The sequence below is a fragment of the Maniola jurtina genome, chromosome 5 (genome assembly GCF_905333055.1).
Source record: "Maniola jurtina chromosome 5, ilManJurt1.1, whole genome shotgun sequence".
Taxonomy (NCBI): Eukaryota; Metazoa; Arthropoda; class Insecta; order Lepidoptera; family Nymphalidae; genus Maniola; species Maniola jurtina.
The window spans coordinates 4,012,813-4,155,794 of record NC_060033.1 but is presented as its reverse complement, the minus strand read 5'-3'; the positions used below and the strand labels follow the sequence as shown (position 1 = coordinate 4,155,794).

At 37.4% G+C, this 142,982-nt stretch overlaps 12 protein-coding genes across 18 annotated transcripts in view; 6 read left to right on the top strand and 6 right to left on the bottom strand.

Moving 5' to 3' along the window:
• Positions 1-6,598, bottom strand: part of LOC123865364 (BCL-6 corepressor-like protein 1) — a 9,234-nt gene extending 2,636 nt beyond the window's left edge. Inside the window, exon 1 of the mRNA XM_045906359.1 lies at positions 6,522-6,598. Coding sequence (XP_045762315.1) covers positions 6,522-6,578 — 57 coding nt within the window. The 5' untranslated portion in view covers positions 6,579-6,598. The remainder of the gene's footprint in view (positions 1-6,521) is intronic.
• Positions 6,599-27,044: 20,446 nt separating this feature from the next.
• On the top strand, positions 27,045-33,040 carry LOC123865361 (juvenile hormone epoxide hydrolase-like). Its single transcript, XM_045906354.1, has 9 exons — positions 27,045-27,432; positions 27,664-27,846; positions 28,340-28,585; positions 28,974-29,120; positions 29,349-29,568; positions 30,281-30,412; positions 30,833-31,067; positions 31,429-31,641; positions 31,949-33,040. The coding sequence occupies exons 1-9, from the start codon at positions 27,343-27,345 to the stop codon at positions 32,472-32,474; spliced, it is 1,992 nt and encodes a 663-aa protein (XP_045762310.1). The 5' UTR covers positions 27,045-27,342; the 3' UTR covers positions 32,475-33,040.
• Positions 33,041-35,486: 2,446 nt separating this feature from the next.
• LOC123865370 (proteasome subunit alpha type-5) lies at positions 35,487-37,799 on the bottom strand. The gene is made up of 5 exons (XM_045906365.1): positions 37,672-37,799; positions 37,288-37,544; positions 36,830-37,008; positions 36,540-36,652; positions 35,487-35,739 (listed from the first exon to the last, which is right to left on the bottom strand). Exons 2-5 carry the CDS (start codon positions 37,542-37,544, stop codon positions 35,557-35,559), a joined length of 732 nt encoding a protein of 243 aa, XP_045762321.1. The 5' UTR covers positions 37,672-37,799; the 3' UTR covers positions 35,487-35,556.
• A 229-nt stretch (positions 37,800-38,028) lies between these two features.
• On the top strand, positions 38,029-43,236 carry LOC123865358 (oligosaccharide 4-alpha-D-glucosyltransferase-like). Of its 5 annotated transcripts, none has more exons than XM_045906349.1 (2): positions 38,029-38,175; positions 39,973-43,236. In XM_045906349.1, the coding sequence occupies exon 2, from the start codon at positions 40,006-40,008 to the stop codon at positions 43,234-43,236; it is 3,231 nt and encodes a 1,076-aa protein (XP_045762305.1). In that variant the 5' UTR covers positions 38,029-38,175; positions 39,973-40,005. The 5 variants fall into 5 exon arrangements, with proteins under 5 accessions (XP_045762305.1, XP_045762306.1, XP_045762308.1 ...); XM_045906350.1 differs by lacking the exon at positions 38,029-38,175 and adding an exon at positions 38,227-38,247; XM_045906352.1 differs by lacking the exon at positions 38,029-38,175 and adding an exon at positions 38,264-38,440.
• Positions 43,237-43,243: 7 nt separating this feature from the next.
• Positions 43,244-47,344, bottom strand: LOC123865362 (tRNA (adenine(37)-N6)-methyltransferase). Its single transcript, XM_045906355.1, has 6 exons — positions 47,139-47,344; positions 46,955-47,052; positions 46,053-46,284; positions 45,208-45,365; positions 44,273-44,474; positions 43,244-43,898 (listed from the first exon to the last, which is right to left on the bottom strand). Exons 1-6 carry the CDS (start codon positions 47,204-47,206, stop codon positions 43,349-43,351), a joined length of 1,308 nt encoding a protein of 435 aa, XP_045762311.1. The 5' UTR covers positions 47,207-47,344; the 3' UTR covers positions 43,244-43,348.
• A 743-nt stretch (positions 47,345-48,087) lies between these two features.
• LOC123865363 (maternal protein exuperantia) lies at positions 48,088-57,387 on the top strand. Of its 2 annotated transcripts, none has more exons than XM_045906358.1 (10): positions 48,088-48,258; positions 49,227-49,408; positions 50,845-50,997; positions 52,029-52,171; positions 52,408-52,613; positions 52,858-52,993; positions 53,364-53,512; positions 55,242-55,387; positions 56,113-56,209; positions 56,468-57,387. In XM_045906358.1, the coding sequence occupies exons 2-10, from the start codon at positions 49,250-49,252 to the stop codon at positions 56,512-56,514; spliced, it is 1,236 nt and encodes a 411-aa protein (XP_045762314.1). In that variant the 5' UTR covers positions 48,088-48,258; positions 49,227-49,249; the 3' UTR covers positions 56,515-57,387. The 2 variants fall into 2 exon arrangements, with proteins under 2 accessions (XP_045762314.1, XP_045762313.1); XM_045906357.1 differs by having other exon boundaries at positions 56,456-57,387.
• Positions 57,388-58,575: 1,188 nt separating this feature from the next.
• LOC123865368 (heme oxygenase 1) lies at positions 58,576-60,724 on the bottom strand. Of its 2 annotated transcripts, none has more exons than XM_045906364.1 (4): positions 60,477-60,724; positions 60,207-60,339; positions 59,849-60,054; positions 58,576-59,418 (listed from the first exon to the last, which is right to left on the bottom strand). In XM_045906364.1, the coding sequence occupies exons 1-4, from the start codon at positions 60,574-60,576 to the stop codon at positions 59,129-59,131; spliced, it is 729 nt and encodes a 242-aa protein (XP_045762320.1). In that variant the 5' UTR covers positions 60,577-60,724; the 3' UTR covers positions 58,576-59,128. The 2 variants fall into 2 exon arrangements, with proteins under 2 accessions (XP_045762320.1, XP_045762319.1); XM_045906363.1 differs by having other exon boundaries at positions 59,843-60,054; positions 60,477-60,723.
• A 418-nt stretch (positions 60,725-61,142) lies between these two features.
• On the top strand, positions 61,143-67,605 carry LOC123865365 (S-methyl-5'-thioadenosine phosphorylase). The gene is made up of 8 exons (XM_045906360.1): positions 61,143-61,342; positions 63,384-63,559; positions 64,010-64,147; positions 64,794-64,973; positions 65,390-65,465; positions 65,906-65,992; positions 66,466-66,588; positions 67,451-67,605. The coding sequence occupies exons 1-8, from the start codon at positions 61,316-61,318 to the stop codon at positions 67,484-67,486; spliced, it is 843 nt and encodes a 280-aa protein (XP_045762316.1). The 5' UTR covers positions 61,143-61,315; the 3' UTR covers positions 67,487-67,605.
• Positions 61,382-62,901, top strand: LOC123865367 (cytochrome c oxidase assembly factor 7 homolog). Its single transcript, XM_045906362.1, has 2 exons — positions 61,382-62,020; positions 62,261-62,901. The coding sequence occupies exons 1-2, from the start codon at positions 61,636-61,638 to the stop codon at positions 62,626-62,628; spliced, it is 753 nt and encodes a 250-aa protein (XP_045762318.1). The 5' UTR covers positions 61,382-61,635; the 3' UTR covers positions 62,629-62,901.
• Positions 67,602-83,831, bottom strand: LOC123865360 (transcriptional repressor p66-alpha). The gene is made up of 21 exons (XM_045906353.1): positions 83,732-83,831; positions 83,354-83,403; positions 82,259-82,340; positions 80,989-80,997; positions 80,493-80,625; positions 79,687-79,844; positions 79,248-79,388; positions 78,622-78,732; positions 78,079-78,186; positions 77,246-77,329; positions 76,402-76,446; positions 75,728-75,826; positions 75,242-75,360; positions 74,351-74,750; positions 73,834-73,922; positions 72,922-73,016; positions 72,240-72,289; positions 71,568-71,655; positions 70,764-70,895; positions 70,237-70,382; positions 67,602-69,490 (listed from the first exon to the last, which is right to left on the bottom strand). The coding sequence occupies exons 2-20, from the start codon at positions 83,389-83,391 to the stop codon at positions 70,255-70,257; spliced, it is 2,109 nt and encodes a 702-aa protein (XP_045762309.1). The 5' UTR covers positions 83,392-83,403; positions 83,732-83,831; the 3' UTR covers positions 67,602-69,490; positions 70,237-70,254.
• Positions 83,832-84,374: 543 nt separating this feature from the next.
• LOC123865366 (exosome complex component RRP41) lies at positions 84,375-87,667 on the top strand. Its single transcript, XM_045906361.1, has 6 exons — positions 84,375-84,729; positions 84,966-85,038; positions 85,977-86,113; positions 86,306-86,510; positions 86,823-86,917; positions 87,577-87,667. Exons 1-6 carry the CDS (start codon positions 84,559-84,561, stop codon positions 87,646-87,648), a joined length of 753 nt encoding a protein of 250 aa, XP_045762317.1. The 5' UTR covers positions 84,375-84,558; the 3' UTR covers positions 87,649-87,667.
• A 488-nt stretch (positions 87,668-88,155) lies between these two features.
• LOC123865357 (apolipophorins) lies at positions 88,156-139,248 on the bottom strand. Its single transcript, XM_045906347.1, has 69 exons — positions 138,961-139,248; positions 132,071-132,115; positions 131,631-131,749; positions 130,782-130,915; positions 126,965-127,106; positions 126,200-126,352; positions 125,665-125,878; positions 124,920-125,031; positions 124,621-124,785; positions 124,380-124,514; positions 123,969-124,090; positions 123,586-123,701; positions 123,277-123,431; positions 122,520-122,662; positions 121,924-122,100; positions 121,539-121,648; positions 120,996-121,322; positions 120,387-120,571; positions 119,773-119,958; positions 119,221-119,356; positions 118,629-118,808; positions 118,008-118,278; positions 117,311-117,603; positions 116,694-116,870; positions 116,198-116,392; positions 115,188-115,373; positions 114,569-114,738; positions 113,856-114,070; positions 113,333-113,495; positions 112,721-112,946; positions 112,455-112,559; positions 112,215-112,326; positions 111,481-111,627; positions 110,680-110,798; positions 110,096-110,293; positions 109,530-109,709; positions 108,519-108,617; positions 108,091-108,243; positions 107,581-107,787; positions 107,047-107,205; positions 106,714-106,949; positions 106,155-106,266; positions 105,612-105,782; positions 105,051-105,193; positions 104,515-104,620; positions 103,961-104,094; positions 103,273-103,474; positions 102,586-102,806; positions 100,001-100,136; positions 99,421-99,801; positions 98,791-99,036; positions 98,350-98,586; positions 97,681-98,013; positions 97,368-97,533; positions 96,035-96,965; positions 95,498-95,693; positions 94,972-95,105; positions 94,373-94,614; positions 93,648-93,850; positions 93,265-93,421; positions 92,800-93,026; positions 92,444-92,568; positions 91,815-92,009; positions 91,409-91,530; positions 90,875-91,023; positions 90,365-90,476; positions 89,298-89,429; positions 88,861-89,027; positions 88,156-88,347 (listed from the first exon to the last, which is right to left on the bottom strand). Exons 1-69 carry the CDS (start codon positions 139,016-139,018, stop codon positions 88,261-88,263), a joined length of 12,492 nt encoding a protein of 4,163 aa, XP_045762303.1. The 5' UTR covers positions 139,019-139,248; the 3' UTR covers positions 88,156-88,260.
• Positions 139,249-142,982: the final 3,734 nt, after the last annotated feature.

Genomic DNA, 142,982 nt, shown 5'->3' with positions numbered 1-142,982 from the left:
GTTTGCTTTTACGAACTGCTTTGCCTATTATAATTTATGTAATCCAATTAGTACTGTACCTAATGAAGTTATTATGATTTGATAAATTTTAGTGATACAGATATTATTGTGTAAACATACAAGTGCATGGCTAAGAACTTGAAACTAAAAAAATATTTTTAAGTTCTCAAGTTTCATATTATAAACTCTATGTGGACTCTATTTTATTTAAATTATAATGAATATTTTTTGGAAAAGTAACTCGCGTATAAGCGAATAAATTAAAACAAACATTTTAGTGATACAGATATTATTGTGTAAACATACAAGTGCATAGCCTGCCGATACACGATTTTACTAAAAACATTGTAGGTACATTAAACTCTTTGATTCTACCATATCGATTATTCTCAATCGGTGTCTAAAATGGATCATCATACTGAAAGTTTTTTATTTACTTACTTACAGATGAACCAGACATTTTTTTTCTCTTTATTGGAACACAAACAGCTTTTACAGTTTTGCTTAGCTACTTATTTCTAGTTAGTACATATGCCTATTAAGTGTTCACTTATTTACATTATATCTATAGAATTTTATGCGGGAGTTAGTTAGTAATAAAATAAAATAAAATTACAATGAGTTAGTTCGTTATGAAGTGGTTACAAATAAAGTATATAATATAATGATAGAAGTATAGAATTATTGTAATCATGCCTCTAGCTAGAGCTATACAAGTGGAACGGTCAACTGCATTAAAATTCAAGTCGCGATTACGAAATTACTTTCCTCACTGATCTCGAGTGACGTGTCTGTTTATATCTCACGCGTGCTCTTCGAAACAATAAGGCTAATGCCGTTTCGCACGTCGCTACTATATCTAATTTGTACGGTAAAGATTAGTGTACACGTGAGGTCAAACAAACAGATAATAATTGTAAAACAAGTCGTAATAAAAAAAAACACAACTGCCCTGCCAAAAATAAAAAAATCACACTTAAAAATGGTGCCATATAGCCGCCATTTTGAAATTTATAGTCAACAATTTAAGTCATTGTTACTTGGAAAGATGTAAGGATTCTAACGATACTTCATACATTCAAATCTGTTCAGGCATTTAGAAGTTATGGATAAAGGAACTCACATCATACATACATACATAAACCCTGAAAATATTACACTCCTGTTTTGGCAATCGAATAAAGAACAACAATCTGACAGCTTCATAATGAGCACCTATAAAATTATGGATTATGTAAAGGACGTAAATCTATATTTTAATTATTGCAATAACTTTAATGAGAGGAAGAAATAAATCGCTTTGCTTAATGCTTCATAAATTCCTTTGCAAAATATGTTAGGCAATGGGTGTTGGGTAACTTTTATGCGTTTTCAATAATTCTATCATGTACATACATTTATTTAGTAAATCGTAACGTGGAAGGATCATCAATTGCAAACGAAGTTGCTCAAGTCTATGTATATTTATACAAAAATTCTGAGATTTATTTTACGAGACATAATATTATCCTCATCTGGTGACAGAAGGGCTGGCTCATTTTTTGCACAAAGGATCAGCTGGACTGTCCAGCACAGAAATGTAGCCAGTATTTTCGGCACAATTCCACATAGGCACGATTTATACTCCGCACTAACAAGTATGAATATCGAATATAATATCGTGACTATAATACACCCACTGTCAACAGGAACCACGCCAACTAGTTAGCTGTCTCTAACGAAAGTAAAAGATCAACATATTCAATCGTTCATGGAACGGGTTATCAAAGTTACGTTGAAGTTGCATTACGGACAACGACCTTGCACAACTTGATTTGTTCTAAAACTAGATAGAACTAGATTTAGAAAAGCTGTCTGCCGTACCGATCGGAAATAAAAGGTTAACAAACTCTTAATTAGTTATGGCTAAGAACTTGAAACTAAAACATTATGTTTATGGTTTATGTTTTCAAGTTTCCTATTTTTTAACTCTATGTGGACTCTATTTTACTTAAATTAAAAATATTTTCATTTCATATTTTTTGAAAAGTAACTCTGCGCGTACCAGAAAATAAATTTTAAAAAACCAGAAAACTTTTGCTTTGAACGCTTCGACACTAGCTCAAAATATAGTGAACCAAGTACACTCGTGAATTTAATAAATACAGTGGGCAGTGTATACTCGCCCTTATTCCAATTTATTTCGGAAGTAAAACACGGAAACCTCTTCGGTGCAGGCCGTAAACTCGTAACTCTCTACGAACGTTGTGTCGCGAAATATTATCTTTATGTAAGCGAGTTTCTTGAAGAAATGACCGTTAATATAAAAATACTAGCTGATGTCCGCGACTTTGTCCAAGTGGATATAAATTTTATAAAAATCTGGTGGAAGCTTTTTAACTTTCCGGGATAAAAAGTAGCCATAAGGTTTCGGACTCCAAGATACAATCTCCTGGTGCCGAATTTCGACATAGATTAGCATCAACAGAGTTTCGTTAGCGTGATTGAATAGTGAAAAGGAAACAAAAACACTTTCGTATTTTAAGTATGGTTTGTAAAAGAAAATAAGTACAGATAAGTTAATGTCATTTTATTACTGGTAGATGTATTGCTAGAATTATTTGTTATTTATTGCTCATGAAAGTGGATTTTTACAAATATGGTGAGCTACACTTATATCTACTCGTACATAGTGACAAGGACAGTGACACCGTACTATTGTGATTTTACCCTACATATACTTACGATGTTATAAATAGTGTAGTTATTCGTTTTTGGATAGGTAGTTAATAGTTATGTTTGCATCAGAATTGATATAACTGATGGTAACCGGAGGTTAAAAGACCAACTGATACTTTTTGACGGTCTCTTAACAGTAAAATCTGCAAATCACTATACCTACAAAAAATCGGTCAGTACAGAATAGATACTGTAAAACATGATAGGCCTATTACTCACACTTTGTAAAATAATATTTCTCTATAGTACAATATGTTAAAGAAATTGCAAACATATTTCCATAAATAAAACTACTAAATTAAAACAGTTATTACATGGTGATGGTTGTGTAACAATGACTAGTTATTTTTAATTAGGCTTTAATTAATATGCATGTTAAAAATCGCCTTTTTTACTCGCGAAAGCTATTTCCATTTTATATATGAATCTACCAATTATAACTTGCGAGAATCTTTTTGTTTTCACTTTTGTAAAAAGATACCGGTTTTTTATTAAGATTATAGGAACATAAATGACGTCACAATTGGAGATCCATTAATGAGACTCTTTAGTCATGAGAAATAGTGATAACTTTTTTAACCAGTTCAAGTATGAATCATATCAGTTCAAATATGAAAAATATTTTTTCAAAAAATAAAAACTTTCCATAATTTTATCTTACTTACGAGTGTTTTATAAATCATTAAATGGTTTGTTAATAAGACTATACAAATACGATTAGATATGAAATTCTTTAGTAATTAGAAGAAGAACTTGTCAAATCCGTAAAATATGAATATGAAAAAAATATGTATGTCGGATGTCTACGACGTAATGTATCGATTGTCCTTAATATTTTAGAAGATAGATAATACTAGTCATGCTTGGTATTACGTGAGCCTTAAGGCTGTTTTACGCCGGAGCGAGCTGCTTTGCGACAATGTGGCATGTTACAAATGGAAATAATAATTTGGCGATCTTAATTAGCAAGCATACGGTAATTTATTTTATCTCACAACAACTTCGTGCTGGAAAAGTGCAAGTACGACATCTGTGATATCCTCTTCTAGACTAATCGGTTCTTTAGGTAGTAAAGATCTGATTAATGGAGTTAGAGATGGAGGACGGAATGGCCAACAGTAAATCAATGGCACTCAGTGTAATCTCTTACTAAGTAGACCTTTAATACATATCTACGTAATAAAAAACGTAAAAGTACATAGCAGTCTGCCGACGATTCTTGCTACGATAATTTTATTGTATGCTCTGTGGCATACTTCAATATATCGCACTGTGGTGCTCTGGCGTAGAACAGTCTATAGTAAGTGGGTAAGCAGCGCAACTAAATAATTTAAAGCACAGATAAAAATCGGCCTCAAAAGCCGAATCACGGTTACTAGATACTAATGCCTACTACGATCAATCGAATCGAATCTCGAGTAAGAAAGAATTAAGCAACAAGCTCTAAAGAAAACTTAGATCCTGGATTATCTTCCGACGTTTGCTCCAGGATGTATTTGTATCCAATAAAGTATTCAAAACAACAATCAAAACCAAATGACAAACAGCAAATTATAAAAACTACAGACAATTCGCAATACGATAGTTTGTATGCAAATCTGTGCGGAAGTGTAAACAAAGTAGGTAAATGCAAATATTTATCTCGTGTGTTGGTATTATTCAATAATGATCTTATCAAGTTACATAATGCGCAGGAGTAAGTTATGCACAACCGTTTACTGTGTCCAGTGATGCACAAACTCTGCTACCATCGGACTCACGTACCGTCATACGTAATGAGAACGCTCATGTGCCCCTTGGATCCATTATGTTTTTGAACTGGTTCTTATCATTTACTTATACTTATATATTTTTTAGGGTTCCTTACCCAGAGGGTAAAAACGGAGCCCTATTAGTATCACTCTGATGTCTGTCTGTATGTTCGTCTGTCTATCTGTCCGTCTATCTGTCTGTTTATCCGTCTGTGGCTTTGTCCGTCTGTCTGTCGGTCCGCGTCTCACAGGTCTCTAGCTCGTAAACGAAATAAGTTACAAACCTGAAATTTTGGTATTTGATGCAGAACGTTGACCCTAAATCAAACATTGAATTAGAAATTCAATTAAATGATTTTCCTATACATGAAAATATTATTCTTACCCGAACCTTTGGGTTATTGTTTAGAACTCATGTTTAAAATATTAAAAACCGTTGAAAAAACTTGCATCGAACATTATATTTTAGCGTGGCTCGCTACGCTAAAATATAATTCTTCGACAAAATATAAAATTATCATTCATAATAATATTATGCGGGTGTAAAAGATGATAATGATGGTAAAAGTAAAACGATAAGATGTTTATTATTTCGTCGTAAGTTTACAGAAAAAATAAAAAAAATATTTTCAGATATTTAAAATAAGGAAATAAGTAACCTAGGAGGTCTATAATTTCTTCCTCAAAATATCAAAAAGTTTTGTATAAAATCGTTCAACATTAATTTGCGTACCAAAAAAGACAATAATAAAGAATTCGTCAAAGTCTAAGTTTTTTAGCATTTCATACAAAAAACTTATTTACATTCGAAGAAATGACTTAAAACTCCGTACACAATTTTATCTCATTTTTTAGAAAGAAAGAAAATTAGCAAAGACTAAAAGAAAATTAGATTTTATGGTAATTATGTAGTCAGTAAAAAAGGTACAGACCTAGTAATTGTTAAGAGCCCGTAATAGCTGCAATGTTAACTACAATCACAAGGCTTTTTCATGGCAATTATACCGTAACTTTACCATGCATGTTAGAAAGTGAAAAGAAAATTACTGGGATCGTAGCTAAGAAAATTGGTTAAACGGCTCAATTACAGAGGAAACCACGACTGTTCCGTAAACAAATAAGTACATAGATTAGTTAGTCTGTAGATTATGCTAATTAATGCTAAGCAATCTTACTTAATTTTTTCGTTGCAGTAATTTGAAAAGCACTTTATAGTTGAATTGATAAAGCTTTTTTACTTTCAAGATTAACAAAGTAAGGCTCTGAGATTTTTAACGAACTTCAAAAAAAAGAAGAGGTTCTTAATATTTCGGCGCGTATTTTTACGATATTATTATATTTAAATGTTTGCCTCAATATTCTGCAGCATTTAGATAACGCACTATCAGTAGGTCCTGTATTTTGTTTTCGAGAAGAGAGAAAGTAGGTAGTACATTATTATTCTATCAAATTAAAAATTATGGTTAGCTAGTGTATATTTCTATGATATTTCTCTAGAACCCCGCACGTGTGACAATTTTTACGAATTAATTTACAATAACTCATCAATACCGGCAGCTTATTTTCGCAAAATGTTCATAAACTATTACAAGTATATAGGTAGTAATTTATAATGTGGTAGTGAAAAAAAAACTGACTAAATCACATATCAAAAACCTACAGCCAGAAACTTCAGATTTTGCATGTAGGTTCTTTCTATATGTAGACCCTTACAAAGAGAGTATTTTCCAACGGTAACTTTAAAGAAACCTATAAATCCACGCAGAAAAATAGCCGAGAAAAAACCAGTTTGACATACTTAATTTGATTATAACCATTTTGGTTTTATTTATATTTTAACAACAAACAAATATTTATTCAAGCTAGATCGTTTTGGGAAAAAATTTTCGCTACGATTTTTCCGAAAAACATGCGCGTTTCATCCAGTTGACTGCATCTCCGAAAAGCGCGTTTTTTCCGAAAACGGCACAGATCCTACCTATTCCCAAAATAAAATATCCATTTCCATTTTCTTTTTCGAACACTAATCACTGTCACTTCACTGAAACTCACCGATAACTTCATGTTGTCGAGTCTCCGTTCGCCGAAGACCGGTTGTCTATGGTGCATACTATGCTCCTCGAACGGACTTTATACCTTCCCTCCCACTTTTGTATTAAGAAGGGTGAACGTAGGCATAGTTGTGATAATTGTGATATGTATTTTATTTGTTAGGAATTGGAGCGATCTTTGAGATCATTGAAATTAAAGTTTTAGCCCAGTTACTGACCTAGGCCAAGGCGTCCTTCACTCTCTTCTTTGTCGTAATATGGAAGATGTGTTTGCATTCATCTTAATTGTACATTTTTCTTGTTTTAATATCTTTTCGTGATAACTTCTTTTGTAACAAAAGTGTGTCTATCTGTCTGCTAGTTTTCCACGGTTCATCCATTTAACCGATTTTGACCAGAAAATAACTTGTACCTACCCTAAGGGCGAACATTATTACTTATTTTTTGATTTCGAAGGAAAATCGAAAAGTTCCCTAGGGATTTTAAAAACTTAAGTACAAGTAAATCCACATGAATGAAGTCGCGGGCATTCGAAGCTATTCGGTACAGAGATAGATTGCGTCCTGGACTCAGATGAAGGCTACTTTTTATCCCGGAAAATCAATGTTGTAAATGATTTTTTGAAGAAGATTTTTTTCTACTGGGGCTTACCTCGCCAAATATTTTAAAAACATCTACGTATTCTTGGGTATCTAACAAGATTCAAGACAACAATCCATAATAGCCTACGAAGTAAGTACTTTTGTCATGATTTTACAAATAGAACTTAATTAGCTATGCCGGCGACATCGTCCGCATTGATTTAGGTTTATCGATATCCGGTGGGAACTGTTTGATTTTCTGGGATAAAAACTAGCCTATGTGCTAATTCAGAATATTATCTATCTAAATTCCAAATTTCAGCCAAATCCGTCTAGCAGTTTTCGCGTGAAGGCGTAAAATACACACAAACTTTCCCCTGTATATTATTAGTGTGATATGAATCTATTACTTCGGTACCTACCTAAGAGTTGCAGAGCTCTAAATACTTTAAAGATTATTTTAATTATTTTAGTGCTCATAATTACCTATTATTTGGAATGTCCGCTACCTAGAAATAAAAAAGAAAACTGGGCAATATGCATTAGACACTTTTTTTTAAAATTAATTTTTTTTCTGAAAACACAAAACGATCAATAACTCAAAAACACACCATTTTCCGCCCAACCGCCCAATGGTCCTATTTAGGGGTCATCAATTGGTAGCAGTAATTGACCTTTCCTATAATAGCCCGTCAACGGAATTTTCAATCGTGACTTTTTCCTGGTCACCCTTTTTGACCTGATTTTTGTTTTTGTTTTCAAGGTACAGATTAACTATAAACTTCAAATTGGACTACGACTTATAAGATGAACTTAAGGTGTTTTATGTTTCGTAAAAATGCTTGCTAAACGAAAGATGTATATCAGAGTTCACAAAATATACGTTATTGTAGTCATTACCATCTAAAATGGGTTCTTAGTGCAAACATCTTGCAGCTACGGTGTTGAACATCAAGAATTTTCTTAATCATTGCGATAATAGGTATACAAATTTTGAAAGAAGTGTACGCGTATAATATTGTGCGTCGTTAATAAGTTATCTAATTACAAAAGTTAATTTAGTTTAATCTAATCAATCAATCAGCTTGGATAACTCTTAATAACTCAGTACTATGGTAACTAGTAGTAATTAGACAGTAATAGCAAGATGCTTGGTTCCTCAATGTAATAACATAATATACCTACTTACTTGTGCACGTCTATACCTAATATTATGTAATATATTTTAAAAATCAAATAATTTTTTTTTTTCATTTTATGTATATTAGGTAATCTAGACCTTTCCTTAGTATGCCACAGTCATCTCTGAGAGCGGTTACGCACTCATCCGATCCGAGTCTGTGAAAATACGAATATACTACTACTCATACAAAAAACTTGGGCTGAACTCGGCTTTGCTTACGAACTAATCCGATCTCTGATCCAAATTCAAGCTATACGGCGGACATCTTTGTCATAATATCTACGTCATATTATTATGTCCGATTTAAATCCGAGATACATCCGAGATATCTCACGGATGACGGAGAGAATTCGGATGACGGATTTCGGAGCTAGTGCGTATGCTACCATACTAATAGTTCTATCTATGACTTCTTCGGTTTTGACTGTATTTTCTTAACTACCTCACACACCGTAGACGGACGAACTCATCTGATAGGTATAAATAACTAACAGATGATGCTATCTTATGATAGACCATCAAATGAGATTTTATAATCAAGTTCAATCCATTAATATAAATAATACATAATTAGATTCAGCTATGCCAAAATCTACAAATCCCCCATTGCAATGACTTCGATACAATCATGTTTAGTAAAGATTTTCTTTTAATTATTATTATTTAACCAGAAGTTATGGTAAATGCCAATTTGTGCACTTTGCTTCAAAGTTTTGATACTTAGATCATATCAGAGTCGCAGTGAGCCTCAAGAATCAGGTGGTGCGCAAGACTGCTGCTTGTTATACGAACCTACGATGATAAGAATTCATTAATTAGTTTTTGAAAATTTGCGGGTTGATATATTTTGGCATAGCTCTGTCTAATAAAGCTGTATTTATTTATATATTCACAAATCAAAAGTTAATTCTTATTTAATTTCGCTTTGACGAAATCTGGCGCTCTGGCTCCACCCAGAATAATAAAAATACATATATTTAAGCTAAATATCAAGGATGTTACAGCGTGCACTATTGCGACGCCTAAGCTTGACTTTCATACTGACGACTGACCTATGAACTTATTGAGTACACTATACTTACCGAAATGAACTAATACTCGAATGCAACTGACTATCGTGCCCACTTACTTCAAAGACACAACGTAAATTTTCGACAGAATAATTAACAGAATTAATGAATTTTGATGGTAAGCAGTCTTCGATCGACCTTTTAGGTCAGCAACGACGGACCTACTTATTAACAATTTCTAATTATGTAGTAGTCATAAATAGAGGTTGGCAAAATCATAAAGCTGAGTGGTTTTACGAAAATGCCAACTATTAGATTGCTTTTTTTCTAAGTACCTATTGCAATGTTTTTAGGTGGCTATTCCCCTTTTCCTCCAACTTAGCGTAAGGGAGCGTTTCCACTGATGCGGAACGAAGCGAAGACGTATACTCAGCCGATTTTGGTCAGATAACGCGATAATTTGATCATGTCATCTAAATACCCATATATAAAAGGAAAAGCTAACTGACTGACTGATTATCACACCACAGTTCAAAATACTGGGCGGATCGGGCAGAAAGGCATGCAGATAGGTTTTATTCGCTAAGAGAGGATTTTTCCCCTAAGGGGGTAAAATAGGGGTTTGAAATTGGAGTAGTCCACGCGGATGAAGCAATAAGCTACGGTCAATGGTCTACCTACGTTGCTTACCCAGTGCAATCGACTGGCATGCGCAACTACAGCAGACGCCTCTCAAAGTTCTCCCGGTTGAAAGAAAACTTTTTTGGAAAGAGAAAATCAGAAGGAATGTTTTTTTTTTAAATTCCAATACATCTTAGCCCTTGACTGTGATCTCATCTGGTTGTAAGTGATGATGCAGTCTAAGGTGAAAGCGGATTAACTTGGAAGGAGTATGAAAGTATTCATTAATCCCATACCCCCCTGATCAGCTTCTACGTGGCATCGTACCAGAACTCTAAATTGCTTGGCGGTACGGTTTTGCCGATAGGTAACTAGCGACGGCCGAAGCCTCCCAGCAGATATAAATCAGGAACTCAAGAACGTCAAGAAAGTCTCACGACGTCAAGACGTCAGGAAACTCTCGGTGAAGCTTTCAGAACTCTAATATGCACAGAGGACTATAATGTTGTGAAAGAGTTTTAAGCTATAAAACCAAATTAGAAGATCATCCATACAATGTTCCTTCATTTCATTACATAAATATACAAAGTAGCATTTATGTATCGCACCGCAACACTTCACACGTCAAATTACCATTGCACATAATATTATGAACCTATTTTCATAAGCGCTACTCGATATCTTAATTGAATGTCTCAATATCCAAGGTAAATTGATATAGAAAGAAAATTCTGAAAATGATATTCATACTGCGTATATTGTTTATTTTATTTTAATTGGAAAGTTGATTAGTTTTTATGTTATTTTGTTACTTGCTGAATATGGATTAGGTATTTAAAACTTTAAAAAAACTCATTTAAGTATAAATGTTTTTCCCTTGGATGAATTAACCACGTTTTTCCTTGAATCGTATAGGTATTTGAGATTTATGGATTAAGAATAAAGTTTTATAACCTGCGGGCGTCAATAGTTTCGATTGCGTAAAGATAATTATATTCATGTGGATTAAAATTTTAATCAGATAAAAAAAATAATTACATACATATAAATCTATTATTTAGATGCGTTATTTAAATTTTGCGTTGAATAGAATAACCTTCGCTATTATTATTCTAAACAGTTATTCAATTTAAACTGTTAAATTTTATAATACCTACCTAACAGGTAGATATAGATTATTTATATTTTATAGAACTGTGTATCGTGATAGCCTAGCTAGCTGCTAGTAGCACAATAGTTAAGACTTCGACCTCTTATCTATCTATCTATCTTGGGCACGAGCCACAAACCTATAATTTTTCGGAGTAAGGGTGCGTTTTGAGCAATTAGATATCACTTGCTTTAAACGGGTGAAGGAAAACATAAAGTGAAGAAACTTGCATGCCTGAGAGTTCTCCATAATGTTCTTAAAAGTGTGTAAAATCTGTCAATCCACGTTGGCCAACGTGATGGACATGGCCCTAAACCTTTCTGATTCTAAGAGGATCCGTACTTAGTAGTGTACCAGCGATGATGATGACGATGGCAATAGATATGCATTTATACTAAGCTAGGTAGGCATGGTATTCAGCTACATAATATACCCTAACCTACTTACCTATCTAATCACTTTAGATGATGGCCTCGCAGGTCTAACTTTCCGACCGTTTGGTTGCTCCGTTGTGACGTGATTGAAGGACATACAAACACATCTTCACATTTGTAATATAGGTAATGATTGAGTTAGATCTAGTTAGACCATGGCGTAGCAGACTTCATAGGTTAGTCAGACACCCAGAGTCGGCCACCCATCCAGTTACGACCGGGGTCAACGTTGCTTAATTTCCCAGATCGTTTGATAGCGCTGTCGCAACCAGGTCAGTGTAAACTTAGTTATAGAAAGGAAAATATTACTATCAACGTGCAAGTCAACAAAATATGATATTGAATATCAAGATTTTACCTAGTCATTTGAAACCACTGAAGCTGCTGCGATACGGAGGTCATATTATATTTTTATTAAAATTAGATAGAGCGCTAACTTTTTATATAAAACGCAAAAGTCTAATTTTTATTTATTTGGTAAATATATTACTGAAAGTAGGTAGCCTACATGTTTTACCATTATCAGATACTTAGTGATTCTAATTTTTGCCGTGCTATGTATGGTAAGTCAAAATGCTTAGAATTTTAAAGGACATGGCAAAGGTACGAGTATCACAACCTGGTGAATTTAGAGACACCGGCAAGCAGGATGCCTCCCAGAGTTTATAGAAAGCACTTAATTCACGGACAATCTTTTTCTTCCAAAGCCCAAGGTACGAGTAGTATTACCATTTAGGTCGTAAGATTTATTCTGCAATCGCTGAAATGTAAAAGGATAAACTAAATATAAACTAACGTACTAGCTTTTGTCATTAGAAGTTTAAGATGTTGTATTTAAGTTTTCTCCATAACCTAGGTCGTAGACCCTTAAAAAAGAATCTTCACTAAATCCCGCTGAGCAAAGCCAGGCCGAATTAGCTATAAAATCCAATTTACTTACTTGCAAACAATAATATGTACAGTCAAAGATCGTAAGTCGTTTTGCATCTTGATGATCGTATTCGCGTGGCACGGTTATGCACATGCGTTCGGTGTATGTGGACAGGTTTTTGATGCAATAGTTTCGCGGAATTGCTACTCGAATTCTGAGGCCGACCGTACATACGAGTAATAATCCTTCAGAGGGGTTTATTCGTAGTGCGCTCCAAGCCAACGAAGTTTGACTCTCATATTTAGAATATTAACCAATCAAACTCAAAGAAAGCATGTATATAATATTTTCTAGGAACTAATATTCTAAGGGTATGGTTTTTGCAGATTTCCGTTAAAATATTCAGTTTCAAAGCATACGATCTCAAAAATGTACATGTAAAATGTTTAAAAACCCGTGTAACTTTATTTTTACAGAATTCTGCCAAACCACATGACGTAGATATTAATTAGTGAGAACCAAAGTACGTTTGTATATGAAGCGAGTGACGGAGTTATCATACATACCCGTACCTTAACGATCGTAAAATTTAATGTTCGTAACGTAAAAAGTAGGTACTATGGGCGGTGTGTATGATGTATAAATGTATTGCTCAATTAACACCTCTAATGGACGGGCGATAATACTTTAATGTCTTGAAAATTCGCGTGATATAATATTTTGTCATGTACCTACCAACGATTTCCTCAAAACTAAACCAATTTTTCTTAAAATTGGTTTAGTTTTGAGGAAGGAAGGAGGTGTTTTGGTGTTGCGCAAAAGATACGCAAGCTACCTCTATGCTTTTCATATAAATCGGTTAAACGGATGGGCCTTTAAGAATCCCGTTGGAACTCTTCAATTTACCGGAATAAAAAGTATAGCCTATGTCCGTCCCCGGGATGTAAGCTGACTCCGTACCAAATTTCATCAAAATCGTTGGCCTTGAAAAGCTTGCAGACATACAGACAGACACTTTTGCAATTATAATATTAGTATGGATTCTTAACCAACATTAACTATCATATTGTTAACAAAAAAAAATAGTTTGCAAGTATATCAGTAGGTTATTAGTAATATTATAGTGTCCAAGTGTCGATCGCTAATTCCCCATTATCGCTCCATCTGCACACATAACAGTGTAATCACGAGCCTCGGTGATAACTGCTGGACTTATCACATCAACTGGAACTTTCAGAGACAGTCCAAGCTGAAAACCGTCAGTTCGAAAAGCTTCAAAGTCTGATCTGAGAAGTGAGATCTTAATTAGCTTGTATGAGAAATTACGGACGTACGTACGTATTACGTATAGAGTATAATATTTTGCTTATTAGATTTTTTGGAGTGGTATTCCTATATTATATACCTATTACTTACTTACTCATTTTTAACCCCCGACCCAAAAAGAAGGATGTTATAAGTTTGACGTGTGTATCTGTGTATCTGTTTATCTATCTGTGGCATCGTAGCTCCTAAACTAATAAACGGATTTTAATTCAGTTCTTTTTGTTTGAAAGGTGGCTTGATCGAGAGTGTTCTTAGCTATTAATCCAAGAAAATCGGTTCAGGCGCTAAAAAGTTATCAGCTCTTTTCTAGTTACTGTAACCTTCACTTGTCGGGGGAGTTATAAATTATTAATTTAGACTTGTCATCTAGTACCACTTGACTCTGGCCGCAAGTCTTTGATGTAAGCTCCACAAACCAGCCTGTCCTCTAATGTGAAACATGCATTACTCTGAAGTATCCAGACATGCACATGTAAAGTAATTAGTAATTACAGAGTGTTATGAGCAACCACTATTATCCATATTACGTGACGCTAATATTATTTGCTATTAAATAATAATTAGATGCATGTAACACTTTATAAATTTTGTCTCGTATCATTAGACAGGGACAAAAAATGCATTAACATTCTACTACCGGTTTTTACTCTATGAATCATTATTATTATTATGTATTCATCTAAGGCAAAGTTCAGTTATCTACTAAGTTAGTTAGTTAGTTATAATAAGTATATCTAATTCCATCCACATTTTTAGTTTCATCGAGGTTATTCCTACGACTTTGTACATTTAGGTTTTCAAAATTCCATTTGCTAAATATTCCTTTTTTAGTGGGGGAGCTTTGGAGAACAACCCACATGAATCCATGGGTTTAGAAACTCTTCTGCCGTCATAATTGCATCATTATGTAGCTAGGTATTTAATGATCTTAAATGTAATCAAAAATTATATTATATGAAAAGATCTTAGTTTAATTTATCTTAATTAGCGAATTTCGCCAAACATCAAAATAATTTACTAATTATACCTGCGTAAGATTATACCTACACAAAAAATTCTACATTCTCATATGCAACATAAATTAAAATGCAAAGCAGGATTTCTTTCGCTTTTTCGGTTTCGCACGCCTAAACAATATAATAATATTTAATTTTAAAAAATAACCAATTGCATAAAAGGTACTTTTTATTCCGGAAAATCCAAGAACTTCCATGCACTTTTTAAAAACCTAAATCCACACTCACCAACTCGCGGACATCGTCTACTTAGTCGGTACCTCCAGTAGGTACTAATTTATTATTGTACTTAAGTAAAGCGTCATCAGAGCATCACCGTGAGCATCACCGTGAGCATCACTGATGTCCTATCGTTCAACAGAATATGTAAGTACCTACTATAACGGATTCTGATGCTATTTACTCAGCAATTATGTAGGCCAAACAATGGCTTAAGTGCTACAGCTGAAGAAATATGTGAATTTAATACGACAAAGATAGAAAAGAAACTTAATTGAATTCCGATCACAAACAGTGGATTTAATGAAATTGTGCGAACAAGGTATAAGCAAAATACTTAAGACACCTCTATATTGGTATAGGGTTCTGTATCTCCAGAGAAAATAAAAAACCGGCCAAGTGCAAGTCAGACTCGCGCACCGAGGGTTCCGTACTCGGGTATTTTTTTATTTATGCAGTTATCTGTTTTGTGTTGTCTGTCTGTTGAAGGTGTGCTATTTATGTGTGATCGGCTGTAACAGCTGTCGTAGCAAGCGCAAATTAAGAAACATTTTAACCTTTCATTCGAAAGTATAAATTATTTTGCTGTTTTGTCCCTTTCGGATATACGCGTCTGACAAATCCACCTTGATTCTTTATCTGAGATATAAAGGCATATTGGTAGTTATCTTGTTAGCAAGATCTCAACAGCAGCCTAAGCATGGCCTCAATGAAGCGAATTCTACCACAGTGCTCTCGAATCGTAATCTTAACATGCGGTTGTATAATGCCCCTAAAATAATGAAATTGATATAATTGCAGTAGATGTTTGCATAACGAATGCGCTGGCACATATCTGCCCGTGTTATTAAGACTACCTAACCCACTGTTTTCAATCGGAGAGCCAGCGGAATGAGACTAACTAAAGCATTCACTAAATATAAGTGCGCGCTTTAATACTTATATAAGTATTTTAACATATTCATACCACATGTTGTTCAAAGGAACAGAGCAGAGTAAAATAGAAAATACTGAATACAATGGTTTGAAGTGATTTAACTCGACGATGATCAAGTAGGTAACCTACGAAGTTCCTGTACCTATATGTATAACAAAAAGTTTATTTTGTGGTGATCTAGTCTTCTTTAGTTGCCAACTTAGCTACAAGTTACCTTTACATCAGATTCATGAGTGTACCTAATATTTCAAGTTAAGGTTAACTGTGCGTACCTAAATCTTTCATTTTTTTTTAGTAATTGTATACCTACTAGTCGGGAACAAAAACAAAATTTTTAAGCACACTTAACGGATAACTTGAATTAACCATCTCTATTTTTTCATTTTAAGCATATGAATATCGAGCAAACGAGCAGCTGATATTAAAAATAATTACCATTGCCCTGAACTACCTTTCAGAACTGCGAATGCATTGCCACCTTTTCAGGAATTTGTTGATCTGCCCGTTGAATAAATAAGTATGTAATATGTATTTACATAGATTTCTACGTCAAGTAAGTACTTAATACAATTTTAGAAACTTATTAGTCACAGATAGTGTTTTGTAAAGTCGTTAGCAACATTTTGTTTAATAATTTTATTTCCCATATTTAGGTAAACCAGACCCATTGTATGAGGTCTCATTAAATCTCTCAATTACAGTTACACAACCCCCAAAAATATGTAATGTAACAAAATATTATTACATGAACATCAGCTGTGTTCACATAATAACAATAGATACCTATATCATTAAGACATGAATAGGCGCTGTTTCCCACCGAAAACTAAATGATACTACCTACATGCTTAGTCATACGTTTGGAAGTTTGTACACTGCAATAAATTACAAGAACGCAAAAATGCAACTTACGAAGTTGTATGGAAAGATCATGTTTCATGTGCCACTCATGGATTCAAGTAATTTTAATAATGAACTAGCTGATGCCCACGATTTCGTCCCCGTGGATATAAGTTTTTAAAAATCCCCTGGGAACTCATTGATTTTCCGAGTTAAAATGTGGCCTATCTATGTGTTAATCCAGGGTCTAATAGTATCTCCATTCCCAACTCAATCCGTCCAATATTTTTTGAGTAAAAGAGTGACAAACATACATCCATCCATACATATAATCTTTCGCATTTTTAATATTATAAGGATTCAAATTAGTTGTCATCCAGCAATTTCTTTGGTTATTTCTTCGCCGTTTATTTTGGGTAGTTAAAACAATTCACCCTTATCATTCGAATATATTGTAGATCCACAAACAGACTAACTAAAAGTGTGGTAGAAAGTGTTATACTGTAGCGAGCTGATGTAGGAGCAAGAGCGATCAGCTGATTATTATATTACATCTACGGAAGTTATTCCTCACCAACTTATTAATTAGTAGGTATATAAGTAAGTCGAGAGTAGGTAGGTATAGATAGGTATTATAATTTCATACTAATATTATACCTAAATGCGAAAGTGTGTCTGTCTGTCTGTCACGGCCCCTTTAGCTTTAGCCCTTTAGTTAGCTTGCGTCCCGGAAATTGACATAGGCAACTTTTTATCCCGGAAAATCAAAGAGTCCTCCCGGGATTTCTCAAAAAAAAAAAAACCTCTTCTAAATCCAATGTCGCGGGCTTCATTTAGTAAATGGGTGGGTTGATCATAGTGATGAATACCATTATTATTAAGTCCATTGTGAACTGAACTGATCCATCATTCCGGTCATCGTGGACACAAAATTGCGTAGGAACTTAAAAGTGCAGGTTTTCTAAGGTTGACATCTATACTATAGCTAGTTCACTTTGACTTTGCTCAGAGTTAAGCTTGGATGCTCAGGCCAAGCAGAGTGTAACCTGAGCATAAGTCCATGAGTGCAGGCCGCTTGTATCGCACCTTCAATCCTCTTCGAAAAAATAAAATTCATAAGTTCGATTTTAATAAATGAATTCAGTATATTATTCAGTTAAAACAACCGTTTGAACTGACTATTATGTCGCTGGAATTATTTGCTCTACTTTTACGTAACAATTGTGTATTGTAACTTTATATTTACTTGACCAAGTGTTACTCGACGCCTAGGTATTACAGCATCCGACGGAGACTCGATACGATTCCGGGTTTCAGGGATTGATTACCTACAGATATTACCTGAATTAATTAGTACAGACTACTTTCTATTATTTCTTACCAGAGGATGCCCGCGACTTCGTCCGCGTGGATTAAGGTTTTCAAAGATCCCGTGGGACCTGTTTGATTTTCCAGGGTAAAAATTGCCAATGTCAATTACAGAGACGCAAGCTACCTCGGTACCAAATTTCATACAAATCCGTTAAGCATATGGGTTTTTGGGAATCCCGTGGGAACTCTTTGATTTTCCAGGATAAAAAGTAGCCTATGTCCGTCCCCGGGATATAAGCTAACCCTGTACCAAATTTCGTCAGGATCGGTTAAACTGTTGGGCCGTGAAAAGGTAGCAGACAGACAGACAGACAGACAAACTCACTTTCACATTTATAATATACTTACTAGCCGTGTGCCCTAGATAGGGGATTTCCTATCATCCCCTATTTAATCCTCTTAGGCTCAAATTACAATTGCAAGTGAATCGAAGCAACATTCCAAAATTTTAAATAGCTTATTAACATTTTCGCGTGAATTAGCAATTTTTCCTCAGAAGAAAGTTCTTCACACTGTATAAAATGTTCGAATTTCGCTTCGATTCGCAGTCAATGTGAATGAATTTTCAAAAATTTTAATAAGGAACGAAGGAGCGACAAGGCTTCGCACGGGTAGCTTATTACAATTTTCATAGGCATCTCTAATTTTTTGAAATAAAACAGCCTATGACACTCAGGAATAATATAGTTTTCTACTGGTAAAAGAATTATCAAAATCGGTTTAATAGTTCCAGAGATTACCCTCTACAAGCAAACTTACAAACTTTACCTCTTTATGATATTAGTATTGATTAAAAAATTATCCCGAATAAACCCGTTCCGAAGGGGTTCCGAAGGAACCCGTGTGCATTTCATGTTTCTCGTGCGTTGTCGTGACTGTCAGTCAATCAGTATTAGTTTTATGAAATGCACAAAAACCTAAGCGATGGATGCCTGACCTGACTCAAAAATCAGACACTCAGCTGCTGAAAAGAAGTAATCTCTCTAGCTTATAGAAGCTAATGGGTGTCCACCCAATGTTATAAAGATCAAAACGGAAAAGAAATTTTCTTTTGAAAGTTTGAACAAAAACAGTATTCCGAACATGTACATCAGGAGGCAGGGCCTCACACCAAAGTCTGTAAATAATGTTCTGCTAAGATAATAAAGATTTATTTATTTATTTATTATTTATTTATTATTGTGCAATCTATATAGAACAAAGGTTTTGAACGGTTTTCTCTAAGAATTGCTGTTTCGTTTTATAAGGCGTAGTACTTAGATACACACTACACAGATGTAGCGCCTGTAGCTGTGGTTCGCACACGGTCCGCATGAGATTTTTGCAATCGCTAGACAGTAGTATCGTTTAAACTATGGTGAGTGATTTCCATTATACTCGTACTTGTATAAGACTTGTACGCCTATACTCACGTATTTAGTCGACGTAAGCCCGACTAGTTTTGAACCCATCGCGTGTCCTTTTTCACAGGGACTTTCAGCTTGCTGCGCGCGGCTAAGACTGCGACTAAAACTACAATACTATTTACTGAGTATAGCCATAACAATCTATAATTATAAATTATAAATTATTATTTATCACGGAATATTTTTTAACACTCGATACATCTAACAATTTGGCACCATAATATTTGGTCATCTAAAAACACTGGGCACATATTTTAATAATATAATTAATTAATATCTCTACTAACGAATCTATTTAGCAAATAATTATAAACTTATCATAAAAGAACAAAAAAATAAGAAGTTATTCAAAACTGTACAAACAAATTACGGTCCTTTGTTTTATTTAGAAATTGATCATTAGGTGGAGTACACAGTTTAAGAACATTATATTCTAATGAATCTCAAGACATTGTCCAAACACTTTAGCGTAACCAGTCGGGCACTGATCACCAGTGAAAACACTAATAGGTTTAATTACTCCTTTTGTGACTTGTACATTATCTGTTGCGTTTGAATTTACATTATGTTCTTCAGGGCTTGTCGAAAAATTCTGAGTCTGGTCTATGGAATGTTGTAATTTAGATCCTTCTGTCTGAATTTCCCCGTTTTCATTTTCAATAGAAGATGGTATATTTGCATTTTCTTCATTATTAATTTTAGTTAGGGCACCTTCCAAAGGAATCACTGGAGGATCTGCTTGGAGAATTTCTTCGCAATTCATATTTACCATAGCTACTGTACACACAATAATAATTGGGCTAAACATAATGCAATCGTTAGTTTTCCTTATGATCACTTCACAAAACTCTATCTACTAATTGAAGTAATCACGTTTGTGGTTATATAAATGCCGATTTTGTCAATAATATGTACTTGTTAGGCAACAGATGGACGCGTAGTGAATCTTTGATGATTTGTTCACTAAATTATCGATAATTTAGGTTTTCGCAAATAATGTTCGACGCCCGAAGGTCATCTGTTAAACTTTAACCAATTACTTTTTGATCGATAAGTAATATTATAAGATTTATCACTCCATATCGGTACTATTATAATATTTTATAACGCTTCGAAAAGGATAAATTTCAGTTATGTCAGTCAGTTATTTCAGTTCGTATGAAAAAATTTCAATCTTGTCTACAATAGTGCTTAAGGTTAGGGAGGTCCCTATTAAGTACCTTATTCGATCCGAATGTACCTAGATATTATAATATTGTAATTGAGAACGTTAAGAATATACAATTTAAAAAAAAATCTTACATTTCTAAACAAAACTCGTGTTCAAAAATCGCGATGGTCATAATAATTATTGTGTAATGCCTCTAAATCTTTTCAACGCATATTTGGCCAACTCTGACGAACCCAGTTGGGCATTGATCTCCATTAAAAGCATTGTTAATCAAATATTTAATGTAAATTGTATCATTTGAAGTTAGTTCGCTTGATTCCCGATCAATTTTTTTAGTCCCATAGTTCGTTTGGTCAAATAAATATTCAGAACTGGATGTCACATCCGTAATTTTTTCGATTTCATCTGTTGAATCTGTAGTTGTATGAGATTGTACCTTTAGGAGTTCATCATCTTCGACTTCAAATAGTGGATTTGTTGTCATTTTCTCGTTCGAGGAAGATTTTACATGTACCGGCTCCCGACAATTAATATCTACAAGTGCTGCAACACCCAGGAATATAATAATTTTGTTTAACATGATTGCAATCGACTATATTTTCTTCACAAAAACTACTGGTGTGAAAGAGCTTAGATCTTGATTTTGTCACCAATATTGTGTCTGTTAGACAACTGATGAACGAATAATGAGTCCTTGATGATTTGTTTCCTATATACCTAGCTGGACTAGGTATGCCTATACTGCACTTTTTGAAATTGCAGTTTGAAGGTCAGTTACAGTAATTTCACCTTTGATTTTATAGTTATTATTCTAACATAGGACTTCCCCGTAGATTATCATTTTATTGTGTTTAGTATTATTACTATTCACCTAGCTTAATATTATGCGATACCTACAGTAAAATAGACAAGTAATTATGATTAATGTTATTGTTATTTACGTGTAAATAACGGTACGGTTTACTTACTTTCTAATAAAAATCACAATTCGTATCTAATGTTTTTATAGAATGATGAATCTTATTTTTATTGCAATAAACGTCACATGTACCTACTAGTAACGCCTATCTTAGCTACAATAACCATGGCCTGACGCCATCAAAAAGTTGCTGATGTTCAATAACTGAGTGTCAGAGAACGCATAACGCAGGGTTCTGTAGTTTTTATGTTCAGTCAATTTCATCGTTAGGTATGGTTTTAAAAGTTTCTAAATAAAAATGACTAGGTACTCCGTAGGGGAACAAGAAAACAATAATATTATGGTTCCTACGGAACCTTTAAACATGCAGCCTTTATTGGACCTTATTGAGTCTTAGAAGTATTTTACAATATTATGGCTGGTTTTGGGGAGGGTTAAGAATGAAGTGGAGTGGGGGTGCCTTCGAGCTCTTTGCTCAAGTGGCGATAACGTCACAGGTTTGGCTTAGCGGTTACGAGTCGCGCTCGACGCTTCGCTCGCAAGGATGGGGATTTGCGTTATTGGCCAGAAGTAGGGTTGGCACAAGGGTAAATAATAAATACCTACTTACTTCAGATTTTTACATATTTTACGCTACAAAATCAAGTAATCCAGAGCCAATCAAAAGTGGAAAACCAAGAAAACAATGATTAACCATAACAAGGTTCGAAGGGATCTCAGTACTACTCGGAAGAAAGTCGTGCGTCCAGAAAAAGATGAGGACTTATAGGCCGTTTATTAATCCTGGAGACCAAAATGAAGTTTCGTGTGTTGCCTGTTTTTACGGCTCTTTGATAGTGATGTGGTGCAATCGATACCTACCGATAAATATTTACCGATACCGATAATATAATATGTATGAGACAACAACATGTGTTGAAAATAATTCCGATTCAAATGAAATAAGTATGGGCTGATTCTCAATTTATGAGTTTTACATACTATTGAAAAATTCCTTAGGTAAATTATTTTTTGTATTTTTATTACTATATCTTTATCGACTATAGTCAAAATGCTGATTGAAGTAAGAATGAAATAACTACCAATTCACGAATCCGATTGTACCTACTCGGTGTCGAACTGTCGATGCAATAAGATGCATGCCTAAAAATGCCTATTTGCTCTTGATTTTATAAGTGGCGGGGAAAATGGGGGAGATGGGCTAGCGATATTTTCACGGTACTTGCAAATCAGCTATGAGCAAGCAAATCGCTTCATAGGTCAACGTGTCCGTGGAATATCGACTATGTATGTGTGCAGCTGCAGCAGTCGTTTAGGTACGTTGCCTAATGCCTTACGGTTGGATGCTAATGACTGAGGGATTTTCATTTCAATAAACGAGACAGCCCTACGTGTTCTCGTTACGTAGTTACGGAGGCAGCAGATGAGGCGGGCTCAAGTTTAATTGAATCCTAAAGTTTCCCCCAGCGCGCCCCTGATTGGCCCGCGGCAAGACATTGTTCAGTTCACCCCGTACTGACGAAGTTGATATCGCTTTGTGATGGACCTCTTAATAGTGCTTCGAGCACCTACCTTTGTTGTATAAGCTTCTCCATTTTTTAATATTGAATCCTAGTAGGTACTTACCTGCAAAATTATTCGTAGGTAGGTATGTCCAGAATGCGAATGACTAATGTACTTAGGCACGTTTTTTTAAGACTATTATTGACTTTCGTTCGCTTCCAACTAAGCGTGAAGGCCAAAAATCTAATAGTTGGGTTGCTAGGTGGGCAACTAGTAAACAAAGTCTGAATCCGTAGGCTTATCTATTATATTTATATTATCTATTATATATATATATTATACATATACATAGTTTAACTGTGTCCTCAGGATCTTATATTTTGATGATACCTAATGTTGCGATTAGAGAGTAGGTAGAGCTGTTCCCAACTAACTTTACACGAGATTCGGGTTAGTTTAAACCTTCAAATAGGATACCGTTCAACAAGTCATACCAAGACGTGTTATAAAAAACGTAGGTCTGCCTGAAAAAATTCTTATGGAAAAACTCTCAGGCATGCATGTTTCCTTCACTGTTAAAACAAGTACTCACAAGTGATAATATACGTATTTACTTTATTAATTAAAACACACAAAATTCTGAAAATTAGTGGTGCGTGCCCGGGATCAAACCCCTGACCTCCAGAATTTTAACCACAAGGCTATCACGGCACTAAGAATAAGTAAGGAATCGAGATAGTTTATGGGTAGGAAAGTTTAATTAAGTCATATTTTGAGTATTCCAAAAGGCCCTGGGGATAATCGCGCAAGCTTAGAGAATAATTTCATGGGATAAACTAAACCGTAAGACGCTGCGAGTGCGGTGCGCTGATAAGCTTGTCAACTGCGACGCGTTCCCAGGAGGCTGCCCGGACTATAATAGTAGGTATACCTACCCAAGGGCGGCCCGAGGCTCTGGGCGGTAGATCCATAGATTATCTACTATATTACAGAAGTTGTTCTTTGAGAGACTTATCCTTTGTGGAGTTTATGTGAATTCAAAGAATTTTTATTCATGATACTGGACTAGAAATGCAACGTTATAAATAAATAAAAGAGTTTTATAATTGTATGCAGAGTGTCATTAGAATGCAAAGTCATAGTACTGATGAAGTGATTAGGTACTGATAAGCTGTCACAAAATCGCGAAAATAAAATTTTAAAAATCCCTTTTTTTAAGTTTGCAATGTATTGCAAATAAAACATCTGATTGACACTAGAGGTCAACGCACGTTGCGTAGGTAGGTCAATGACACGTGGGTGGGACATTGGTCCCGAGTTTTGCACGCTATACATTGCGGGTTTATAAAATACTAAATCACTAAAACTACAAGTATAAGGTAAATGGTTATTGGTAATGGATTGGGCTTACACGTTCTAATCACTGTATCATGCCATTAAGCATTTAGTTAGGTACATGCCTTCACTCGCGCGTTGTGGAAACTAGATTTTTTTTATTCAAGATAGGCCTGCACTTGTTGACAATCATGCTTAAGTACTCTATTACAAACTCTATAAAAACATTAATTTTTGAAAACTCTCACGTTTTTTGGTGATAATTCAAAAACTATTTTTTGTTTGCATATTAGGCAGGTATGTAGGAGAGCAGTAATTGTGACAGTGCATATCAGATTAGTCGACTGAGTAACTTTGGCTCAATTTTGGTGATCGGACCTCTGAGTTGAGAAATCTCTTAGGAAAGTTGATTCAACATAGTTCAGGTCATACATTGCGAACATACAATGGTCCCACATTATTTCCAAAATACATAAAGGGTGAAATATTAAAATTCTAGTATCACAAACAAAAACCTCAGAATATAAACATATTGACTGACACTTGATAAGTACTTCTAGGCACTTAACTGAGCTTTCATTAATCGTGAATCTTTCTATGTAACTGCTGACAATTTTATAATCTCTTCATTGCCTGCCGTCCAATTATCTGTTACCAGTAGGCAAATAACATTTCAATAGGTTAAATTAAAACCAATATTAAATTCGGGTGTCATTTTCGGCAAAACTGGATTTCGATGAAAAACCACAATGCTAAGCTTATTAAAGCTACAACAAGTATTAATATTTGGTGCCTAGCAAGCGAATTTTATTGGACTAAAATGAAAATTTGAGTTTATAAGATTCATATTTGGAGTTGCCCTGTTGGCTCAAAATTCGTTCAGAAATGAATATCGAATGGGCGGTAAAAATGGAAAACGTTGACAGAGCTGAGAGCCGTGATAGCGCGCTGAAAGCGTGGACTGAATCCACTAGGGTTGTCTAAATCATATGATAATATTAATTTAATTTTTGGCCGGTAATAAACATTCGGTGATTTGGCAATTAATGCGTTCTGGAGTGGAGACCATGTACCGGTAAGCGCATGAAGGACGACCTCAGCTTGCTGGACCAATGACCTGAAGAAGTTAGCGGGAAGCGGGTGGATGAGGAAGGCGGAGGACCGTTCACTCATATTACAAACGCGAAAGTGCGTTTGTTTATAGGTTTGTTCTTCAATCACGTCGCAATAGAACTAATAATAATCGACTTATTTTTTGCATAGCTATAGTTGAAGACATGTAGAGCAACATAGGCTACCTTTCATCCCAGAAAATCAAAGAGTCCTTACGGGATTTTAAAAACCCTAAATTGCCGTGGACGAAATCGCGGGCATCATCTAGTCATCTATAAAGTAGCTTCAGTAGTAGGTGCTGAATGGCAGCCCTGACGGCAGGTTATATCTGACGCGGCGGTTGAGTGGAAAAATTAAAAAAGCCATACCTATTGGCCCCGCGCGTTCAATTAACAGAGGGATTGTGCTTGCGGCCGCCCGCCCGCCCCGCGCGCCCCGCCCGCCCCGCGCGCTGTCAGCGCCAACTCGGCAGTTGGCGCGTTCGTTTCACACCTGAATAAACCCTTTCATTTATTGTCGACTTCATTGATTTGATACAGCCTTAAAAATAATAAGTGGAGTAAAAATAGAATCAGTTCACAGTACCTACTGCAGGTTATATTATACGTCCTATATTTGGCTTTATAAGTCCTCGCTTTCGACTTGTGCTTACAAGTCAGCTCCGTCGAGCTCGATTCTGCTTTAATTAGTATAGCCAAGGCAAGGGCTTTGTGATGTAATCCAAGGAGTGAGAAGTAGATCGGTCCACTCAAATCCAAGAATTGACTATAAAAAAGCATAGTTTTTAACAAATTATTTGACTTTGACTTTGCTCCTAGCACGTCAGAGCGGGCCCGTTTGTCGCCGGAGAGAGGTTGTGGTGGATGGTTGGTGGTGAATACTTTCTTTCCTATGGTCATTTCATACTCAGATTCAAGAAACGTCAAATCGCCGGTCTCGGCCCAATCATGTTCGCGTCATTTATCAAAACGGAGCCTAACTTGATAGCACCAGATATCCAATATCAAGCTTTACACGTTCCAAACTGGAGAGAATTCCTCAAATTATGCTCACTGCTTACCATGACGTTGTGATAACAAGAATAAGGAGTGAGCTTGTACTAAAATGTCATCATGTCAATGCGTAGGTAACTATACCTACATGACTACGAGGTCCAATCCAACTGCAACCGGGACTGCGACAGGGAGAGATAATCACCCCAAAGCTCTTTACGGCTCCGCCGCTGTGGAAAATAAAACGTATAGTTACCTAAATAAATAAATTTCTAGGTTGGTAAGAATCATGCTCGCGTGCCATGTCTGATTTCAGCGACTTCTAGCTACTTTTAACTTTTTCTACGTATGGCGACATCAGCTGGCGACTTTCCGAAGGCATCATATAGCGACTTTCAGTTTAATAAAGAGTTGGTAACACAGAGTACCTGTTGGCATTTGGCAACACAGGTGATGCCTGTCACAGTCATTGACTTGTCACAATCCTACTCTATGCTTGTCACTGTCACATCACAAGTTAGGTGAGCTCACAGATTGTTGTTGTTGTTTTTGTCCGGTGATTACACACTTTATGGTTTTTGTCCAGTTTTTGTTGTTTTGATTTAATAATTTGTATTTTACGAATTTGCGTACTTCAATAAAATGTGGATTTGACTAGAAATAAAAACCTATGGTCAATACTTACACAGTATTTTTATAAGTTTACGTGCTTACACTTGCAAAAGTTTTTTGCCGGTATATTAAACGTTTGTGAAGTTTATTATTATTATTATAATACCCAAATTAATCGGGTTGAAACCATTAATTTATAACCAAACTTTAAAATGAGCAATAAATCATCAAAAAAGGATACCAAACCGAAAACTAAACATGATGAGAAAATTGTTAAAAGTTCATCAATATTTACGGGTTCGGTGAGTAGGATAAAATTTAAATAAAATACAATACACAAGCACCATATAAAGTGGTGGTAAAAATGGAATTCATACATTAAAATTACACAAAAATATGCGATGATGATATTTTGATGATTAAATAATTTTATTCCTTCGAGGAAATTATGGCTCCAGTATTTAGTACTTTCTCATGTCCTCCTGTCTTTGGCCAGTGGTTTCACTATACAAAATAACTTCTTTTTGTTACAGTTTGGAAAAATCTTTTTTATTTCTGCTCTACTAGCAGGCCTGTCTTCCTATTATGTGTACAAGCTACTTACGACTCCTCCAGATATGCCTAAACTGGATCTTGATGAATACTGGGGACCTTACCCTATGGATCCAAAGCCAGACTTGTCCATACAACCGTATGAGATAGAATTTAGTGATATAGTAAGTAATCTTTTGAATATTTGCATAGCTAACTATTAACTATACTTATTACAGTTACTATTTCTGAGAGGTGAAGTTTGTTTGTAGGAAGTAATCTCTAGAACTACTGAACAGATTTTAAAAATTCTTTCACCAGTAGAAAGCTCCATTATGACTGAATAACATGCTATATATTTTTTTTCAATTAGAGATCCCTGGGAAAATTGTAATAAGCTACTAGTGTGAAGCCGTAATGGGTTGCTAGTAATTTATACTTTACATGGTATTTTAATAAGTTTTTGTACTTAAATAACTGTCTAAAATGGCTTGTAATTGGTCAAATTTTAAATCTGATAGATTGAAGCACAAGTAAAAACTGTATCCGATGACATTTAAATATATTGAAACATCTAAATTTTGACAGCCGAACAGTGCTGTTTGCTAAACAATAGATGATATTGTTATATTTATCTGTACATAAGTTTAAAATCTCAAAAATATAAATTGTTCGCAGATGATAAATGATCTGAAAGAGAGACTCCTACACCGAAGGCCCTTCCCCCCACCCCTAGAAGAAGTTGGTTTCACTTATGGGTTCAATACCCACTTCCTGACAAGAGTGCTTGATTACTGGCAGAATAAATACAACTTCAAAGAAAGGGAACAGTTCTTTAATAAGTTTGATCATTTTGTAACTAATGTTCAAGGATTGGATGTACACTATATGCATGTGAAGCCACGAGTTGCTCCTGATATTAAGGTATGTATTAGCTTGAGTCTGGTCAAAACCACAGACTAAAGGAAAAACAAAGCAACTAATAAATGCATCTGGTTTTGAGATTCCAATTAAGCTCATAATCATTTTGAATGCTTGACATCTTAATGATAAAACTTATCATAACAAGTTTATATAAAATTATAATCATGAAAAATTTCATATAAATATTACTTGTAACTTATAAGACTACTTATATTTACCCTTTCTCACTAGTCGTTATATCCTCTGTAACATGATTGCCTGGCGGCAGAGATCGCTTTAAAGAGATAAGGCCGCTAAATTGTACTAATATTTTTGTTGTGTAATGTTTTACTATTATGTTTCTTTTTATGATAGTGTACAATAAAGCATATTTCAATTTATATTCTAGGTGATCCCACTTCTGATGTTACATGGCTGGCCGGGATCTGTCCGGGAGTTCTACGAAGTTATACCAAAGCTCACAACACAGCACCCGGGCTACAATTTTGTATTCGAGATCATAGCCCCTAGTCTGCCTGGGTTTGGATTTTCTCAGGTAAATGTTCAAAAGACATGCCCCTAACTGTTTGAGATTTGAAATTATTTAAGATATGCGTTCTTTTGTGGGTTATGAAATTATGACTTAAAACTGAATTTTAATTTTTTACACTGCATGAAATTCCATACTACCAAGTTTGATATTTACGCTAATATGTATTGTATGCAAAGGCTCCATTTACCTTTTTTTTATAATCTGTGGTATTAAGTTGAATTCCTATTCTAGGCAGCAGTGCGCCCCGGTTTCGGTCCAACAGAAATGGCGATAGTAATATCGAATCTCATGAAGCGAATTGGACACGACAAATATTACATCCACGGCGGAGACCTTGGTCACATGCTTGGATGTATTTTAGCCACTTTTTTCCCACAAAATGTACTGGGTTTTCACACTAACACCCCTTTATTGATGTTTCATCCTCTGGAGAATATTTTCACATTGTTGGGTAAGTTGAAAAGAACAACCGTAAGTGAAAAGATGAGTGATTACTTCCCTGACAACATACAAGCAACAGGTTCTGGGCATTATTATTTTTAATTTGGTTGGAAAGGGTAACATACCACTTGTGCTTGTTGTCGTGCAATAGAAGGCGATCAGAGTCATCCAATATTCTTGAGCTAACAGGAGAGACAAAGTTCTATACAAGTACATTGTACATAATATTATATAGGGGATAATCGCTGGAACTGAAAATCCGATTCTGAAAATTCTTTCATCAATAGATCATCCATGAGTTCTACAAATAATATCACACAGACGAACTGGCGGGCAAAAGCTTGTACCTTATATACGAGTATCAAGACTTTCAACTTGACGATTGATAAATGGAGCCCCATTTTTACCAATCGTCGCCCCAAATTACGTTGCGCCTTGTCTGTTTTTAGACTCAGTTTTCATAGAATAATATAATTAATTAAATAGAAAATCATAGGTAGAAGTTACCATAACTTCATATGAAACTGGAACATGTCCAATATTGTCCAATCTTAAATCTGAACCAGTTATTTAACTTATCTACAGTATTACTTTCAGTTGCCCACCATATAGTGATCTTAGTAGAATCTATTTTCCAAATCAATGGTAAAGTTCCAGATCTAGCATAAGAGACATTGTCCAACATGAAACAATGAAATTTTGAACTTTATAACTTTTTGTAGGAACATTATGGCCGAGCCTGATAGTTGAGCCACAGTTGCAAAGCCGTATGTATCCACTCAGCGAACATTTGATGAGACTAGCGGAGGAGTCTGGATACCTCCATATTCAAGCCACCAAACCTGACACCATTGGTAATTGATCAGAGAGAAATGTTCAATATAAAAATCGGCCAAGTGCGAGTCACGCTCGCGCACCGAGGGTTCCGTACAAGGGTATTTTTGCCGACATTTTGTATGATAAATCAAAAAAAATCTGTTTTAGAATTTACAGGTAAAAGCCCTTTCATATGATACCCCACTTGGTATAGTTCTTACTTTGAAAATTGAAAATAATAAATCTGTTCATTTTAATTTTTTTTTGTGATGTTATCACAAATTCACGGTTTTCGGATTTTTTCCTTTACGAGTGTGCGGGGCGTCCTCCGATTGCTATTTGCTTTTCCGCAGAAAATGATCTCTTATTCTATTCAAAATGTTATTGGAGAAAGAAGACCATGAGAAAAACTAGTTAAACGAAATATTGAATGTGTCGACAATGCCTTTCATCCACAGGAATAGCGTTAACGGACTCCCCGGCCGGTCTTGTAGCATATATCCTGGAGAAGTTCTCCACTTGGACAAACGATGCGTACAAGCGCGCTGGCGACGGCAACCTGCTGGCCAAGTTCAGCTTGATGCACTTGTTGGACAATGTGTTGGTGTATTGGTCCACCAACTCCATCACCACATCCATGAGGATATTTGCCGAGACTGTGAACAAGCGGTTCTTTGCAATGAGGCTTGATGAGTGAGTATTGGTTAAATATAAATTTTGACACATTTGGACCAACCAAAACTAAATTAATAATGAGTTTGACGTGAGTTACTCACAAATTAGTCGATACTATGACTAATTTTTTAAACTGGACACTTTCAAGTGAAGATTTTTACAAATACCTGTGGAATTGATATTGCCATTGGCGCTATTAGAATGCCATAAGCCTCCTTTGTCGTATTAGTTTACAAATTGCGAAAAACAAAATTAAATTTGAATTTCGTGGGCAGACCCGTCTAGTGAACCTTAACTTGAAGTTTGAACTTTGCTGAAGATATTGTTCACATTCTGTTTGAAAGCATGGTTATTATTAAATGTTTTTTTTCTTTTTCAGAATCCCAACCGAAGTACCAACATGGGGTATCAAATTCAAGCATGATCTAGTGTTTCATCCTGACTCTATGTTAAAGTTGAAGTTCAAAAACTACCTCCACAGCACTATAGTGGAGGACGGCGGACACTTTGCGGCGATGGAGAACCCGGATATACTGGCTGCCGATGTGTTCGACGCTGTCAATACGTTCCTACAGTTTCACAACCAGAGCAAGTTAGTATACATCTAGAGTCCACAAGTCCTCAATGTTGCCTTGCAATGAATGTTGAAGTTCAAGAACTACTTTCACACCACTATCATTTGTTGTATTTTTCATACCTTAACCTGAAAATTCTTGGAATCGAGGTCAACTAAAATAAACTAGTATTCAGATGTACTTTTGGGCATGGATATAGAAAATAGTTTATAAAGAAACATTTTTATAAATTGAAGCCACTTTTACTGGCAAAAAAAACTGACTTTGATTTAAATAATATTATGTTAAACCATTTTGTAAGGCATCTTATGTAATCTTTTCTAGGAGTCCAGGACCTCAAGATAATAAAGTTCAAGGAGACCCCAATGCAGCACAAACAATTTACGAATTTTCTGTGAAAGATATCTACGGAAGAGAGGTTAAACTTGAGAAATACAAGGGATATGTGCTCCTGATAGTCAACGTCGCCTCACAGTGCGGCCTCACAGATACCAATTACAACCAGCTAAACGAATTGTATGAGAAATACGCCAAAAGCAGGGACCTGCGTATATTAGCCTTCCCTTGCAACCAATTCGGTGGCCAAGAACCAGGCACCGAAAAGGAAATAATCAAATACGCCAGAGAGAGAAACATTAAGTTCGATATCTTTGAAAAAATCGAAGTTAATGGTGAAAATACACATCCGTTGTGGAAATTTTTGAAACGAACCCAAAGCGGCACGTTTGGTGACTTCATTAAATGGAACTTTTCCAAGTTTATCGTTGATAAGAATGGAGTGCCCGTTGAAAGATTCGGACCTAACGTCAATCCAATCGATTTGGAACCACATTTGGCTAAATATTGGTAGTAAGGTGCCTACTAATTTTAAGTTAACAAGAAATTGTACTAAGAGTCCATTAAGTACTGAAATTTCGTGTTATAATACTTTAGTGAGCCTGACGTCCATCCAAAGGTGACAGCACACACCATATCAACTCGGAAACGTAACGTCACTTTTATTTGAATTCTGACTCCATCAGACTTTTCTTTGACCAATGTCATAAGACTGTGTTTTATTTAGTAACAACTAGTATAAACTATTTACTTTGCTGCCACTCCAGTCTAAAGATAAATGTTGCGACTTAGCGTTTGGGATGCTCGATCTTAAGAAACTAGGAACTTTATATTAAGTGGCCAGCTACAAGCTCTGATTAATTAGGTTCAATTTTTGAACAATTTGCTGTTTATTTAATCTCACACTGTAATCATACTTAATGTATAGTCCATACAAAATGACATCTCACGCGCCATTTTAACTCTACGGGTCAACTGGTTATGTTGAAAGAACAGTTCACCTTTAAAATAAGAACGAAAATTGTTCTTTTGGCATGCTATGTCACATAAAGTTAAAACGGCGCGTTGAGAACTCCTTTTCATGCATTAGAAGTTTCGGAACGAAATATTAATATCCAGCATTCCGTTCGAAATTGATATATTAGGCTGTGCTATAAAAACGTCAAATCTCTTGAAAAAAACCGGGAACCGTTTGATTTTTCGGGATAAAAAGTTGCCTATGTCAATTACATAGACGCAAGCCACCTCGGTATCTTTCATACAAATCGTTTAAGTGGATGGGTCTTTAGGAATCCCGTGGGAACTCTTTGATTTTCCGGGATAAAAAATAGCAGTCCGCCCCCAGGATATAAGCTAACTCTGTACCAAATTTCGTCAGAATCAGTTAAAATGTTGGGCTGTGAAAAGGTAGCAGACAGAGAGACAGACAGAGACACTTTCGCAATTATAATATTAGTATGGATATGGATTATATAATGTAATTACATTTTATATGAGAAATGTTATTTTGTTAATATAGAATTTATTGCAAGTTTAAGTGTAGACTTTTTATATAGCTTTTTAATAAAAAATAATATTATTTTAATTTCATTGTTTTATTTATTAAGTAGGTAAACTAACTCCGAAAAGTTAAGAGATTCTAACCCCCTTGGTCTCGGAGTTGTGTATTTTAAGAAATTAAGTAGGAAGTATCACTTCCTTTAATTACTAAGTTGTGATGAAAATGCGCCATGAGCTATTTCAAATTGGGTAAGCGACGCCTTTATGCCTCTATGAAGCGCACGCCACTGGGTACGTGCTTGAGAGCGTTGATTGTAGGTATTCCAAAAAAATATATTAAAATACAAGGAACTTTATTAAACAAGAAATTCTAAAGTACAAAATATTTCTACACACACACAGCCTCCCTTCCAAGGCTAAGGCGGGAGAGGTCTTTCTGTATGGCATTCTTAGAGCTACTCTCACTCCATTGAAGCTCTGGTATGGCTCCAATCAGCTGTACAAAGTATATAAATTAGAATGTAATCATAGAAATAACATAGTTCAAGCTGTTCGCATTTCTAAGTGACTTATTGTTGCCTGCTACCGAATACACTTTGGAGTTGCTCAGGAACTTCAAAACAGTTGACATTGAGACACATTGGCATCATATGGTTGGTATCCAATCTACACGCACTCGCGTCTCATACGAACAACAAAGGCGATAAACGCCTTTACAGCAGCGTTCGTGTTTTCTCCTTTGTATAATTTAGCAAGAATGAATAGCATATTTTAAGCACCACTTTCACAGTTCATATTCCATTTTAGACTGCATCAAAAAAATCCTGTTTGTATTTTTTTTAAACCAGCACTACACAAAACATCTCTAGTGTAAAATACATTATTATCCATACATCATACTAATATTAGGTAAGTATAAAGAGGTAGTTATTTTGTAAGAAGTAATCCCAAGAACTACTGAACCGATTTTGAAAATTCTTTCACCCGTAGGAAGCTACATTATTCCTGAGTGACATAGACTATATTATTTTCAAAATTAGAGATCCCTACAAAAATTGTAAACTTTTGGACATTCTCTTGTATGGATTTCTACACACCACGGTCTTGCGCCGCGCCGCGCCGCCTAAATCTTCCCACAACTCGTTTGATGTCGTCAATCCACCTAGTGGGTGCTCTTCTAATTTTAAGTACATACTTACATTCATTTAATTTTAGCCACTAACTAACTATTTGTCTAAATAAAATAAATTCTAAATCAATTGTATGTAGGTAGTTTGTTGTAGTAAATAAATAGACATTACTTTTGATTTTTTTTTATTAAACTTTGAATACTTACTTTAGATTCATACTTATAATTATTGTTATAAGCTCCCACACCGAAATAATATATAAAATAAATTAAATTACAATGACACTAGATATTTTTTTTGAGATTTAAGGCAGAGCTAAAAATTTAAGTTAGCAGTAAACAAAAAACAAGTTAACAAAAATGGTTGTATACAGCAAAATACCTAATGAGCTAAACTCTACAAACAATATTTTACATAATGTTCTACAAATAATATAGGTACCTTAAAATACATACTATAAAGCAATACAATAATGTATCAATACAATGTAAATCAATTTATTTTAGATATTACTCATAAATCATACTTCATACTTATTTAAGTTTATTGACTTTACATTGCATGGTTTGATTTTAATTTTCTGAAACAATTTTAGTGTGGAGTTTGTGTTGTTTAAAATTTTAAGGTGGAATTTCTAAAGTTCCTTAGGAGGGGCTAATACTATAGAGTATTTAGAATAGAATAGAATAGATTTTTATTCAAATAAACTTTTACAAGTTTCTTATACTTTTAATAAATTAAAACATATTAATATTTTGGCAGTGCTGTCTTATTTGTAAACACTTTGCTCATATGACAAATTTTTGATACATTGTCCAAATATCAAATTCTGATAAGGCAGATTTTTTTTATGGAATCAAAAACTAGTGTCGTACTTATATGTATGTAGATAAAGCGACGAAATTATGTTTTTGCTCAGAAAATTATAAACCAAACTATGCATCAGTCTCTCTACACAACATTTACTCAAGGTATATCTTTAATAACCTCGGCCAGCTGTTCGCGTGTGAACATGTGGAACAGGGAACCCGGCGTCATGGTCACCACTTCCACATTGTTCTCTGAGAGCTTCTCCTCCATCACTTGCTTGAGAATGGTGAGCGCCGACTTGATGGCCTCCTTGAGCGTCATGGACTTGTGGTACACCTCCTGCATACAAATACTATGTTGTTTTAATCGAATCATAAACAGGGTACCGATTCTGATCATCTGATGGCAACTAAATTTTAGAAAATTCACATCTTTTCTTACCAATATAATAAGAAAATTTAATTTTAAAAAACTGCCTAACTTTGTGATTTTAGGTGCCAGTTGTGTACCTATTATTTAAATTTATATAGTAGCACTAAAATTTGGCCTTTAATTCAAAATTCATTTTCTGTCCTTTTCTTAGCAATGTTAGAAAGAAAAACATGCAGATACTCTAAATTTAGTTTAGAGAAAGACATCAGAATTGACGCCACTGTCACAGCAAGTAGCTGGTGAACAGAACTAGACTAGTCAGATGAAGTTGAATTTTACAGGATGGCAAAAAAACTGAAACTATTACATTATAAACTCAGTACATATTAAGACTAATCCAGTTTTATTTGAAACCACAATTTTTGAGACTATTTTTACCCCACTTTCATACGCACAACAGACGGAAACGTTTAAGTGCGGAAACCAGCCCAAAAAGAAGAAGACCCCACTTTCATAGTATGTTTTCTATGAAAACAGACTCAAAATGGGACTGGTCTGATGTAACTAGATCAAGATTTACAATTTAAAAAAAATGTGTTTGAGGTAAAAGAGGACTAGTACTGGTTGTGTTCGCCAGCTCCTCAAATAAGGATAAAAGTATGGTTCTCAATCTTTGAATGAATAACAATACACCTGAAATACATCTGAACCAGAAAGTTTTTATAAGTAAAGCTGTTTTAAATTAAATCCACTGTAACATGCTATACCTTTAAACTTTGTTGAGCACCTTCACTGCCAGATCCAATAGCTTTGGCATCATACTGCACAAAAGTGCCGCTGGGGTCCATGTGGAATAGTTGTGGCCCTTTCTCATCAATACCTTTAACAATAATATAGTTAATTAATAAAGTGCAGAGCTTTAACAGTGTAATAAACTAATGAAGAAAATACTAGTGAAGAAAAATACATGATTACTGCTAAAATGCAAATTGAAAATCATGACCCAAAACAATAGTAAGAAGTTAGAATACAAAAAGGTTTTTCACAATAGACAAACCTGCAAACATGACAGCAACTCCAAAAGGCCTGGACATGGCTGTGCCGCTGTCGTCATCACTGTCTCCAAACTGTATGGCCAGGTTGGACACAGCCTGTGCACATGACTCCACGCTCATGCGCTCATTGTACACAAACCAGTGGTTCTGGCACTCCACACGAGCTCTCTCTATTAAAGTTCTGAAACAAACACACTGCCATATAAGACATATGCAGACCTCTTTTCAAAATCATATATACTCATTTTTATTACAAACACATACTCATTTCATATCATGAGTTTCATAATTTTTAACCTCTTAAATAACTTGCTTGAGATATGAATACACAGTGACAGCAATCATGAGTACCAAATAGTGGTGCTAATTTAGTTGACTACACAAAGAAAGTATAAAATATGTGACTATTTAGGTATGCAAATAAAATAGCATAGATCTCATTCTTAAAACAATACTGCACCTCGAATCTGCCATAAGGCCGGAAACAGCGCACGCGATATGTCGGTCCACTTCAACAATTTTCTCTATCGTAGTTGTCTCCATCAAAGGCGAGGTAATCCTCTTTTCAACCGCCAAAACAACCCCTTCTGAGGTTGAGATGCCAATCGCAGTGGAACCCAATTTAATAGCCTCAATCGCGTATTCCACCTGGAATAGCCTTCCTTCAGGGCTGAATGTGTTGACGCCGCGGTCATACTCAGATCGGGTGAGGAACATCTAAAAAAATGCAGAAATACAGCAAGCTTTCATGCCGGTTCCAGTAAAGCAGGTTAGCTTCAATAATCAATATGTTATTGCAGTCTTTGAATATATATACAAAAACAATAATACTTTTCGAATTTACCTTGAATTATGATTTAAATAGTTTAACTATTACAATATAATAAACTCCACTTTAAGTTTCAGAAACTGCAAAATTGCTTCCGTGAGTAATCAAAATTTTGACAGGCATCAAAGACCATTCGTAGTCTGTGTCAAAGAGCATAGGCGTTTTTTTAACTGGTTTTACGGCTCTGGGTTCTAGTCTTTTTGAGCCAAGAGCACAGGCAAAAGTAAAGCACTCAAAGAGTATTACCTAAAACAGCTGCAAAGAAGTCCTCTTCCCCCTACGGCTCTGGGTTCTTGGAGACTAGTGGAGTCCGACCTCTCGCTCTTTTGTAAGTGAAGTATCAGTAGGGTAAAGTGGGATAGCACAGTATTATTAGTTCAATGGAAAGCACTAGCAAGTGACATAATAAGAAATGGGATAGCGATAATAAGTATTTTTCAAGTACAGAAACATGAATCTCGATATCCTTTGCAGTTTCCATTTTCCTTATTTCTTCTGGAAGATAAATAATTCCGTTAGGTACTTACTTGTTCTTTACCAAATAATAGAGCCAAATGATATATCTACTATCAGTAGGTAATCATAGAGTAGGTAGGATGTTTATATTAGTAATTTCGTGATCTTTTGAATATTATTAGGATTATACCTACCTCCTGTACCTGCAGCTTAAAATCAATTAAACTAAATACCTAGTTTAAAAGGCAATCATTAACCTTATTATTTAACAAATTTGTGTCTAGATAAGCTTGTGAGATTATACTTGGCTTCTTAAGACCACGAATGGGTAGATAGATAAAATAAATATGTATACCTACAGGTAGTAGGATGTAGGTCTACACTCGCTCATTATAGGCTACAATGCATTGTTGCAAGAAGAATACCATAAATTCAGCCAATCACAACAATTGCGATTGCAATAATTGATGCAGGTTTGCCTTTTCGACCAGCAAATAGGTAGGTACTGTTCTATATTCTGAACCAGCAGGTCATGCACATCTTAAAAGTATAAAAGGAAAAGTTATATGAATTTGTATTCATTTAATCAATGGATTTCGTTCCGCTAAGTTTAAAGAAAATTACTAGGTATCTTGTAGGTACATTTATCACAGTACCTACCTACCTAACTAATTAATTATTTATTATTTTTTATTCACATCGTAAATGTGATTCTCGTAGATTATTGTGTAAATACCAGACCCAGGTAAGTCAATTTATTTCGAAATTACCTGTTGTTAATTTTGTTTTTAATGGATAGTAGGTATGGTACTTTATTTATCTACACAGATTAATGTTCTCATTCGTCTTTTTACTAAAAGATTAGTAGGTATTTTACCCTAGCTTTTTAAATATGCTTTTTTACACTGTCCGACCATTGGGATGGATAATTCAGTAGTTACATTTTCAACTTTCGTGACGGAAACTAACGTCTAACGTCAACCTAGGACTTTGGTCTATAGTGCGCTGCACTAGTAGCTGGTAAAGCTTTACAAAAGTAGTAGGTACCTACCTAGACAAAAACGCTCAAACTTAAATAATAATGAGAATATAAAATTTATAAGGAAACATTGATACTGCTCATTGGCTTCTCGAAACTCAAACCATTAATTATATTTTTGTAGATGTAGGTGGCGCCTATTGTAGCCCTGTCGTTGCATTTTTTTCGAAAGCTCTTTTTACTTTCGTCCAACTCCAGTCTATCGGTCTGTATGTCACACTCTCAAGCATTTCGCTTGTTTCTATATTCAGAAGAAAGGCACCGTTGTTGAAACTTGTAACCGAGATTATGTACCTACGTATTACCTACTTACCCATACCTATAAAAAAGTTTAGGGTAGGTACTTCCGGAACATGAAAGTAGGTATTGTTCGCATTGAATAGATATTTTATGGTTATTATCATCGAAAAAACTCTTATTTACTTACGAAATAATAAGCCCCAGTGGCGTTTTTTCATATTCATCAGCTTATCTGCGGAACCCTACCTACCTTATGCGTGTTCTGTTACCCAGTTTTTAGCTTTCTGTCTTCAAAGGGTGCCAACGGGGCTCTATTACTAAGCCTCCGCTGTCCGTCCGTCCGTCTGTCTGTCAGCGGGCTGTATAGTGAACCATCAATACTATGTAGAGCCGAAATTTTCACAGAATGTGTACCTATTTCCATTACCACTATAACAACAAATAAAACCAAAGTGCCACGAAAATTAAAAAAATGAAGTGTTATTTCTTGTACTATGTTACGGAACCTTTTGTGTGCGAATCCGACTCGCACTTGACCGATTTTTTTATTTATAATGAATAAGTACATTTTTCTTTTTCAGAATTCGGCTTCATATGTTACCTACTTATTAACAATGGCTCAAAACGACGATAAGGTAGTGGGAGGAATAAAAGGTATTATAAAATCCGACAGTCACTATACCATTAAATTTGAAACTGGAGAAAAGGCGAGGCTAAATATCTTAAACGATCATGTATTTAGATACTATATGGAACCTAGCGGAGAGTTCTTAGAGTATCCCGAGCCAATGAATCCTGATGATGTTGCAAAGATGACTGTGAAAACGGCAGTTGATTACGGGTATGCAGCATTCAAGGAATCTACTCTTGTAGATCTCGTTGCCCATTACATTGTGCAAACAAGAAATATATTGATAGTATTAGATAAGATAAGAGGCACTATGAAAGTACACAACACTATAACCGACAAAGAAGTTTTAAGTGAGACAAAGCCTTTATCTTACATTGAATGCCAATCAACTCAATGTTTGCATCAGAGAGAAGACGAATATTTTTTTGGGGGCGGAATGCAAAATGGGAGATTTACCCATAAAGGAGAAGTAATACAAATTTTGAATAGTAATGATTGGACTGACGGTGGAGTAACATCTCCTTGTCCGTTCTACTGGTCTTCTTACGGGTATGGTGTATTTAGAAATACGTGGCAACCAGGAGTTTACGATTTCGGTGACACGTCAGATGATTTTATTAAGACAATTCATAAAGGCGAAGAATTTGACGCATATTTCTTTATAAATACCTTACCAAAGGATATATTAAATGACTATTATGAGTTAACAGGACGACCAATATTGATGCCAGAATATGCGTATTACGAGGCACATTTGAACGCTTTCAATCGTGATTACTGGGTCGAAGTGTCCTCTGACACGCACAAAGCAATACTATTTGAAGATGGAAAATACTACAAATCTTACCAGCCCAGTGAGATCGGAGATAAGAAAGGCATATTGGAATCCTTAAATGGAGAAAAAAATAACTATCAATTCTCGGCTCGCGCTATGGTAGACCGGTATAAAAAGCACGATATGCCTTTAGGTTGGTTTATACCTAACGACGGTTACGGTTCTGGTTATGGGCAAACAGACTCATTGGATGGTGACATCCAAAACTTAAAAAAATTCGTAGATTACTCTCTACAAAACGGTGTAGAAGTCGCTTTGTGGACAGAATCTAATTTGCATCCAGCAGATCCTCTAAATCCTAAAAAGGGAGAGCGTGACTTAAATAAAGAAGTCGGTATAGCTAAAGTGGTCGCGCTTAAATGTGACGTGGCTTGGATAGGCAGTGGCTATTCGTTTGGACTTAATGCTGTTGAAAACGCAGCTGAGATATTTGTAAATAAAACAAGGCATACCGTTAGACCTATGATTCTAATGGTAGATGGCTGGGCTGGCACACAACGTTACTCCGGTATCTGGAGCGGTGATCAAAAGGGCGGGGAATGGGAATACATTCGATTCCATATTCCTACTTATATTGGGACAGGCTTATCAGGACAGCCTATAGTTGGTTCAGATATGGATGGTATTTATGCAGGAGGATGCAAAGAAGTCAATATTCGCGATTATCAATGGAAGGCATTTACTCCATTACAATTAAACATGGACGGCTGGGGTAATACTCAGAAAACTCCTTTTAGTTTTGACCAAGAAGCTACCACAATTAATAGAGCTTATTTAAAGCTGAAAGCTATGTTAATGCCTTACAATTACAGCATTGGATACGAGTCGATTAGTGGACTTCCAATGGTTAGGGCGATGTTTCTAGAATTCCCAGAAGAGATCCCAGCTTACACTAAAGATTCTCAGTATCAATATATGTGGGGGCCAAATATATTAGTTGCCCCTATTTATAATGACTGTACAGACGATGACGGAAATTCTATACGTGGCGGTATTTATCTTCCAAATTCAAATCAAGTGTGGGTAGACATTTTGACTGGCGAAAAATATCAAGGTGGAAAGATATATAACAATATTGTCGCACCACTGTGGAAAATTCCAGTTTTCGTTAAGGATGGTTCAATAATACCAATGACAAATCCCAATAACAACCCCTATGAAATAAAAAGAGACTGTCGAACATTTACAATATATCCAAGTGGTGCTTCAAGTTTTCTTGTTTATGAAGATGACGGCATATCCTCAGACTATTTACAAGGTATTTCAGGTTATGCCACAACTAAAATTGAAGCGACTGGCCCTGAATCTAATAAAGGCAACTTGTTAATAAAAATATTTAAAACTACTGGAAATTATAAAAACATGACCAAAGAAAGACGGACTATAATACAAATAATGTCTTCGAAAGACGTTCAACACGTAAAAGTTGATGCTAGTGGACAACCGATCATGATAGCTAAAGCTAGGAATATTAATGAATTTGAAAGTCGAGACAATATATTCTTTTACAAGGAGGATTTCATTTTAAACCCATATTTAAACGAACATATTGAATTAAAACAAAAGTTTTTATTACTAAAACTCGAGAAGTTCGACGTAACCTCCAACGAAATAACTATAAAAGTAAATAATTATACTAATCAGGGAGCAATATTTGGAAAACTACAGGAAAATAATAAAATACCAGGAACGATATGTTCCTTTCAAGGCAACTATTTCGAAACAACAGCAACTTCAATTACTCTTGATTGGAAAGATTGCGGAAGTGCAGATTTTTACGAGATTGACAGAGATGGTACAGTCTTTACAAATATTAGAAAAAAATTATTCACTTTCGATAATCTTGCTTATGAAAGTGCTCATGAATTCAAAATACGATCTGTTTCGAATAACGTAGCTTCGGAATGGAGCAATGTTATTTCCGTTTCAACACACGCAGATCCTTTCAAACATCTAATTTTGGGAGTGCAAGTGACATGCAGCCTACCTAGTCAACCGAATCAAGAAGTTTCTAATTTAACAGACAGTAGTCCCAGCTCAATGTGGCATACCGATTGGGGAAAACCTGGCCAGGCGAATCCAGAAGAAGGAAAATATATAAAGCTCCTCTTTGACTTAGGAGATGAATATGAATTAGATAAAGTCGATTACATACCTCGTAACGATGCAGGCAATGGTACTTTTCTACAGATCCAATACACGTATTCGACGAATAACACCGACTGGAGTCCTTTGTCGGATCCTATTAAATTTAAAGGCGACAATTCAGTTAAAACTATACCCTTTAACGGAAAGAAATTAAGATACTTGCAACTTATAGTTTTGAACGCCGTCGGTAACTTTGGATCAGGTCGCCGAATGTTGTTTTTCAAAAAATAAGACCATCTTTTCCAAACAGTTTTTGTAATCATATTAAAATCACCAATATCGAAGCAAAAATAAATTATTTAGGCAGTCAAGCACGTTGTAAAACTTAATATCTAGGAGAATATCAATTTTGTAAGTCTTCGGCACTTCTCACTGCCATGATCGTACAAAGACACGCATTTTCATCGAAAACACAACTAATAGAGAGATCTTCTAGTACACAACTATACTCGTGGTCTGGATATCTGGTCCTCACGTAAACAGATCTCGGATCTTCCGATAGAAGACTCTGTATGTTTGCCTTAAACGATTGAGATCTGTCTCCTATCAGTTCATTAATTCTGTCGTGAGCATCATTTGTGAATGTGACTTGATATGTCCTTGAGGGTGGATTAGTGACCCAGGAGGCCACCCGGATTCCGTCCTGGTTGAGATTCAATGCAGATTGCGGTGGAGTGAATCTTTCTTGGCCGTCGGGCGCACCGCGTTCTGATTCAACTCGTCGCATCGGCGATGTGATTGGTCCGTCCAAGAGATCCTCACTTGCCGGTGATTCTGACAATGGCGACACAGGTGTCGGCAGGTTCTGTGGCAGTGAGTTATCGCCCATGGGTGAACGAGCTAGCGGACTACTCGTCTCCCTTCCCACTGGCTGCACGGGGCATGGACTTGTACTGAAAGAAAATGTATTTATTTCAAATGTAGCTATAACTCGCTTAATTGATAACTAATATACCTCGAACAGATTTCATTTATGTATTTAAATAAGATTTTTATATTACAAATGTATCTCAATTATAATACTTATACAAAATATAAATATTTTTTACAGCTTTTATTTTTTTATTAGCTCTAGCACCAAACCAAAGGTGTAAACAAAAGTATGACATATCATTTCACATAATATCGTTATAACTGACTAACTAAATATCGCAATATTATTATTATTATGATTGGATAAGATAAAATATAAATTAATTTTAAAATTAACTGCATCCTGCCCATCGATTTGGGCAGGTACTCATTATTTAAAATAATGTAGGTATACCTCGTAATGGAGAAAGATTCGTCATCAACTTGCAAAATGGCGATATTGTCAGTGGCATCACTGATTCCCTCAGTGGGCGGGCGCTCCAACGTCACGGGCGTCGCGTAGGCCGGCGGGTAGTCGTACTGCGGGATGTACGGCTTGATATCCAGCACTGGGGTACCATTGACCATGTCCACTCCGTTGAAGTAGACTTTATTTCCTGCAATAGCATTTTTATTTAAATATCTACTATTTTACACTGGTATGCTATTAGAATGGTGTCATCCTATTTCTATCCTTCGAGCCTTATAAACTAGTTTTCAATTGCAACATGACCATATTATATGTATTATTCAAAGGATGTCTGTTCCATTTCAGTTTCTTGGGTGCCGCGTCGTGAGCAAACGTCCAATAAGGGCTTAAGGATTCGAAATTGATCGGGCATTTTTCGATAAACACGTTACGTCACGATAAAGAGTCACTCAGATAGTTCAAATGCTATAATATTATAACAAAGGGATTCTTTTGTAATTATGTTAAATTGATTAGTATTTTGGAGATAAAAACTGGGGACTAATATTTTTTTGCGCTTCTCGCGCTTGTCACAGAATACGCTTCAATCGTTTGTTGAGGTGACAATTTGAAAAGATAAAATAGCAGTAGGGACATAGATTACTTTTATTAAGGTTAAGGTAAGGTTTCTTTGTGACGGATTTTCTGTATGTTAATAATCATATTTTTAACTTTTCGGAGATATGTCTGTTTTAAGCAATTAACTATCACTTTCTTTAACGGTGAAGAAAAACATCACATGGAAACTGAATACCTGCATGAGAGTTCTTCATAATGTTCTCAAATGTGAGAACAATTTATGGAGAACCCAGCAACGCCCAACCCAAAAAGAGGGGTGTTATAAGTTTGACGTGTGTATCTGTCTATCCAATCTCATTTACCTTCAATACTATGCAGTTTAACCAGCGACAATCCAATAGGACACGGCCTGTGAGGCGACCTCGTTGAGAACACCCCGCGCCTTTCGCCTTCTAAACGTGGCGGCGCCACTTTGGCCGGCACACTCGAGCTCTCCGTCATATGGAAGTGGAAAATAATCCTACAAAAAAGAATTATGTTTTTTAAGTCCTATAAAGGTTTTTTTTTTAATTTTTAGGGTTCTGTATCTCCAGAGGAAAAGAAGAATCACTTTGTTGTCTGTCTGTCTGTCAAGACCCGTCAAGGGAATCAAAACCTACAGGGTACTTTACTTCCCGTTGATCTAGAATCATGAAACTTGGTAGGTAGCAATGACTTATAGCACAAGTAAAGAGAAAGATCTGAAAATTTGTGGTTTCATCACAAAAACATTTATAGTGTTATTTCTTGTATGATGGTAAGGAACCCTTCGTGTGAGTGTGAATTTCACTTGACCAGCATTTTATATTTTTTATTACTAGCTGAAGCTGCAACATTTAGGTATTTGAAAATCCCATAGGAACTCTTTGATTTTCTAGACTAAAAAGTAGCCTATGTCCATCCTCAGAATCCAAATAAGTTAAACAGATAGTCTGTGAAACCCTAGCAGACAGACAGACAGGTTTACAGTTAGGTTTAAAGTCATGGGCATCATCTAGTTACTACTTGCCTTTATAAATGTGAAAGTGTTTGTTTGCTGATTCCCTCTTCAATCACATTACAAAGAGCAACATTATCAAGCTTTTTTGAATGGCTATAGTTAAGGACCTGGAGAGTGACATTAGCTAGTTGTTAATAAAGGAGATTCTGTATAAAGTGTAATACAAACCACATGTGAGAAAATTCATCCAAACCACTCAAAGCATGTTCAGGGTTGCTAAACACATTTGGATCTATGACAACCACTCCTCTAGCAGATGTCAATACGCTGGGCTGTCTCGGCACACCTCTTTTATTGCTAAATGCTGTCTCAATATAGCCAATGGGTCTATATGTGATTTCGTCATTCTGCGATACTGATGCCTGGTCATTATTGAGTGTGGGTGGCACTGTTGTTGTAGCTGAAAATATTAACAATATTGAAGGTTACAGCTTCTTAATTGTTTCTTCTAGTTCTTGTATGATAAATGTAAACTGCAATAAAAAATTGTATAGAGGACTTGTGTAGTCACAAAGGTGCATTAATACAGGACCAATATATCTGTATAATATCTGCTGCTACATGCATGCATTTCACATACAAAGCATATGAAATTTGTCTTTCAACTATAAAATGAATGTATAAATAAGCTTTGCCATTCTGGACTGTGGAGTTTTATAATATTATGTTTGTTTAGCAAGTAAGTATAGAAAAGCTTAAATCATTATCTAGCAGACTTGTTGAATAACAACTACTGAAGGCTAGTCTTAAGACAGTACTGAAAGTGGAAGTACAGTAGTTGAAAGTCAGTGACATGGATATGTGTATCCTTTACGTTACGAAAATAGCTAGCTGTTACTTAGTTAGACTTCAGCCTCACCACCAACAATCTGTAAACTTTGCATTTCATGTTAAATGTTATTAGGTATTAAAGTTATTTACTTGACCCTATTGTTGAGTACCTAGCCTAGGTGGCTTTCCAAATTATTGAATAAATCACTGTGATCACAGAACTAGCAGGCAAGTAGACTCGACTTCTTTATGGAAATGCTGATCTTAATAATGGGGATTGGGGAAGCATCAAGCAATACCTTCAGCTGCACAGTTTGAACAGCGCAGAGAACTCAATGTAGACTTGATATGTTTTATTTCCTTCTGGTGTTCATGTTTCAGCGACGATAAACGCTGTCTGGAATGACAATAACAAGTAACTATAACTAAAACATTTAAACTTGATAAGTAAGTAGGTTTACTTATTTGTTTGGAACCACTAACCTGAGGTTTTTTATTTCTGTTCTGGCCAAAGCTATCTGGTTTTGATAAATCTCAATACTTTCTGACATAGTTACACATAAATTACAGTGGTTTTTATGTTATAATTACCATTTAACATGAGATTAATTTATATTCAAATGTTTATCGAAAAATCGTAAATCGTAATACGTATAGGTATCCATTTTCTCTGGTGGCCATGCCCATATGTTATTAGTCTGTGGTGTCAAAGACGCTTTTGACCACGCGCCAAAAGATCCTTGTCGCTCATCAAATAGTAGAATACAAAGAGTATGTAATCACTATGTTATACCTAACCTATACACATCTCTATACATCTTTATATAAATATTTTAGATTTTAGTTCCAAAATATTCAATTTCTACTGTAAACAGTCGCTTATCTACGCAAATACACCTCTGCTTGTTGTTAGCTGTTTGTTGCAAGCATGTAGATTCGCCATCATGATTTAAAAAAAAAAATCGCTCAATAAAGCTAGGATCCAGAGCCGTAAAGGCAGTTGAAAAAACCCATTGACAATGAAAACGATAGATTAAAAATAGTAATGACAACATAGTGATGCACGTGATGCACGTAATCGGCAAACGTTACTTTTAATCGCATATTTTTGAAACTTATTCGAAACTGAAAACCGGGAAATTGTACCGGGTATTTGTACTTAGGCCTTGTATTTGTACTTTTGTAATGCCTTAGGCCGCCACCTTTATGGACGAGCTGGTCCTGAGTCAAGAATTTAATACCGTGAATTTTTTAAAACCACCAAAATACATATTAATGGGTGTGCCTTTACTCTCGCATGTATTTCAATATCTCTAGCCTTTAACGCAGTGCTCAAATTCTACCAAAGATTTAAAAGAAAAAGAGCGATTGTTATCAGTTACCGATCTTTCGATTTATCGATTTTTGATAATGCAGTTTCAAACAACAACTTCAATCACTATTGCGTTTTTCTTTCCCAGCCGCCGCACACGTGCCGACTGCCGAGATTTGTGATATTTTTACAAATAATTTTCTTTGCACGTTGCGTTTGATTTCTTACAGATTTATTCTAACAAGTAATCAAATTACAAAGATCCACTAATTAGGACATCGTATTTTATCAGTAAGTTGTTAGTATTATTTTGATCTGCTGGGGTGGGGCAAAATGTCTAGAGGAAAGACCGCCACGTGTCCTAAATTTTATTTTTTAACCAATAAATCTATGGTTTAGACCTATTTTATTACAGCTACTGATTATTCTGCTTTATCCTATGAGATTGAACTTATTTTATTCGTTTTCAAACTCTTTAAGAGCAGTAAATGTCATATGATTACCTGTGATCGATTTATTTTGGGTGCTTGTTTTTCCTAGCGGCGTGACATCATTTTTAAGGTTGTTATATTTTTCATTACAATAAACGTATTACAGGAGTTCGATGTACTTAAATCTTAACACTTGAAGTTGCGTTTTCGATATTATGCTTTCCAGTGTTCCACAACATGTCACATTATGATATTATTATTACTTATTAATATCAGCATAATCATGAACATGGATATTTGCAAAAGATTTTTGTGATAATGTTTCTAAACCGTTAATTTTATTTTACAATGGAATTCTGTAGAAATATTGTAGTACCCATAACACCTGCAAGCTGCATATTATCAGAAATTGTATGAGAAAACTTTTTGTTGCACTCACTTTGAGATCCTCAGAAACTTACTTCTGATATGGGCTTTGGCAAAATTCTGACATTATGCAGGTCTGTACAACAACAAGAACAACAAAAAAATTGTTATGACATAATAATCATTAGGTTGCAAAAGCTAACTGTGGTAATAACTAGTAAACTCTTGATGATACAAATAGCCGCAACTCAGGCTTTGGGTCATTTTGGTCACTATAACAATGTTGTTCTAAATGGTTTTGACTACTTACTGTTAAGATTTTTTTATTACATCTAGTAAACTTGAAATATTTTTAATGGGAATTCTACATACTCAAATCCTAATGGTCCTTTTTATTGACAGAGAACAGAACTACTTTATCCATTTTATAAACTATTTCAATAACTTATATTTCTGATACAGTTACAGCCAACAACCCCAGGTTCATGGCAATGGTATCAACAGAAAATTTGAATGGCAGTGGGGCAGAAGCACCCACTGAAGTCCTGCCTGCTTTAGCTGAGAAACCGGCTGGCTTGCCTCCGGGCAAGTATGCCCTTGTGGGATGGGATATGGACACTACTGGACGCAGGTTGATTGATGAAGTAAGTAGTTGTACCAAACATGTTTCAATTAACCAGGGTCTGCTTTTTACCTGATTACGGAAAAGTCAAAAGGAATGCTTATGATTTCAGCAATCTATGTATGTATGCAAGTATGTATGTATGTTTGTACCATTCTGTGTGTTCTACTGTTTCGCCTAAATTACTGGGCCGATTTTGATGAATGATAATTATGGTCGGGGTGACATAGGCTACATTTTATATGAAAAAAATCAACCTGCTGGATGTTACATCCAAAAAAGTGAGGGCTCTCCAAATTTTTTTTGCTGTATTGAGTGGGATATCAAATGAAAGAAGAAAAAATTCTGAGTTCATAAATACAAACAGTACAATGTTAAAATACACAAAGCGATAGAAATACAATTTTACCGTATCTTTTGGCAGTTTGGTGGTAGTAGTTGGGTTTTAGTGCTGCTTATTATTATAATATAATAACTGCCTTGTTTATCTAGTAGTTTATTCGACTGCAGATAATCATGACTTCAGTTCAAGTCCCTGATTGGATCAAAAAATTACTGGATTTTTGTCAAAAAATTCTCAGTAGACACATTGATTTTGCCAGATTATATTAATTACAAATATACAAAACTCTTCAAATATTTCAAGATATACTTAAGTGTATATTAGCATAATCTGTTAACACTTTTATCTGCTTCCTGTGTTTGATGATAAAATGTAATAAGCATGTAACTTTTGTATAATATGATAAAGTTGCAATGAACAATTTCCATCTGTACTTGTTATTAGGACTGCACTTATATTATTGTGGCCTTTCAATATGAATAATGTATGTAACATCAAGTTACAAATTTGGTAGTTACATATTCAAATCACAAGTATGAACTGGCTACCATATTTCAAAGGCTTTTTATTAATTTTGTATTTTAGCTAATGTGACCATTTAATAAAAAAAATAGAGCGATGTACTAAATCCTTTTGTAAATGATGCTGTGACTTCATCCATATGGATTTAGGTTGTTAAAAAATCCTGTGGGAACTCTTTGATTGACTGTTAGTCCTTGACCGCAATCTCACCTGGTGGTAAGTGATGATGCAGTCTAAGATGGAAGCGGACTAACCTGGAAGAGGCTAGGGCGGTTTTTTAATAAACTTATGGTTTCTACACAGCATAATACCGAAACATCAGTCTACTGGATGCAACCTACCTTTATACCAAATAGGTTATGCCTGGTTTTTGTTAAAATCCTTTGGGAACTGACTTTCTGGGGCAAAAAGTAGCCTATCCCCAGAACACAAGCTACCTCTGCTCCAAATTTCGTTAAAATCAGTTAAACAGATGGGCTGTAAACAGTAACTGTAAACAGGAGACGGAGAGATGCACTTTCGAACTTATAATATTAGTATGGATTTTAAATAGAATATAAAATACCAAGAGATAATATAAAAGATTTTCACAGATATGCCAGATAGCAGCATACACGCCGAAGCAGTCGTACTCACAGTACATAATGCCGTACGGGGACTTGAACCCCGGCGCGCGGCGACGCCATAACGTGAGGGTTGTCACCGTCGGCCGCTACCGCATGCTGAAGGATACTAATACTCATAAGGTAAATTGCAGTTGGTATTTTTTATTTTTATTTATAGACTAGCACTTCGCTGCAATCAGACCTGCTATTATAGATATTTAGGTGAGTCACAAGATCTGCCTCACTTGGGTTGTGTCCCCTTCAGGGAGGCAATGATGAAATTGCAATTTTTAGGGTTCCGTACCTCAAAAGGAAAAACGGAACCCTTATAAGATCACTTTGCTGTCTGTCTGTCCATCTGTCCCTCCGTCAAGAAAACCTATAGGATACTTCCCTTCCTTCCCTTTGACCTAGAATCATGAAATTTGGCAGGTGGGTAGGTCTTATAGCGCAAGTAAAGGAATAAATCTGAAAATTATGAATTTGTGGTTACATCATTAAAAAAATGTGTATCATATTAAAGGGCTTTACCTGTACATTCTAAAATGTATTTTTATGCATAATAGTTCTTGATTTGTCATGCAAAATGTCAGAAAAAATATCCAAGTACGGAACCCTCTGTGCGCGAATCTGACTCGCACCTGGCCGGTTTTAGTTACTATCTAAATAATGAGTGTGGAAACACAACATACTGCAATAGGTAGGTAGGTAGTAAGCATTTAGGATTGAGAGTCTGTTGGTTATTAGTGAGTGAGATAGCTGATGGCAGTGAAACCAAAAAAACATCAATAAGAATTAATATTTTAGATCTTTCTTTTCCGTAATCCAAACTTTACTATGAAAGATAAACACTTGGATTGTTGTTGATTGTGTTGAGACATTCCCATTTCCCATACATAATGGCGGTTTCGCGGGCACCCCTTGTTTCAATGTCAACATTTGCAATAATTTCTGTGTGCCATTGCCCATTAGTATAAGTGAAGTTGCACTTGTGTGTGTGTGTGTGTAAAACTTATTTAAAACTTCCTCACTCTTGATCAATCCAGTAGTGTTTTGTTGTAATTATTGTTGGATAATACATAATAATGATTGTAATTAAATTATCACCCATTCCTACAGGGAAGCTGTAATCTAAAAGCTTCTTAACTACCTACCCCTGTATGCCCCCATAGATATTGAAAACCAAATCAGAAATATCAGCGCTGACAGACTTCCTGGACTGGCTGGAGAAGGAGAAGGGAGACGGCAGTGTCATACTCATCTACCACGAGCCGCGCCGGCTCAGCCCTACCATGCTATTGGAAGCTTTTACACGGTATGTTTTGACTTTATTCAACTATATATACTAGGTCTAAAAGTAGTCTAGAATTAGATCATATTGTTCTCTGTGGGTTGTGAAAAATTATAGCAATAAAACCTATCAGTTTTATTTTGAAAGTTTAATTTATACAGTCATTTGGGTATGTAAGTGTCACATCGTTAAAGCTGGCTCGCCTGCAAATATCAAGAGCATTATTCCACTGTATGTGGTAATATAATGGTATTTTCCAGCTACAAGCTGCTGGATCGCTTCAAGTCGATCGTGGCCGGCTTCACGGACAGCTACGCCCTGGCGGCCGACAAGTGCAAAGCGACAGTAAAGTCGGTCTCGCTGCGAGTGCTGGCGCGAGTGCTGCTGGACGCGGAGACGCTGTCGGTGGACAGCGCACTCGACAGAGCCACCGCCGCCTACAGGATCGTCGAGCATCTTGCACAAGGTGAGAGCGCGGTCGCGGCTCGGCCGACAAGTGCAAGGCGACAGTGAAGTCCGTATCGCTGCGAGTGTTATCCACAATATTGAGATTCAAGTTGTGGAAACAATGATATTATGTCCACTTTAAAGTGAACATTTTTATAGATTAAAATAATGATATATTAATAATTATAGAAAAAAATTAATGAACTAGTCAAATGTAAATAGTAGTGAAGTTGTTATGATAGGTTGTGTATTAATTTTACCAGGAGAGCAGCAGGAGGTAGGAGCGGGCGGCGAAGGTACCACGGCCAGCAAGGACATGGTGGAGACAGCGCGACTGTGGGCGCGGCCCGTACAGACGGAGCTGGAGGCTCTGGCTAGCTTAAAGAAACTATTAGAGAGGTGAGCAGTGGTTACTTCTTTAAATAAGCGACTCAAGTTACCAGGAGAGCAGGAGGTAGGAGCGGGCAGCGTAGGTACCATGGCATGCCAGTACAATAGGAGACTGACTGTGGGCGCGGTTTATTCACATACTTGTTCGGCTTTGGCATACAAAAGGCTCCATAGTACCAAAAGAACAGCAGGAGGAAGGACCGGGTGGTGAGGGCACTTCGGCAAGCCAAGGCATGGGGAGATAGTGTGATTCGCGATCAATGCCAATAATGAATAGATGTCTGCTTAATTTAATGGGCTTTGCTCTGTTGATTTGAGGCAAAACTAGCATATAATTTAGGGCGTTATTGTAGGTAATATTGTATTGTTATTGTAACAGACAGAACACGTTCCGGCCGGTGTTCGCGCCTCTGCTACGTCAGCCGCGACCGGAGCGCAAGCGCGTCACGCAGCTGCGGCGACTGTTGGCCGACGCGGGCTTGCTCTACGACCAAGTGAAGGATGCGTGGCAGGATCAGAACTGCGCTGGTGAGTGTTATTGTAACAGACAGAACACGTTCCGGCCGGTGTTCGCGCCTCTGCTACGTCAGCCGCGACCGGAGCGCAAGCGCGTCACGCAGCTGCGGCGACTGTTGGCCGACGCGGGCTTGCTCTACGACCAAGTGAAGGATGCGTGGCAGGATCAGAACTGCGCTGGTGAGTGTTATTGTAACAGACAGAACACGTTCCGGCCGGTGTTCGCGCCTCTGCTACGTCAGCCGCGACCGGAGCGCAAGCGCGTCACGCAGCTGCGGCGACTGTTGGCCGACGCGGGCTTGCTCTACGACCAAGTGAAGGATGCGTGGCAGGATCAGAACTGCGCTGGTGAGTGTTATTGTAACAGACAGAACACGTTCCGGCCGGTGTTCGCGCCTCTGCTACGTCAGCCGCGACCGGAGCGCAAGCGCGTCACGCAGCTGCGGCGACTGTTGGCCGACGCGGGCTTGCTCTACGACCAAGTGAAGGATGCGTGGCAGGATCAGAACTGCGCTGGTGAGTGTTATTGTAACAGACAGAACACGTTCCGGCCGGTGTTCGCGCCTCTGCTACGTCAGCCGCGACCGGAGCGCAAGCGCGTCACGCAGCTGCGGCGACTGTTGGCCGACGCGGGCTTGCTCTACGACCAAGTGAAGGATGCGTGGCAGGATCAGAACTGCGCTGGTGAGTGTTATTGTAACAGACAGAACACGTTCCGGCCGGTGTTCGCGCCTCTGCTACGTCAGCCGCGACCGGAGCGCAAGCGCGTCACGCAGCTGCGGCGACTGTTGGCCGACGCGGGCTTGCTCTACGACCAAGTGAAGGATGCGTGGCAGGATCAGAACTGCGCTGGTGAGTGTTATTGTAACAGACAGAACACGTTCCGGCCGGTGTTCGCGCCTCTGCTACGTCAGCCGCGACCGGAGCGCAAGCGCGTCACGCAGCTGCGGCGACTGTTGGCCGACGCGGGCTTGCTCTACGACCAAGTGAAGGATGCGTGGCAGGATCAGAACTGCGCTGGTGAGTGTTATTGTAACAGACAGAACACGTTCCGGCCGGTGTTCGCGCCTCTGCTACGTCAGCCGCGACCGGAGCGCAAGCGCGTCACGCAGCTGCGGCGACTGTTGGCCGACGCGGGCTTGCTCTACGACCAAGTGAAGGATGCGTGGCAGGATCAGAACTGCGCTGGTGAGTGTTATTGTAACAGACAGAACACGTTCCGGCCGGTGTTCGCGCCTCTGCTACGTCAGCCGCGACCGGAGCGCAAGCGCGTCACGCAGCTGCGGCGACTGTTGGCCGACGCGGGCTTGCTCTACGACCAAGTGAAGGATGCGTGGCAGGATCAGAACTGCGCTGGTGAGTGTTATTGTAACAGACAGAACACGTTCCGGCCGGTGTTCGCGCCTCTGCTACGTCAGCCGCGACCGGAGCGCAAGCGCGTCACGCAGCTGCGGCGACTGTTGGCCGACGCGGGCTTGCTCTACGACCAAGTGAAGGATGCGTGGCAGGATCAGAACTGCGCTGGTGAGTGTTATTGTAACAGACAGAACACATAGTGTTTGCAACTCTGCTAATACTAACTTTTAGGATAGAACTTGTTTTCTTAGTACATAATTCAGTGATTCTCATACTATTTCTGCTACTCTAAATCCTCCTCAAGCCTTCGTTGATTGGTAAAGTGGAAATACTTGCGTTTTAGGTGTATTTAGCACAACCTAACATTTTATACGTTTATTTCCAGGCGTAGAAAAACTGTTGAAGAACCTAACTATATCTGCAAAATCTGAAGACATTCAAGAGTTACTCACAATCTTCGATTGCCATTTCGATCCTAACAAGGAACCTATCATTCTCCAGCCTACAGTTAATCGCGGCAGCAGACCTAGGGTAAGATTTTTTTTTTTCAACAAAAGGATTGATGAATTTAAGGCCACCCATGACAAATACACAACAGTAAAGGGCAACGCATACTGCTAGTTGGTGCAAAGGCGAAACGTTTTTTTTGGTTAAAAAGTTAAATTATTCCTTCATGGCTCTACTCCTATTTACTCCCGCAAAGTTGACTCTTGAATGACTGACTATGACATTAAGATTCAAGATTTTTTAATTGCAGAAACATCTTTTTCAATGAGATGTTATTAAGTACATATTGTCCAGAAGAAATGTTTCACCTTACATAATCAGGCTTGCAAATTTAGTACAAAGTAAACTTCATTCATATTCAAACTATTCTTTGAAATTCTAAAATTCATCTATTGTGTAGCAGCACCTTTGTATTAGGCACCGTTTAAGCCTTACAAGAAATAAGTTTAATGTAAGTTCTCTAAACGCCTTTCGTATTTTATTGTAAACTATAATAATTGATTTTACTGCATAGTTTTTTATTGGCACCTTTACAACATGGTATTCTTTTTTGTGGGATCGCTAAGTAGAACTTTACTTTTGTCTCCTAAATTAAAAAAAAATGCATCAGTGGGGTTATTTGCTAACTGGGATATCAACACTAAAAATGATAGCCACAACACGACGCATTTTGACAAAAAGGTGATTTGTTGACAATATGTATCCCTATTCCTATACTATTTATATAATGTTATCGCAATATATTTCAGGCCACGTCTTCAGCGGGAGAGACAGGCGAGGCTACCGGCAGCACGAGCGACTCTCAAAAGACATCCACCCAGAATTCACCCAACAAGACTAATAATGGTAAAGGCACAATACTCTATATTGAATTGAAGCTTATAAAAGAAAGATATGGCTGCTTGACTGATCTATCAACAAAGATCAAACATTGGACTATGGCCAAAACCCCTTATTCAGAGTGGTGACCTGTGTTCAGTAGTGGGCCGACTATGGGTTGAAATGATAATGATGGTCTATATTTTGTAAATTGAGACCACATTTGAATTTCATTTTACAGCATTTGGTACAGTATTTGATTGTTGGTTTCAGAAATTAAGCAAGAAATTACAACAGAGCCCAGCCAACCGGCGGCGGCGGCGGCCAACTAACGCGCCGCGAGTGAACGCGACAAGCTTACACTTTCTCACATACTATCGTTTAGTACTGTAACGGAGCCATAGCATGTGACTAAACATTTATTCGTATTATACATTTAGATTAAGTCTCCTTTGGAATTGAAAGAGGTTTGTTTTGCAAGCGTCGGTGAGCGAGTTACAAGTTTTATTTTAACTTAGTTGTTAACCTTCCAGTTTTGTATTTTATTTGTTGGCTTCACGCGTAAAGTTTTTATATATACATGGATAGACGATAATTGTAGTTGAGTGCCTTAGCAACTCAGTGTTTTAAGGGAGTTTTTCACACTTTTGTGTATTGTAATAAGCCTGAGATAACGTTTTGTTGTTTTATATGGAAGCTCAGTGAATGGAGTCTTGTCTGAGGTTGGAGGAGGATCGGGTGTTGCAAAGTATCATAATATGTTTTATATATATGTCGCTGATATAGAGAGGATATTTATTATGTTACTACTGGACTTTTAAATAGAAGTACAATAGTAGTACTCATTATTTATTATTTTAAAATAAAGCGGTTATTTTTTTACGGCGTGCAATCACATGGAATGGATGGACTGATTTTTACATCCACTGTTTTAAAGGTTTTATTCTTTTTATCATTTTGCATAATATTTTAGGCTGAATAATGCATTTTTTGTTTCTATATCGATACTAATTAGCTGTCGCATGTCATTTTCTTTTGCCATAGAACAATTCTATAAGATTAAGTTTCCTTACCATACAATAAGCTACGCGTAATGAAAGTGTGTACCTATTAACTTACGTCTAATTTAGTTAGTTTTAACATAGACTGTACATATAATTTAATTTCTTATTTTGTTCAGATCTCTAATAAATATGTAAGTCTAATATTTCGTTTATTTTACATCCCCTGTTACGTAAAAATTAAGTCTGTAAGCTGGAGACTGACTTGTATTGTTTGTTTGTAGTGTACCTACCATTCGAGGCGACCTTGTTACAATATAACGACAGACTGACTCGTAGTGTGTGTATCATTCAGCTCTTGACTCAAGTGTGCTCCATTTTTCACTCGCGCTTGCTCTCGACTCAGGGATATTGCGAAAAAACAGACAGAAGCGGCGCTCCAAACTTGCTAATGATACAAGTCAGTCTGTGGTTTAAATTGCAACTTACAAAAACTCAATACATACATCAAAGTGTTCAAGTCAATCTTCAGCTTCATAATTTAATTTTTTATGCCTTCTTTCATTTACAGGTTATACTGCATACATAGAATAAAAAACCAACAAAGAAAGATTAAAAACAAAACTCAACCTCAGTCTTTTATTGGTAACAACTTTATAACTTTATTAATGAATCTTATTATTTAAAATATTACATTTAAAAACTTAGTTCTAATAGGAATATAGTTAATAATCTCAAATGATGTCATAAAATTGTGATGTCATTACCAATTATTAATATCCAAACATTTTTATTCATGAATATTTTAATATTTTATTATCCTTTAAAATAATACCTAGAAGTAGCTGGATATCCACTATGTTACAACTTGCATACCACCTCGCTTTGTGCGCCTGCAACTGGCCAATAGAGAGCAATGTCATACCTTTCACATACATGTGAGAATGTTCAAGCAAGATTAAAAGTATTCACAACACTGACAGAATGTTTTGCTGAGATACTCTTCAAAACAACAGTGTAATAAGGCCCTCAGTTAAGAATGTTAGCCATGCTATGTCTAATACTCCCCTTTCCCCTCCAGTTAAGCCTAAAGCTTGTGCTAGGAGTAGGTACGACAATAGTACAACAGGTGAGTTTTAACCACCAACCTTTTGAAATTCAGTCTACTCCTCAACCATTGAGCTATCAAGACTATTTTCAAGTGCTAACAGATATAACTTCGCATCTTACTAACTTCACTGACAAAATTAAAGTATATATGGTAAGAAACTAAAGGCTCGGGCTTGTATGCGCAGAACTCATATTTTGCGCATCGGTGATATAACGCCGCGTTCTCTGTAACGTATTATATAACACTGTTATATAACACACGTACGTAACGTATTATATAACACACGGTCGCGTGATATAACAGTGACGACTGACTGAACACATACTGTGTAGTGTCCGTGTTTGGTTGGCGATCATCTTACGTCATACTATGCCTCTCATTGCTTAACGCGACTTTGTGATCTGTCGCCCGCACACCAAACTTAAAGACAGAGTGGACACTGGACATGTACACATGCTCAATTAGTATCCAAACTCACACCTTGTCAAAAGTTAGAGGAGGTGAAAATAGTGCCAATGGAAATTATAATATCTGCAGCATTAGCCTGTGGCTTTCCACAATATTTAATAATTTAATTTGTGGAAAAGTTTAATTTATAAATTACAATATATTGCCAGAGGTTAATGTAGTTATCTGTAAGTGTAAGAACTATCAGAATTAGATAATATCAGTTATGGAGATACATGCCTATCTAGTTTGTATAACTAAAAAATTATACTTTTATAATATTATTAGTATAATAGATTGACGTGGTTGCACATATACACTAGAGCTGGTAGTTGAACATAGTGGATACCTAGCTATATTAATTTAATGCACAACTTTACATACAACTCACTTATACCATCTATAAGCCAATACAACACCAGCGACAACTAAAAGCACTGCTGAAGTTTTATATAACATATTGCAGAGAACTTGGTTCTGTCCACCAACTGAATTAACAATCAAATTGTTCATCAGAAACACTTGATTGCTCTCTTCAATTAATGCCTGTTTCTCATCTTCAGACATTTTGCTTGCAATTTCATTCATAGCTTGTCGGAAATCTTTCTTCAATTGTGGTATATCAACTCCTGTAAAATCTGTTACTTTGTCGATGTACTTCACTTGATCATGATTATCTAGAAAAAGGAAATTAGCGATATTTCAGTTCAATGAATCAGAACAACTACAATACACAACAAATAAAACAATCCAAAAAAAAAATTACAGGTTTTTTCCAATATGTCAGAGAATATTCAATAGACTTGTTAATTTGAAAACCATCTATCTAAAGGTTGACTGGAGATAGGCTTCAATTTGAGTAAAAGATAAGAGGATGCCTGTTATTTCATCCGGGAGAATTTAGGTTTTTAGGGGAACTCTGATTTTCTGGGATAAAGGCCTTTGTCACTCCGTTTTTAATGCAAAAAATCACCTTGATCTGTTGCCACATTCAGCATTGCTGCATGTTTGAGGGACAAAGAAACACACTAGCATGTTTATATTGGTAATAATTCTAGTGATTATAGTAGTCTTTAAAAATTGTAAAACAAATAAACTTACTTTCACCAAATACATTTCTCTTCTTAGCTAGAATCTGCCCACCACTCAGCAAGCCAAGGTAGAGATGGTAGACATAAGCCATCAACAGCTGTGGATTTTCACGCTCAAGGTTTTGCAAGTGTTCAAGATAATTCTCTAGAGCATTGGATTTAGGTAATGCTTGCCAATTTGCACCCAAGTAGTGGCATAGATCCTCTTCAAATGCTTGTTTTCTATAAATGAAAATATAAACATTGAAGCTGGGTCCAGGAAGTAATTTTCATCATTGAAGTGTATAGTTTAAACTTCATAGTCATCAAATTTGTACAAAAAGAACCACCTTTTTTGTACTTTGTTAAAAATCAATAATGCTATCTATGCCTACCTGAATAAAATTTTGTTTACAAAAAGTTTGTCAAAGTCTGGCATATTTAATCTGTTCTTGGCGTCTTCTAAGAAAGCAAAGATGTGGTAAAAGATGAATAGCCCTCCACTCCAGACTGTTTCATCCCTTAGAGCTGAAAGACATTAGATTAAGGTTATGAATTAGCATTTAGGAATTCATAAACTATTTTGTGGAATATATTTAGCCGCCTCATATCGAAAATCACCGAAAATTGATTGAAAGTTAGGTTAAAACCTCGCAAACACTTACAAAAGGCGAATTTCGCATTTATTAGGGCGTCGCTCACTGAATGAATTTTCCTCGTCGCTTTTCTCATACGCGTCGTAAATAACTCCTCGTTGTCAGACATCTTGATAAAGATGAAAGGTCTCAAAAGATTCTATTCAATGAATTATTATAATTTTTATAACAATAGAATTCCCCACAAAGGCCACAAAAATGATCTTTCATCACACAGATTCATAAATCAAGCAATTTCAAGTTTCAACAAAAAAGCAAATAATGTCCAAATGTCAATGTCAATTTTTATTCTTCAGTCAGCTGTGAATCTGTGATGTATTGTTTTTTTTTTCAGTGCTATAAAACCAGTGTTTTATGGCTCAAGATATATTCTGTAATTGCGAAGACGCCGAAGACATTAGATCTTCATTCGCGTATGTTGTGTTTTTTTCTCTCTCTCGTCTGGCTTTACAAAGATGAGCCAATGTCAAGTTTGTAGTTATTTGTAACAAGTTAGTTAAACTATACAAGTATGGACCCCGTCTGTGAAGGCACTAGTCGACATACGCACAACACCCCCTTAGAGCGCTTTCCAGTCAGTTTTAACAAAAAAAAACACTCCAAAAAGGCAGATCACCCCCGCCAGCTAACACCAATTACAGACGAAGTCCGTGTGGTCCGTGTGTTGTGTTGTTATGTGTGATCTGTGGCGTGTTATTAATTGTCTATGGTGATTGTGATTTGCGACTTGTATTTGCATTTTAAAATCTGAATTTTTTAATTAAAGTGGTTGACTGATACATAATTTAGCTTAAGATCATTTGATTACTTGTTTAAAAGAAAGCTTGTTTCGAGTTAATAATAACATTATGGCTGATAGACAAATTAAAATTAAGGTAATAACTACTAATAAGCCTTACATAAAGTTATTTTTCTAATTCGGATATTTTTGCGTTCGTTGTAACAAATTCACTGCTTGTATACATGGCTTTTATTACCGGTTTAATTTTTATAAGCTCCGATAAAAAATTAAAATTTGCTAAATTGGTTAAGTCATGCGTTTGTTTACAACAAGTGATAAGCCTTATCAATTGAAATTATGGGAAGTTTGACATTTCTTTTACTAGTGTGAGTGTCACAGTTATCTAACCTCCAATTTTGTTGAGATTGTACGAAATAAGATATAACCATGTCCTATGACCTGAAACGAGAAGAGGAAGTAAAGGAATACGTAGAGAACCTCGGTATTGAGTATCGATTCGGATGTTTTAAAGAAAAAAAGCCGGAAGTTTGCCACCTTCTAGCCGATTACTTGGAAGCGATCAAAAAGGATTATAAGAAAGCTTCAAAAGTGTATAAAAGCAATTGTGATGATTATAACTACCCAAAATCATGTTTGAAGTACGGGAATTACGCGTTAACCGGGCGGGGTAGAGATAATATTGATCAGAATGAAGCGCTAAAATATTTCGAAAAAGGCTGTGAGTTGAATGAACCTGTATCTTGTCTGCATGCTGGTGTCTTGCTTACAGCAACGGGACCTGCGACAACAATTCCGAGAGACGTACCAAAGGGTAAGCTAAGATTTTTCATTATCTAATATGCAAGGTTTAAAATAGTTGTGCAATATAAGTGCTACTTACCTACAGTACTTATATTAAATAATGAACTAGTTCTGAATCAGTAGTAGATTTACTTGACGATTCAAAAGCTAAAAAAATTGTTAAACTTATTCATTTCTTGTATATTTACTGTGTATGTGATTATAAGCATGTAGATACATCTTTTTAATGTAAACAATGTCAAAATTGCAGGATACAATTACCTCAAGAAGAGCTGTGATCAGAACGATGACAAGGCTTGCCACTACTTAGCTGGCATGTATCTGAGTGGAGTACCTAAGAACCCTAAAGAATATAACCCACATAACCCAGAAAAAAATGCCAACCTTGACTACCTCATCAGACCTGACATGAAACAAGCATTTCAATTTGCAAAGAAAGGATGTGAACTCGGCAATATTTATGCCTGTGCGAATGTCAGTTTGATGTACAAAAAAGGTGATGGTGTTGAAAAGAATATGGATGAATCAAAACGGTACTTTCAAATAGCACAGACCCTCCAAAAAGCTCACGAGACTGCAAAAACAGTGCAGTTCCAACAAGGGCTCGAAACTAAATAGCAGCTTAATGAGATTAAGGTTGACTTGCACTAGAATTTAATTGTGTTTAAATTAAATTTTCTATTCCTGTCCTTTTTTGTCTTCTCTGAATAAACTTGTCAAGAAGTGACAGTATTACTTTTATTATTTAACTAAACCAAGTCAAGCAATTTGGTGCAAGTGGACTTAAATATTTAATAATGTAATATAAAATATTGTGTTTGTGTGGATTTCATAAATTATATTATGTTGTAACTTGTACATTGTTTAGATCAATAAAAGTAATAGTATTAATTTATTTTTTATTGTAATACATGTTTAAACTTTTACTTAAAAATTACTTAACTAGATGATGCCTGCAACTTTGCACAGATTTAGGTATTTAAAAATCCCATGGAAACTCTGATTTTCTAGTATGAAAGTAGCCTATGGCCTTCTCTGGAATACAAGCTATCCTCTGTACCAAATTTCTTCAAAATCAGTGAAAAGCTAGCAGACAGACAGACAAGCATACTCTTATATTTTTAATATTAGTATGGATTATAAATACTTATTTGTTCAGACATTACTGACTTGTTTGTTGTGGATCTTACTCCTTATGCTCTTTTTGGCAAGCTTGCTTATATCTACTCTTGTTTGTTTTGACAAGTCAAGTCAGCTTTACCAGTAGCGGTGAGTTTTTATATCTAATCATATAAAAAACCCCGCCCTACTACTACTACTGAGTTACTATAGCCTAGGATACCTTTTAAAAGTAATTTATGATGAAAATTCAGATTGGAATCATAGGAGGGTCAGGGTTAGATGACCCCAATCTGTTTGAGAGCCCAGTGGAGCGAGACCTGACCACTCCATATGGAAAACCCTCAGATGTGCTGCTTGAAGGGTTCATCAAGGGTGTTCCTTGTGTACTGTTGGCCAGGCATGGGAGGAAGCATCAGCTTCAACCAAGGTAGGTACGTTTTTATTTTATTGGGACAAAGCAAAGATATAAAACTCCAGGTAGATAAAGGTCACAATTAATATTAGTGAAGTCGAATTGTTACGCTTGGGTGCGTGACGCGTAGTGACACACATTACATAGAAATTGGCGCCGGCTTCACATCTTTTTTCTTGACACCTTCGGGCGTGCTTTAAAAATGGCGCCCAATACCAGAAGGTCGATTCCGGAAAACCTGTATTGGTCTTTATCACAAACGCAATTGGCGAGATTGGCTGAACTTATTGTATTTTTATTGTAACAATGTATTTTAGGCATTAGCGAGAGAAATATAACGTTTCAGAGATATGTTTTGGAGGGAATTTTCAATAATCTTTACTCCATGTTAATTTTTCTCTTTATATATTTTCTTGTTGTGGATGATTGAATCAGCTTTAGATGTTAATTAGTGTAAACTTGCAGCGACATAAACTACCGAGCCAATATCTGGGCGCTGAAGCAGGCGGGCTGCACGCACGTGCTCGCCACCACGGCCACCGGCTCGCTGATCGACAAGTACCGGCCCGGCGACCTCGTCGTGCTCGACGACTTCATTGACAGGTAGGTACCTTCCGCAACATAAACTACCGCGCCTATTGAATGATTGAATATTATTGTAAATTGAACAATTGAAAAGAGCAACCGCCGAGTTTCTTGCTGATTCTTCTCGGTAGGAAAGGCATTCCGAAACGGTGGTAAATCATTTGACGATTCAAAAGCACTTGTAAAAGTTTACTTGAATAAAAATCTGTTCTATTCTATCGACAAGTACCTACTGGCCCGGCGACCTCGTGCTCGACGACTTCATTGACGAGAATGGTTCTATTTTCTTCTTCTTCTTCTTCTCTCTGGGCTGGTTTCCGCACTTAAACGTTTCCGTCTGTTGTGCGTGCGTTGTCCCTCCCCGCCGGAGTTCACTCCAGCCATCCAAGCTCGCTCCAGAAGCCGAGTAGACCGCCCAGGTTGCCGAGGGTTTTATTTTATTGCCTTCTCGTTTTCTTCACGAAGCATTTCTGGCGATAAACTGTGTTGCGGTAAGTTGTGACACCACGGAAGCCAATCGAATTAACAACAATTATGGCGCGCTATGTTCGAGACTAGCTCCGACTGGTCAATCATCTCGTTAGATTGCATTGAGTTTGCAACGCCTCATACTCACCAGAGGAATCGCCAAGTTACCTCTACCTATGTATTCGTGTGTTGCCAGGACCTGGGGTCGTAACTGCACGTTCTTCGACCGCACAGCGGGCGGGCCGCGCGGCGTGTGCCACCTGCCCATGCGGCCCGCGTTCTGCGAGAGAGCGCGCCGGGCGCTGCTGGCGGCCGCGCGCGATCACGGACACGTGTGCCACGAGACCGGCACCGCCGTCACCATACAGGGACCGAGGCCAGTAGCTCGATTACTCAGTCTCTCTTTTTAACTGGTTAAAGGTACCATAACTTTAAGTTTCAGTTAAAACGAGACAGGTGGTCCTGTCTCGTTTTAACTCGTCGTAGCTCTAATCACTTTCTTGTAGGGACTTCCACACGTAATGGTCTTGCGCCGCCTGAATCCAGTGGTTCCTTACGACTCGCTTGATGTGCTCTGTTCACCTAGTGAATTCCTACCCCCGCTTCCAGGGTGTTAATTCGGGATAAATAATGTAATATAATTTGTCTCAAATTTTCTTGTGCGTAAGTTTACAACACTGGCACGATAGAGCAGGCCATTGAAACAAGCCGCTGACATTGAAATTAATGTAATAAATTCCGAAATCTGCTTTTTGAATTTAAGTACTTATATGATATGCTTTGCATCCTTAGATTTTCAAGTCGCGCCGAGAGCTTGATGCATCGCATGTGGGGCGGACATGTCGTCAACATGACCACAGTCCCGGAGGTGATGTATTTTGCACACTTACAAACAACCATTTCCGCGAGTTATAAAGTAAACTTTACACAATGGAAGAGTTTCCATTTTCTATGACAAAAATGTGAAATGTCAACAAATGAAAAAGTTATGGTACTTGCGCTTGCCACAATAAATTCGTTTCATGCGGCGCTTTAGCGTGTGACGTCACAACCGAACACCAATAAATAAAAACAAGCAGTTTTAAAAAAATAACTAGGGACGAGAGCTTGTGCTAGTGCAACTCTATTGAGCTATTGAGTTTATTTGTAGTGCAACGATCTCGACTGCGTCACACTCCTCAGTCATTTTATTGATGGATTTCAATTTTACATTCCATTTTACTTATTAGTTTTGATCTTTTAATTAAATTACTTGTTTGAAATATGATAAATATTAACACCATCATGCAAGTCCTCCATTCCACTCAGGTGGTGTTGGCAAAAGAAGCGGGACTTAGTTATGCTGCTGTGGCGCTCGTCACCGACTACGACTGCTGGCGGGAGAACGAACAATCGGTAAGTACTTATTAAGCTGACGTAAACCTGAATAGTACTTATTGTAAGGTATAAGTCACATAATATGTTTTGTACGCTTAGGCCCAGACCACCTAAGCGGAGAGGAGAGGAAGTTGTACAGTCAATCAATCAGATTTTTAAAAGATGACATGATAATTCTTTCGCGTCATCTATAATGAAACTAATTGGTCGACTGAAAACCTCTCTCTTCACCGCTTAGATGGATATTGGATACCGGCCGAAATTAATATAATCGCCTTATCTGTTGATAAGTTATGTATTTACAAACATTGTTAGATATTTTTTGGACAAATAACAACGTTCACAGATCGCAGATATGATCGTTTGTTAATTTTGACCATATGGATCCGACACTTCTGTGATGTATTTAGGTCAGGTTTGGTCAGCCACGTTTTTATTATTGTTTATAATATCTTACTTGTTGGTCAAACATTAGCACAATTTCCGCACAGGTGTCGGTGAGCGAGGTGCTGGCGACGTTCGCGCTCAACATCCAGAAGGCCATCGACGTGGTGGTGGGCGCCGTGCAGCGCCTCGCTGACGAAGACGACTACTCCTACTTGGACTGCCATAAGGTAGCTCGCCGTTGACAACCTACACTGGCGCTAAGCTTTTATTTTATTTTTATAACTATCCAGTAAGTAACCAGAACGCTAGCAAAAACTTAGCGTTATTATTATACTACCTAAACACGACCAATGCCAGTAACCTTAATAAATAAATTGCCTTATTTTGTATTTTTAGTATTTTTCGTAATGTATAGGTACATTGCGGGTTTGAAAAATACGACGCTATAGCGTTGAGAATTCGAGTCAATGCCCTATCTACGACGCGGCATTGATACCTAGTGGCCTACTTAAGCAACCTTCGTTGACCTCTAGCGTTAGTCAGATGTTTTATTTGCAATATATTGTGAAATTTAAATAATACAAGATTTTATATATTTTTTTGGGTAATATTATTTTATCAGTAATCTTCAATATTATCACCTCTTCGTTTTTGCTAGCGTTCTGGTTACACCCTGTATAGGCTTGTGCTTGGATGCTATCACACCAAGCAGTAGCTGATGCAGCCAAAGGTGGCTGCATCATGTCCTGTCCAGAAGGTACCTATTCACTCTTCTTTTGAAGGCACCAGGTAGAAAAAACGGGAGGGCATTCCATATTCTAGCAGGGCGTATTATACTACGATGAAGCAAATCGCTTCGTACGGGTCCGTGGGATTTCGACTATGTTTGCTTGCAGAATTTCCCTAGATTTGTCTTCAGCATTATAAGACGAGATCAACAATCAGCTCAGCTTCCGAGACAAATAATACTTAACACCGCAACTGTGTCTCTATTGCATACCTACACTTGCTGGAATTGCTCCTTATCGTAATAAAATAACGTCTCATTTAGAGTCAATTTTCGTACAAAACCTTTTCTATCTGTTTCAGGAACTGGTTGCATCTGCAGTTATGCTCAAAGAATAGAAACAAATAAGTAATACAATGTTTTAGAAGCATTTATATAGTGTATACCTATCTATGAGTGAAATTAATGTACATATGTACGAAATCATGTTTATCTTCGAAATAAAACTCAGAAACTGCGTACTGTATTTATTGAAGTACTTAGAAATCCACATACAAAATGACGAAATTGATCTTATCAACACTACACTAGGGCTGTGTTCACATAATATCCCGTATATCGTATAAGAGTTTTTATCGAATGGTGTAGAGGCAATATACTAATTATATTATGACTTGTGTGACACACGGTTACATCGCATATTCAATCAATTGTGTACAGATTTATTCGATAAAACTTCATATACTATACACAGATAAATACTTCACTGGAACGTAGCCTTACTATTTTCTTATAGCTAATTTCATTTTGCTAAAATTACGTATCTTGTGCTCTATTATAATTATAATTATTTAAAACGCGACAAAAAAAGACAAATTCATACAACTAGCTTTCATTTAACCAAACCCGAAAAATCTCGTACACTAATCGCTATGTTAAGTTTAAGATGAATCGTAACAAATATAATAGTAATATTTACCAACCCATTTATTATTATTATTATTTCTTTATAGCCTTTTAAGGAAACTAAAAATTAAGGCCAAAGGGTTAACCAGTTTAATTTCATTCGATCATAATATGATCAATTGAAATTCGACTTAATATAATATTCCAATAGTTTTTTCAAAATTATTCGTATTCTGAGATGAAAATAATAGATATTTTTCATCTAGGATGCAAGCTATCTCTATGCATGCAATCGATTCAGCGGTTTACATCGTGATGACATATATTTAGCATCTAAAATATTAGAATGTAATAAATATGGAAGTATGGATAGAAAATCTAAAGTAGATCAACAGGTAAAAATAACATACAATTAAATCTGAATGAGGCGTCTAATGTAACGATTCACCTTAAGGGTTGATTCCACGTTAAGAATTCTATAGGTACGTTTATGTCTGGAAATTGTATTTCCCCACGCGCTCGGCTACCATACATTGTGCCGTAAATTACGTAACGATAGCTTTGTGCTGAAAAATTCTTAGCGTGAATACCAGCCTTAACATCTCCCACCACTCCATCGACCGCTCTGACTTTATTGAAGTGAAACATCTTTACCGGCGTTAGAAGACAGGAAAATGTATGTAAATAGATATAAACAATGAAAAAGGCTAAGTACAGTAGCATCACTCACAAGTCACGCCGATGTACCTGCGCAGAAATCTTATTTTAGAATGGCGCTATAATATTTCAGCCAATCATAGCACGAGTCTGTCTGCTATTGGTTGTTGCCTACGCGCCATATTTTGTACGAGCGAGATAGCACGTCTCTGATGTAGGTACTTGTGTTTAAAATCTAATGTCAAGCAATAAGGTCTGTATTTAATTGGTGTACATTTTGTTTTAAACGGCGTTAGGTTGCTCTGTCCTGCGCAAACGAATTTTGCTGATGCGACTTATAAAAGTGGTACTACTGCAACTGAAACGGAAGTGTTCCCTCCTCCCAAAGATGTTTGAAATAACTTCCTCTCAGACTGTTAATATTTTATAAATATATATATTATAGCCAAATAAAGGAGAAACTGACTTAAATCACCGGCTTTACAGCGTTGTAAAAAAAGCGGTCGCCGGCCTTCAAGTATTTTATTTTCCGCAATCGATAATATCCGATCAGTTCATCTCGAAAGCTTACCAAGCTGGTAAAGCAGCTGTCAAAACATGCATCTATTGGATGAATATTTCGAGGAAATAGGACAAAATTAGTCTAAAAACTTTGACTTGGGAGAAATCAAAATAATCAATTTTCGAATATTATTAGATCCTAATAGTGCGGTTCGATGTAGTGGACGGAGGCCTTATTCGTCAAATCGTTTTTTTATTCCTATCTATATTAGATATACCGTAAAATAAAACTTAACTAACTCTCCAAATGCTCTTGTTTATACTCTCAGACGCAGCACCTGAAAAGAAAATATTGTATCTTAAGTGTTCCGAAAGTAATAATATTAAAGAATAAAAAACCAACGCAAGCGCAGCGAGCGCTGAATGTTTAATTAACAGAAAATGATAACAAAATCATTAAAAATAAATAAATGCATTAGCCCTCAAGATTTCGAAAAGAAAATCATTTTCGTAATCACTGACATGGCAAAAACATATTGTTTATAAAAAGTCGACCATCTTGGATTTGGAAATGGACTTCATATTTTTTAAATCATCACTCCTCAAAACCTCGAAAATGGCATCTATTCAATTCACAAACATTAATAATGCCTATTTTTGAAATTCGACTGTGTTTTCGTCAGAATTTTTTCAGGAGTTCGTGGGATAAAGCTCCGAAAAATGCTAGGCCACCGCATGCAGTATCAGTGCTAAAGGCTAGTGGCTACGTTGTAGCTATACAGCTTTGCGAAGAGGAAAATCAATTTGAGATCACTTGCATTTAGTCTAATACTCAAGTAGAATCACTCCTGTGCTGCAAGTGTTTGTGTACATACCATGCCTGGCACGCTGTTCTCGTCTTGTCCCGCTACAAGGTACGGTCGGCCTCAAAATTCAAGTAGCAATTCCGCGAAATTGTTGCATCAAAAACCTGTCGCATTTGACCTTTTTCTATAAACACCACACACACTTAACGCATGTGCATAACCGTGCCACGCGAATATGATCATTAAGGTGCTAAACGACTTACGGCCTTTGACTGTACCTGCGCTTGTCAGTGGTCTCAGTTCTTGGTCCAGGGGTTGCGCGTGTGCTGGCCGGGGATCATGTCCAGCAGGTACTGGCGCTGCGCCTCCGCCACGCGCTGCATCTCCGCGGCCATCGCGGCGCTGCCGCCGCTGTTCTTGCCCGCTGCAAGTATAATTATATTTTCCTGACTTTTCCTGATCATCTGAAAGCAGACTAGCTAACTAGTAATTTATGCAGAACATATTATAGTGCACAATTGCACTTTCAAATCCTTCATTCTCACAGTCCGATAGTAAATCAGACACGAACCGAAAGGGAGATTAGGCGCAGGATTAATGACTTTCACAAGCTCTGAGGCGTGGGAATATAACACCAACACCGAGCTGCAAAGGAATATTTCTTAAAAAAACTCAATAATTTTTGACCCAATCTGGAACCTCATGATCCTTAGCTGAATAAGCTAGCCAACGAGATCAGCAAAGCAATTCACATAGAGAACAGTGGATACCCAGTAAATCGTGAAATATAACGGTTAATACTTACATCGTTTGCCCAGCGCGTTGGCTTGTTGCGCCAGAGCTAACTGGTAGGTGTAGAGCAGTGGGGAGAACTGCATCATAGCGGCCGCAGCCGCCGCCGGCGACATGCCACCGCTGCCGCCCGCGCCGCTCAGACCTGAGCGCAACATACTCAAACGTTCATACCTAGGCTATATTTTACTAGAGGCACATGGACAAGAAGTTAAGAAAGCTGCAATTGAGCGCGGTTGTCGTGCTGAAGTCCGCCGCGATGTAGTAGTAGTAGTAGGCGATGATGCAGCCTTAGGTGGCCTGTCTAGAAGGTGCTTATCTATTCTTCTTTTAAAGGTACCAAATATTATAGTTAGCATGGAAAAGGGAAGCCGGAAGAACATTCCATATTCTAGCAATGCGTATTAAAATCGAGGAAAGGAGTATCGCTTCGAATGAACTTTCTACTGGAACTTTCGTTCACTTCCGTGGAACTTCAACTTAAAGAGTGCAGGCATTTGCAATGCGTCGCGGTCCGATAGAATACCACCCGTTAACTGTCTTAAAAAGAAAATAGCGAGCTAACGGATCACCCAATATTAAGTGATTACCACCGCCCATGATTTGCAGCATCAGAGGCACCGCCAATGCGTTGTCGGCTTTTTAGGAATTTGTTGATCCACCACTTGAATAACTCCATGTTGAAATGTAGTGGGAACATCGGCGAAGGGAGTTGGTTCATCAATTTGCATGTGCGTGGATAAAAGGATCTGGCGCAACGAGCGGTCGAAGTGCACTATGCCATCAGGAAAGTAAGAAAGCGTAATAAAAGTGTTACCTCTAAGCAGCTGGTGCTGTAACGCCTGCATGGCGGCCGCGCTCTGCTGCTCGAAGGCCATCTGCGCCGCCGCGGCCGCCGCCAGTTGCTGCAATAAACACTCTCTTTACGCACAAAAGACGGAAACTTTAAGTACGGAAACCAGTCTAGAGAGAAGAAGCTTTCACTCTCTTTGAAAAATTATTTTTTTACACTTGAGCAAAAAACTCATAAAACGTCTGAACCGCGCTGTGATAGTAGCAATAACAAATTTACTCAAATTTAGACAATAAATCGTTACATTAAGGTGCAATTTCGATTTGAAAAAATTGACAAAAAATATGCCCGTAGTCCCATGATCACTTTCTCTTCTTTAGATGACAAAAAGGAGTGTTATGTTTTCAGGATTGATGTATCTGTGCAAGTTTCTTTATTCCATCATAACTTCTAAATGCCTGAAGAGATTTGGATGTATGGGGTATCGTTAGAATCCTTACATCATCCTGAGTGGTACTGGCTATAATTAAAAAAAAATTCAATATGGTGGTTGTATGGCACGGCAGTCGTGTTTTTATTTACGAGTTACGACTTGTTGAGAATAATGTGGTCTTGTTAAAGTAAGTGAATGGCTATACTCCATAAGTTAAAATTGGTGAACTGTGTTGGATAAAAGTAAATGAAGTGTTTGCTAACCTGATGCTGTTTGCTGCTGCTTCCTTGACTGCTGGTTGTTGACGATGACCCTTTAATTTCGAATAATATTGTCATTAATTTGTCTATTTTAAAGAATAACAATTTATCATCAATTTTATTACTGGGCAGAGTAGACTATTGGATATATTTGCATAATATCATACACATATCTTTTGACGGTGCATGGCTGTCAGTTGAGAGACTATTTAAATACTAAATGATGTCCGCGACTTTGTTAGTGTGGATTTAGGTATGTAGAAAAATTCGTGGAAACTCTTTGATATTCCGGGATAAATAGCCTCACGAAGCTTCTATATGTAGGACTTATGTGCCTTAAGAGCTGGTCTTAGGTGTCTGGTTTTTGGACTTATCATGTTTACACCAGAACATAATACCGTAAGTCCAAAAATCAGATTATATGAGCATTTGAAACTTGAAAAAATGGCTACAGACAGAAACGATACAAACTATAATATTTATTTTAGTTGCAAGTACTGATACTGTTAAATCTGGTTCTTGGATTTATTATGTGTATAAGTGTATCAAACCACAGAAAAATAAGTTTAGATTAGAGGTTCCACCTTGGTTTGGATGATGCACGGAAAGGATCGAGACCCTCGTCGATGGGGATGACGTGCAGAGTGCAAAGGGAGGTTTAGATAAGAAGTGTCGTACAGTGTACCTTTACCTTTCTTCGCTGGCGGCTCGGGGTCGCGCGCGCGCTCCGCGTGGTGGCCGCGCAGCGCCTCCGACGCGCTCAGGTTGCGGCTGCTGCTGCTGATAACAACACCGAGCTCGTGTTGCTCATTTGTCCACTCATGTTCCGTGTCCTTATTATATTCCACTGGCTGACGCCCGCGACTTCGTCCGCGTTGATTTATGTTTTTCAAAATCCCGTAGAAACTCTTTGATTTTCCGGGATAAAAGTAGTCTATGTATGTATCCAGGGTATATTCTATCTCCATTCCGAATTTCAGCCAAATCCGTTTAGTAGTTTTTACGTGTAAGAGTAACAAACATACACACAAACTTTCGCCTTTATTATTGCCGATTATTTATACATCAAATCTCGATTATAGATCTGAGATCTAAACGCATTCCAGTATGCCATCCGATTCCAATCTATGTTTAAAATTTTAAGCCTCTTAAACTCATCGGTAAGTTAGTTAAAAATCGATTTCAAAATTTGTATTGAACAGACAAATAAACATAAGTCCTGAACTCAATGACTGAGAAAGTTGAAATTTTGCATAGAGGTTTTCTTCATAATGTAGACAAGCGATAGGGATAGGGAATTCGCATTTGAAAGCGACCACTCACTATATAGTATAGTGAACAAAATTATATTGTCCCCGACGTTATGTTGACACCATTGCAAATCACACAAAAGTTCTAAGGAATAAAGCAAACAAAGCAATAGTGCCAACATGATGGCAAGGGACAAGTTATAGTGGACGGTCTGTATGTCGCGACGCGCTGTGCTGCGCCGCTCTAGCGCGACATGCACCATCCGAAACGATTGAAATATTTTGACGCTTCGTGCAGCGCTGCGCGATGTGTGTGCGCTGTGATGCGGTCCGGCCTAGAGACTGACCTGTTGGCGGGCGGTGCGGGCTTGGCGGGCGGCGGCGCGGGCGGCGTGGGCGCGGCGCTGCTGCGCGACGTGGAGCGCGACAGCGTCATCTGGACAGTAAATGGCACCACAACACTTCACTATCGTATTTGTTATTACAGTGACTTGACTATACTCTATCCACGAGAGAAGTCAGTAAAGGGCTCTCGCTGCTATCTAATCCCATACAAATGACAAAAACAAAAACTAAGTGGACGTTAACCATTTTTGAGTCACTAACCAATCACAAACGAAACAATGTTTTCGAATTGAATTTCGAATATTTTTTGATAGACATCATATTTGATAAAAAATAACATTTTTTGGTATAGTATGGAATATTATTCTAAATTGAAAAACGAGGAACCACCGAGGTTCTTGCTGGTTCTTCTCGGTAGGAACGGCATGCCGAACCAGTGGTAGATTATTTTGACGATTCAAAAGCACTTGTAAAAGTCTACTTGAATAAAAATCTATTGTATTCTATTAAACGTCTAACCTGCGGCGTGCGGTGGTGGTGCGCGTGCGCAGGCGGCGGCGCGGGCGCGCTGGGCGCGGCGGGCGCCGGGGACGCGGGCACGCTGGACGCGGACGCGGACGCGGAAGTGGACGAGGGCGCGGGCGGCGGGGACGGCGCCGCCAGCCGCCGCTCGATCTCCTGCTCCTGCTGCAGCGCGCGCACGAACGCCGTCTTCAAGCGCGCCGTGTGCTCCGCCTTGAGCGCTCTCTTCACGTTCCCCGACACGCATAGCTCGCATAGACGGCGTGCGTGAGGCGTTAATGGGTTGCAGGAGAACGTAGCGTCTTGTCTACGCGCCGGTTGTCGCTCCCAGCGCCACACCGGCGTGAAGTCGCTGCCGCATTGTGCGCAAACTGCGGGCACGCTCGATCGAGGCATACTGGCGGGACAGTTACCGATTTTATTTCATATTGATATCACAGTTCCTACACATACTAAATGCAGCTCGGGCGACATGAGACACGACCGTTCATTTCTTATCATTAATTTATACTAATTGATGATTTAGATTTTTACAATCCCAGGGAACTCTTTGATTTTCCGGTATAAAAAGTAGCCTATGTCACTCTACAGGTTTTTGATTATATTCATGTAAAAAATCACGCCAACCCGTGGCTCCGTTGCAACGTGATTGAAGGACAAACAAACACACTTTAGCATTAATATTAGCATGATTATGTTAACACGCAAAATGTAAATACGGCGAATTTTGAAAATTTAACTACGATAAACCGCTCTTTTGACACGACACTATAGCAAATATGGTGAGTTCTTTATTTATTAACGCACTATATTACGTACGATGTTGCAGGAAAAGGTCCGTTTGCAGGCATTATAAACACAGTACCTTTGCTACATTCTATGACTCACCGATCTTCGTTAGTGAGGTAGTCGACGACATGCTCCAGTCCGACCAAGTAAACGAAGTCCGTGTTGCTGGGCGACGGGATGAAGTTCATCTCTGGCGGGGGAGGCTTAGGGGGCGGGATCTGTTTTGAAGCAGGGTGATTGTTATTTGGGCATAATATTACGGCGCGATTACACTTAGTCAAATATCACACAGACCTGCCAATTCGTTCATTTTTCTTCTCTCGTAGATAACTACAGACCGTTCACTAACTTTGGACAAGTTTGTGACAAGAGAAGACCTGCCATTATGTTGGCACCATTGTAAATTACAATAATAAACCGTAATTTCTAAGGGATGAAGCAAAAAAAAACTATAGTGCAAATCAAGTCTTTATGCTGCAACGCGCAGCAACACGCTGTGCAGCGCTGGTCTAACCGTTACATAAGCTGAATTTGTAGCTGAAGGCTGTTTAAAGGTCGTAATTGGAGGTAAGAAATATGAGTAACCTGCAGCAATGTTTTCTCTAGCTGTTTGCGCAGCGCGAGCTTGGCGGCGGCCTGGCGCTGCGCCGGCGTCTGCGTGTCCTCCGAGCTACGGGAGCTGGCCTGTGGATTACGTGCTAAAATAAACACTTTGTTTGTTCAATAAGCCAACTAGCCCAGAAGGGGAGAACACTTTTGCGAGTTCGCTGAGTTTGTTGTGGGCTCCTCTCAGACCTAGGCGCGTTTGGAACCCTCGTAGCTTTAGTTTTAGGTTTACGTAATTAATTATTTATCATCACAGTATCATCTATACAAGTACAATAGTGCCTACTTTGAATAAATGATTTTAACATATGCAATATGCATATTGCCTGGGTGCCTGGTGCACTTCGACCGCCCGTTGTACCAGATCCTTTTTTCCAAGCACATGCAAATTGTAGAATCAACTCTCTTCTGCTGTGTTCCCATTAGATTACAACATGGGGTTATTCAAATGCCTGAAAGGCCGAAAACGCGTTGGCGGTTCCTCTAGTACTGCAAATGTTCATGGGCGGGGTTATCACTTAACATCAGGTTACCCGGCTGCTCGTTTACTCGCTATTTTTATTTGAAAAAAAAATGCTAAAGAATATTAAACGAGATAGATATACAAAGATATATAAACCAAGATAAAAGTCGACATCACATGTTATACTCACTGCATCGCTGGTACTGCTGGTCACTGACGAGTTATCCTGGGCAGGCTTGCAATCCAAAATACCATACATTTTAAAAACTAAACACTATTTCGCCTAAAATGATCGCGATCTACATGATGTTAACATAAAACAGGTTTTTGATTGAACATTATATAAATGATTAAAATTAATTATGATTTATATTATAAAAAGTAGAACTGGCAATTTGCTAGTTTCCTTTGATGCAATTATTTCATTTTGATACATGATTAGAATTAGAAACTAAAGTTATTTTCCCTCAAGCAAAAATATCTTTTTATTTCAGATTTAAAATATTGATGTAGTGTTTTAATATTCTATTGTTCACCGAATTGGTTTGTTTGGTTCATCTACGGATCTCTTTGCTTCTGATGACATAGAACTTCGAGGAGGGTTCACTCCATCAACCGATGAGTAAATCTGAGCTTTCTTGTGAGGCCCATAGTTAGCGACCACTGCTGTACTACTGTACTATAGGTACCCGGCAGGAAATATTGCACATCAAACTTTAGAAAGAGATAAGTTTCATAGAGCGTTGTCTCTGTCGTTGATACCGACCAAACTTCATATAGGACTGAGTGAAAGGGACGACGCTCTACGAAACATCTCTTTCTTAAGTTCGATGTACAATATTACCTGCCGGCACCTGTACATGAATCTATATATGTAAGTACACCTGGATTGGGCACTCGTAATACCTACTTCAAGCAAAACCTACTTATCGCTATCCCACTTCGACCTCCAAGCGAGAACGAGATCGCACCGCACTGGGGCCCGATCTCTCACTCTTATTGGTATGGTAAACATGAATGTGTAGTAGTGTTACCTTGGGCGCGGCGTGGTTGGCGGGCGGCGGCGCGGGCGTTATTGTGACCGACGGCGTGATACTGGCGCCGCCTCCAGACATTGTCTGTACAATTTTAATATTAACTAGACTTCATCTACATGGAAAAAGTGGAATTTTTGTGATTTTCTGGGATAAAAGCAGTCTATGTCCATGTTCAGGATGCCAACTTTATCGCTTTTATTTTCTCTAACTCTGAATTAGGTTTTCATTACATTAGAATTAGGTTTTAGGAATGGAAAGAAAAATTGGAAAAGTTGCCCTTAAAATTTTCAAATTCGAGAAAAGCTGAAGACCCTTTTTCTTTGGGATTTTTTTTTTTTTTTGGAAAAGTCATCATTTATAAGCTCAGGAGAATAGGGAAAAGCTTATTCTAGAGGGAATTTGAACAGGATGTCTGTCGGGTCAGCTTATTTTTTTTTTTCATTTATAGACTAGAGCTTGGCTCTGCAATCAGACCTGCTGGCAAGCAATGTCGCAGCCTAAGATGGAGCGCACTTGCCCAGAAAACGCCTATTCACTCTTTGACTTAAAGGTTATTTATTTTTATTTATTCAGATACAAGCCCTTGACTGCAATCTCACCTGATGGTAAGTGATGATGCAATACAAGATGGAAGTGGGCTAGCCTGGAAAGGATATGGCAGTTTTCATTACACCCATACTACTTTGGTTTTTACACGGCATCGAACTGGAACGCTAAATAGCTTGGCGTCACGGCTTTGCCAGTAGGGTGGTAACTAGCCACGGCCGAAGCCTCCCGCCAGACGGAAGGTGCCCATATTATAGGTGTACGAACTTGGAGACGAACAGTACCTGCGTGCGGTAGGAGCCGGGCGTGAGCGTGGCGCCGCCGGGCAGGCTGGCGGTGCGCCGCGCTGCATTGCCTGCCGCCAAGCTGGCGCCCACGCCGCCCGTGCGCTGCTAACATTACATATTTTGAATACTATTTTTTAAGGGCTCCGTACCTCACAAGGAAAAAGGAACCCTTATAGTCTACTAGCTGACGCCCTCGACTTCATCCTTGTGGATTTAGGTATTTCAAAATCCCATTGGAACTCTTTGATTTTGTGGGATAAAAAGTAGCCTATGTGTTAATCCAGGGTATAATCTATCTCCATTCCGAATTTCAGCCAAATCCATTCTGTAGTTTTTGCGTGACAAATAGTAACAAACATACATACATACAAACTTTCGCCTTTAAAATATTAGTGTGATAGTGTGATAATGTCTTTTTTTGGGGAATCAAAACTTATTGGGTATAACTTCCCATTGACCTAGAATCATGAAATTTGGCAGGTAGAAATTTCTTATACTACAAGTAAAGGAAAAAATCGGAAAACCGTGAATTAGTGGTACCTTGGCGTGCTGGTGCGCGGGCGGCGGCGCGGGCGTGACGGTGACGCCGGGCGGCACCACGCAGCCGCTGCCTGCCAGCGCCGTGCCCGCCGCCGAGGCAGCGCTGCCATCCTGAACAAATGAGGAGCTGGCTATCCAAATGTTGTGATTGCTCCAAATGAAATTATATATAGGAAGGGCAAAAAATCGAAAGAAAGCTGTTGAAACCATAATTGGACCGTTTTGATTGAAATCACGAATTTGGGACTCAAAATTAGCACAGTTTTAGGCAATTTTGCTTGGAAATGAGTTCAGATTTGGCCAAAAAAATATCCAAATTAAAAAAAGTATTTTTATTGGAAGCGTTACCGTTATGTTTGTCAGCTCTTCAAAAACATAATAAGCAGAGGCAGGCACGTAGGGGCATGACAAAGAAGTTACAGACAACCAAAGAGAATAATGTGTGGGTTTAAGTTGTGGGATATTCAAGAGAAAATTAAGCCATGTAAACAACATTTTGTCAACCGCCTAGTAATAATAGTTTGGCGCGAAATTTGATGACTTTACGATCTACTTTTTTTTACAAGTTCGACGACTTTACAGTGAGACTGAAATCAATTCCTAAAAAACAATGCTTTCTGCTGTACCTTAGCGGGAGGAAGGGTCGCGGCTTGCTGGGACTGCCGCAGCTTCCTCAACAGCACTAGACGCGTCTCTTCCGCGCGTAGCTTTTCTCTTAGAGCCCGTAGTCTTCGCTCGCGCTCCCATATTTCTGCACTTGACAACTCCTGCAACAACATGTCAAATTGAGTTAACAATATACCTTTCATTAAAATTACATTTATTTCCAAAAAAAACCTATCAATGCCAAATTTTTAATGATGTAACCACAAATTTACGGTTTTCGGATTTTATCTGTTACTTGTGCTTTAAGACCACACCTATCTGCCAAATCACATGATTCTAGTTCAACGGGAAGGAATCTATAGGTTTTCTTGACAGACACAACAGACAAACAGACAGCAAAATGATCCTGTGAGGGTTTTGTTTTTCTTTTTGAGGCATGGAACCCTAAAGTTGTCTTACCCTATGTCCTGGTATAGGCAAAGGCGGGTCATTCTCATCGTCCGACTCTTCGTCATCCTGCGGATCCCGCGGCGATTCCACTGCAGGCAAAACCGTGGGCACTGCACTAGCTGTGATTGACACATTCACTGCACCAGAGTTGAGTTTGCTGCTCACATCTGTGAAAAACATCTCAAAATTCATTACATCTCAAAAACAAAAATAATACTCAGTTGCTATAGTGCTTGTTGAACCTTTAACTTAATATGTTTAGCCTATTCTCCAGGCTGAATTTCGGCCACAGCGACTCAACAGAGTGACCATCTTCAGGAAACTGTATAATATATAGTTGGTTGTAGTAGTAGTTAGTTGAAACTATATAAATAACTGTATATATGGTTGTTGGCACAGATTTTAATTATAATTTTGCTATTGGAAGCGCTTAAATATACATGTCCAACAATGTGATTGATCAAAGGTAAGAGTGTTCTTTAGTTAGTTCATTACATATCACATAAGGCTGACTAGTACTTCCCACTGACCTAGAATCATGAAATTTGGCAGGTAGGTAGGTCTTATAGCACAAGTAAAGGCTGAAAACTGTGAATTCGGGGTTAGCTCACAAATATTTTTTTATTAAAATGTGTTCCTGAACAAATAATAATTAGTATTTTTAATTTTTAAAGATATACAGTCCAAGACCCGTACATTAGAAAACAGATTTTTATCTATTTTTATGCATAACAGTTTATGAGTTATCGTGCAAAATGTCGGAAAAAATAACCCTCGGTGCGCGAGTCTGACTCGCACTTGGACGGGGTTTTTACCAGTAAATGGTGCAGGTGCAGCCAATGAGGGCTTCCGATGTGGCGGCGCGGCCGGCAGGAGCACTATGTCGGGACTCTCGGCATAGCTACGTTGATCAGATCGCGGGCGGAGCACCCGCTTCCCACTCGAGCCCTGTTGTAAACAAGACTTATGCATTCCAATACTCCCTGCTCTACTTCCAGTGGTAATTGAGAAACAGTGAGTCAGATTTTTAGAAATCTAGAAGTGAAATCTTTTTTAGTATTGTTGTGATTATGAAAGATGACACAAAAAATCCTCCCCCTAACTGCATTTTCTCATATATAATATATTATCACCCACATATTTTGTGCAAAATGCTGCAAGCTCCCGCACTTCAAAGCATCAGCGAGCAAGCGAACTTTCGAGTTTTCAAATCAAAGTGCTTTACTTTACCTTAGTGTAATCATGATTAGGACACTTTGTAAATATTGAAACATGATAAAGTTGGGATGGAGTAGGGATTTAAATACTTACTCTATCAATCTTGGATTGCATAAGGAAAAAAAAATTGTTACTCAAATTTGAATACATAAATCTATACTAATATTCGAGCTTCAATTACAATAAAAATATTTATTTAAATAATTTAAATTATCATATTATGTTAGTAAAGACTACAGTCTAAACCACATAAATTCAAAAATATGCACCTAATCTACTGGGCCGATTTGCCCAAGGTAGCAAATATTTGTTCTCTTAGGACTCCAGTTCTACCACTAGAAAGTGCAATTAAAAAACCTACTGACGCCATCTGTTGTTGCTTGTGGAAACTACATCTGGGGACATCAGAACACATCAGAACAACCACATAGTTGTGGATTGTTCAGACCAGTGTCTGTTTCAGTGAACATTTGGACAAGAATAAACCCAGTTTTATTTACCTTAACTACCACTTATTCTGTTAGAGTCTGCCGTATCACAGTGAATCAGTAATATTATGTCTCAAAGATGTTAAAGAAACCACAAAGATATTAAAACACCTATTCACCAAGTCACATAAGGAATTTTTGGACAAGGACATTACCACGGATCTGTTTTGCGATAACCTGGCTAAAAAAGCCAAGTTGCTCAAATCATTCGATTCCTCAATAGGATAACAATAATTAGTGTCAGTCCCTAGCCGTAAGTATATTGTATTTTAGATGATTCAGATAATTTAGCTAAGTTTAACTTTAACTTAATTTCCATCTCATTATATTCTTTTAAAATTTATAACTTAGGTATTTTTTCTTAGTCCTTAGGTTAGCTATTGTATTATATTTTATATTTTACTGTACCACTTATGTTAATGTTAATGCACGCTGGCGCTGTGACTGCCCGTAAGTGGAGTTGCATAAGCGCCATAGAATGTAAGGAACAACATGTATAATTTAAATGTGTAACTCTGTGGGCGGTACTATAGTAAATAAATAAATAAAGTCACACTTAATTATATTCAGGAGAGGACTGTTGTGATTTGAGTCTCTGGATCTGGGAACTTATTTTATATAATGTAATAGGGACAGACAATTTAAAACTGTTATAACTCGATGATTTTAGATCCTGAGAAATTTAGTCTTTAGTCTAAAATTTATTTCCCACCCTTTATTAGCAATATTAAAAAGAACAAGAAACAGATTATAATATTATGGGTTTAAATAACATAAAAGTGAACCATTCAAAGTAAAATGTTTATGTTACACAGGATTTTTAAAGAGGGCATCATAAAGAATAAACTTCTAAAAAAGTCTAAAATAATACTTACATGAGGAGGTGGCTGAGCCGGTGTAATGGTCAAACCGCTAGCCGTCAGAGCTCTGAGTTCACTGAGTTCAGGCGGCAGGGATCTGTTGGAACATAATAATATGTCTAGGTGATGATACCAACTCTATTACATGCACAGCATCCATATCATAATCTATCACATGTTAATAAATGATAATTCCGGGGTTCAATTTCCGACAGGGATTTGGAATTTTATAGTTTCTTATTTTTAGGTCTGTTGGGAGGCTTCAGCTGTGGCTAGTTACCACCCTACCAGCAAAACGATTTAGTGATCCGGTATGATGCAGTGTAGAAACCAAAGGGGTATGGGTTTAATGAATACTGCCAAACCCCTTCCATCTAAGACTACATCATCACTTACCACCAGGTGAGATTGCATTCAAGGGGTAACTTGTATCTGAATTTAAAAATATATATATATTTAGCTTAGAAGTTAGAATTAATTTAGATTTAGGGATTTTCACATAATGTGGCTAATTTTATTACTAAATACCAATGAGTTACTCAATTGAACTTTAAGCGATTTTAGTTTAGTTTAAGAGATTGTGTAGAAGAGAATTAGGTTGCCATTGACTGCTAAATTTCATGCAGAAGATATATTGATTGAAATAATGATGAGTGTAGCATTATTGTTTAAGACAGGACAAATGATAACTGCAGGTTTTCACAGTAGGTATTTGATGTGGAAAAGGAAAATTTATTAGAGCTGTCAATAGTTTATTAAAACTTTGCCTCTAATCAAATTATCACCAAATACCTATTTATCTTTTAAAAATTATGATGAAAAAGGTAACTTATAAAGGTATCTAATTCTGATGAAACTTATTAGAAAATTCAGTTAAGTATGTAAGTAGGTAATTCACTTAGTTAAGTAGGTACTTACCCGAATAAAAAAGATTTAAAAATATTTTTTGATAAAAAAAATTATGTTATTGATACATAATGATGAAAATCTTTTTTGCTAACGAAAAATATAAAAGAGCCTCGTTATTTTTTCCATATAAAGAATTTCAGAAAAGATAATCCTGTTTATACATAGGTACATAAATTAATTACTTGATATTTAAAATCTTACCTTACACTAAGATCCACCGCCGAGTCATCTACATCCATTGTATTTTATAACTGCACAAATAATAATTAATGAAAATTATACAATCACTAAAAAATCGATACAACCTATAGGTTGTTTAGTAACTAGCACTAGGTTAATTGATTTTGGTAGAAAAATGCATAAAAGTAAGAATTCCGTAAAACATAAATAATTAAGCGATGAATTCCCATTTAGGTGTAGAAATACTGAATTGAGTAAGTCTATTTAAAATGAATTAATTTTTGGTAACGCTGTGACAGGCAACTGACAATGGCTGGAGTGACAACAATTACAATTAAATTTAACATAATTATAGCCATTGAACCACGTCCACAAATATGTCCTAGAGTAACAAATTACCTCTTGTACAATACAGTTTCACTAATTTCTTGTTTTCGATGCTAAATAAAAATAAATAATACAATTCGAACAACAATATAGGTACCTACACGACAGGGGTTTTCAGTAGACATAGACAATAGACAATAGAATAGATTATAGAACAGATTATATATTTTTTAACTGTCTGTAATTATAGCTCTGGATTCTACCCGTTTTGAGCCTGAATAGAAAGAAGTTGGTGCCGCTTCATGCTTGTGGCAAAGAACATTATTTTAATCTGTTCAGTAACATAGTGTCGGTACACCTGCAGACGCTCTTATTATTTTGCTTTTATTTATTATTGCTGTATTTTGTTTATTTATTAAATGTTTTCCTATGACAAAAATAACATAACTAGAATACTTTTTAATGCTATCGTTATTGTAATAAAATACGAATACCCTCCTTGAAGACCTCCCAGGCGCAATGGTAAATGCTGTTAGTATTTAGTAAGTTAGAATCCAGAGCTATAAAGTCAGTTGAAAAAAAAAAGCTACTATTTTTGTAGTCTGTGATATGTTATTGGTCTGTAGTCTGTGACAGTTATTTAGGCAAGTGATTACTCTTTGGTTTTAAGTAATAGTCTGTGGATAAGCTAAAAAAGGCTAGAATCCAGAGCCGTAAAGTTAGGAAAAAAATTGTGGTTTTAAGGTTATATTTTTAAATGTAAAATAAGAATTTTTCAATTTACTTTATTTTAATTTTGATTAGTATGTGATATTAGAAGTAAATAGTATAAAATAGTGCTTACAATAAAATTTATAAACTTATTGATTACTTTACTGTGAGTGTATTAGAGTTTTGTGATGCCGGGGCCAGACTTACTTTCCAGCCAAGGGCTCCGTTTAGATGGACGGAGACCTGATGAATTACGTCGTATAAGGTGTAAACTTGGAGTATTCACTCAACCTGATGGCAGTGCTTACTTGGAACAGGGAAATACCAAGGTTTTAGCAGCTGTTTATGGTCCACACCAGGTTTGTTTATTTGTTATTGATGATAGGTTTGAAAATAAAATTAATAATTTGGATGTACTTAGTTACTTATTAAATAAAAAAAATTAACAAAATTATCATTTTAATATACTTTACTTAAAATATAAATTCAATATTATAACTGAGTAGGTACTACTCAACAAAAATATTTACTAAATCTAAATTCACGCAGAGAATCTAGTATGTATATAAGTAATAATTATTGTTATTTATTTAAGGCTGCAAAATCAAAGAGTTCAACAGAAGCAGTTGTTGTTAACTGCCAATACAGCATGGCCACATTCTCCACAGGCAAGTGCCTTTCATATTATTATAACAAAAGAAATAGCCTAAAGTTTAAACTACACTGCTTTACTTCTATTGTAAACATGAATCTATTGAGAATGCCTTTGTAACTTATTATACTATCTGTTTCAAATGTAAATACCTTTGTCCAGTTACTTTGTAACTCTTTTCACATCAACATTTAACCATTTGCATCAATTTTTTCACTTGGTCTGTATGCTTTACTTCTTATTTTTAAGGAAAACCTACAAAATACAAGATCTAGCTAAAATAAGCAAAACATTAGTAGCAGGAGTAGAAAAGGCAAAAAAAATATATCAATAATAAAGATAGGTATTTCAAATACACTGAAAGTTCAAATACATCTTACTTAATGCATGTTGTTGTCTACCTACCTACCTATAAGTGTCCAATGCTAGACATAGATCTCTTGTTGCATCTTCCACAGCAGTCTCGTGCTACCTCTATCAGCAACTCCTTGTGATTCGCTCTGCTCACAAGCAAGAATGCTTCACTTTTTGGTACAAAGTTGCCTTCCACATCTATGGGACATCAACATCTTTCATTGGAAGTGATCATCATCAACCCATTGCCGGCCAAGTACTGAGCACAGGTCTCTCAGATTAAGAAGGGTGTAGGCCATGTTGTAGTTATTAGTGGCAGAGAGTTCAAAGTGGCAGACTTTACACACCTTTGAGAACATTATGGTAAACTTTCAAGCTTGCAGATATCCATGCAATGTTTTCTTTCACTGTCGAAGCAAATGATATTTAATGGTTTGGAAAACACATGACTCCAAAAAGAATGGGCATCTTTGGGCTCAGGATTGAACCTGCCACCTCCCAAATAGTAGACGGACATCTTATCCAGGCTATCACAGCATAACATAACTTAGTACTTAAATTAGTATTATATTTTGCAGATGTAAATTTTTTGTTTTGCAGGAGAAAGGAAAAATCGTCCTCGTGGCGACCGAAAGTCACAAGAGATGTCGCTACACTTGCGGCAGGCGTTGACAGCTGCTATCAAAACAGAACTATACCCGCGCTCACAAATAGACATTTACATTGAAGTCTTACAGGTATATTATCATCATTATCATGATCAACCCATCGCCTTCTCACTATGAGACTTTTGGCATAGTCTTTCCTTATGATGTTTTCCTTCACCAAAGGGCTTATGATGAGGCCGACGTTTTAATCACTAGGCCACCACTCTATCTATCATTATAAAATGTTAACTCTAAAAGCTTTTCACTATTTAATCATGTCAGGCAGACGGAGGAGCGTACTGTGCGAGTGTGAACGCAGCGACACTCGCCCTAGTGGACGCAGGCGTGCCCCTACGCGCATATGCATGCGCATGCACGGCGTCCATGGCGTGGCAGGCCGGCGATCCCGCGCCGCTGGTGGACGTGGGCCATGTGGAGGAGGCGGCCGGCGGCGTCGTACTCACTGTGGCCAGCCTGCCCAGTACTGGTGAGTGTGACGCGCACTAGTGGGCGTGGGCGTGCCCCTGCGTGCATATGCATGCGCATGCACGGCGCCCATGGATAATCCCTTTCTGAGTTGATATGTGTGCTGTCAACTATGACGTTCGATTGGCGATTCATTGCAGTGTAACCATAAAACGATGTCGCTCAGGCCAAGAATATTGCGGAGGCATTGGTTCAGTTAACAAAAACTTGAGTTTAGCGAATTCACTTAATCCAAATAATTTCCATATAGCGGCCTAAAAGGGCCCAGTGTCTGCAGTATAGTCCAATAATAATAAATTTTTGACATTCCCAGGTAGCGTAGCTCTACTGGAGATGTCTCACAGACTGCACAGTGACTACTTCGAGACTGTTTTAAGCAGAGCAATGCAGGGTTGCAGAGATATAGAGGTAAGTAGCTATTTTATTTTATTTTATTGAAAAAGTTACAAACAGGTTGTAACTCAAAATAGTCTAAAATTAAAAACTATAGATCCAGATCTAAGTGACAACACCTAATTGGTAAACACAGCAATTTATATGATACCTAATAAATATATATTATATATGCATTGAACAGGATATACAAAGCATTTGTAAAATAAATAAAAATAAGTAAATAATGGTTTACCTATATGATTTTAAATATTTAAATGACAATTAATATGCATGAAAGTTAAATCTTATACAAAAACGAACAGTAATTAAAAAATTAGTAGGTAGTGCATGTTTGGCCAGCATAGTAGACTAACGGAGCCATTTTTATTCTGAGAGGAAACCCCTGCTGATTAGTGAGCCGGCGATGGGATGATTATGATGAGGCCATTAAAATGACCCAAAGGGGCTCATTGCTGCATATAATTATTATTTAACACTGGCCTTTGCCCGCGACTTCTTCCGTGTGATATAGTTTATAGCCTTATAGCACTTGGGGAGTAGCTATCAATCAGTGAAAGAATTTTTAGAATCTGATTATTAGTTCTGGAGATTGTCCCCTTTATAAACTCACAAACTAACAAACTTTGCCTCTTTATTATATTAATATAGCCTAAACCTTTATTTTATTTTAGGTGATCCTAGACCGAGCAGTGAGAGATCATTTAGCAGAGGGTTGGACAAAGCAAGATGTTGTCACAGTATGAAATAAACTTTTATATAGAGTAAAGTTATTTTCATTTTGAATTTATATTCCACCACATTTTGAGGCTAAGGGCCGGCGCACATATGGCGAAGCGCAGCGCAGAGCATGCCCGTGAAGTTTTCTAATCGCGTGACACATTACGCGAATTTGTACCAGAGAATGCGCGAGCACGCGCGGAACTGCGCGCGGATGCGCGAGTATCCGCACGGATGCACAATTGATTTTAGATATTATTTCAATGCGGACAATGTCGATAATACTTTGACTGTGAAAAATGCTCTGCGCTGCGCTCCGCCATATGTGGCCCGGCCCTAACTCGGAGCCAGTCTGCGCGCTCCCATAGTACTTGAAAGGTCGGGATTGTTCGTGCGGGTTCGTACGTGTTCGCACGAGTCAAATTCGTACAAAAACTCATCCAAAGTGCGATCGGCCTAATTCCTCTAGCATTAACCCTGATAAATCTAAGGATTATCTAAGGATTTTTAGTTCTAAAAAAGTAAACAAGTTATAATTTACAAAAATATTTAATGGCATCTCAGCAAAACAGTAATTGTAATAATTTACGCACTAATACTAAATAATCCTTAAGTAGTTATTCTAGTCAATTACATTATCATCTAAACGATGGCAGGTTGGGCGGGTCCATCGCCATGTCTATTAGTTCGTCGATGTCGTCCGAGTTCCAGAACGAAAGCTCCAACTGAAATGGGAACAAAAATATTATCTTAGCATCAAATAGACCATAGATAGTGTTACTGATAGACAAAGCCGAAACAATATTATTTAACTGTCCAAATTAATAATCAATATGCATAAGAGAGAAGAGATAAGGAGAGAAACTGACATATCAAAATACATAAAAGGAAAAGGTAAAAAATAGGGCCGGCAAAGCATCGACGGTTCCTTTGGTGCTGCAAATGCCATGGGCGGCGGAAATCACGTAACATCATGTGACTCGCCTGCTCGTTTGCTCGCTATTTTTCATTAAAAAAAAAGGTGACAGATTGACTGATGTATCATGTGTATGTACAGCTCAAACTGCTGGATGGATCAGGCTGAAACATCCGCTAAGAAAGGATTTTTGAATACTCAATCCCTAAGATTTCACGATGCGGTCGCCCGTCACCGCACCGTTGTGAAGCGCAGCTTCGAGCCCGACTATGTTGTGCCAATGCAACAGTTGAGTGATGTGGCATTGTGGAAGGAAACTTACGGGGTCGTGGTTGGCGCACGGGCGGCAGTGCAGCGTGGCACTGCGGCACTCGCAGCGCTGCGACGCGCACATGGAGGACGAGCCCGCGATGCGGCCGCCCGCCACCGTCGCGAAGCGCCGCGCCGCGCCGCGGTCGCCTTCCAGCTTCGAGCCCGCCCATATTGTACCTAATGCAACAGATAAGTAACTTAAAAGGTCCCATAAACTGTTTAGGCACCAGCATTATCCAAACTTTTTCATTGAAACTTAGCGATGTTTTAGTCGAAAAGTACATATTTTATCTCCTTCCGATATCAGAAGTGGGATTGTCGGTAATGATTTCCCGCCATTTCATAAAGAACTATTAAATGATCGCATGAATGATGGCAATTATATTTTTGCAGAAATTCTGATTAATTACAAACTATCATTAAATCCGATTAAAATTGAAATCGTACCGTTGGTTTCCAACGAGAGTGACGTGCAAAGTCCAAGTTTGTCCTTAGGCAGCCTCACTTGCTTCCGCAAGCCGGCGTCGCCCACAAGCCTCTCGTAGTCTTTGTTCGTGTACGCCAAGTAGTTGTCCAAGCCTGAAAGTTGCATTTTAATATCAAAGTTATACCTATTACAAACTGAGAATCAACTTAAATATGAATGCCAAAGTACAAGGTGTAATCAGAACGCTAGCAAAAACCTTGGTGTTATTATTATCCTAACTAAACACAATTCAATGCCAGTAACCATTTGCCTTATCTTGTGGTTTTAGTGATTTAGTATTTTGCAAACCCGCAATGTATAACGTGCAAAATTCGGGTCAGTTCCCCACCTACGACGCAGCATTGACTCCGAGTGACCTATTTACGTAACGTACGTCGAAATTTTGCGTCACTGAGATTGTTTTATTTGCAGTATACTGTGAACTTTTAAAAAATACAGAATTTTTTAGTGGTCCCTTATCCCTATCAGTAATCATCAGCACTATCAGCTGTCTTCGTTTTTGCAAGCAATCCAATCTAAACACGAGGCGTATATGTACTTAGCGTCGCATTGTCAAGCATTCACAGAAACAAATCTCAGCCAGGCTTGTGTATTTAATACTTAGTCTAAGACACAGGTCTTAGACAAACCGCTATGTTGCAACTTCAGATTGGATTACTTGTTTTGTGATCACTGAATGTTTAAGTGTTACCTCTTCACGCCTCTATCACTGAACCGAGTTTGACGAAAGGTATACATTACGGTTTCTGAACTAAAAAATCAAGGGGCTCACATATGGCTTAGCCAACGCAAAATCTACGCGAAAAAGTCGCTGGCAATAGGTACAGGTTAATAAAATAAAGGCCATATAAGTTCCGTATCAATGCCACTAGAAAGGGACAGATCTATAACTCCCAGCAGAAACTTCAAACACCTAACTATTTTATTATTCAATTTTGTATTTTTCATCTTTCCATTTCTTTTGACAAAATGGGACGCGCTGGAATATGTTAATGTAGCTGAAATTAAAAAAAAAAAGAATATTTACCAAAGAGGTATTTGGCAACTCTTTTCTTGGAGAGTGAGAAGTCGTCGTCCATGAGGATATGCAGCGTTATAGAGTTCTCCATCAAGTTGTGGTAGATTGTGGAGTAATCCAGCTGTAATACGGAAAACAAATTGTTGTTGTTGCTGTTTGAAAGACTGGTCTAACACGGGCAGCTCGAGCAGTCATTGATCAACAGTTTGAATCTGTCATTGATAACTGCTGATGACCGTCTGGAGAAGTCGCAACTGCTCGAGCGGTTCCATGTATGTAATGCAAATACATAGAAAACTGTAGTTCACTATGGTTGATAGAGCGCACTTTGACTTTGCTTAGACTTAACTTGTTTACTGGACTGTTTTCAGTTTCTTTTAACTTCCAATGTTTTACTCACATGCAAATCGTGTGCGGACAAGCCGGTGTCCCGGCAGAAACAATGTGTGGAATAAAGTTAGAAAGAATGTGATTAAATCCGGTCACTTGTTGTCGGGCTTGTTATGTGTGAGTACGTACGGAGCTGAGTGTAGCGTCGCATTTAGTGCAAGGCAGTAGAACGATGGCGCGCGGCGCGCCCGCACGCAGCGGTAGCGTAGAAACGAAGCGAAGCGCTCGTAATGCATCTCCGCCCACTGTCTTGTTACTTTTAACCAGCGAACTCTTGTCTGTTGGGAGAAGTAACACGGTATTACAATAAATTTCTAAATTGTCACAAAGCACTAAACTTGCGTTACGCCAGGTTGCGAGCTTTCCATCCATTCTATCTCTGTTTCAAATTCAGAAAATCCATTCTATGTCACCCTCATCACCTCAGTGCCTGGTGCATTTCCATCGTCTTTTTTCCACGCACATGCAAACTGTGGAACCAACTCTCTTCGGCGGTGTTCCCACTAGATTTCAACGTAATATTCAAGGAACGGAACAACAAATTCCTTCCGGCAACGCATTGGCGGTTCCTGTAGTGCTGCAAATGTTCATGGGCGGTGGTAATCACCGCTTTAGTTAGATCCGTAACAATTAATCTGTTACAGTAAAATGAGTGTGACCTACCAATCTCGAAAGCCTCGAAATGCCTGGGGATCTCGACGGCTTCGGTGAACAGCTTGTTGTCGACGTAGAGTGCGCGCGCGCGCCGGTACACGCCGCTGCCACCGTACACCACCACGGCGTATCTGTGCCAATTAATTTATCTTTGTTTTGTTATATTCCAAAGCCGAAATGCAGTTACAGTCAAAGTCAAAAAATAATCTTTTGCCAATTCGACTTTGGACTGGGCAATCCTGAATTAAGAATTTAGATCTAACGAAAATACTATTTTGGTTACAAAAGAATTTAAACTTTTATCTCAGACCTTCCTGTAACTTAAAATTTATCGCACAAACTTATCTTTAACCATAACCATAATGTGTCAAGGAATTTTCAGACCAACCCCAAAGTTTTTGAATCCAAGGCTTACCTGTTGTCAGAAAATCCGTTCCCTTGCAGCTTGCTGTCCAAAGTATCGACGAACAGGTCGATATTCTTCGTCTTGCGTATGTTCTTGTTGCAATACTGCGCTTCAACCACGAACACTACGTCCATAGATTCTGGAATGTTCTCCAGTTGAAGGAATGCACCCTCTTCTACTAAATCGCCACTGGGTGTTACGCACCTAGGGACAGTTATAAAGGGTATATATAAAGGTAAGGGGGACATATAAAGTGAAACTTAAAAATGCCCATCCTTCACCCTTTTCATTACCAACGGGCAGGTACTCTGGTGGAGTGGTGAGGGCGAAGATACCTGGCAGGGACAATTTGGGAATGCTTTCTAAATTACCGAGATATGGCCGCTAACTATAGGCCCCATAAGAAAGCTCAGAATGTGACTTTCAGAGTGATGGAGAGAACTATGCTCAGAGTTTCTCTACGTGTTCAAATAATCAAAAATCAATTTTTCAATGACCAAATAAACGTATAACTGATGAATAAGTTTGACTGTTTTTGTATAGGACATCTGCCAGATATATTCTTCGGTTAGGCTAGGTATCTACCGATTGGAAAATTAGCCCTAAGTTGAATTCAGAATGTACGCCCTTAAACTTACTGCACGCAATGGTCCGGTATATGCGTGGGCACGTGTTGTTGAGAGCACAGTTCGAGGTAAGCGTTGGCGAGCGCGCACGCCTCTACGCCCTTCTCGCATTCTTCGTAGAAGGGCAGAGCATCAATCTAACAAAAAATACAATTGAAATCATGTTAGACATAGCAAAATTAATATCCAAGGTTATTGATTAACTATGTGAAATTTTATTTATGTTGTTCAAGGAATTGAAGGGTAAACAAAATCCAAAAAGGAAACCTTCGATAAAAATACAAGCTTCACGAAAGCGCCTACTTATATTGAAGGGAAAAAGAAACACAAAAAAGTTGAATAACAACAAGGATGTAGAAAGTACTTACCAAAGAGAAACAAGGATGTAAAGGAGATACTTTATTCCTGAAGAATTTATCACAAGTTGTGTTATTAGTTCGCGGCGGAGGCGTTTTGACATCCACGCTGCGTATTGCCCACGCGTGGGCGAGACGAGTGACGTTCGTATCTATAGTGCCGTTGGGTAGCTGCCGCTCGTCGAATTGCTCGTTGTTGTATGTCCCGAGGAGACCTCCCAGACTTGCGTAGTACCACCCTGTAATTTGTTACAAAAAATACTATATAATTTTTGGCAAATATAACAACATTGCCAAGTAATTTATGAACATATTACAGGTCGAACCCGAACTTTAGAGTTAGACAGACTGAGTTAAAACTGGACAGTTTAACTCAGAGTAAAGTTAAATTCTATGCAAAAATTCTCTGAGCAAATTAAATTCTATGGAACTTAGTCGAAGAGATTTTTAATAAAAGATACCAAGTCAAGCCCTTACCTGTGACCTCCACTTTGCAAGTGCGGAACAGCAGATTGCACTCAATTTGCAAGCCATTCTGTGTTTGTACAGTAAGCGTGTCAGTTTGTCTGTCAACTATCAGCTCGTCAATGACAGCCGGTAGATTTAGGGGTGTTCCTCTTCCCAGCGATACTTGCTGAAATGGAAATAATTTAGAATTTTTTTCAAGTTTTAAATAATAATCAATAAAATTATTGATTTATGATCTATATTTTTTTTGCAATTTTTTATCAACAATAAATAAGGCTTGCCCGAATTGGTGCAAAATTCAACGGAAATAAAGAAAAAAAAAGATATCGGTATTCCGACCAGCATTTATCCCGTTTAGGGAAGTTTTTAAATTCATAGATATCAAATCTAACCTCTTTATACAAGTCAATAAAAATAAGATTCTTCTTCGTCAGCACCACCAGATCATATTTTCCCTGGTCATTACTCTCCATGAGGACGGTGAAGTTGTTCTGCCTGTAGTCCTTAGTGAGTAAGAATGTGCCTGGTTCTGATATGGTGAAGACTTGCTTGTCGAACGTCACCAGGGTACCTTGTCCGGTCATCATGGCCATACCTAATGATTATAATAAAATTATTGGCTGATCAAACAGTCACATTTTAATTGGAAACTTCCATTCCTACTTTGACTATTTCTGTTTTCAAAATAAGTTGACAGATTTTATAACATTTTCCGCATAACCTAACAGGTTTAGAATGTATAAAAGCAAGCACAAGTGTGTTTAAGTTACACTTCAGAATTTCTTTTCATCAAGCATGATTGTAGTCAACCGCAAGCCTATTTTGCATGGAAAAAGAATACTATTTACGTTTCTTAGTGACTGAATAGAACTAATTAATATTTTGATGGCACTTTATTAGAATATGATTTAAAAGATCCTAACTCTGCCAAAACATCAAAAGAAGAAATTCTGTACATCTAAAAATGTATGGCTACCTAACGTTACAGTAACGTTGAGAAGAAATTGAAAACACGTTAGGCAATGAGATTAGTTTTACAAGTGTACCTTATACATACATATCTATGGTCAATAGTTCTGTTCTAGAGGAATTTTAGGTAATAAATACATAAACTTACCAGCAAATGGAGGCATTACGTTATTGAAGTCCAAATAAGGTCGTATTTCGTAGTAATAATACCAGATACTCCTATTGCTAATCAGCCATTCGTCCATAAAGTCTCTGACCATTCTGTACTCAGATATTTCGCTGAAGTCCGGCGTCTGATTGAAGGCATGCCAGGACATTGGCAACTTTTGCTCAAGCAGGATTTCGCCCTTGTGAGGATCGAATATGAAGTTCGTTTTTGGTGTGCGGTGTCTGTAACCAAAATCCATAATAATACCACTTCCAGAAATGATTTTTTTCTTGATAGATTCGAAATTTTAGTTTTCAGTGATCAACTTTAGAATGGGGATTTGCAAATGCTACTATGCTTACTACTATTTCGTAGTAATGTTTATATTAATTCATCGATACGTATATATTTCGTCGATCGATACGTAAATAATTCTTTTAATCGGCTAGAGAAAGAGATAATGAGCTTACAGAGTCGAAGAAATGTGGGAACTAAGATAAGGTTACTTAAGTCGTCATGCAGCTACACGCAAATCCAGTTTTATTCCAAAAGATTTAAAAGAACTAAAGATGCCTAGAAAATATGAAAGTATGACTTACAGTTCCTCATACTGCAGGGCGGTTTTGGCCATATCGGTGACTTTGGCGTAAATAATCTCCCACACGTTGTTCAACGCTTCGCCGATCAAGAAGTAATCGTACCACCATTTTAGACGCACGTACGCTTCGTTGTACTAAAATTATAGTAGAACCTGATTTTAAATTTGCTTTTGCTTACTTAATTTGTAATGTATTTGACGTACCTACAACTATTTATTTAATTCAAATCGATAGATTTTCGATCGAAAACTTTTTCGAGTCAATTGCTTACAAGACAATAATTACATTGACTGAAAATAACTGTTAAGTTTTTCAAATAAGAACTTTGAAAAATTCTTCTCAGGTCTTATTTGGCCACTAAACTACTATCTTATAAATTCACTATTAATTATCTATATCTGCCTATAAAAATCTTACTTGTACATATATACATACATTCAACGTATTTTTGATTGGTTACAAAAAAAGTACAGAATTACAGAGAATTTTGTAATTCAAATGAAGGTATTTATTAGTTTATAGTTACCTTTTCAATAACATAAACAACTTGCGGGGTCTTGAGGAAGTTCTCCCAGGCGTTTCGGAACTCATTGTAGAGTTGTTTGAACTCGTCCGTGAATGGGATGTACTTCTCCACCTTGTTCCAAATCACGTTCCATAGTTTCTTTGTGTACTTCTTTATGTTTGTTATTATGTCATTGTTTACGAGGTCTTTGTATATTCTGTAAAAAGTAACAATTAGACTAATTCTGTCCTATAAATCTCTAAACTACAATGGCAAGTCTAGATACAATCTCATAATGCTAATCCTTTCATAATGGTCTCGGCGGAAAAGGATGGCACTAGATTTAGAATTTAGTTTAATTTAGAGATAAGTAATAGAATTAGCCACATTACCTACAATGATGAAAAGTTATCCTATGAAAATAAAATATGCAAGAGGTAAGGAGTATAAAACTACATTGTTATGGTTGCACATTTTAAAAAGAAATATTTTCTTTAGTAAATAAACTAAAAAAAATGCTATAAAACACTAACAGTATTTTGGATTTAAGTGACTTACCGATCCATTTCATGCCCAAACGTAGACACGTAATTAAAGTACGGTGTGTCAGTCAACTCGTGCGTTCGCTCATGGAAGAAGTCCATAACGCCCTGCCATATCGTCACCACGAACGCCTCCGTATAATGCAACATCTTGAAGAACAACGGCTCTATGGATTTTAACAAGTCATGCCAATACTTCGCGAATTTCGTTGTCGCATTAACCCAGGTTTCCTCCCAATATTCCAAAAACTTCATGTGCAAATCTCGCACGAAGTTGTCGTACTGGAGTATCATGGATTCCAATTTATCGGACACCATTTCCATTAAATCCGCTTCCAAAACTTTGTTCATGGATTCCAGCAAGTTTGAGTATGCGTTCTTAATGGAATCGACGACGAACGTCAAACTCTGTTTTATAGATTGACTCGTGTTTCCCATCATTCCCCACATATCGTTAACGAAGCCTGGCAAACTCTCCAAATGATTTCTAATCGCCATTTCGTCTAGTACGTAGTAAGTGAATTCGACGATATCCTTAACATAGAAATCGTTGTGATCGTAAGATTCGTTTAAGAACAGTTCGAAGTCATCCAAATCATCTTTTATTACGTGCAAGTCGTTAAGGTCGTCTAAGAAATCTCTGACCCTAGGCTTGGCGTCGCTCCAAATGTTCCTTAACGCTTGATGCGCTTCCATTGGCGCTTCTTTGATGATAACCAGGGTATCGTTAATTTGACTGTAGAAAACCTTTACACCATAAAGCGCGGAGGATTTGATTTCGCTGAATATCTCCGGTCGCCACATGAATGCGCTGGTGAGTAAGCGGGAATGGTTCAAGCGTACGTAGGAGGCTATATCAACGGTTGTGACGTCATCATAATGCCGCCACGCGTCGAGACGTGCCGAGCGAGTGTCAATGATTTTTCCTATCATGTGATATGAAATATCTGGAATAATGGTACAAAAATATTTAAATAAATCTTGCCTCGTAGTTATATCGGAAGAAAGTCTTCCGACATAACTACTTAATTTGTTTTGCCTGACACTAATAACATAAGGGTCAAATGTAACGGCTATTCTAGGACTAAAAATTTAAATTACGTCCGTACGACCGACGTTTAACCGTATGCATCGATTGTATGTAATATTTCGGTCACCGATCTAACTCTAGTCACTAGAGTATCTCTGGTGTCACTGGTCTCACTGACGGTCAACTTCTCAACTTTGGGCTGCTTCTAAGAATTTCTTGACAGAAAAGTCCATTTGCTTTTATGGTCTGACCTTGGGATTTCATAATCTGTAGTCGAATATGCTAGCCAGTACATCAACGAGTTATTAGAGATACTTACCATCTGAGCTATTATAATGCGCCTTAATAGCTTTATCGAGCATGGATAGTTCAGCAAACATTGTGTCGTTAGCGTTGGGTCTTAGCACGATCCCTTCGAGTTGGTATCGCGGGTATACAAGTTTCCAGGTACCGTTTACTTTGTAGAAGTAGGTTTCGTTCACGCGCTGGTAAAAAGAAGAGTTTAATGTTTCAACAAATTAATTTTATACAAGTTATAAGAAAAGAAAGAAAATAAAGAAATCCAATTGGTGGATTTTACAGATCCTTACGGTACAAATTCTTACACAGAAAACATTTTTAAAGGCACTTACCTCCCAATTAATCAAATCCTTCTCCAAATCGACCAAAAATTTAGTGCTCCTCAATTTTTCATAGAAAAGTGACTTCTGGAACCTGTAGTAATTGCTCAAATAATACCAACGACTGTGGATGTGTATGTCCGATTTCATATCCAAGTCCAAATTGGTCGAAGGATGGATACATTTGAGAGCGAATTTGTAATCTCTGACTGGCCCGTTGGAGTTGTCCGTTAAAATGGACTTCAATTTCAGATATTCATTTTCGTAGTCCGAATATTGGAGTTCCATGGATAAGTTCATCATTACTGATGGTGTGGTTAGGTATTGTCCTCTCAATGTTACATCCTGGGGAAAAAATTAGACTGAGCAATTTGAACGGCGAAGGAGGAACAAGATCGTGAAATTCCTGAGCACGCTCTCCAAAATATACCCGACATGGGGTTATTCACGGGGCAGATCAACAAATTCCTGAAAGGCCTGCATCGCATTTGTGGTTCCTTTGTTCATTGGCGACGGCAATGGTTAAACACCAGGTCACCCTTCTGATCGTTTGCTCGCTATTGTTATATTAAAAAAAGAGCGATAGCCAGGCGATATTGTGACGGTGTTGTAGACTGAGCAATTTCACTCGAGTATATTTTGAAAGTACGTACATACCTATAACTATACAGGTTTTCTTACCTTCCTAAAAGAAGGATGTGACAGAGCAAGATATACATCGTGCAAGTTTCCTTCGACGTATGGCGGGTTTTCCCACTTGCCCCTCAGTTCGGCGGTTTTATTCTCGTCTCTCACGTTCCACAGCAAATGTGCGGTGCCGTCCAACAGAGCGTCTTGCAAGCGATACAATGCGGTCACTCGGAATATACGGAGAGGGTAACGGACGTCCATTATGATTTGTTGGGATTCTGTATCAGCCTGCAAACGAAAGTAAATGAGTAAAAGTTGAAGAAATATTTAGCTCTATACGTCGCAATTTATAACATAAGTATTTCTTTGGAGCTTTGCTATATAAAAGTAGATATGAAGATTTAAGAATCTAAATTATGAGAAGATCTAAAATAAACTGACATTTGTAAGAGCTTACACGAGGAAAACTAATTAATTGTAATTCTAACTTACTACTGTCAAATTGGTGACATGAATATCGTATCCCAGCCACACATCCTCTGCCCAAGTGATTTTGCTGCCCTGCTTCAGGTCCTTATCTACGGCTTCGTAAGTGTTATCGAAGGTCCATGTTCGACTCCCGTGGATCGCGGTGAATTTCATCTTCTTGCCGATGGCGTAGGTGTGGATGTCGAGTTTTCCTGTCACATTGAGTATAGACGTGTTGTGAAGGTGGAATAGAGTTGCTTGTTTGACGTCCTGGAATGTTGAAAAACTTTTAGAGCCTACGCAGATGCAGACATTTATTGTCCGCGGAGGACAAAAGTACCTCATCTTTTACTAGTGTTTCGCCGTATTATTAGTCCATCGTGTGCGTTATGACTTAAGAAATACAGTTCTTTGCTCTCCATTTTTGTCCTCCGCGGACAATAGTTCCTCATTTACGCAGGCCGTTAATGGATGCATTTTTATTTTTATTCATATACAAATGAGCTTTGGACTGCAATGCTCATTCAATCTGGTACGATTAACTTTAAAAAAACTAACAAATAACCTTAAACATAACTTGAACTATTTAATAAATATGCTGTTTAGATAAGACTACCATCAAAATTTTACAGTCAAATTATCATCAATACTTACAATACTCCCCGTGCCATCATACTCCTGAATATATTTAATACCAATAGGAGTATGAACGTTTTCTACTTGAATATTCATCGTAGCCAGATCCAAATTCCTCTCACTTTTAGTCAAGACTTTGTCAAACATAACTTTAACGAATCTTTCCTTATCAAAATCTATTACAGCGTTTCCGTTACTGAACTTTTCTTCCTCTAAATAGTAATATTCTGAGTTGATTAGATGTTGGTTGGTGTTGACTGGTATGGAGAGAGCGATGGTGCCGTTTTGTGTGAAGCCTTTGCCGTGTTTAGTGTAAATGTGTGTTGTATTGATGGTTGCTGTTTTGTTCGGCCAGAACAAGTCTACTCGGTTGTCGGAATTCTCGTCAACGTTGTTTATCTGTAATAAAAAGGTATTTTAAATTTGTCAAACCTCGTTACACGATAAAAACCTTTTACAGACTCATTTTCATCCCGTTTTCGTTTAGCTTCAACCACGCGAAAAAAGTTACACGTACTATTTTTGTTTAATATTGGATGCGTGTGCGTGTGTGGTTCAATCACATGCAAATCAAAATCAATAATGTCAAATAACTTACATCGAATATAGATTTGAGCCAGGGCAGAGTGTGGAAGGGTGTGGAGACGTTAAAGTGTCCGTCCGTGTGCTTGAACCCTCCATAGCGCACGTCTATATCCCCTATTTCACAACTGCCAGGCCGGTGCATGCGACCTCTGAAAAATAAAGTTACCAATCGATTTTTGATTTTGATTGTAATACAAGCTAAAACTAAAACCTGAAAGGGGTATTGTAGTTTTTATCAAATACCTATCCCTAGTTGGTTTACACACATCTTTGTTTGAAAAATACAGATATTTTTTTTCCGCACACATGTAAACTGTGGAATCAAGTCCCTTTGCGGTGTTTCTATTAGATTACAACATGGGATTATTCAAAGGGCGGATCAACAAATTCCTGAAAGAGCGGCAACGCATTGGCGGTACCTCTAGCAGGTACTGCAAATGTTCATGGGTGGCGGTAATCACTTAACATCAGGTGACCCGCCTGCTCGTTTGCTCGCTATTTTTATATTTAAAAAAACTCATGTGGGAAGGTTCAAGATATGTTCGTTTTATCTGGGGCGATCAACTTTAAAACAAATCATCATAATTTTAAACATAAGGTCAAGTGGGGTAAGAGAAACATACTTTACTGGTTTGTGAACATTTTGGCCTTCAGCTATCAAAATTATACATTTATTTCGATATTAATTGAAACAAATCTTCGCTTTTGAAATATACTAACATTTTTTTTGATACAGAACTAGATTGTTCGTATAATTACGGCACAATTTAGCAACAAAGCTAGGTCATAAAAATGTTCCTCTTACCCGAGATTTGGGGTAAGAGGAACACTCGATACTTTTAAGTAATAACTCGTGTTTTTAAGTGTTTATATAGCATGTATTAAATATTTTTTTCAGTTAAGGGAATGAAAACCTTACCTCGTTTAAAATAAGGTCTTATTTAGGCTGACAGCATACAAAAACGAAATTTGGGGTAACAGGAACATATAGGTAAGGTCAGAGGTGCTAAACTTTTTCTGGTATTAAATGAACGTATTAAAAACTAGCTTTCCGCCCGCGACTTCGTCCGCGTTTTGGTTATATCGCGCTTGGCACAATTTTTCAAAACATGAACCCCCTTTAGTGTCCCGTGATCGGTTAAAATGAAGCCTATGCCCCTAGCCCCGGGTGTCAAGCTACCTACCTTCCAAATTTCTTAAGATTGGTTCAGTGGTTTAGGCGTGGAAACGCAACAGACAGACAGACAGACATACATACAGCCAGACAGACAGACAGACAGAAAGACAGACTTTCGCATTTATAATATTGGTCGGAATAGTTGGGATAGAAATGTATTTTAAAAACAGATATGGTTTTAGTAAATTTCTTTACTTAATTACAATTTAAAAAATTAACTCGTAAGAAACAAAACAAACTTCTAACAATTTTGAACTTTTCTCACTTTGGCCTATACGCGTAATTGTAAACAACAATGTATCACAACAAAAATACTGTCACAAACAATAACATTCGTAGTGAAATATAAACTATAACATAATGTTTTGAAATATAACTATAACATAATGTTTTGAGGCTGCATAACCTGACAAAGCGCCACTTTTAACGGCCCTAACTGCTTCTAATAGTTTTTCTTTCGGATAAGAACTTCTATCGGTCTTTTTTTCGTAAGCTCGAGGCATTTTGCTTTTTCTGTAACAAATAAACAGTTAAACAAATCATAGCTATTTACGGAACGTGTTATACCGGCTGACTTTTTAAGTCCTGGCCAAAATTTGTAAGATAAACCTTAACCTTTTGTATGGGACCAATTTTCGTACTCGAAAAAAAATATCTACTAAGTATTTCATACATTTCGGTCACAGCTGATCGATACTTTTGTATGGAACAGCTGACTTTTTATTTAGAAAAAGTTGTTCATATTCATAGGTAGGTTTATCCTACAAATCTTGGCCAGTACTTAAAAGTCAGCCGGTATTTTAGTGGATTTTAAAAATGTTTGTTACCCCCTGAAACCGGGAAAGAGGAACATATGTTTCTCTTAACCTAGTACAGCCGTTCCTCTTTCCCAGCTTGCCATTTTGAAGGTTATGTTTTTATTGACATCGAAAAAGCACTAAAAACACACACTACAAACAATACAATACGTAGAAAATAAAGATTAAACGTAATAATTACACTTACCATAGCAATCAACCGCAAAACTGATGTTTTTAATATTTTAATAACACAAACAAGGAACGCCGCTAGGTCTTGGTTTTTTTAGTTTGACAACTGATTTTTTTTCTCTCTCTTTTACTCGCTTATCTGCCGTGTTGTAGCGCTATCTATTCAAGAATATATGAACTACGCCTAATACTGTTATATCAACGTAGTGACCATAGAGCTCGCCGTTAAAGTTTTCTTTTTACTAGTTACAGTTTCTCTTCCCCCCGCGTCCCTCTTACCCCACCTGACCTTACCTTGAACTATTTAAAAAATATGCAATTTTTTTTGTATTAGTACCATTAGTGTATTACATTTTCTTCCAGTTTTCCAACATTGTGACTAAGATGAAATCATAAAGTTGTAAGTTTATTTATAGCAAAATTATCTCTTACTTGACAACTTGATATCCATGTACCATGTCCTTTTGATACGATCCTTTGAGAGTTAAAGTCGGTTCCTCTTCATACAGCGGCGTATTCAACGTGTAGTCTATGTATTTGGAGCCGTTCACGTCCCATTTGTACGACACTATGTTGTCTATGTCGTTGTATTTGGAGTTGGCCGTCCAGGTTATCGTCGAGTTAGCGTCGAAACTTTCACCAAATGTCAGCATCTAAGGGAAAATACATAGGTAAAAATTTTGGATAATTGCATATCATAATGTAGATAACGGGTGCATACCACGATTAATTTGAAGAATTTGATTTGTAGACTTACATTATATAAGGTATGTCGCTGAACCACGAACTAAGTTTAAAATTATTAGTTTGGTTAATTGGTTAGCGTACATATATAATATATTATATTAGTATAAATATTTTTCTAAAAGTGTCTACACTCTTCCCGGACTATCCAATCCAATATTTTTACGGGCTAAGGCACATTATATGAAAAAAATGCTTAGCTGATAAAGAATAAGATCAGACAAGGCAAAATAAAATAAAATAAGGAAAGCTTGTATACTTTTAATACATTCCCTAACTTTTATTTATGAGCGAGTTTAGTTTAAAAAAATATTCAAGGATTGTTACTAATATTGACTATTGAATATTGAATATTTTCAATGATTCCTAACTTACCTGCCCCTTGATGCCGGCGCGTATCTTGGTGACATCAGTACGGTACAATGCCTCCAGTGATTGTACAGGTTTGTCTGGATTGCCCATTGTACCATCAATGTATAGCGTGTGTACATCTACGTTCGGCTTCGGCAGTATCGCGTTAATTACCAAGTTTAAACGTTGTTGCATTATGATGCCAAACGATGCGTTTGCGCCGATTCTGAAAAGTGTTACCTATGTTGTAGTGGCTATGGTCTAATTCTGTCCTACACAATCTCTAAATCAAACTAAAATGACAGGTGTAAATCTACTGCTATCCCTTTCATGATTGCCCTAGATTTAGACCTGTCAATTTAGTTTGGTTTAGACATTGAGTAAATCAAATTAGCCACAATGCAATGTTATCTTATTAAAAGCTGACATATAAGGGTTACCACAAAACAGAATTTTTAAAAAAAATAAGGAGGTAGTTTGCGGGTGTGAACTTTCTGAACATACAAGTGACAAAAATAGTTATAATATATTATTATACACAACACTCGTGAATATACACACGCAAGTCGAAAACAGACACACACACACACACACGCTAACATTATTTTCCGCAGTTTAAGTTACCTACGAAACCTAGAATACGAAAATGATCAATATACACATTTCTCTAATATCACTTATGCTAGTTAAACTATTCGAGCCTTTAACTTACTGCCAAACACGGTCTAAATCCATCCTAAATCCGGCGTTGGTCTTCGGAAGTCCGTCGGGCTCAGTGTTGTTACCGAAGTATATGTCCAGGTCTACACTTCTTTGTATTGTTTCGACGAGTTGCTGTCCTATTGCCTGTTAATAAAAGGTGATCCTTAATCAAGAGTTATAAAGTATAGACTTTATTTTCAATATTACCCCACGTGAATTTTGGGTCTAGGCCCGTATCTTGTAGACCAGTTTTAGACGACCTTTCTAGCGCAGTGGTAAGTGGATCTAAATTGTCTCTGGTCAGGTCTGGTGGGAGGCTTCTGCAATGGCTAGTTACCACCCTACCGCCAAAGCCGTGCCGTCTAGCGATTTAGTGTTCCGGTACGACGCCGTATAGGAACCGATTAATCGGTATGGGTAAAGGGATTTATATCATTCTAGGATAAATCCTTAATTTGGTTCATTAAAATCATGAAGAAAAGTCATTGATAAGTAATACGAGTAAATAGAAGTAATTTTATGTTTGAACTTGGAAGCAAAAATGTTATTGTTATTTATACTCACTTTGATATACAAATCTCCAAGAAGGAAACTCCATTTAAGATCCCCGTCGCCTTTCATTTTCGGTAATGCGTACTTGCACAGTAGATATCCACTTTTCGGTCCAAATCTATTTATTTATAAAAAGTTTGCATAAAAAATCTACACTAATGGCTACAATCTACATATATTCTTATCTGAGTTAAATCAGTTGAACAAAAGTAGTATTAGGTCAGTCTCACTTGGTCATGTGATCTGAGATGACGGCGCGCCCCTTTTAATGACTCTCGCGTAAGTCTTATCTCACAAGAGAGAGAGTTAAGATATAAGACTTTACACACTACAAAAAGAGGCTTTGGTAAATTTTAGACCACAACACTGTACAAGCTGAATTGCACTTTGTAAAAATATTGCTAATTGAACGTCTTGAAGTTATTTGAACGTCTTTGCTGATTGAACCTTCTGTACTTAAAAGGTACCGTCAAGTATTTTGCACCTGAAAATTACTATTACAATATACTGCAGTGCAGCGTATTACACCATTTTATAGTAAAACTCACACAAAATCAGTGTCTCCTTTCAAATAGGGGAACTTCTCTAGCGGCGTGACCGCCTGCACGGTTACCACTCGCCGTAGTTCGGGATACATGTCCACGCGGGACTTGAAGTACATTTCCTTGGTCTTCACTTGAGGCATATCCACCTGAAAACAAAGTTTCATTCATTTTTGTTTACTTACCGAAAATAGTGCCTAGTAGTCAAATCAGCAAATTTTATCAAACGTCAAAATGCTCGCTTAGTAAGGGAGCTTGTATGAAATATATAGTTGTGACGTCATAAACATTTGACGCACTTTTTTTCGTTCAATCAATAATTTAAAATAATAATAATAATAAATAAAACTGACAACGGACGTATCGATTTATCGACATTATCGATTCCTGAATTCTTAAAATTGATGCGTCACTTCAGATTAACCCAAAATATCGAACATTAAATTTTTAAAACACGATGAAAGAGCGGAAAGGGGCCGGATGAGAAAGGCTAAAATCTCGAATCAGTCTTCTCTTCTCAGTAGAATCTGTTTCAGAACCGGTGGTAGAGTCTGGATATATCATTACCTTAAAGTAGACGTCAGTAAAGTTCTGTTCCATCTCAATTTTGGAGCGCATCGTCAGTTCCACTGAGCCCACGATGTGCGCGGTGACGGCGTACACTGTTGGGGACGTCTCGCACTTCGCTCGGATCGTCACTTGCTGACCTTGACCTTTTGGCACTAGGGTAAGGGTTAGCTGTTGGAAAAACATACGTATCACAACAGTGAAATACATAATATAAGTTGAAAAGAATGTGTGGTGGGAAGGTCTAAATCTTGAAATTGATTACTCGGTCCCCTAAGGAAAACTGAAAATAAGTTACCTTGTGTATATCTTTCTATTGATTACAATAATAAATTTTGACGACCTGCCTTGCGTAATGGTGAACGCTGTGAGTGGGAGGTCCCAGGCTCGATTACAATTTAGAAATGTGTAATTTCTAAATTGCCATACCCCTTCCAAGTTAGCCCGCTTCCATCCTTAGCCTGCATCATCACTTACCATTCGGTGACATCGCAGTCATGGGGTGGGGTTACTTTGAATGGTATAAAAAAATTGAATTCTTACCTCCAGTGGATCCCGGTTCAGAACTTTTCCTGTGATGCTATACTCGGCCGCTTCTCTTACGAAAGATCCGCGAATATCGTCGCCGTCAAATTCTCCGATAATTTTCATTGCTCTGTTTGAAAAACCATCGATATTATAAAATCTATACATAGTTTACGTTCATAATTAACGTGCTTTACATACGCACGTTTGAACGCATGGTAAGAGTTGTACGCAACAAACTTACTTTATTGTTATGCGGATAATGTGGATTGGCAGATAGGTAGGTGCCCGCGGTTTTATACAAAGAATGCAAAAGTTTTTCCTGGGTAATGCGTACAGAGTAGACTATATCTAACTTGCGTTTCCTATTAAAAATACCCTATAGGCAAAAACAATATATTAGACAAAAGCGGTATGGTTTTGTTGGACACTTGAAAGAAGCGAAGCTGTACTCTGTCTCGCTGACTCATATGGACATTTCTTCACCGCATTGGTTCGTCCATTTCATTTGCTGTCTTGAATGTTCCTTATCACAAACAAAAAAAAATATCACTTTTTGAATGAACATAATATTTACCTAAAACCTCTATGAGGGCTGCTGAGGGCCACACTCAGCGAAGCCGGCCACTGGTCAGCCTTCAGCGAATAATAATCGTTCTCGGTATTGAAATCAACTGTCAAGGTCCGGTGGCGATCCTCGTCGCTGAACAAAAATGCAAGTTCCGCCGGTGAGAGTACGGGAACTAATGCGCCTCGCGCTTTGAACCGGATGTGGCGGTTTGGCGGCGGGCGCCATACTGCGTCCGCGAAGATCTATACATATAAAAAGAAAAAAACGTTTATTCTTTGAAAGTACAAGAAGAAAGACATAATTATACAGTAGCAAAACAGAAGAACCAAATATACTTACATAGTTGTTTTCATTGCCTTGTTGAATTTGTATGCCACCGCTGACCACATTTTCCACATCTGAGAAATCTTTCTTAAACTCCATCTTTATGAAGTAGTCTTCTAAGTATGCAGAGGTTAGGTTTAAGCTTCCAGAGGTTTCTACGAATGGGTCGTCCAGCTGTTTGGAAGATTTTTCATTAGAAATATGTAAAGTTATGGTAGGTAGGAAAAATTGAAATCTTAATAATAATCTTATATTTTAACCAAAATAAATATTCCCTTTATTTGAAAAGTTGTACCTGAAGTATTTTTGAGGTCTGTTACAAAAGTTATAATTCAAACTGTCTAAAATATTAACCGAGATATGTAAGTTATCTCATGAAATTTTCATTCACTGTTAGAGTATCAGTTGAAGATTAGGAATACAAATTAATAAAATTATTTTATAAAGTTACGTACATGAGTGATGAGCCATGAAAATTTCAAAGCGAAAGGGACAACTTTAGGATATAATATAACGAAATATTGACGGATTATTATTATGATTACTTACTTCAAGCCTAGCAAGTGCAGTAACAGTGAACGAAGGCATAGCAATGTCAGCGGCTAGTTTCCACAATGCATCCTCCAATCTTGCGGACACGCGCGCTTCAAGTGCGGGTAACACGGCCAGGGGAGTTGCGATACCGACGGACGCGAGGTACGATAGATATGCGTCATCTTCGCCCTTTTCTGTCTCGTAGTAGATCTTATATGATATCTATTGGAAGGAAAAATATTTTAAGTTAGCTCAAGGCACTTTGGTTTAAACAAGTGGGATCGAGAGAAAAGTTTAAAGATAAATAATTAATTATTTTGTGTCAGGTTTATCCGAAACATATTATGCTGTGAAGCAAAACGTCGAATTAAACACTCTTTATGTATTACGGACTGTGAGGTGTACCTCACAGTCAAGAACATAACATACTCCCATTCTAATCATAACAAGGAACTGTATTAACGTGCGTATCTATTTGGGTTAAGCAAACACAATTTAGGCATATTTTTTATTCAAACAGCTCACCTCATGCCAATAAGTGCCATTGTACAGCAAAGCGACGCAAGTCACGTTGAACTTCTCGCCGATAGAGATATCCACCGTATACACAGACTTCAACTGCTGCACAGCTTGGAATGGTGTGACCAGGTTTAGGGTGTTCTGCATTACCGTGTACGACTGTAAAACACAACAATTTTAGTAATCATAAATAACTTCATGACTGAATTGTGTTGGAATGGAGTTGGAAAATTTTCTGCTGAGTTGTCTATAACCAAAAACAGTTTGGTACAGTGTCAAATTCTTATAAATTCAAAAAATATTTCTTCAAATGTTATGAATCCTTTAAGATTGTGAGTTTTTAATTATATCAGAACATTATAGGAACTAAACAATAGTAATTTAAATACACCATAATGTTACTATGATTTTTAATGAAGAAAGTTTTGACTTGCCTCTAGTATAAAAACGTCTGTCAAAACAATAGGTGTTTTATCTGGCAGGTGTAAAGTAGCGTTCGCTTCCAATATATTCTCTTCATCCGGACCGTCAAACTGAAAAAGTTTAATCAAGTTAATATTGTTTAAAAAAATTAACCAATTATTGTGCCAGCTAAATCAGTACATTGTAAGTGTGCGGAATAAATTCATTAATTTATAATAATGTTAACCTAAAATGAAACAGACCTTAAATATGTATACCAATTTATAATTGGAGAATTTGGCCTGCCTAAGTTTGACAGCTATAGTATGATTATCAATTATCCCTGATTAGACTGAATTCCTACGATGCGTTGGTTGGCCGTGCGGCGCGGCGACGGAGCGGTGCCACTGCGTCATCCTACATGGAAATCGCTGTACCATGCCACACAATGCGTTACGACGTTGTGTGGCGCCACACCGCAAGCGCAACGGACTTGGGACCAGAGAGACGAGGCGGGGAGAGGTGGTGCGTTGCAACGCAATACTTTCTGCCAGAGCGGCAACGTAGTACCTGTGTGGCACCTATCCACAGCCGTGCGGCACCGCAACACACCAGAAACGCAAGGTGCAGCTTTAGTCTTAGCTGTTCTCTCACTATTGGCTAAAGTGCAGGGTTGCAGTAAGAACTCTTTAAATTCTGCCAATTATAACATGTGCTACACAGAATCGAATCGAAGAGAGCAATGCTAATCATAAGATCTCACTTACACAGAATAAGTATCTGTGTATAGTGTCTGAAAGAGACGGAACGATTAGCAGTTAACATCGCTTCAATTCAATTCGTTTCTTTATTTGCACGCGTTATTCAGCAATTGCTATTGCACCCTCCGTGTTAACATGTCTTTTTAAAATCTACTTCATTAAAGGTATTGAAACTTTTCTAGGATCATTTCAAAAGCATATCAGTCCAGAAAAATCTCGGAGTACCTACTGATTTAGAAATTCAACCAGAAGGCTTTTTGTAACCTCAGCTTGATAAAATACCTTCATCATATGAGCGTGGAAGGTGATGGTAGGGTAGTACAATGTGTCCAAAGTCACGCTCGCTTCGGTGTCAAAGTTTTCCACGAATACGTTCGGGTTGCTAGGCTTGTGTTGCAAGTGGTCATTTATAACATCCAGCAGACCTTTGCCATTGTCCACGAGCAGGATGGCTATACCGAACTAGATGGATAGAAAAGGACAAGGTAATAAAATTATTTGCTTGTCGAAGTTTTTAAATAAACTCTGGTATAAGATATTGCCAAAAACCAAATGTAATTTGCCATAAAAATGCTTTTATGGCAAATCAATAGAGGCAAAGATGGCACTATTTTAGCTGTTAATTTAGTTAGGTAAGTGTAATCTACAACAAAATTAGCACCAAGAAGAACCAAAAAATATTATTTAAAGGTTAATTTAGATACGCTTTTATTGCAGAAGTATTAAGGTAGATAGAGAAATGCTGTTGTTTTGGATTTAGTATGAGATTATATGAATTAGCTCCAAACGATTCGCAGCGAATTAGCCTCTTTTAGACAATTATTTGTTAGATTGGCTAAAATACTTGCCTTATGTTTAGAAAGTCGAATAGACAGCTCTGTGTCAAGTCCTTTCTTGTATATATTTTTAAGAACAAGACCGTTTTCCTCAAAGCCATCAAGCGGCGTGTAAAGCTTGTAAACATATACGAAGTCGAGTAGGGATTTCCATTGCCAGATGCCCGTGAAACCAAAGTCCATTGAGCCCCAACCCACTCTGAAGTCCACCTGTAAATAGATTAATTAAACTGGAAGGCTGGTAACTAGATTAATAACAAGAGGTCTTCTTCGCCCTCATAATGTTCATTTTGTTTGACTGCTTACAATGTTATTTTATTTGAAGTTTGCAACCGTAAGAGTAAATAAGTACGGTAAATTATTTTGACGATTCAAAAGTAGTCAAACTATGCTCTATTTTATTCACAGGTATGTTAAAGGAGTATTTGAAAATGTACAATATTTTCGAAGGAAAATAGTTTGGCCACCACCAGTCCCTGGAACTGCATAGTTGTATGTGGCTAGAAGTTTTCCTTTTACTTATTATGATTGCAATTATTAAATTAATTATAGTAAACTGTGACAGGTGAAATGTTGATTTTTCAATATGTACTTACTTCTTCGGGAGCTCGTTTGGCAGTTATCATAGCTCTATTGAGGTATTGTAGGGGCAACGCCACGTGACCAAATATTTGGAAATCTTGAAGCGATAATAATTTTAATAGTACTTCAATACCTGCAGAAATAAATGTGGGACTTAAGAACATAATCCTAAACCAAACAATTTAAGAATAATTCAGGCAACATAAGATTCCAAATGAAATAAAGCCGTTGAAATCATGGCTAAATCGTCCTGTAAACTGAAGACACAATCTAAGATGTAAGCCAGCTAATTTGAATACTGTAAAGCAATCAAACCCATGCGTTTCGGTACGCTACGGTAAAAGAAATCTCGCCGGTAGGGTGGTAACTAGCCACCAGCTAAAACAGATAATAAAAAGACAAATTCATACGCTTGTGCGTCTGACACGCATGTGCTTAGCGATACAAACTTCATAGATAATAGCGACACAGTTAGGGAACTTCTAACAAAACGTCAAGGCTTCACCTTCCCCTACGGCAAGCGTCAAATGTTACCTACATTTGACGCTAGGTAAGCTATGAAACGACTAAGTTTCTTTGATTTCTCGTCACCCATAGCCTAATATTTGACAGATCGTTGAATTAGGACCAAACACACGAAACGCCATTTTGGTTTCTGGGATTAAAAAATAAACTATAGGTTCCTGACTCTGGTTCACTTTGAATGCGCGTGTTTATGCACCTATAAGTGATACGATATCTACGAGAACACCTCACTAGTCTATAGATATTATTGCCAGTTAATTAAGTAAATAAGTGATGGTTTAAAATGTTACCAGTAGTAGAGTTGGGTGTGACAATCATGGCCACCAGATGTCTGTCGTGCTCCACAAAGCCGAATCGAGCCGTCGTTTGCGAGAACTGCGGGATTGGACTCGTCACATTTACCACTAGCATACAATTTGTGATGCGTCGCATGTGACCTGAGGGCAAAATTATACAATTTCTTATTGACTACTTGATTTAAAATTATCCCTCATACGCGTTAATCCATAAAAAAGTACATGTGATTGCAAAAGAAATAGTCCATTCTGAAATAACAACATGGCGGACTACACAGGTCATCCATACTAATACTATAAATTCAAGAGTGTCAGCTTACTAGCTTTTCTCGGTGCAACTCTTTAAAAAAAAATTGACGGGTTTTGAAAGATAGCTTGCATCCCTGGAATGAGATAGGCTACTTTTTATCTCGGAAAATCAAAGAGTTTCAACGGGATTTTTAAAACCGGATTCCACGCGAAAGAAGTCGCGGGCATTATAGCATACATACAGACATAAGTATTAAATGTAAAATGCACAACCCCGCTTGAGATCTGTTTTTGTACAATGCGGTGCAGTGAAGTTGATAATTTTACTTATACATATTTTATTGTATAGTTCCATAAAATATCGCGCATGTCGTTCTTGAGTATGTCCCGCCCGTAAATGTGAATTGAAATGCACAAACTTGAAGCCTCTATTGAGAGCAGTCTTAAGGCTTCTCAACAGATTATGTTTAAATACGTACCGTCAACATAGATCTTCATAACCTTTTCTTCCAAATCTAGATGTGTTACACCTTTTATGTCTCTCTTATGGCCAAACATAAATTCAGTTTGCAAAAATCCTTTTGTGTAGCCCTGGTGACGAAAATACACACTTAATTTCTAGTTCAGTTCAATTTAAGAATTGCGAAAGTAAAAGACAAGACAAAAACAGGCATAGTATTGTTTCTTAAAAAACATTATCAAGTAAGGACAGTACTCACTGGGAAGGGTGTAAGCAGGACTACTCTTCCAGTAACGTTGTTCTCATTCAGTCCTTTATGTATTGCCCAGGAAGAATTAATCATAAGTAAGCCGTCTTCATTATACTAAACAAAAAATATTACAAATTATTAGATTATTAGGATAACTTTGAAAACTATTACCAAGACACCTAGTTTCTCCTTTCACTAACCACAGACCATTTTGTAAAAATGTAAGACAAATATTTGCACTAAAAACAAATATAAGCAGAAATATAAACACCGACCTGAAAACTCAGCAAAGTATCAGCACTTTTCTTCCAAACGACCGTATGTTTTGCAATAGCAGCCGCCCTCGGTAAGGTGGGTATGGTGGAGTTAACAGAGGCGTTGATTTCTCCGTAGAACTTGGTAGTCGTGAACAGATAATCCGCTAGAAGATGGAACGCGAGGAAATTGTCCTGCCAGTTCATACTGCCGTTGACAGCTTGCATGTTGTCTTTGTATCGCCACCTGATTAACAAATTTTCATCCTTACATTTATAATTTTAGATAAGCCAGTTTAGAAAGGTTAACCCAAGTAAAACTAACGGGCGTTACACACTAATTATAAAACGGCTCTAGCGACTAAAATTAAAATGCAGAACTCTTTGAACATCTGTTACTTGTTTCGAGATAAGTACAGTTAAATTTATCGATCTTTTTGGTATTATGAAGTACAATAATATGCCTTGTATAAAAGTAATTGCAATCCCAGCATTGCTGAAGCAAGCTGCAGTCTCCCTCATTGTCATCTAGAGCTCATTTTTCTTAGCGCCAACGGTACAGTTAGATAATTGTTCAGACTTACTATTACTATTTACTATCCTTTGTGGCTTAAAGAACTTTGTCTTACTCACATAAGATTGAAACTTGTGTCCTCCCAGAACGGGAAAGGCGTGCTGAGGCTGGACAGTAAGGCGTATACGGTTTGATCCTGAACCTCGGAGTAAGCTTTCACTCGCCACATTATTGACGTTTGACTCGCCCAGCCCATCCGGACCATCCATTCACAGAACCAATCTAGAAAGGGTATGAGCATATTTATGTGGAAATTACGAAATACCAACTCGTTTTTGACATATAATAAAGTGGTCCAACAAAAACTACTTCAGTAGAAGTCGTGCTGTTTCTTAGGGAACAATTAATTTAATTTAGCTCTTGTATAAAATAATTAAAGCTCTACCATCTTATTAACAAACCAGGAGAGGAGTATTTCAATAAGTTTCGGACAGATCACAAATTTTCAATTGGAACCATATTGAATATCCTGATTGTAACTTTTCTAGCTGAGATATTTCTTGGGCCCTTTTCCGTTCTTGCTAAACGACAAATTTACGCACAGTTAACGTTAACTTAATTTTATACATACTCGGCGCTTACCTTTCAATAAGAAATCAAACTCTCCGTTGACAACTCTTCCAGGGTAATGTAAAGTGACGTGGCCGCCATGATGCCATGCCCCCTTGTGGTCTAACTTGGCGTCTATGCTGAGCTTCTGAGAGGGGTCTCTGTTGGCATCCCAGTTCAACGAAGCACTCAATCGTTTCTGACGAGGTGTTACCGAGCGTTGGTACGATAAGTGGACGTCGCGGAGTCTGATAAATTAATTTAGCGTTTATAATACCGTATTGCACAGTGATTGAGTTGTTCATGAAGTTTGGGAGTTTGCAATCTCCGTATGTACCGCTTAACGTTAACGTTGTTTTATACCACTTAACGGAAACGTCTCGTACGTTAGAATGATATCAACGTTGAGAGCCTTGACTCTTCACCTGTCACGACAACTGTAACCTTCCCGCAATCTACTCCCTACCTCTCGGGCCGACTCAGTGAAACGGTATGTAAACCATAATCTTATGGTTTTGATGGAGTTTGGAAAATTCCATCATCAGCAGATGTATCTCCACGTTTTGGAGAACTCAAACTATAAAACATCTTCATTAGATTGCTAGAGAGTTTAAGTTAACGTTCGAAATGAAATAGAAACTTTTAAAAGAGCAATGGAAATCAATCTAACTTAAAATTTCTATTTTAAAGAAAATAATAAATAAGTATAACAAAACAAGATCAGATAAAATAATTATAATACTTACTGGTCAAAATGTATGTCCATGTCGATGTTAGTGTTGTTATTGAGATCTGCGTTGAGGTTCAAACTGTACGCTTTGCCACTGATGTCTATTTCGCCATATGCCGTGAAATTTTGATCCGACAACAGTAAGTATCGAACAAGTGCTTTGTACGTATCTTCATTATATTCACCCTGGAATTTTTACACTTTTAGCTAGTAGAATTAAATATTAGAAAATTGTATAGGAGATATGAAAGATGGGATAAATACAGATCAACTTTTTATCGAGCAGTTCTTTTATATTACAAATCTATTAAAAAAATATACTCATACAAAAACATATCATAAAACCGAAGATATCCTACTTATATCATACTAAATGTGTGGATTGCACTCGTTCGAGCAATGTGCTGGACTGTAATTATGTATTATGGCACAGTATAATCAGTTGAAATTTTGAAAAGAGCAGCCGCCGAGTTTCTTGCTGGTAGTAAAGTCATTCCGAACCAGTGGTATGTACACTTGAATAAAAAATTATTCTATGCTTATCTTGAATGATACAACGGAACTTTAGTATTACCGTGTACGTGAACAAAGATTTTAACAATTTTAGACACGAACTTTCTATTTAAATACTTTACCTCAGCAATGAAAGTGATTTGCCGGTTGTCCTGAGTAAACTTGGCATCGACTGCGATGTCTTTGAAGTGGCTGCTGTTGATCAACGCCTTAAGACGATGCGACGCCAGGTTGGTCTTAGACTGATCTTGGTATACCGCGTCAATGTTGAAATCCACGCCCGTAAACCATATACCCATTGCGTTAACCTGTTAGGATTATATTGTGATTATAGTACAGTCATTTGGTGCTCAAAAAAGGGGACGCCATTTTTTCAAGATGGTGGTGCTAGGGCAAAGGTAAGTGGTAAGGTGGCATAATGAAAATTAGAAAAGAGCGCGTCGAAATCTATAACGCCACCAATTTTCAAAACTCCAAAACTACCAAATGACTGGACTGTTTAACGATTGAAGATCGTGGCAATTCTTCAGCCGTACAATTCGTAGCTTACAGTACCAAACTGCTTCATTGGTCTAGTGGTTAGCATGTCCAATTTCCAAAGACGAAGTCGCGGATCGGACGAAAAACAATAAGGTATTGGGATTTCTATCAAGAAATTCTCACTACAAGGCCAGAGTTAGTAAGTTGCCGGTACTTTACTCGCGTGTCTCGAAACGCACGCAAAGACCTTGGCCCTGCACCTGATTTCTCTCCAGCCGTGTCGGATTGCCGCTCCATCGGGCTATGAGAGTGAACAAATAGAGAGTGCACCTATGCTTCCGCACATACTTATCCACTATAATAATCCTGTCCTATACGGCTAATTTCTATTGAGATGGGCCATCACTCTTTCACTGGCTAAATATACAGTTACAGGTGACAGGTAATACAGCCAAAACAACAACTGTGATCATCACAATGTTGTGATGGGAAGTTCCGTACCAACAAAGCCAGCCAATCAGAATCATCAGAATCACATTGAATGCACTAAAGTTTACAACAGGGGGCTACTATTTATTTATTTACTTCTTTCAAATCGGAAAGATTTGCAATCGAATTGAATGTTGAAATTAAGGGCTATTTTGAACTCTACCTGAAACTCATTAGGTCGTTTTTCGTGTAACTTCGCCTTTAGCTCGCAGGGGTGTAGGGTCGGCAGTGTGACGTTAAGTTCTGCGTCCATATACAACTGCGTGCCGGGAGGAGCGAACACATAGCCCGATACAAAAATCTCTCGGGATTTAGGGTTGAAGTTCAGGAGCGCCAATGCTGAGTATTTAGGCCCTGTCTGAAAAAAGTAATCTTCATTACTTCTTTTTCGCTTCATAAACCTTGAAGTGTTCGCAATTAATTCATCTAAGTACATATATTTAAAAATGAAGAACTGACTGACTGTCTGATGTACCAACACATAGCTCAAATTACTCGACGAATCGGACTGAAATTTGGCATGCATATAGCTATTAGGTATGAAGTAAACATCTGCTAAAAATAATTTTTGAATATTCAACCATAAAGGAATAAAATAGAGGTTTGAAAGTGTAGTCCACGCAAAGTTATTTTCCTATTCCTACATATTTCCCTCTTACCTGGTCATATTGGAACTTCATAAGTATCGGTTTGGGTCTCTTTAATACCAAGTGGGTGTCCACTTTCAAACCATTCAGCTTATCAATACGTTTGAATACAAACGTGAAAGCCGGGTCACTTCGTTGTTCCTTGGAAGCGCTCACGTTGAAAGCTATATCGACGTGACTCTGAGTTTTCTGAAAAAAAAAAGAACGTTTTCTTTAGGCCCTGTGCAGATGAGGGACTTTTGTCCGACCCAACGCACACGGTGTACGAACATTTATTCGTTAGAAGTGAAAACTATCGAGCGATCAACGCGGACTCAAATCCGCTGTGTGCGTTGACGCATTATAGTTTTATTTTTTACGAAGACTCCCCCGTTCTTTAGTGCGGTTGGTCTGTTGATGACCTCGGCAATGCGCGGGACTTTTTGTACTGGGTAGTTTTGGTCCCGCGTCACGTTATTCGATGCAGTTGTAAGCGATCTATTTTGACGGACAAATAGTATCTCAAGCACTGTCCCTCATCTTTAAAGTTGCCTTTAAAGTTTCTAGATTTCTCGCTACCTACTGCGCCACCTACCTATTACTTAGCTACTAGATGAATAAAAAGTTATAGTAATAAATCTTAAACTTACCACATTCCTAAGTATGGAGTAGAAATTATACATTGGATATGCCGTGAATTCCATAGACAATTCTCCGTACAAGTCGTGTCTGTAAGACATTGGTCTCTCGCTGTATAAACCCTCGATTTTTATAGTTTGTTTCGGATTTCCATAGAATTGGTAGTCCAAATGTAGTTGAGTACCGTGAGTAGGACCGTTCACAGTGTAATAGCCTATCATTCGACTGGCTAGCTGCTTTGTTTGAAAATCGGCTGCTATATCCCATTGTGTGACGCCACCTTTAGATTTTACTTTTAGGCTTCCTGTAAAAAAAAGTGTAAGTCATTCAAGAAAATTTTTTGCAGGTCTAATGAATTTTTATATCATAACGAATACTGCAAAAATTTTGGCACTGATTTTGAAGATTACTCTGAAAATTGGTGTTAGACTTAATTAAAATGGTAGGTACTTAAAATCTGTCGGTTTCATTCTGGTTAATACATTTATTGTTCCATAAAAGAATTTTCACTTGAGTGGAACTTACAGGCTATGCTATAAAACTAGTAAGTACAAAATTGCATCTTAGAGCGCACAATACTTAAATTCAATTTTGAGTATATTTGAGATAAAATTATATGTTCATTGATCTGAAATGAAAGTCTGGATTGTGATAGGTGTTACAAAAAAACATCAGTCGTGAACTGCAAATTCAAAAAAATATACTTGCCAGATAATTCAGCAATCTTCTCATCATTAACAATCCAATAGGCATGGGGAAGCCAAACGTGTCCATACTTCACATCATGTCTCTTTAATGACATGACAGTATCGAACTGTTTCTTCCCGTCTACATCCAAGCTTGCCGATATACACTTATCATAGGGAATGTTGCGGTACAAGGCATTGGCTTTTATTATGCTTTCTGAGGATTGCAGTGTAAGGGATGCAGTGCTTGTTGTGTTTGACAGTAAGAGACGTGCGTTGAACATACGTTTCTCCTGAAAGGATACAATTATCGCATAATGAAAATAAATTACGTCAGATAAGTTTTATTGAAATATTGCTAACAAGTTTTTAATTTACATTTTATAAAATAAGCCTAAATCTAAATCAAAATTTGAAAAAATAACAATAAAATCTAAAATAAATCTAAAACCTTATCGGGAGCACCGCACTGAGGTTCTATTCTATTCTACCAAAGATTCTGCCCCTTTGGATGGCCACACTAATTCTTTGTCCAAGGTAGCTGCTGGTTATTGGGTCAGATTTTTCACAACATATTAGGTAGAGTTCGCGGGCGGAGCGGGACCAATTCAATAAAAAAAATCCTGAATAAAATGAATCCTACCTTGCTATTTGGCGTGTCAAAGGAGAAATCTACAAGATTGGTAGTCTCATTCCGGTCCCATTTGTAACGGAAGGCGTAGGTTTTGGCCGAGGGATCGGCCTTTTCCAGAGAGATAATGTATTTAGCCGGTCCGCTCAGTAAGAAATATGGCGCGTCTCGGAGGTTTGTCATGTTCGGGAACTGGGAAAAAATTAATACAGTTGACGTTTAGTAAAATTTGAGATTTTACAATCGAACTACTAGGCATAGGCTAGCTCTGCATTCCTACATAGACGAAATTCCACGGTTCCGTACGAGGCGATTTGCTAGATTATGGAATGCCCTTCCGGCTTCCGTTTTTCCCGCTATAGCTATAATATTGGTACTTTCAAAAGAAAAGTGAATAGGCACCTTCTGGGCAAGCGCGCTCCACCTTAGGCTGCATCATCTCCAGCTTGGTATGATTGCAGTCAAGCGCAAGCCCATTTAGTTATTTAAAAAAAATCTACCTGTTAGCGTAGATTAAACAGACTTTATATTCTAACGAAAAATGATGTTCTTTAAGGCTTTCTAAATGTTGGGATTGAAGTCAAAATATCGCAGATTATGTTACCTGATATGCTGCACACACTTTGATGCCAATAGCTTTGTCGAACGTGCTCCAACTGCAAGTGTTCTGTTCTATTCTGTTCTTGTTTACTCCTTGTTGAGGCAACTCTTCATCCCCGTGAAGGATTAACAGCTCTGACCTATTTGACAAAATATTAAATATTTAAAGGATATAACTACGCTGATCTCATATTAAGGCTTAGCTGCGATATACGCGGCTTTTACATATATTCAAATTCCCCAAAGAAATGCGGATGATAACATTAGCACGCATTATCAGTTTAGAAAAATACGTGCTTGCGATTAATCTGGGTAAGCTTTTCAGTCTCACATATACTATTGTTGGAACAAGGCTTCTCATTTCATATGGAGTTTCAACATTATCACATTTCTTCAGTGTAGGTGGAACCTTCAGTTCAGATTTTTTTTTGGTGATATTATATTTGACCACTATGTACTGAAGAACTGTATGAACTGATAGGCTCTACGACATAAATGACCTGTCCACTGCCACTTCAGCTTGTTAATCCTTCGAGCTATGTCGGTTAAAACTTACTTGGCAGCAAATATTTCTTGCTTGTCCCTGGGCAGCGACAGGTCAAGCTTCAGCTCGTCGAGCCCCCGCACGGACAGCTTGGCGGCGAGCGATGTGGCCGTGTACAGGCGGGAAGATAGTCTGATGCCGCTCGAGGCTAACGCGCCGGCTGTTACGCTCATTGTGGCCGCTATATTGACTGCAACGCTGCGTGAACATTACGAGAACTGTAATTCACCTCAAATATTTAGTAATAAATAAATAAATAAGGTAAAACAGATAATTAATACAGACAGACATACAAACAGAATATATATAATTAATACAGACAGAGTAATTTAACGACAAAACATAATAAACAAGACGCATAGTGTAGACAGTGGCGTCGATTCTGTTGTCTTTCTCTAAATTTAAAGAGTATCTGAATCTTTTTCTTCTTGGCAACGACTCTCGGAGCACTCTACTTTAGACAGTAAACTAAGTCACTCTCCAGATTTTAACTATACCCATACAAAAAATCACGTCAATCCGTTGCTCAGTTGCGACATGATTGAAGGACAAACCAAAAACACGCTATCACATTTATAATACAGTATGATGTACATAAAAAACTAATTGTATCAATGCACACTTACCTAGGTCTTATTTTCCCTTCAAAGTCCAAGTTACCCGACTTCGCGTACTTGTCAATGACTGTGCCAGACATTTTGGTGTCCACATAACTGGTGCCCATGAGGTTCAAGTTGAGCGGCAATCCTGAACCAGTTGGCACGGAAAACGTTGTGTCGAGGAATAGGGACGCTTTGTTGTATGATATTTCCTTAAAACATAATATGATTATAGCCATGAATCAATAATTTAGACATAATATCAACCTTTAAAAGAGAATTAAGGAAAAATTGGCCGATATGATGGTGGTAAAAATATGAGATTTTAGACCTTTGGGATATTCTAATGGAGAGTTAGGCTTTCACCGAGTCTCAAGTAGTTATTATAGATCAATTTATTGGTCAAATAATTATTTAAATTAGGTATGGTTGCTTAGAACCTTTAAGTACAAAGTCTACTTCACCTTAAAAAACCTACAAAGAGATTAAAACAATTCACACAGGTTTTTCGTTTGGGGCCTTAAGGACACGTCATTACACGATAAAATGAGAGCTAACATTTATTAATAGTGAGGCACGAGAAGTCAAAAAAAAAGACTTCGCACTTATGAATTTAGGTTTATTTTAGTTTCTCACCTTTCCGGATAGAATCTCCAAAATCCTCAACTTAGGGTTCAATCTCTCCAAAGATTTTCGTATTTCTTCATCCCCTTCCGCGCTCCAGAACGATATTTCGTTACCGAAAACCTTAAACCCAAGTTCTGCCATAGGAAAACGGTGCTTTAGAGCATTGTTTTTGTATCCAAGATCGTCTACTTTATCCCGCACTTCGTCCGCTTCGTTGGTCGATCGGAAGAATCGCAGCTTGTTTATTCTCTCGTTCACTTTGTTCTTATTCAAGGGTCCTTGGTTTCCGAACAGATTTTCGAAGTATTTTTCGAAACCTTCCCCGCGAGCTTTGATCTAAAAGTTGAAGTAATTCCAAGTTAAATTGTTACATTGTTACATAAATTATGTTTAAATAGATTTTATTCATGCCGCGCATTTAGAAAATATTGGGATTTTGCGCAGTTAACTTGAGACATTGGGAATTGAGACATTTGCACGGGTTACATGTACCATGAATGCAATTTGTAAATATGTGTACGTACGGGCCAGTGTGTGTTAGTTAATACTTGCCTCTAACAAATTGATGGATTCGCCAAACATGTCGATAGTCAAGTTGAGAGACAAAGCCCTTGGAATATAAGAGTCCGGCGAGAATATAACGTTTGCTTCGTAATTACCACCTGTCGAAAATAAAGGTATCGTCATTTAAAAGTTCACGCGATTTTTGATGCTACATAAGTTTTCTAATAAATAAAAGATATTGCATTGCATAAATGTCATTTAGGACCTGTTCAGTATCAGTAGGTATATTTGGTAGCGGGTTCGTACGAACAATTCGCACGTACTTTCTGTGAGATCTAAAAGGTTACTACCTAAGCTTTCACAATCTGTAGACGAACTCATTTAATAAATGAGAGAGTTATAGACGAACGGGCAGAAGGATTCGTTTACTTACCGGCATTATACTGATCGAAGAAAACACTCTGCTCATAGTTCCGGGAAAACATCCTAAAGTCTGGATTATCCTCGAGTTGTGGCATTGTATTCCCGGACAGCAGACCCTGGATTTCCACCCGAGATGGCAGTGACGAGTGGCCAAGGTTGTTCAAGTGACTCCATACAAATGTGGCAGCTATTGGAAAGAGAATTAAACGTTGGAATAGACGTTTGATCCCACGTCACATAAATTGCTTCAAAATGTGGGCATGTCGCAAAGTTTATTAGTCCAAGTATCAGTTTTTTTCTAGAAACTTAACATAATATTAACTTAACTTTTTTTCTCTAAAGAAAATAAAATTATAGTAAGACGCTTTATGCAGTGTGAAAAATGGTTTCCATGGTAAATCAAAGATATTTTTATCAAAAATTATTTAGTTTATCAAAAATTGAATCAAGTTATCACAGTTAAATTATAAAGGTTACGATTCTCACGCTCTTCTCCATACCAACGCTGATTATTCTATTTGTTTATTGTTCTAGATCTAAAAGTTATCTATCACATCGTTCAATCTCTTCACTATCTATGCCCTACCACAATTTATATGGCCATACCTTGGTTAACAGGCTCGTGACGTAGAGCGTGGAATATTTTTCGGATAGTGCTTAAGTTGGGGCATCTCATCACTTGGAGATAGGACGCGATCCGAATTTCAACATCGATTAAATCTTCTCTGTACGTTTCTAGAAAGTATTCTCTGTAAAAATACAGAATTTATTCACTAAATACGAAAACTGGTCAGAAAATATGAAACGCTCCCCAGGAAATGTGAGGTTATTGGGATTTAAGTAAACCAAGCAGCTGGAAGGTTTTCTCGATCAACATGGTATACGGTGACTTCAAACGGTTGCTAATTTCCGGTAGCTATCATTTCCTGCGTATCCTCATGTGTCGTGATACTTTTACTTCTTTTTTCTTGGGATACTAATGAGATGGGCTTCCAGATCTTCAGCGATTCATTTTAAATCTGGTAACCTATCAAATTCGCCTAGCAGACCCTGCAGGCATACCGTCAATTTGACAGCTACGCTGTGGCCTGTGACGCAGTCATCTCTGATTAGACAACACTTTCTCACTGCAATGCAATGTTGTTGGCTGAATTGCATTGTTGCATCAAAAATACCATAAATTCAGCCAATCACAATTATTGAGATTGTAGCAATGATTAATGTAGCTTTTCGTAATCGTAATCGACCAGCTGGTCTAGTTCTGGGAATACGAATCGGGAAAATTCTGTTTGCCTGCCGAATTGGTTTTGAATAAACAACAGTTTACAATAAAGATAAAGAATATTAGAAAGTCTCAACTCACCGTGTTTCAATACAAGGCGTTCTCCGAAAAGCATCAATGGCCGTTAATCTGATGGGCACAGATATCAATGAGTCTCCTATCAAATTCATTAGGACATCCGCGAATTCCTGTTTGAAACCGCCAATGTTGCCTAAGGCTTTGATGGCTATTACGAGCTGAAAGATAACAGAACATCAACATTGGCACTGATAACAGAGTGTTTACTTATCCCTATGCTGAACAACTATCGTCGAATTGATTTTTTGAGATAGGAAACCAGGTTGGCTATGTTAGATCGAATCTATAATAATATATCATTTAAAAACTTACATTGTCTCTGTCTTGCCTTTGAGCATTTACAACTCCTCTGCTGATGATATCACTAACAACGTTCTGGAACTCTTCGAGGATTTGCTTTGGGACTTCTTCTTCACAACATTCCCGTACTAAAATTTGAGGTTCAGAAGTAAATTCCTTGGAATATGTCCCAGAAAAAAAAACTTTCTGTTCTAACGCGTTTATTGTAATGGTGTATATATTTTTCTAAGTTTATTTAAAGGTAAATGACGGTAATAAGTTGCTGGCTCGTTTCTGTGAGAGGTATGTCCATCTTGTAGGAAGATAATTAAAGTTTTTCTTTTTTACATAAGGCTTCTCAGCCTTTCTTTATATTAAGGAGGAGGGCCTATTATTATAATAAGGGTGACTCTTACATGATTTTCCGTGGTGTTTACAATAGGAATGCGTCATGGATGAGACGGTGAAACTGACCACCTTGTCATTCTTCTGCTTTTGTAGTAACTCCAGCATGCTCTTCAACATGTCCAGCTTTGGCCTGTACAAAAAATTATATTTCCGCTTAAACGTGCTGAATAATGATTGCACATGACTTAATCAATTTTATCATCATTTAGTTTACTTTCATATTGATAATTTTATGTTAATTTTCTTTCAATATAATAATATGCAAAGACACATATCCATCTTAACTTCACCCTGATGGAATTTTCGAAAAAAAATTCAGAGTGAAGGTCTGCAAAACCTCAAGTTTCTAAAGCGGCTTGAGCTGTTTGGACTGTTGATATTATACCTGTTGGTCAATTTCTCCTTTTATATTTACTCACCGTGGAATCATCGCCATAGACATCAGCCATTCGTGCCTAGTGTCTTGGTCTGCTTCATTGTTGAGGATCATGTTTTTTATTAACTCCACTGATCCAGGACTTGCTATGTAGGGTAGCGCGTCTAGAATGTGCTTGCTAAAAAATTTAAAACAATGTCAGTGACAAAGTTACATGGAAGCAATCTGCGTTTTGTTTAGTTGCCTTATGTTCTCGATGTACTGAAATTTTTAACTATACTTACGAAGCTGTAGGACAAATAGTGGGAGCCCTAGCAAGCAGCTGGGCTAGCGCTGGATGGTGCAGTTTCCTCGCGGAGCGCACCAACCTGCCCCAAAGCCCTACTATAGAGCCACTGTCCATGTTCTCGTCTACCGTTGATATCTCATCATCTGAGCTGTGCTTTACTCTGTGTATAGAGAATTTCGGTTTTATCATTATGAGAAGTTATAGAAATGAGATGTTTTATGAAACGATGCTAGTCATAATTAAAAAGGTCATGAGTACCCCAGCATCTTTCAACTCTTATAAAACTTTACTTACAGGCAAAGTAGCTTCAAAACATCTCTTGCTGACTTCAATTCGCCCGTATCAGATCTTCCGTATGGCGAGTGATGATGTAGGATGTTAGAACGTCTTTCGATAGCAGTCCAAGCTGTAATGGAAAATTTGTCTAGTATAAGAAGTCAAGAATTTGCAGTTTATTTGGTTTAGACTTGATAAGAGCTGATAAAGATTTTCTAATTAATAGACCAGAGATTGTCAGCATATTGAGAAAAATTGCCTGACATTCTTTCGGATTTTCTCCTTCCAAGAGTGTTTTCTTTCAAAAGGGAGAGCTATTCCTTCTTGGTTTCGGCCTAGATGTCAATCATTCTTGATTCAAAGGTACGTTAAATTTAGGGGGGAAAAAGGGCGAGTCGGACTCGCAGACGAAGGGTCCCGTACAATCGTATAAGATGTAACACTACTTTCTTTTTTTTTGCGTATCTGCCATTTTGAAATTTTTATTATTTGTACTTACCTAATGCCGCCTTATGGCGGCAAATACACACTCAGCGACAACTCTATCTATTACGGTTCATGAAATACGGCCTGCTGACGACATTCGAACAGACAATCGGATAGACAGACGGACCCATTGGCAGCTTTCGGGTATGGAACTCCAGAAATGGAAGCCGGAAAGGTACTCCACATTTTAGTGGGTCAAATCAGAAAGAAGAAACAAAACGAATCACACGTTTTTAAATGTGGCCAAGAGATAAATGATAATATATTGACTACGTACCTTTATTATCAGCATCCATAGAGTCAGAGCCAGTTTTATTAACTTCTTCCACGAGCGTAAGATCTTGTATGACCGTGGTCATACCGCCAGAATTTTTGCCCGAAAAAGGCTCGAATAAATGTCGTTCTCGACAGTTTACAGACTTGTAAATGTGATGGTCCACTGATATGACACATTTGCTTTCCGATTTCAGGACCGGCCATGTTTGGAATTTCTGTAAAAATGTTATGAATGTTGTATGAAAAGCATGTTATTTCTTGACATGAAAGTTTAACAGGAAAGCTATTATAGTTGGCTTCCTGCGTAGCGGGTGATTTACCGATTGAAAATTGTTTACAAACGGAATAAAAGATCAAGATTGTCAATAACTTTTAAGAATGATGACTGTATAAAATCACAAAATGCTGGAGTTGATCCAAAAAAATCTCTTTTCTCCTGACCGAATTGCGACAATGGCGATAACGAACAGACTGGCAGACAGACAAACACACAAATATTTTTTACATAATAAGAAATTAATATTATAAACACTTACACTCTGGAAGTCGTAGCGCACAGTCTGCAGTATGGACATGTATTTATATCTGTCCGTGCATTGTGAAAGGTCGCGCGTCTTCACTAGCAAGAGGCTCGTGTTCTCCTGCCCTCGCACTATGTAGTCTACATTGCATGTGCCGTGGATATCTTGCTGGAAATAAAACAGTACATAGTACACGTGACTTAGGTAGTCCACTGTGTAATTTAGCCCTAGACATAGACTTACTCAAATTGCGAAGGGAAAACATAGTACCTTAGGATACGCGTGACTTAAGCAGCACATTATTGCACGGCGTGAACTAGCCTTGCAATAACAGACTAACTCACTTGCTCAAGTTATACGTATCAATCTTTATAGATTGGGTAACCAGAGTAGTGTTTATCAGTGACTTAAATACATTTATTTTTTTAAGTATTTTATTAAGTACATATATTTTTGCATGGTGTTAAAGATGGTCTGCTTAAGTCAGTTATTTAGATTTTTATGTTTTTTTATTTCTTAATAGAAATAGTGAGCAAGCAAGCAGGCGGGTCACCTGATGTTAAGTAATTACCATTCGTGAATATTTGCAGCAGCAGATGAATCATGGAACAGCCAATTTTCAACAATTTATTGTTTTGCCCTTGAACTCCATGTGAAATCCAGCTGTATGATTGCAGAAATTTGTATGTCTACTGCGCAACCAATCAGGTGCGTTTCATCGCCGCGTTAGTGACGTGTGATTGGTTTATATCCATAATAGAGAATTTATAAGAATCTTACCTCAACACCTTTAAAGTTGATATCAAATCTTTTCATGCTATTCTGAAACAGTGATAGTATAGCTCGCTTGTAGTTGAGCACCCAGTCTTCTTCACTCTCTTCCGGGCATATCTCTGATATGATGCCATCGTGAAAAGAAAACCTGCCGAAAACAGTGATTTTTGTTACAAATAATATTAAAAAGCATTATAAACTAACTTGTCTTTATGAGGTACCTATAGAAGACATGTTTCTACTTTCTATACAATCCTATAAAAATGGCATTAAACAATATGACAAAATTAAACCCCCTATGGGATTTGAACATAATCTTGGGAAATTTGTTTGACCAATTTTGATGAAATTTGCTATACAATAGCTTTTATTTATTTATTTATTTATTTATTTATTTGTACCAGAAAGTTGTAACAATATAAATAAAAGGAAAGAAAAAGTGGACAGGGAAGCACTTATCTCTATAAGAGATCTCTACCAGTGACCCTTGGCAGTGCGAGAGGTTGTAAATGGAGTAGAATAGGTACAGCAAAGATAGACAGTAATCATGAAAAAAAAAAAAAATATATAGTAGATAACTATTATGTTATAATATATACTTTTTTTTTTTTTTTTTTTTTTTTTTTTTTTTTTTTTTTTTTTTTTTTTTTTTTTTTTTTTTTTTTTTTCACATCTCTTCCATCTGCAATCAGTCGGTGGACTATGAACAGATTTGAGGACCAAATATTTTATCAGTTTAGGCTTTGCACATCCAGCGATGTGACATCCCTTCAAGATAAGTATTAATTACTATATGCTGGCCAGTCTTGTCCTCTTAAGGCGGAACATGCTGTAACTGGGATCCAGAAGTTGGACTGCTAGGCTGTTTTTATGACCCTCAAGTCTCTGTTTATAGGCCTCAAGTGACCTGTCTATTTCCTCCTTTACTGTGGGGATTTCTGTGTAGGCATGCACTTCACTGTTTTTTGTGAACCATGGTGCGTTACATAAGACCTTCAAAACATTGTTCTGGAAGCGCTGGAGTATCTCAATGTTTGAGTGGCTTGCTGAACCCCAGAGCTGAATGCCGTAAGTCCATACTGGTTTGACGATGCATTTATATATGAGAAGCTTATTTTCAAAGCTCAGTGAGGACTGTCTGCCTATCAGCCAGTATAGTTCTCGAAATTTCCAGTTGGCCTGATCTCTTTTTTTCTTGATGTGATCTCTCCAAGTCAACCTCCTATCCAGGTGCATACCTAGGTACTTGATTGTTGTTTGCGTAGGTAGGATGGTCTCGTCTAGTTTGACAGGTGGGCAATCTCCTTTTTTCAAAGTAAAAGTTATATGGCTCGATTTCGCTGCACTAGCTCTTATTCTCCATTTTTTTAGCCAGGAGCTTATTTTGCTGAGATGTTCTTGTAGTTTGAGCGATGCAATATTGGCGTCGTTGTTGCAGGCCAGTAGAGCAGTGTCATCGGCATATGTCGCTGTGATCACGTCTTTTGACACAGGTAAGTCGGCAGTGTAGATGGTATACAAGACAGGGCCTAGTACAGATCCTTGTGGAACTCCTGCTTCAATGGGATAGAAGGTAGATAAGCTGTCATCACATTTGACTTGGAATATCCGTTGAGATAGATAAGACTTCATAAGCATATATGCTGTGTTTGGTAAACAGCGTTTCAATTTATAGAGTAGACCTTTGTGCCAGACCCGGTCAAAGGCTTGTTGGATATCTAGGAATGCTGCTGAACAATATTCTTTCCGTTCCAATGCTTGACGGACTGTGTGTGCAACTCGATGAATCTGTTCAGTTGTTCCATGGTGGGCACGAAATCCAAATTGGTGGTCTGGTATTACATTTTGTTCTTCTAGGAGTGGAAGAAGACGCTGTAGGACTACTTTCTCGAACAATTTTGAAAGTAATGGGAGAAGACTTATTGGCCTGTATGAGGATACTTCCGTTGGGGGCTTTCCTGGCTTAGCTACCATGTTTATAATAGAAGCTTTCCAAATCGAAGGAAAGTACTGTAATCGTAAGATTGCATTGAAAATTATTGTAATCAGCACAATTCCTTTTCTTGGCAATTCTTTTAGAACCTCAGCTGTTATGAGGTCATACCCAGGCGCCTTTTTTAACTTTAGATTGTTGATATGTCTACAAACTTCTCTTGGAGTTACTGGTCGCATTGGGAGTGACATTTGGTGATCACTTTTTAGAAACACGTCGATCTCGTCTTCAGGATGTGAGACATCTGGGTCGTTAGGTTTAAATACGCCTTGTAGGAATTGGGCAAATAATTCTGCCTTTTCTGAGGGGTTTCTAGTCCAGTTACCATCAGTCTTCTTTAGTGGTGGCACGTGTTCCTTTGATCTTTTGAAGGTCTTAGTGATTTTAAAAAGAGAATAATCTTCTGCTTTGTGGGGGGATAAGGTTTTCAACCGATCTTGTAGGGTTATGTTTTCATTTTCATGCAACATCATTTTTAATTCTTTCTGAGCTTTGTTGAGAAGTCGTTTATCATGTGCGTTTCTACTTGTGTGCCATTTTCTTCTAAGGCTTCTCTTTTCAGTTATCTTATTTCGGATTGCTATAGTGTAGTCCCGAATTTGTGGTGTAGATTCAATGTAAGGAGTAGATAACCATGCAGCTTCTTGTATAAGGTTAGTTGTATACCAGACAGCACTTTCTACTTCTTCTTCTGTTTTAAGAGATATACTCAGATTTGTTTTATCCTCTATGTAGTCCCGAAAGGCTTCCCAGTCTGTCTTTATATTGTATAGAGCGTCTCGTGGTTCCTTCAAGATAATCGTTGTGCTTAGGGTACACATAACTGGTGTGTGGTCAGATGATCCATCTAAACTTGATTCTACTTTGGTGTACACCCCCGACAATCCTTTACTGATAAAGAAGTCAATAAGGTCTGGGGTTTTACTTCGATCAGTTGGCCAATGAGTTGGTTCTCCGGTAGATAACACGCTAAGATGGTTTTCGTCAACTGCCTTTTTTAATTCTCTCCCTCTTGTGGTAGTTAATCTCGAGCCCCATGTGGTGTTTTTAGCGTTCCAGTCACCACCAGCAATGTATTTCATGCCAAGTGTCTGAAAGAACTCACGAAACATGCTGTCAGTGATTCTATGTCGGGGCGGACAATATACTGCAGCGACATTTAAAGTTCCTTGCCAGTCATCTATGGATACTATAGAGGCTATGGATAATATATACTTACAAATATTTATATATTAAAATAGACTTACAAAAACATATACACCTTAATACATAAATATATACTTATAGTCATAAATATATCTTATAATATATACCGATAAATATATGTAAACAATATGTTATGACAGAGAGGAAAGATAGTGCTGTTTCAGACGAAGTTTGAAGGTGCTGATGGAGGGGTTATTTTTAAAAATACTGTCAGGTAGTGAGTTCCAAAGGCGAGTTGCGAGTACCGTAAAAGATTTAGCATAAAATATAGTGTTGTAAGGGGGAACTGCAAGTGAGTTTAACTTGACACACGAACGCACTGGCATCACCCGAGGAGCGGCTTCGTTGAAGCGCTCACGCAAGTAAGAGGGGGAGGATGAATTTAAAATCTTAAAGAGTAGCGTGAGAATATGAGTATTCCGGCGAAGTCGAATAGGGAGCCACTTTAACTTATTTCGAAATTGAGAAACATGGTCGAATTTGCGCAATCCGAAAATAAAACGGATGCACATGCATTTATCCTGGACATGAACATAGATTACCAACCTGAATCGAGATAGACAGTCACGGCCATAACTGAATTCTCATAGCTTGGCTTGGGATGGGATGGAGTATAGGAATTACCTGAGGTCATATAAGGCAATAGCGTGTATAAACTTTTCAGCTCGCTCAACTGGGTAGTTCTCATCTTGGTCTATCAGTGTGACATCGCTCAACTGCAGGAGTCCCTCACAAGGTTTTATGAACTGTAGTGTAACCTAAAAATAGAACATTAAACAAGTGTAAATTAAAAATTTATAACACCCCCGACAAAGTATCTGAGTTTTCCAAAACATCATTTTCAAATAAATAATTATGTATCAAGGCAACATCCATCTTGACAGCTTGACATATTTTGTCAATTGACATAATATTATGAACCTAAAGGTTATGTAACCTTCTTTTCTACAAGAAAACTAGAAAAGAGCTGATAACTCTTAAACGGCTGAACCAATTTTTTTGGATTATAGCTAAGAACACTCTCGATCAAGCCACCTTTCAAACAAAAAAAAGTAAATTAAAAGCGGTTCATTCGTTTAGGTGCTACGATGCCACACACAGATACACAGATACACAGATACACAGACACACAGATACACACGTCAAACTTATAACACCCCTCTTTTTGGGTCGGGGGTTAAAAACAATACTATGCCAAACTTTTTAAAATGAATAACTGTTGCAAAAAGCTTTTTTATTGTTGCAGGGGTTGACTCTTTATAATTTCTTGTTACAAATACTCTATATCTGCATTGTTTCCTTATTCAGCAATAAGGCTTGTGACTCCTTTCCATTAATCACATAAGAGTAACAAATATTATGTTAGAGAGTAAACTGGAAAATCAATAATTTTTTGGCATAGCATGACTTCTGCTACCAGTGATGGTATTTTCAATGCCTACTTAAAACTTGCATAAATACAACATTACTTACTCTTGCTTTGATATCTAGTGTAGACCGATTATTACTGGATCCAGCGAAATAGGTTTCTACCTTAGTTTTATATTCATAATGGTATATGACTTGTGTTAAATACTTAAATTTTGCGGATTCTGGAACAAACATTAATGTTTAGAAAAAAATAATAATACACCTGATAGACATTGAAGACTTTGAGTTTTACCTTGATTTATTGCTTACATTTATTTTCCTTTACAACTATTGTATTTTCTTTTAAGTTTCATGCAATTTTGTATTTACTATTTAGGATTTAGGAAAAAAACATATTTTGTTTACAAACAAACCCATGTGGCATGTCAGGTGTCAAAATTATCAGTTTTCAATGTCAAACATTTTTATCCGATTCTTATGGCTCTGGATTCTAATCTTTTGAGCCACAAAAGTTATATTAATAAAATTATTATAAAACTTACGTGCGCATGTTGGATGCCCACAAATGTACGGATCCTTGAGTGAATCTGGAAATAACAAAGGTCTATTAAGGAACTACTTACTTTTTAAAAAAGCAAAAACTGAATCAGCCCTCTGATTTGCTAACTGGCTAACTCAGCTCAGTGTATGATAGCCAGCGAGCTCATTTGACATTTATTTTTTAGAATTTTTAGTGTTAGACACGGAGTTAACCAAACATCCCGCAGATCAGTAGGTATACCCTTCGAGGTATACCTACCTAAGTAGGTACCTTTTATTATATGACTTGAAAGAAAAACAAATCGCAGAAAGTCTCGATGAAACGCGTAAGCGACGCGATTTAGACCTTCTGGAGTTAGGTTTTCAATCCTATCATGATTTCATTGTCAGTTCGCGGTAACAAGTTCGTATGGGCCGCGTATATAGTCCTTTACAGTCAGAGATAGGTACATGACGCTACTGTTGTTTACCTTTTAAGTCAATTAAGGAAAAATAGATTATACTCTTATACTCACTTTAGAGGTAGGCAAATACATCAGCAAGCTATGTGTACCTATTATTCTAATGGTCCATACGCACGGTCGACTAGTCGCCCGGCAACTCAGTCGCCGGCAATCGTTAGATCATTCTGTGATTTATATGAAAGTGCATAATATGCGCACGAAGTTGCGGCGACAGCGTGCGTATAGACACGGCATATTTATTCTATAGTAGGTATAATTTACAGATTCTAATGATCGTCATCGACTGAGTTGCCCAGCAACTATTCGATAATGCGTAATAAGGGTACTCAATTTGGGCGACTGGTACAGGTCCGTACCTAGGATTTATAGGATATTGGAGTAGAAGAAATAAGGATAAGAACCTTTACTTTGCACTTCTAGTATTTGTTACTTTAGTCAGCACTTTCAGACGAAGGAAACTATTTCCAAATTGTACTGGCATTGTTATTGCAGGACGCGTTGCGACGATTATTCCATGTCAACAAGTTTCAATGCTCAATCAATGCACATTCAACATCGTTGTAAAGCAACAGAAATATTTTCGTTCAAAATCGAATATAAAATATATAAATCTTCGCTAACGACGGTCCCATATTGCAATTTGGAGACCTCGTCTTAATTCATGAAAAAGATGCGCCTCCCATCTGGCGAATGGGACGTATACCTACTTCGACTGTTTCCAGGCCGTGACGCAATCTGTCGTATGGTCGATATAAACACAACCATGGGAATTCTAAGAAAACCAATGACAAGAATTTGCCCTTTTACCAACAGACGATTGAGACTTACCTAAGCCTCTTTTTAACGAATGATTCGCGCACTACCTTATACAGAAACCTTCCCGTAAGTCCCAAAAATAATTGTTCAAAGTTTTATTGCAATCGGATGAATGGTATAACAACACTATTTAAAATATTTATGATAGTTAGGTATGATAGTGTTTTAACTACACTAACTATTTACCATGCTCAACCCGTCGCCGGCCCACTACTGAGAACAAGTCTCCTTTTAGAATGAGAAGGGTTTAGGGAAAAGTCCGCCACGATGGCACAGGTAACGTGTGTTGAGAGAATCGAAAACTTTCGTTAGCTAAAGGTGCAAACATACTATCGTGTTGAGGACTGAGGTGTTGCAAGTTGCAATGAAAATCGCAATCTTCGCAACAATCGATCGATCTGAGCATTTCTCGTGGCCAACTTCTTAATTAAATGTTGCCTACCTAGGTAGGTAGGTACTTTGAATGAAATCTTGAAAGATCGAACTTTGAATGTCTTTTGTCGCGTCATAACCATGTCACAATTCACAATACATCATAACACAGTACCTATTTAGTGTATTTGCACCTTTAGGTACCTATTAACGCTTACCATCTAGAAAACTTCGGGAAAATCATTTTCATGAATCGTAATGACAAATCAAGCCACTGACCTCTTGCTATATTGAATACAATACGTTCAAATCACATTTTAAGGCTGGGACACACCAAGCGCGTATGCAGCACGTAAGCGTAGACGTAGCGCGTACCATGACGTTGTAATGTATGGAACTGTATGAGATATGGCATACCGCTTGCGTGACGTGAACGTTCGCGTAGACGTAATGCGTGCTGTCATGTCTATGGATTCAAGCGCGTCACTACGCGCGTGGTCACGTGTACGTGCTGCATACGCGTTTGGTGTGTCCCAGCTCTAAAAGTTGTTTATTAAACAGTTGATAAATGCGATGAATGACTAATTTTTTTAAAGATAACCGTTCACTATTAGTAGGTACCTACTTACGCAGAATTTACGCATTTGTGATAACTGATAACCTACTAGATAAATAGGGCAATATTACTAGATAGTTACTTATTTCCGTTAGTTTTTATATAAGGTAAAAAAGCATCTATATTGGTGCTAAATGCTAATCCTGTTATACACAATCTCTTAAACTAAACTAAAACGGCAAAGTAACTAAATAATATAATATTTCTATTCCTTTACAATGCTCCCTAAATAATTATTGCAAGAATCTATGAATTATCCACATTTCACACCGCAACGTAGTTGTATAGTTGCAGTGGTAAGTATGGTTTTGTTGGGTTGTTTAACAATAGGAGCATTTAACCTTCACTGCCATGAAATGACATAACGTCGTCTTAGAGTGAAAACCTCGGGAATGCATTTTTGCTCAAATTTATTTTATTGCGTTTCTAGGAAGAAAACCTCGCAACGCACATCCTGATCTGACTAATTTGTTCATTCGATACTCGTAACGCCATCTATGACATTAAATGAGAAACTCGTAAATACTCGCTTCTAATTTTACAGCACGCAGTTTTTTCTTCCTCCTGAAAAGTTACTTCTTTTACACTTACGAGGTTTTCACTCTAAGCCGTCGATAAATGAATGGATTTAAACTCTTGGTTCCAATTGTGGCATCAAAACTATGGTTACCTATGCAAGTTTGCGTTGCAACTTGCTACACATCACACACAACACAGCTATGTGTTGGCGGCTTATTTAATAAAACGATATGTACCTACACTCGATGTGAGTAGGTACTAAGTTAATGCATCAGGTAGATAAATAGATACCTAATCATTTTATTTAGCACTAGCGGCCAGTCTGAAAAGAAGCTGATCTGTTCGACAATTTTATTGCTATTGCCTAAATTATACCTACCTATTCATACACCTCTACGAAGAATCCATCCAGACCATTGGTGAAAACCTTTATAATCTATCTTACAGAAGTTTTTGATATTAGCGCGAACAAACAGACAAACTCAGCGCAGAGAATCTGTTTTGTATTAAATATCTAGTGATAGTGGATTAGTGGTGTGGATTTTCCAAAAGACATAAATAACATTGTCCAAAGTTGCAGAAAATTAAGCTCTTCGCTTAGAAAAACAAAACTGTGCTATGCGTACGTCGCGTCAGTTCTGTTTTGTATTGGAATTTCCGACGATCCTTATCTAACCCTTATCACAGATGGATCAGTGGTGTTAGTTACTCGACTGAGAGGATAACTGTAATGGAAGGATACTCGAAACAAAGAAACACAGCATTTAATGCGAGATTATGTTCAGCAACCCTAAATAGGATTATTTTATTGCTAGACTAGCTGATGCCCGCAGCTTCGCCCGCGTGGATTTAGGGTCAGAAATCCCGTGGGAACTTTTGATTTCCCAGGAAAAAAGTAGCCTATCCGTAATAGCCCGTCCCCGGAATGCAACGTGTTTCTGTATCACGTAAAAACATTTAAACGGATGATCCTTTAAAAATCCCGAGGGATCACCAGGATTTAGGAATGCAATTCCTTACAGCATCAGGGTTGAGGAGTTGGATCCCTGAGGTCAACGACAAAATTTTTACTTAGTACAGATACCTTCAATATCAATCAATTTATAATCGACAGTTTCTAAATCCCATCAGTATTGATGGTGAGGTCCCCTGCAGCATCAGGATTGAGGAGTTGGAATCCAATTTTTTTATGAAACAATGTCACAAAGTTCCTCTATCGATTAAAAAAAAATTACGCAAATCGGTTCAGCAATCTCGGAGATTTCGGTGTATATAGGTAGAAAAACACAACTCCCTTTTTGAAAGTCGGTTAAAAAAGTAGCCTATGTTACGCCCTGGTCAATCCTCTACTTGTCTGTGAAAATCCCGTCTAAATCGGTTCAGCCGTTCCGAAGATTAGCCTTTTCAAACAGACAGACAGACAGACAGACAGACAGACAGACAGACAGACAGACAGACAGACAGACAGACAGACAGACAGACAGACAGACAGACAGACAGACAGACAGACAGACAGACAGACAGACAGACAGACAGACAGACAGACAGACAGACAGACAGACAGACAGACAGACAGACAGACAGACAGACAGACAGACAGACAGACAGACAGACAGACAGACAGACAGACAGACAGACAGACAGACAGACAGACAGACAGACAGACAGACAGACAGACAGACAGACAGACAGACAGACAGACAGACAGACAGACAGACAGACAGACAGACAGACAGACAGACAGACAGACAGACAGACAGACAGACAGACAGACAGACAGACAGACAGACAGACAGACAGACAGACAGACAGACAGACAGACAGACAGACAGACAAAAATTTTAAAAACGTGTGATTCAGTGTTGGTATCGTTCAAATAACCATATGAGCTTAATATGAGGTAGTTATTTCGAAATTACAGACAGACACTCCAATTTTATTTATTAGTATAGATTATAACTATAGCGAACCGTCCTGAATTCGTGCATGTGGGTTGCAAAAAGAAACATTAGTACATGAATTTGATATTCGGTTGATTTTAGGGTGCCAACTGCCAACGAAACCCTATTACTAAATCTCCGCTGTCCGTCCGTCCGTCTGTCAGCGGGCTGTATCTCGTAAACCGTAATAGTTAGAGAGTTGAAATTTTCACAAAATGTGTATTCCTATTGCCGCTACTATCCTTTGTCAATGCCGCTATAACAACAAATAAAAAAAAAAATGGCTGCCATGAAAAAAAAAAAAAAAGTTTAACTTCTTGTACGATGATGCACATGAAGGGTATGGAACCCTTCATGTGCATCATCGTCCGACTCGCACTTGACCGATTTTTAATTGCCTTAGTGGTTACCTATTTATTGTTATAAATTACGTTACTGGTGTGAACTAAGTACTTAGTCGTTGAAGATAGACAAAAGCGTTCTGAATTTTTTTTAGGACTACATGAGGAAGGCTTCAAGGAATTTTCTTGATGAATTTCAATAGCGTGGAAGCAACTGGTTGAGCTTTCAGTTGCCCACAGGGCAGTGCGTAGTTTTTCGTGCAGTATTGGTTTTGTAACGCTTTAACAATATGAAAAGAGTCCCTGCCGAATTTCTTGCTTTGTGTTTTATTTTTATAAAAAAAAAATCACTTAACCGTTCTTATTTTAAAAGGATACGCCTGCTGTAGTGGACCAGCGATGGCTTCATCATGATGATGATGATGATGATTAAACTTCTAGTTCGCTTTGAAATTGCAGCGGCCTCGTGTTGGTTCCGATATAAATAATATGAGGTAGATATCGATGGTAGGTATAGGTAGGCAACTAAGCACAAAGGACTATGTTTTTATATTTGTAATTTTTTTGTTTCCGCACATTGGTACAAAAAATTCATTAAAATCTTGTGATAAATATGTAAGTAATAAGTCCTACTATAAATGTCAAATTAATTCTGGTCTATTCTAATGATATAAAGTATAAACTGCAAACATAAGTAAACAAAATCACTACATAATTATCTGCATAATCAATGAGCAAATGCTCTAATTGGTAATAATAATTAGTAAACAGTAGCACAATAATTTGCCGATATAGGTATTAGCACTTGTACCGGATATGTTTTGAACTATGAAACTCGATAGCTCATATTTTATATCTACTTACTGCAGCTGTTCTTGTTTTTAGAGTTCCGTACCTCAATAGGAAAAATGGAACCCTTATAGGATCACTTTGTTGTCTGTCTGTCTGTCTCTCTGTCTGTCTGTATGTCCGTCCGTCGTGTCTGTCAAGAAAACCTATAGGGTACTTCCCGTTGACTTAGAATCATGAAATTTGGCAGGTAGGTAGGTCGTATAGCACAAGTACAAGAATAAACCTGGAAACCGCGAATTTGTGGTTACATCATTAAAAAAAATTAAAATGTTTCAATTTTCAAAATAAGATAAGTAACTATACCAAATGGGGTATCATATGAAAGGGCTTTACCTATACATCCTATTTTTATGTATAATAGTTTTTGATTTATCATGCAAAATGTTGAAAAAATACCCGAGTAGTACTCGGCGAGTACGGAACCCTCAGTGCGCGAGTCTGACTCGTACTTGGCCAGTTTTTTGCTACTGATAATAATTTTACTTACAATGTTTTATAATGATTGAGGTTTTCCATCGCGGTTTCGATCGTAACGGATACTTATGTTTTCACAATATTCGTAATTCATTAAATTGACGAATTTTTAAATCGGTAGCACCTATTAATGTCATTTTTTTCCATTTAATACAGATTATTATACCAAAAACATGTTAGTTAAGAGCAAGTAAGGTGTTTCAAAAAATAGCCCAGTTTTAAAAAGATAGACGCACGTGGTTATAATGAGGAAAATATTCTATTGAAATCTCCTTGAGTAGGTCTCTCCGTACTCGGTTACAAAAATACAATAATTTTACTATGAAAATACAAAATTGGAAGTAGCTAGGTATATAAAAAATTATATTAGTAGTCTATAAAGCTAAATAATTTTCTGTTGGGTAGATGCAGATTAAATAATAATAATCAATCATACAAATAGTAACGCTTGTAAACATAGATAAAATTATCAATCTAAAAATATAGAGAATAACATACTTCCTGATGCACGTACACTAGCAATGCACAAACACACAAAAATCACACACCAATTCATTTTGTCGGTCAATCAGACCATGATTCGAGTTAGCGTTTTGCACGACACTGATCAAATGACGAAAACGCTCAATATCGGGGGTCGTTAGGGTCAAAGTAAATAATATTATCGCTATTTATCTTTAACTGAACACGGTCCAATGAAGTTTTATAATTTGTATTGAATGATGTTTGGTCAAACATCGTTCCGATAAGTGCCCGCTTCGACGTATTACAGGGACCGGGAAGCGAGCGGAAATATTGGATTGCGTTCAATGTAACGCGATACAAATGTTGTGTCATCTAAAATTGCTTTCGTTTCATTCAATTATTGTGAGTAATAGGTATGAATGACAGGGTTATATGTAAATTGACAAATTTTGTTTTATACATAATATAATATGGTGTTCTCAGGCTCTGTGTAACTTTTTAAGACATTAACGTTAAAAGCTCCATTGTGAAAAGTCGTACTAAAGCTACGATTTACGATATTGTGTTATAATTATACCTCAGTGAAAATATAAACCCACTTTATTCCCTATTCCGTGGGAATTTTGGAAAATACGGCTTTGTTCCTTGTCAACCTTAAAACCTATAATATACCTACCTAGTGGCGGTTTACTAGTGGGCTGAGGCTAAATTGTATAGGCAAAAGCGGCAATTAAACAGCCTACACAATTTAGGTCTATGCCTACCTAATTTTAAAATGTGTAAACCATAGACACACGAGTCTACTCGTGTGCCATCATAGATCTATAATACTCCCCGCCACTCTAGTGTGTACCTACTTAGTACATGATAAAGTTTCCTAGGAGCTAGGAGGTAGGTCTATAAGTGACACCTGACCAAACAACAACTTCTATGTAAGTGGCCAAATAGGTACTTATGTATGTACGTATATATTGCAGACTTGTAAATTGTACACCACTGACTATGATTATCACTTATCAATGAAACTCTACTCAAGTACATGCATAGCAAGTAGATAATATTATATTTAAAATGCATTTTTTCATAGGAGGTATAAAAGTTGTGCGCATTAGTGCCTTCAATTTATTGAATTGGTCCAATACCTACTTATTAAACAAATTAGGTACTTCATCATTATCACGATTAACCCATCGCCAGCCCATTACTGAGCAAGGGTCTCCTCTCAGAATGAGAAGGGTTTAAGGCCGTAGTCTGCCACGTTGGCCCAGTACGGATTGGTAGATTTCACACCTTTGAGAACATCACAGGGAACTCTCAAGCATGCAGGTTTCCCCAGGTTTTCCTTCACGTTGTGTGTGTGTGACATTAATTGCTCAAAACGGGTACCTAACTCCGAAAAGTTACAAGTGGAATCGAACCTCCGACCTCCCAAATAGAAGGTCAACATCTTAACCACTAGGCTTTCACAAAATATTTACGTACTACATAAATAGTACAGTATTTAAAATTTCTAGATTTTCTTTGCGCATTAGGCGCTCAATGATCTCCGGTTGAGTGGATCTGGATGAGTAGGTAGACAACACTGAACTAGCGCTTCCACTAAATTAAACTAAGTCCTAAACTACATTTATAACCAAATCATTATAGCACCAAACGATAATATTATATTAGAGATATTAGATTATACTAGCCGATGCCCGCAACTTCGCCCGCATGGAATCAGGTTTTTGAAATCCCGTGGGAATTCTTTGATTTTCTGGGATAAAAAGTAGCCTATGTGCTAATCCAGGATATTATCTATCTCCATTCTAAATTTCAGCCAAATCCGTCCAGTAGTTTTTGCGTGAAGGAGTAACAAACATACACACACACACACACACACATACAAACTTTCGCCTTTATAATATTAGTGTGAAGTGTGATTATGAGATCTATGTACCAAATAGGTATGTATGTTTGCTTCTATAAAAAATAGGTACCTAAATTCAACCAAGCCATTCTACATTTTTTTTAGCCTTGCACAGTTCACAATTTTTACAATAGCCACTAGCCTTCCCTTATTTTTGATATTCATCAAGGACCATCTCAGAACTCTGCCCAGGCCCCAGAGTGTATGTTCAAACGACTTTGGTTGGTTAATTTTACCTTCTTCATTTCTCTTCAATCTTTAAAGCATCGGATAATCTCTAAGGAGGTTGAAGAGATACTTATAATATCTACCTATGTTTTTTTGTTTCATCTGCAGACATGTATTGTTGTTGTAGTACCTAGTAGGTACCTATTAAGAATAAAATGATATTATACTAAACATCGTTGTATTCTTTGAGTTCTCAATGAGGCTGTGGGTGGTCCTTGAGATCTTGCATTCATAAAACTATATGAAAACAAAATAGTAGGAATGATGCCAAACCAAAAGGATTGGTTCTTGACTATTGGATAGAAAAGATAATATGTGGATTGTATTTGTAATATTGTTTCGTTTCTTTGTAGTCTTTTTGTAGTGTTGTTTCTGTTATTCTATTGAATGATGATTTGTAAGTAACTCATTTCGTCTACGAGCTAGAGGTATGGACAGACAGACAGACAGCAGAGTGACATTAATAGGGCCCCGTTTTTATCCTTTGGGTACGGAACCCTAAAAATTGTTATTTAAAACATCGGAATTAATTTGCGATAGGTACGACAATATTGGGGCCTCAATGATTCAAAATATTCCCTGCATCCCAATATAATACGCTCAAATCCTTTATAGCTATGGATATTGTTAATTGAATATTCAGATCCGATTTAATTGTACGCCGCTTTGTAGTATTACTACGTTGCCAATAATACGAAACTGTATTTACATTTCTGTTATAGTCCTACTACTCCTAGTAGTGCTGAAGGGAAGATAATAATAGCACAGAATTTTATAACTTACTAGGTAGATACAGTCAGCAAATAAGCTAGGTTTTCAACCCCCCCAGTACAAGCGATTATGGACGGGTGCAAACCTAGCTTTGTTGCTGACTGTACCTAAGTAAAGAGGCGACACTCACTCCCTATGTCAATTTATTATCGCCCACAACGTAATGGCATGGCCACTGGCACTGCCACGCTAGTGTTACTTCACTTGGTTCTCACATTGTTGTCACACTAGGTGAGAAGCACTGTTGATACTTACATATAGCCTTGTCCTTGTACCGCTGGATTTGCTTCGCTCAGACCTCAGCTCACCGTTACCGACACACACACACACACACACATCGCTTGCGGACAAGCAAGTCGGTGTTCTGGTAGTAGTATTAGCTAATTAAATTAGATAGGCAAATTGTGCTGAGTAATCAATATTAATTGAATATGGGAACAGTAAGTTTGTATAGATGACCAAGGTTAACCCAAATTTTGCCTTTGAACAATTGACATAATTCGCCATGTAAGTACATAGATAGATAGGTGTTATCCTCACCATGATTAACCCATCGCCGGCTCACTACAGAGCACGAGTCTCCTCTCAGTATGAGAAGGTTTTGGGTATAATCCACCACGCTGGCCGAGTGCGGATTGGCAGACTTCAAGTATACATCAGATACACATTATGTGCGGGTTATGACAGCACAACGGTTGGTCTAGCAAAAGTGCCCTATCCATGCAAGGAACCAGTCTTGATTCATCAACCCTTAGGTACATATTCTATTATATAAAGACATAAGTTATATAATAAAAGTCATCGCGGAAGAAGTCGCGGGCAAAGCTTGTTATACATATAAAGAATAAACTGATTGAATGACCCACGTAGCGTAGGTAAGTAGTAAGTACCTTAAATAATTTTAAGAAATTACACCTGCTTTAGCGTTTCAAGTAAACTTACTTGGAAAAGCAAGATTCATGTCATATTATCGTTTAATTTAGGTACACAACTCAAAAAAACCATTTCAAATACAATTGCTCATTTAAATGGTGCCCATGAGCGTTAACTAAATGAAAGCTATGCTGATTGTAATTCCATCATGCAATTACCCACCGGGATTCGATCCCGGGAGCTCGCGCATTCTCAGCACAGTTAGCCCCGCTGC

Bases quoted from the DNA above. Each gene is read 5' to 3' on its own strand.
- LOC123865360 (XM_045906353.1), bottom strand. From the start codon at position 83,391: ATGGATGTAGATGACTCGGCGGTGGATCTTAGTGTAAG. The intron at 82,341-83,353 runs GTAAGATTTTAA...ATGTTCCAACAG, and splicing joins GCGGTGGATCTTAGTGTAAG to ATCCCTGCCGCCTGAACTCA. The intron at 75,827-76,401 runs GTGAGTATAACA...CGTAATCCACAG, and splicing joins CCAGCAGTACCAGCGATGCA to GCCAGCTCCCGTAGCTCGGA.
- LOC123865362 (XM_045906355.1), bottom strand. From the start codon at position 47,206: ATGTCAGAAAGTATTGAGATTTATCAAAACCAGATAGCTTTGGCCAGA. The intron at 47,053-47,138 runs GTTAGTGGTTCC...TTGTCATTCCAG, and splicing joins ACAGAAATAAAAAACCTCAG to ACAGCGTTTATCGTCGCTGA. The intron at 43,899-44,272 runs GTATACCTACAT...ATTTTCTTTCAG, and splicing joins GAATCTTTCTCCATTACGAG to TACAAGTCCATGCCCCGTGC.
- LOC123865365 (XM_045906360.1), top strand. From the start codon at position 61,316: ATGGCTGATAGACAAATTAAAATTAAG. The intron at 65,993-66,465 runs GTAAGTACTTAT...ATTTCCGCACAG, and splicing joins GGCGGGAGAACGAACAATCG to GTGTCGGTGAGCGAGGTGCT. The intron at 66,589-67,450 runs GTAGCTCGCCGT...TATCTGTTTCAG, and splicing joins CCTACTTGGACTGCCATAAG to GAACTGGTTGCATCTGCAGT.
- LOC123865363 (XM_045906357.1), top strand. From the start codon at position 49,250: ATGGCAATGGTATCAACAGAAAATTTGAATGGCAGTGGGGCAGAAGCA. The intron at 52,614-52,857 runs GTGAGAGCGCGG...TAATTTTACCAG, and splicing joins CGTCGAGCATCTTGCACAAG to GAGAGCAGCAGGAGGTAGGA. The intron at 56,210-56,455 runs GTAAAGGCACAA...TGTTGGTTTCAG, and splicing joins ACCCAACAAGACTAATAATG to AAATTAAGCAAGAAATTACA.
- LOC123865370 (XM_045906365.1), bottom strand. From the start codon at position 37,544: ATGTTCCTCACCCGATCTGAGTATGACCGCGGCGTCAACACATTCAGC. The intron at 37,009-37,287 runs GTGCAGTATTGT...TGTTTGTTTCAG, and splicing joins GGCCTTATGGCAGATTCGAG to AACTTTAATAGAGAGAGCTC. The intron at 36,653-36,829 runs GTTTGTCTATTG...TTATTGTTAAAG, and splicing joins AGTTGCTGTCATGTTTGCAG to GTATTGATGAGAAAGGGCCA.
- LOC123865361 (XM_045906354.1), top strand. From the start codon at position 27,343: ATGAGCAATAAATCATCAAAAAAGGATACCAAACCGAAAACTAAACAT. The intron at 27,847-28,339 runs GTAAGTAATCTT...AATTGTTCGCAG, and splicing joins AGATAGAATTTAGTGATATA to ATGATAAATGATCTGAAAGA. The intron at 31,642-31,948 runs GTTAGTATACAT...AATCTTTTCTAG, and splicing joins CAGTTTCACAACCAGAGCAA to GAGTCCAGGACCTCAAGATA.
- LOC123865367 (XM_045906362.1), top strand. From the start codon at position 61,636: ATGTCCTATGACCTGAAACGAGAAGAGGAAGTAAAGGAATACGTAGAG. The intron at 62,021-62,260 runs GTAAGCTAAGAT...TCAAAATTGCAG, and splicing joins TCCGAGAGACGTACCAAAGG to GATACAATTACCTCAAGAAG.
- LOC123865358 (XM_045906349.1), top strand. From the start codon at position 40,006: ATGGCTCAAAACGACGATAAGGTAGTGGGAGGAATAAAAGGTATTATA.
- LOC123865368 (XM_045906363.1), bottom strand. From the start codon at position 60,576: ATGTCTGACAACGAGGAGTTATTTACGACGCGTATGAGAAAAGCGACG. The intron at 60,340-60,476 runs GTAAGTGTTTGC...AATGTCTTTCAG, and splicing joins AAATGCGAAATTCGCCTTTT to CTCTAAGGGATGAAACAGTC. The intron at 60,055-60,206 runs GTAGGCATAGAT...TTTCATTTATAG, and splicing joins GTAAACAAAATTTTATTCAG to AAAACAAGCATTTGAAGAGG.
- LOC123865357 (XM_045906347.1), bottom strand. From the start codon at position 139,018: ATGAATTGGTGTGTGATTTTTGTGTGTTTGTGCATTGCTAGTGTACGT. The intron at 125,032-125,664 runs GTACGTAGTCAA...TTTCCATTACAG, and splicing joins TATGGATGCTGATAATAAAG to CTTGGACTGCTATCGAAAGA. The intron at 106,267-106,713 runs GTAAATATTATG...TTTTTCAAACAG, and splicing joins AGCCCTCATAGAGGTTTTAG to AGCAATGAAAATTATCGGAG.
- LOC123865366 (XM_045906361.1), top strand. From the start codon at position 84,559: ATGCCGGGGCCAGACTTACTTTCCAGCCAAGGGCTCCGTTTAGATGGA. The intron at 84,730-84,965 runs GTTTGTTTATTT...TATTTATTTAAG, and splicing joins CTGTTTATGGTCCACACCAG to GCTGCAAAATCAAAGAGTTC. The intron at 86,114-86,305 runs GTATATTATCAT...TAATCATGTCAG, and splicing joins TTTACATTGAAGTCTTACAG to GCAGACGGAGGAGCGTACTG.